The 134,167-nt window shown below is 44.6% G+C and overlaps 6 protein-coding genes and 2 long non-coding RNA genes across 11 annotated transcripts; 1 reads left to right on the plus strand and 7 right to left on the minus strand.

Annotated features, from left to right (window-relative positions):
• Nucleotides 1-1,597: 1,597 nt before the first annotated feature.
• KRT222 (keratin 222) lies at nt 1,598-17,388 on the minus strand. Of its 3 annotated transcripts, none has more exons than XM_082197392.1 (6): nt 17,199-17,388; nt 9,320-9,448; nt 7,250-7,470; nt 6,404-6,483; nt 5,311-5,419; nt 1,598-4,009 (listed from the first exon to the last, which is right to left on the minus strand). In XM_082197392.1, exons 1-6 carry the CDS (start codon nt 17,292-17,294, stop codon nt 3,796-3,798), a joined length of 849 nt encoding a protein of 282 aa, XP_082053518.1. In that variant the 5' UTR covers nt 17,295-17,388; the 3' UTR covers nt 1,598-3,795. The 3 variants fall into 3 exon arrangements, with proteins under 3 accessions (XP_082053518.1, XP_082053516.1, XP_082053517.1); XM_082197390.1 differs by having other exon boundaries at nt 6,452-6,483; nt 17,199-17,372; XM_082197391.1 differs by lacking the exon at nt 17,199-17,388 and adding an exon at nt 15,112-15,226.
• LOC309517885 lies at nt 11,516-12,954 on the minus strand. Its single transcript, XR_014213327.1, has 2 exons — nt 12,258-12,954; nt 11,516-12,011 (listed from the first exon to the last, which is right to left on the minus strand). It is a non-coding gene; the product is annotated as an uncharacterized lncRNA (long non-coding RNA).
• LOC309517861 lies at nt 13,101-20,486 on the plus strand. 2 transcript variants are annotated; one of them, XR_014213293.1, is made up of 3 exons: nt 13,101-13,293; nt 17,004-17,169; nt 19,986-20,486. It is a non-coding gene; the product is annotated as an uncharacterized lncRNA (long non-coding RNA). The 2 variants fall into 2 exon arrangements; XR_014213294.1 differs by lacking the exon at nt 13,101-13,293 and adding an exon at nt 15,270-15,552.
• A 1,847-nt stretch (nt 20,487-22,333) lies between these two features.
• On the minus strand, nt 22,334-57,291 carry LOC309516613 (uncharacterized protein). The gene is made up of 16 exons (XM_082195373.1): nt 56,681-57,291; nt 54,925-55,007; nt 54,603-54,759; nt 53,111-53,272; nt 52,897-53,022; nt 50,280-50,497; nt 49,431-49,495; nt 48,363-48,463; nt 38,806-39,534; nt 37,746-37,828; nt 36,577-36,733; nt 34,374-34,535; nt 32,906-33,031; nt 25,622-25,836; nt 25,004-25,038; nt 22,334-22,689 (listed from the first exon to the last, which is right to left on the minus strand). Exons 1-16 carry the CDS (start codon nt 57,212-57,214, stop codon nt 22,586-22,588), a joined length of 3,057 nt encoding a protein of 1,018 aa, XP_082051499.1. The 5' UTR covers nt 57,215-57,291; the 3' UTR covers nt 22,334-22,585.
• Nucleotides 57,292-60,869: 3,578 nt separating this feature from the next.
• LOC309517789 (keratin, type I cytoskeletal 12-like) lies at nt 60,870-72,406 on the minus strand. The gene is made up of 8 exons (XM_082197315.1): nt 71,137-72,406; nt 69,094-69,176; nt 68,114-68,270; nt 66,444-66,605; nt 65,796-65,921; nt 63,351-63,568; nt 62,427-62,596; nt 60,870-61,250 (listed from the first exon to the last, which is right to left on the minus strand). Exons 1-8 carry the CDS (start codon nt 71,572-71,574, stop codon nt 61,144-61,146), a joined length of 1,461 nt encoding a protein of 486 aa, XP_082053441.1. The 5' UTR covers nt 71,575-72,406; the 3' UTR covers nt 60,870-61,143.
• Nucleotides 72,407-78,115: 5,709 nt separating this feature from the next.
• LOC309516614 (keratin, type I cytoskeletal 12-like) lies at nt 78,116-86,727 on the minus strand (the record flags this gene model as incomplete). Its single annotated transcript, XM_082195374.1, has 8 exons — nt 78,116-79,056; nt 79,716-80,041; nt 80,433-80,650; nt 81,342-81,467; nt 82,237-82,398; nt 83,791-83,947; nt 84,985-85,067; nt 86,368-86,727. 8 exons carry the CDS (start codon nt 86,725-86,727, stop codon nt 78,953-78,955), a joined length of 1,536 nt encoding a protein of 511 aa, XP_082051500.1. The 3' UTR covers nt 78,116-78,952.
• Nucleotides 86,728-96,634: 9,907 nt separating this feature from the next.
• On the minus strand, nt 96,635-105,084 carry LOC309517790 (keratin, type I cytoskeletal 12-like). The gene is made up of 8 exons (XM_082197316.1): nt 104,318-105,084; nt 103,656-103,738; nt 103,293-103,449; nt 100,706-100,867; nt 100,465-100,590; nt 98,523-98,740; nt 98,151-98,203; nt 96,635-96,896 (listed from the first exon to the last, which is right to left on the minus strand). The coding sequence occupies exons 1-8, from the start codon at nt 104,873-104,875 to the stop codon at nt 96,799-96,801; spliced, it is 1,455 nt and encodes a 484-aa protein (XP_082053442.1). The 5' UTR covers nt 104,876-105,084; the 3' UTR covers nt 96,635-96,798.
• Nucleotides 105,085-108,701: 3,617 nt separating this feature from the next.
• On the minus strand, nt 108,702-119,622 carry LOC309517817 (keratin, type I cytoskeletal 19-like). The gene is made up of 8 exons (XM_082197388.1): nt 119,103-119,622; nt 116,207-116,289; nt 115,292-115,448; nt 114,059-114,220; nt 112,865-112,990; nt 112,461-112,681; nt 111,018-111,049; nt 108,702-109,010 (listed from the first exon to the last, which is right to left on the minus strand). Exons 1-8 carry the CDS (start codon nt 119,499-119,501, stop codon nt 108,913-108,915), a joined length of 1,278 nt encoding a protein of 425 aa, XP_082053514.1. The 5' UTR covers nt 119,502-119,622; the 3' UTR covers nt 108,702-108,912.
• Between the last annotated feature and the right edge of the window lie 14,545 nt (nt 119,623-134,167).

The raw sequence follows: 134,167 nt of genomic DNA on the forward strand, positions 1-134,167 counted from the left end.
GCTTTGTATGTTGCTAAAAGTTGGAAGTTAATTAAATGGAGCATTGACACTTGCTGTGTCATTTCCCCCGCCTTTGCATGCCGTATGTAATAAGGCAACTGTTGACACTCCAGTAAAATTACATGCTACAGATGAAGACCTACATAAAGAAGACACTGAACTGGATCCTCAAAGATATCTTGACACTCTGCAGTGCCCTCGAAATCTTAAAAACACACACAACCTAATTTCATCATAAGGTCACAGTTATTGTTTTACTTAAATGCCTCTTCAGGATTAGGTTTTTTTTTAGCTTTCTAACAACAAAATAGTTTGAAGTCTGCAGTAATGAAAGAAACTTAGCCTTATCTAAGATGCTGTTTTGAGTTTCCATGGCAGTAAGAATACACATGACATACCTCTGCTTCGACAGAAAAATATTATGAATCTCTCGGGTGTCTGCTAGGAATATAGGAGGTTACGGGTTTGAACCATGCCTTTTCCTTCACCTTTTTTCAAGAAAAGTTATGCTATCCTAGGTAAGTGAAGAAAAAAAATACTGCTCTTTCCTGGTAAATAAGCAAGCATTACGATAAAAAGGGACTATGGCCAGGACCCAAATGCTTATTTTAGGTATGATCAAAGACCACTATGCACCCAGGAATATTTTTCTTCTCCATCTTTGAACCACAGTCCTCTCATATGTCAGATTTTGAAACTCAGTTTTAAAAGTAGGCATTCTCCGTTAGCTCAGTGAACACTTATCTCTTCAAGGAACACTTGTCTAAAGTCTCCTTAGCTGTGCTATCATTTGGATCCTGGTCTAAGGATAACCATGATCTCTAGGTTCGGGTATTTTGCCATTCTGCTTCATGTAATGTGTAATAGAAATTGGTCTAATGGCGTTCCCATCACTCCCAGCCAGCATGGCCAGTGGTAAAGGGGTGCTGGGAATTATTGTTAGGTAATGCCACACAAACTCCCCACCCTGATTTACATGGAAATGAATGCTTTCACAAGTGAGGTGATGCCAGGAATGGTATTTACAGGGCAACCTTAGACATGTCTACTTAGAAGTAAGCCTCACGGAGTTCATGAAGGTTTGCTCCTCCGTGTGCATGTGTGTAGAATTGTAACCTCAGTCTGGAATATGCCGCTTTGGGAAGTTAATATGACATAAAAAGTGGAAGAAAGCCACCTTGAAATATCCCTCTAAAATTCTGGCCAGTGTAGCTTTTGAAGCAAGACGAGGACACATGGTGGCCCTTTAATGGCTTGTTTATTGTACCGTGGTGCCTCGCAAGATGAAATTAATTCGTTCCGCGAGTTTTTTCGTCTAGCGAATTTTTCGTCTTGCGAAGCACGGTGTCGGAAAAGTTTTGGAAAAGCTTCAAAAACCTCAGAAAAGGCTACCACACCACGTTCTATGAGTTGCTCCTCGAAGTCAAGTTGCAACTGTATTAATGGTGTTAAGAAAAAGGAAACAAACTTGCAAGATGTTTTCATCTTGCGAAGCAAGCCCATAGGGAAATTCGTCTTGTGAAGCAGCTCAAAAACCGCAAAACCCTTTCGTCTAGTGAGTTTTTCGTCTTGCGAGGCATTCGTCTTGCGGGGCACCACTGTAGCGTGAACTTTTGTAGCCAAGAGCCGAATTCACCAGGCAATACATTTTAAAAGCCGTTAAAATCCATTATCATTCTTTTTTGTTTTTGCTTATAACCTTGTGTGCAGAGCTTCTATAGCTGAAATGGGATGATGGAGTACCAGGGCCAGGATTCCAGCTTTTTGGCTTAACGTCATCATTCATGTGAGATTTGAGCACAAGGTTGGCTTCAAGCTTGTAGCCCTTTTTAGAATCATTTGATTGACTGTGAAGCAGATACCTCCAGTTGTTAATACGATGACGACAGACCACATGGTTTCCAGGCCCAGTTCAAGGTGTGCATATTAGTGTGCAAAGCCCTAAATGTCTCTTTCCCCAAATACCTAGAGACTCCCTTGGGTGCTAAGACTGGCAGAGGCAGCCATCTTGGTATTTCTTCCACCTTCAGATGATCAGGGGCAGCTGTGACCTAAATTGCGAAACTCCTTGTGTCTGGCACCTTCTTTATACAGCTTCTAGCAAATGCTAGTTGTACCTCTTTGCCCTGGCTTTTGAGATGTTTATTTTAAGGACTCACCTTATTTCTGCAATGGTTAAATTGTTTGAAACAGTTTTTAATATTGTGTCGTGATGTTGCAACCTGCCCTGGGAGCTTAGGACGAAACACAAATAATAAATTAAATAAGAATAAGAATAATATAGGCACGTAGATCATAAAGTGACTGTTATACTTAAGATACCTTCATCCCTGCTACTGTAATAACTACAACATAGCAGCTGAAGCCCTGGATGTATTGAAATCAAGAGTTTTGCCACTGGGTTCAAGGAAGTCGTGATTTCACAGAGCTGCAGAATTGCAGAGTTGGAAGGGGCCATGGGGGTCATCTAGTCCAACCCCCTGCAATGAAGGAAGCTTTTGTGCCCAATGTGGGGCACAAAATCATGATTTCAAGCTATCGAGACAACAAGAAAATATACACCATTCATGAGCTGGCAGGAATTTGCAAAATTGATACAGAAAACATTTTACCTGCATAGCGTCTTTTGGTGCGAAGAAGAAAAGTAATAAAACATGTATGAAATAAATGTCTGGTCTGGAAAAAACCAATAACCCAGTACTGGAACTGTCCATTCCTTTCAAGGAAGTCTTTCACTTGCTAAAATTCCAAGTCACAGTGAAAGGCCAGCAAGAAACGTACTGTACTCAAAAATAATTTATATGGCCCATGCAATGGATAGCTCAAATAGCTTTCTGATGGCTGTATTCTCATGTTTTCAACAAGAACCTTGCCCATTAGGGTATCTCTCTGGTGGCTTGGGCACACTAGGAAAGACTTGAGCCGATCGGAAGCAAGCCACTTTGGCCAGTAGGGACTGAGCAATGGGAGGCAGCGGTCAGAGGCAGTTTGAACATGTTTCTAGTGGGGAAATTATTATTGCCTCAGTTGCCGCCTCATCTGAGCTTAACCTCACAAAAGTCCATAAGAGTACCAATGCCATTATCGGTGGCAAGGTATGGCTTAAATCAGATTTTAAACTAACTCCAGGAAATATTTTCATGGTTTATCTGTTGGAAGAAATCCAGCTATGGTGGAATATAGAATCTCAGGTAAGTGAAAAATTATCTACCCATTCTGACAGAACAAGGGCAGTGAGTTTCACAGTGAGTGTTAATTGTACTACTTTGGAATTAAATGGCTTGAGGCCTATTTGCCCTCTTGAAGCTTTTGTATTACCAGTTCTTGGGAGGTAACCGTGACTAAGGGGTGTTGGTGAAAATATATAAAATGACGGAGATAAAAATGACTACAGACAAGTTATAATCACTTATAATCCTGTGGCAGAGGAAGTCCTTTCAAATGTAGATGTTTAGTTCTGCAGAGACAAGTCTTTGAACCCATTAAACACTGAACTGATGAAAATTATAAAAATAAATAATTCTTCTCTGGAGGAAAATAAAGGCGGGAGAGGTATTTCATCAGGTGTTTTAACTAACAGGAATTCTGTTTGTCAGGATTCCCGTAACTTCCTCTCATATAGACGCATGAGCCATCTTCAAAATAATTACAGGATTATAGGAATATATATTAGCTGAAAGAATATACTCCTAGTATTGACAGACAGGAGACAATCATGTGGTCCACCTAGGTCCATACTGCCATTTATTTCTGAAACCCATCCATGAATAATCTTTGGGTAAGTGTGATGCAGATTTAGGTTTTGATGGATGGGATACTGCAAGACCGCCTCATTACCAATCGCACTTCGATATCAGGCAAGCCTTTCTGTTTAGTCTGTAAACAACCTTCATCTGTGGCTGCCAAGTGGAGATCAAACCGCAAAGAAACTGATTTTTTCCTTAAGCGAGGGTTGTCTTTAAAGAAAGAGCCTTCCCATTCTTTAATCACTTCATCTACTTTCTCTGTCCTGAAACAATAAATTAAACATTATACTGATGAATGAGTGTGGAACAGACCTTCAAGCTAGGATTTCACAAAGTGATGGGAAATGGCATGACCCGACCACACACGGAGTTTTTGTTTAGTCAGCTGAAATATGGGGGCTGGTTTTAAAATCTGTATCCCTCAGGAAACATGATGGCAAGTTGCAACCTTTCTGCAGTTTTTTACTTGTAAAATAAAAGGGGCCCAATTTGCTACACATGAACTTTTGCCAAACAGAAGTGCTGCCCTAGAAAAATGATCAACCAGGATTTCATACTATGGAAAGAAAGATACCCATGGAAATCTGCTCTCACAACCTTCTTCAGGACTGGGGGTGGAGAGAAATTCTTTTGAACTAAGCAACACCGATTTAAGGATCTGCACTGAGTTTTTAGGCTGCCTTTAGTACCAATGGTTGCTTTTGTTTTGTACTAATTAATGTTCGCTATATGCCTCTGTGAATGCCTTTTAACATTTGGGCTCCAGTCCTATATACATGACACATCAACACTAAAAATTTAAAGCACATTTAAAACATGTGGTTCCCCCCAAAGAATACTGGGAACTGTAGCTCTAAGGAGGTAAACTACAGTTCCTGGGATTTTGGCGGGGTGTGTGTGTGTGATGGGCTTTAAATGTGTTCTGAATTTATGGTATGGTATGGTATGGTATGGTATGGTATGGTATGGTATGGTATGGTATGGTATGGTATGGATGTAGACTGCTATTGAACACAGTGAGACATCTGAATAAATAGTCCATCACTCATTGGCCTAGTTTCTTGGTAAACATCAGGTTAGTTAATGGTTTACTGTGAATCTGCGATTTTCACTTGCCTTGTTCCTTTCCAATAGCTATGGGAGAAACAAACCACTATAACTGGGTTTGGTTGTCATGCAGACTGCGTACTGTGGTTTGCTTCTCTCAAACAAACCACAACCAATAATCCAAAACCAACCCACAGTGGACCTTAAGCCATCCGCATTGGGTACCCCTATGTTGTCTGAAAACAAGATGATACAGAGTGCTTGATCAGAAGCATCCCTACTATGAAGCAAGGTGATGTTGCTACTTTAACTGGCAAATGTTTCGCATTGCCAATGCCTTGCGCATTTCCCACTCACTGAGTTTAACTTCTGCAGGATATTTTTCTGGCGGATTTTGTCTCTTGTGAATGGAGGTGGTAGTATTAGTTGCCCCCCCCCAAAGGTCCTAAGCTCAACCCGCCTCAGAGAACATTTCCTTATTGCTTGTAAGCGCTCTGCGCTGTTCAGTTTCACTTACTGTATTGTTCCACAAGCCTCTGCGCTCTCTTTTGCGACATTTCCATTTAAGACTGCTTGCTTTGTCAGTATTTCCACTTTTTCAATCTCGTGCGCCTTTAGCTCACTTGCTGTATAAATTAAAACAGAAAAGAAAATGCAATTTTCACTGTTATGCAGGAACAGGCATCAGTAACCATATATGACTTTTTTCCGGTCCAATTAGAAAATGAGAAACTGTAATTAGTTGATCATAAGGGGATGTGCGGTGTTCGGAGAAGAGGAGGTTATGTGTTTGTAAGGAATTTCTTGTGTAGTCCAAGGAGCCAAATGAGGGATTAGAAGGGGCAGCCTGAACATGGTTGTAACAAACAAACAAACAAACAAACAAACAAACCACTGTGTGAATTGCTATAGAGTCATACCTTGGAAGTCGAATGGAATCCATTCCGGAGGTCCGTTCGACTTCCAAAACGTTTGGAAACCAAAGCGCGGCTCCTGATTGGCTGCAGGCAGCTCCTGCAGCCATTCGGAAGCTGGGGAAGCCCCGTTGGAGGTTTGGCTTCCAAAAATAGTTCGCAAACCAGAACAGTCACTTCTGAGTTGACGGCGTCTGGGACCCAAAACGTTTGACAACTAAGCTGTTTGAAAACCAAGGTACGACTGTATAGCGTGTTAGTTATGCCCTGCATAGCTCACACAAAACGGCTTACGTATCCTGAAAATGCAATACAATTCAAAGCAACACCAGGCAATCTAAATAACAGTACAAAGCTACATATTTTTAATTGGCCCATGAAATAGAGCCCCAAATTAGGGGTTGGGGGTTGGGGAGTGGCCTGAAATAAACAGGTTTTTAAAGGTCAACACCATCACTTTGAGATGAGCCTGGGAACCCACCGATAACCAAAGCAAATGGTTCAGAATAGGTGCCACACATTGTGATCACCTAGCCCAACCTATTCTGCCCATTTGAAGTTTCCAAAATTACAGAGTTGCCTCTTATTTCCCAGTGAGTTATTTTGTTAAACTCCTACAAGTTCTGATTCACATTCAGCTTTGCCTAAATGGTGAGCTGTCTTTTTATGTTAATTCCAGGTCTTAAGAAAACCTACATGAAGGTAAGATAAACGCTATTTGGCTAGTGGTGCGCTTTTTGTCGCCTTTTCTGTCTTGGCACGCAGAACGATGAAACCTTGAAAGAAAAAGAGGAAGAAAGTGTAAGAATGTAGAATGGGCCTGCTTATGGTTATAGTCTTCTAAATAGGAGGCTGCCAGACTTCAGGCTTGCTGGATACAGTGGTGCCTCGCAAGACGAAAAGAATCCGTTCTGTGATTCTCTTCGTCTAGCGTTTTTTTCGTCTTGCGAAGCAAGCCCATTGACGGATTAGCGGATTAGCGCTATTAGCGGCTTTTAGCGGCTTATCAAATCAGCTGATAAGTGGCTTAGCGGCTTAGAAAAAAGGGGGGGGGAGGAAAAAACCCCCGCAGGAACTCGCAAGACATTTTCGTCTTGCGAAGCAAGCCCATAGGAGATTTGTTTTGCAAAGCACCTCCAAAACGGAAAACTCTTTCGTCTAGCGAGTTTTCCGTCTTGCGAGGCATTCGTCTTGCGGGGCACCACTGTATTTTTTGTTTTGTTGGTGGATATCAGGTTTCGATATCCACCAATCCACCAACTATAATAATAGTTGGGGGGTTGTTGTGCTGACGTACACTTGGAATAAAGGGGCAGAGCACAAATTAAATCCAGGAATCTGCTTTCAGTAACAGAACTGAGCTCAAAAGTCCTTTCATACAAGAGCTTCCTGGTTTCCCTGCAAACATACATTGGATCAACCTGATTTAGGTTTTTAACTGCTGCTGCTTTTGAACAATTCAGAATTGGGAACACTTATTGATTGACTGTGAAATAGCAGCAGATTTTGATCTACCTATTGCCCAACCCTGTATGTGGGTACCTTTTCTCCTCCCTTTCCAGCAGACTGCGGTACGTAGCTATTTCTTGCTCAAGCCTCATCTTAGTGTTTAGTAATATTTCGTGTTGCTGCAGCTGCTTTTCAATCCCTTGCCGCACTTTGTGTAGCTCTCTCTCCAGGCCTTCAATTTCTGCTTCCAGTTGCTTCAGTTGTGTCTGGTACCGCTGTTCTGTGGTGCGCAGGGAATTTTCCAGGCCCTTTCCCTGTTAAATTAGATTACTGGTTTCAGTTCCTGAATGTACTTCTAAAAAGCCCAGGACCATTAAAAAAAAACAAGGGAGGGGATAAATAACTTTTAAAAAACACACATACACAATCAACTTTACATTTTAAATTAAATTCAAACTAATAAAATCAGTATTTGTCACAAACCTTTATATTCTGAGCAATATAAAACAGTGGAACCTTGGTTTTCGATCGTCTCGGAAGGCGAAGGTTTCAGTTTTTGAACACTGAAAACCTGGAAGTAACTGTTCTGGTTTTTGAACTATTTTCAGAAGCTGAACGTGCTACGTTTTGAGTTTCCCTATTGTATTGAGGCTTCCCTATTAGTTCACTGGCGGAGCTTCATGCTCCGGCACTGGGGGGGTGGAGAGCAGGTGGGGGCGTGGCTGGCGCATGTCCTGGAGGCGTGGCATGCCGCCTGAGGGGGCGTGGCACCCAGCATGGGCGGGGGGAAGCCGTGATGGCATCCCACTGGGATTGCGCTGCCAGGGGTGGTGCGTTCCCTCCACACTCCTCTTCCTCCGCCAGTGATTGAGTTTTCAGTTTTCGAATGTTTTGGAAGTCAAACGGTCTTCCAGAACGGATTACATTCAAAAACTGGGGTTCCACTGTAGTTAAATTCAATCAGGGTTGATTGCAGATATTTGGCTACAGGGATCAGATCTATTAATGCAGGAATTGCCAACCTTCAGCGTCCAGTGGAAACATTTTGAATTTTGAGAAAGTACTGTGGGCGCCAATCACAAAATGGCTGCCCTAGGGGCATGGCACAAGGCCATGCTTGCTGTGGGAAGTCACCCATGTCCTAGTGCAGGCATAGGCAAACTCGGCCCTCCAGATGTTTCGAGACTACAACTCCCATCACCCCTGACCACTGGTCCTGTTGGCTAGGGATGATGGGAGTTGTAGTTCCAAAACATCTGGAGGGCCGAGTTTGCCTATGCCTGTCCTAATGGATTTGACTATGGAGATCCCACAATATTGTTTCCCTTTCCCACAATGCTGCTGTTGCTGTCTGATAACAATAGAGGATTATGGGTTCCATTTCCCATTTCTCCATGTGACCTTTCCCTTGCCAATCTCCTCCCAGGCCATCCTTTTCACAATCTAGGTGACAAGAAAATAGAACTTATCACAAGTAGTAGGCACCGTAGACTAAGGAGGCAGCAACAAATCAGGAATAAAAGTCGGAAGAGAGATGCAGCAGCAGACTGAACTACTGGGGTTGCCTGGCAGGAGCACCCTATATGAGTTCTTGATACAGTAAACTATGATCTAGCCATGAAGTAAACTGGTCCTGACTTCTAGCTTATTGTTTGACCCTTTTTGCTGCCTTTGTTCTTCCTGACTCCTGTCTTATTCCAGGCTCACCTCAGACCTAGCCTACAGTGCTGGGAATGGTAAAGATAAAGCCATACCCTCCAAGATTTCTCCAATGAAAATAGGGACGTCCCACTCCATGATGATAATTTTACTATTTATACCCCACACATCTTACCGGGCTGCCCCAGCCACTCTGGGAAGCTTACAACATATATCAAAACATAATAAAACATTAAAAAACACTTCCCTATACAGGATTGCCTTCAGACGGCTCGGAGGTCGGATAACTCCATACCCTCCAACATTTCTCCAATGAAAATAGGGACATCCTAAGGAAAAGTGGGACATTCCAGGATCAAATCAGAAACCGACTTCTCTAAATCAGGGATGTCCCTGAAAAATGGGGTCTGTAAAGTTAACTTGGATACTGTGAGCCCAAGGGAAAACAGCAAGCAATTTCACCTCCTCTCTGCACAGACAGCCCAGCTGCTCAATCAGACTTACCACAGCATGGAGAGAATCAATTTCCATCTGCATATGGTGCCACTGGCGTCTTGCTTCATTTAGCTCTGCCCTGGCTGCTTTTAGCGCTTCCTCGTCTTTGCTCATTCTTTCACTAGTGGCTTCTTCTAGCTGCAAAGAGGAAGCATTGGCCACATCAGTGCAAGATGCCCCACACTGAAATTTTCAAATTTGGCTGTGTAAATGAATCTTAGGTTCCTGAAACAAAGCACACCCGGTGCACAATTCAAGTCTTCTTCGTTTTATTATACTATCATTGAAACAAGATGGTTCTGAAGGGAGCTGAATGATTTCACAGTGGGAGCAAAAGCAAAAATAAATAAAATGGACGGGGTGGTCATAGGTCTGTCTGAAAAGAAATGGCATATGTTCTAACCCACCTCACCCCACTTTGAGCACAGGACATGGTATCAGAAGGGACTTGCTGCCTACAAACTGAGAACAAAATGCTAGAGCAGAGTTTCCCAAACTTGGGTCTCCGGCTGTTTTTGGACTACAACTCCCATAATCCCTCACTAGCGAGACTGGTGGCCAGGGATGATGGGAACTGTAGTCCAAAAGCAGCTGGAGACCCAAGTCTGGGAAACACTGTTAGATATAACAAGATGGGCTGTAGAGCTCTGTGAGTGTGTGCCGTCTACCTTACATACCAAAACATTAAGATGAATTTATGGATGACTGCAAAGCGACCCCCACCACTATTCTTTATTGCAGGGATGGGAAACCTGTGTTTCTTCAGGTATTGTTAGGCTACAGCCATCATCATCCTTGATAGATGCAGTGTTTCAGGGTGATCAGAATGCTGATTGCTCTGGGCCATGGCGTTTCATGGGTTTCTCCTAACTTCAGGCTTAACATTGGGGTGGGAGAGAATGTTCTGCCTGCATACAATCTGCAGCAAGTACTAGGTCGCCAACACATCAGAAAGGCTGATGTTGCTCTTGTATTTAATGGTGGCTCCTGTGGATAGGATTTGAAGAACTCAGCAGCTGCTACAAGGCCAGGTTTCATTCACCACAGGATCTTTAGTACCAGTGCTTAAACCAAGATGGCTTCATGCAGCTCAACCTGATATGTGCCAAGACAGACACACTGAAGCTCAAAGAAGACCCAAGAAGAACTCATTGCACAATTCCCGTTGAGGGACTTGGCATGTTTCAAAGGATACATTGGCACAACTCCAGAGGTTACTCCACAATATTGTTTGCTTATTTATAAAATGTCATCCATATACAGTACCGTGGTACCTCGGGTTAAGAACTTAATTCGTTCTGGAGGTCCGTTCTTAACCTGAAACTGTTCTTAACCTGAGGTATCACTTTAGCTAATGGGGCCTCCTGCTGCCACCGCGCTGCCGCCGTGCGATTTCTGTTCTCATCCTGAAGCAAAGTTCTTAACCTGAGGTACTATTTCTGGGTTAGCGGAGTCTGTAACCTGAAGCGTCTGTAACCTGAAGTGTCTGTAACCAATCACCAGCCCAACTGCTGGAGCGTCAGCCAATCAACACCACCCATTGATGCAGCAACCAATCAAACGTCCACCCTATGCATTACCCATGTCTAAGACAACCCCCACTTTTAAGTATGATTTTTAAAGAAAGAAAAATAGTCTTATACATGGAAAAGTATGGTACTTTGGCTTTGTTCCAATGGGAATTAGGGGGAAGTTCTAAGGGCTTCCCAGAAAATTCTAGGATGCAGAAATACACTGTTAAGGACTCACTGACTTAAGGAATCACTTAAGCTTCTTGAGAAAGTTCAAAATACAGTCAAGGTGTCTATGAGTCAGTTGCTTGGATATAACTGAGGGGGGGGGGAGGCAAATAGTTTGAATCCCAGAGTGCTCATTAAGACCATAATTCAGAAACACTACTCGGTCAGACAACATGAATAATCTGCTAACCTGCGTACTATATTTATTCAAATCTCATGCACACCCTAGTTTTCAAAACCTTGAAACCCAAAAAGGTATTTGCTTGCAAATGTAATGTGCATTGGCAAAAAGTGCACTCCCAAGGCCTGTTCAATCTTCTCTCCTGAGAGCCGCCATTTTCCGTCTCAAATACCGTCCCAGCGCAAATGGGCTACTGTGCCTGCAGCCAGACTCCTTTTCGCATGACAAGGCCAGTTCCTGCAACATTCACCTTGTTCACCAGTAAGGCCAAGTCCTTGTTCGGTGGGGGGGGGGGGACCAGGACGGGGCGATCTTGAATCAGCGGCTTGCGTGCTGAGCGGGGCGAGGGGAAAGGCAGTGTGTTTGTACAAGCAAACTCCCGTGATGCTCACTGAGCCCCCGACTCACTTCACCCGGCTCCAGAGGCTTCTGCTGACCCACGTGGCTCTCCCCCTCCTGTGGCAAGGATGGCAGTGGTGGCAGTGGAGTGGCAAAGAGCGACCGGACCTCCCAGTTAGCAAGAGCTCGTCTTTTTTCATGGTGCCCAAAGGAAAAAAAGCGGACTCAGCAGAACTTGATCACCCCATCCAAGCAAGTTTGCAATCAAATCTAATGCACCGTCAAATCTATTGCACACCCTAATGTTCACGGCAGAATTTGGCCAAAAAAAGTGTGGATTACATTCAAGGAAATATGGTAATTTCAACACCTCACATTTCTTCATCTACCTATTGGAGTTAAGCCAGCGCAGGGAAGTCTTCCAACAACAGAACTGTAAGACCTATTGCAGTCGTTAAGAGTCGTCAACAGGCTCATCTCAGCTATCTGCCAATCTCCCATTCCCACCACCCTTCTGAGTAATACCCCTCCCCACCTTCTCACTATATAGAAGGATCTGGCAACTTCTGTTTCAGTGTATCTGAAGAAGTGTGCATGCACACGAAAGCTCATACCAAGAACTAACTTAGTTGGTCTTTAAGGTGCTACTGGAAGGAATTTTTTTATTTTAACAACAGAACTGTGAGACATTTGGTGACATCATAGCGGTCCAGATAGTATTTACTTTAAAAAAAAATCATTTGTATACTGCCTTTCTGTCCTTAATAGTACTGGGCATGCACCTACACAGGAGGAATGTGATGCAGTGGGTGTGTTGTTGCAGAGAGGGTCAGTCCTGACAAAATACAGCCCACTGGTCAAGAAATCATATATATATATGGGGCCAGGCATGTGCAGAGCTTGTCTGAGGACATGGGAGGCATGGGACATTCTTGGCATGATGGCGTAAGTTCAGCAGGCCCCTGGCGCACACCCACCCAGGCCAACTTAGCCCTCTGAGGCTCAGGACAGGTGTACCCGGTTGCCCCACCCCGCATGAGACGCGCCCTTGGTACTATGGGACAATTCTGGAGGCAGCAATTCTGAAGCAATAGTAGACAGATATGATAGCACTACAGAGGCTTTGGGGGATAATAGGTACTTTGCACAATTAACCCCAGATAAGGATGCTTGATGGCTCCACTTCAACAGTGACTAGGCATCATCTGACATTCAGAAAGCTCATGTTGCTTCTTCCCCCCGCAAGGTGCTTCTGGAAAAACTTGTCATTCTGTCTTCATTTTTGTAATTACATTTATTGGCAGGGAATTAAAATAGTCCCCTGGCCAAAAGCCACCCCCCCATTTGTACTAGAACATGTGAACAATATATAATATTTGAGTCTTTAATGAGAATACATAATATATATGTAGGACAAAAAAGGTTAGCCTTAAAAACAAGAAAGAAAAGGATGGTCTGAAAGCCGCAAAATGGATCACAGATTAAATGGGTTTAAAAACAACAACAAAAAACCCCTAATAATAATTTCATGTATTTATTAACCCAGATAAAGCCTGGGCTATATAATTTTATTCAGCCCGATGGATCTGATACCTGTTTGAAAATGCATAAACACTGCTGAAGCATCATATTGGAATTTGACTTCTCATCTGGCTGCTAGAAAATAATCGCCGGCAACTAGTTCAGACATAAGTTGTGGATTTCTACTGACACATACTTCTGAGGTAATATTTTTACAAATACAGTACCTAGCTTTGTTCCTTCTGAAGAAATGCATGTACTCTGTCATTACCAGATGACAAATTGCCTTTGCTTGACACATCCCCAAATAACAGGGGAGTGACTGTAGGCATGGCGGACGTCATCTAAGGCCTGGTTTGTGCTGTTAATTGTATATGCAGAAGAAATTCATGCTTTAGGATGGTTATTTATGCATTTCCAGAAGAAGAAGAAGAAGAAGAAGAAGAAGAAGAAGAAGAAGAAGAAGAAGAAGAAGCAGCAGCAGCAGCAGCAGCAGCAGCAGCAAGAAGTACATCCTTACAACAGAGGTCAAATATATGCATGGAATTTGCATATGCAGCTAATTAATATGTATACATATAGGTTCACATTTAGAAAAACAAAAATACTTGCAATCCAGGCAGAAACATGAAATATGATATGAGGGTGAATGTGACCTGTATGTTTGTTCAGTTTGATGCTGTTGGGCAACTCCAAGGCTCCAGTTGCTGTCCCTTCTTACGGTTCTTTACTAGGGGCTACACTTGCCAACCTCCCCCCCCCCCAAGGCCTGCCATTCTCCCCTTTCCATTAATCCCCTTTCCATCTCATGCAACTATTAAGCTCACTTTTCACCTCTCCAGTTCCATTTCTGAAGGCACTTCTCCCCTTTATTCTGTAGCCCTGCTTTGCACCTCTTTTCACCTTCACCTTCACCTTCATGTCCATGCCTCCTCCTGCTCCTCTTTTTGTGCCTCTAACCCTTGCTCACAAACCACCCTCATGGGAAACCCATGCATCTTTCTTCTTCCACACATTGCAATGCCTTAGCACCCTTGCCACCTTCCATCCGATTATGAAGCTACTTTTCCCTCCTGTTCTGCGGACACTTCATGCCTCAGCTTTCATGCTCACCCCCTTCCCATGCCTCCTTCTCCCTCCTTTTTTTTTGCAGCTCCCTTTACACCCCCATTTTCACCTTCACTCCCTTTCCCTCCTCAACTCGACCTTGAACACGGACCACCCCTTTTCCACAACTTATCCTCTCTCCTATAATAACAGCCCCTTTTGCGTGTGAACCATTGTGAAACGCACGGTACTATATCTTTTAAGTTAAATAGATTATTAAGAGCAAGGCTGTCAGTTAGCTTGTTCAGTTAGGGAAGGTTAAGTTCAGCTGATGGCTTATGGACATATATGGCTTATTAATAAAATATCTGTTCTAAATTATTACACGGAATCTGGAACTTTATGCTGAAGACAACACATGGCACCAGGAGTGAAATACAGTGTGTGACACTACAATGGAATATTTGAGACCTCTCCTTCCTTGGTCTCTCTCACATGAGGTAGCTGAGGAATGAAAGAGGAAGAAGTTTAAGTACAGTGAGAAGGTGGTAGCGTTGTGAGGAAAAAAAAGGTGGCCGTTTTAAACAACAGGTCGTGTTGCAGTCAGTAAAGCAAGCGAGGAGCAACTCTGAGAGGAAAATGGCAGTTTTAAACATCAGCAGAGGTTTGAGTGAAGCTGGGATGCTTTAAAACAGCCACTTTGACTCCTTTCAGGGTCTCTCCCTTCTCACTGTACTCAAACTTCTTTCCTCAGCTATTTCATGTGAGAGAGATAAAGGACTCACTGGCATGCACCACTCACCCCCCGAAGGTTGATCACAAGTGAATGTGGCCTCATAGCCTCCAACTGCCCTGAAAATAAATAAATAAAATAAAATAAAATGACAATAAAGATATTCTTATTCTTATTCTTATTCTTATTCTTAAAATGCCGGGACCATCATGAAAACCCTTAAGCCATTGTGGCTTCTCACTTTCTCACACAGAATCCGAAATCCCCATCTTTGTTGAAGTGCACTAATCAGAAATGGCTTCACGCTGGGGGAAGCAGGGATGAGAGAGTTGCCGACTGAGACCTCCTCTTCTGTCACCTCCTTTGCTGCTGTTCCTGGGAGTTGTAGTAGGTGGGTTGGGGGGGGAGGAAGAGTCTTGCACCGGGTTCGAGCGAGGGAGCTAGAGCGGCCAGCCAGCAGAGTATCAGCAGCACAAGTAGCGGGTAGAGAAGGAGAAGGGGGAGCGAGGCAACGGGGACACTGACGTCCCCGTCCCCATTGTGGGAGGCTGCGACTCTCCAGCCTGGTGGGTCCCCATCCAGTTGACCAGGCCAAATAAAAACAAGAAGGAGAAAGTGAGCCAGGTCAGGTCTGAAGAGAAAGTGGCGGCTAGAGGAGACCATGGGCAGGAACACGCGCTGGGTGTGTGTGTGTGGCTGGCAGGATGAAGACAGGCCTGTGGGGGGCTGGAGTTGAGGGGTGTGGGGGCAAGGAGGTTATGGGGTCAAGGGTGGGCACTGGAGCTAGCTGGGCTTTGCACGGGGAGGGGTTGTCTGCATCCTGAAAAACTTTAATAAAAATCTTAACATGCAAAACCAACAATAGCCTCTCCCCAGCAGTGATAGTGATGCAGAATTATGAGGACAGTTGGGGGGTATGAGGCCTGAAGAAAGTTCCTCACCCCTGCCCTATCCTACAGCTTTTCTGTTGACCCAGGACCATTGGTATATAGGTATGGTATATAGGTATTTCAGGACGCGGGTGGTGCTGTGGGTTAAACCACAAAGCCTAGGACTTGCCGATCAGAGGGTCGGTGGTTCGAATCCCTGCGATGGGGTGAGCTTCCATTGCTCGGTCCCTGCTCCTGCCAACCTAGCAGTCCGAAAGCATGTCAAAAGTGCAAGTAGATAAATAGGTACCGCTCCGGTGGGAAGGTAAACGGCATTTCCGTGTGCTGCTCTGGTTCGCCAGAAGTGGGTTAGTCATGCTGGCCACATGACCCGGAAGCTGTACGCTGCAACCCCAGAGTCAGCCACGACTGTACCTAGTGGTCAGGGGTCCCTTGTTTTCAACAACATATGTTGCTATCAGTGGTTCACATACATGTTGCACAGAGCAGCTGGGTGCATTGAGATGTGGGGAACCCAGGTTCAAGTTGCTGCTCTGCCGAGAAACTCTCTGGACAGGCATGTCAGTGCCTCTGGGCCTAACCTAGCAGGCTGCTGTGAGGACAAGTTGTTGTAACCCATCCCAGCCTCTTGGGACAGGATTTGAAAGCTGCTGGAACATACAAGTAGTATCATCTTACACCAGAAGCAAGCCTGCCGTGAGATAATAATAGGACCATACATTCAGAAATAACCATATTTAAAGTGTAGCAGGGTGATAAAATCAGCCTGCAACTAGCTTACATATCTTGGTTTATGATGTGTTGCGGTACTCAGACTAATTGTCCAGCTGTGATTCACAGATGTTTATTTCTGTGTGGATGTCTAGTGGTGTCATTGTGACCGGATAACCTTTAATAAATACGAGAGCTGGAACAAGGCAAGGCATTGCAAAACACTACGGCACTCGTTTCTGGGGGGGACACCGTAAATATTACCCCGAGGGTTAAAGAACAGGCTTCCACAACCTTAAAAGTGGCTAGAAATCTTAACCCACCTTAAAATGGCTCCTATACACAACTGCTAAAGGATGCCTACTTTATCCCCCCCCCCCCAACAAAAAAAGAATCATCTCAAAATGAGCCAAGAGTACTATTTCATTTGGGGTGAGGGGGTGGGAATCACAAAAACCTTTGCCATCCTATTTACATAAACAGATAGATGCAAGGTGACACGACTCTTATACCTTCATGTATTTCCCCGCAGTTTTTCGGGCTAGATATACTGCAGTATGAGAGGAGAAAGAACGGAATAACACACACACACCGCGATTCCCTTTCCCCAATAAAAGGCTGCATTGGAAAAGAAAATACTGTACCTCACAGAGGCTGAGAGAGGAACTGAGTACACATTGGATTGCCTCCTTATTCGGGTAGGTGCCTTTCTGTATATAATCATTACCTGGGTCCCTGCTGAGAGGATGGTCTCTATCTGACTTCTGGTGATGAGCGTTTCATAGTTTGCCCTGATCTCATTGAGGAGCTGGGACAGTTCCATGCTGCTCCCATCCTCCACCTTGGCTAACTCAACCTTATGGATAGGGCGAGAAGCCTGCAGCAGCAGCAGCAAAGCATTCTCAGCCTGCAGTAAGAGTGAGAACACAGAGGGAGAGGGAGAGAGAGAGGAGGGAGGAAAACACTGATTTTTTTTTTAAAGCAGCAGAGTTCTATTCTCTTAGCAGCATTGAAGAATGGCCATTTGTTTTTGATTTATTTGATTTATTAGATTTATATATACCACCCTTCATCCTAAGATCGCAGGGCGTTTAACAGAATAAAATACAGGATAAAGGTAAAGGGTAAAGGGACCCCTGACCATTAGGTCCAGTTGTGGCTGACTCTGGGGTTGTGGCGCTCATCTCGCTTTATTGGCCGAGGGAGCCAGCATACACCTTCTGGGTCATGTGGCCAGCATGAATAGGCTGCTTTTGGTGAACCACAGCAGAGCAGCCGTTTACCTTCCCGCCAGAGTGGTACCTATTTATCTACTTGCACTTTCGAACTGCTAGGAAATAGCGAAAGCAAAACAGCAAAGCAATAACACACATACACCCTTTCTCACAGACACATTCAAAAGCTGTAGAATCAGCCAAAGGCCTGATTGGTTACATGTTTTATTGTTTCTTTGTTTTTTGATGTTTTAAAAATGTTTTAAACAAGTTTTTATTTTATTTTTATTACAGATATGCTTGCCCCTCTGTGGGCTATGCTTGGGAGGGTGGCATATAGTTAAATTTGATAGACAGATAAACAAACAAACAAACAAACTATATTAATGATGTTAAATGACGGTATTACTTGTTTACGCCAGATCACTATATTGTGAATTGCTTTATAATTGCCTTGGCTTTCCTGCAGCTAAATGATCTAACACTTTGTGCCCTTAAGGCCTCATGAGGAATGATAAATAAGTTGAATATGGGATGTTGAAACTCGAACATCCTACACACTTTTCTTTGGAAGCCAAGAAAGCTAAATACATAATGCAACATCCTACAAACATTTCTCTGGAAGCAAAGCAACCCACATACCTAACACAATAGGTTTAAAGAGTTCATTTTCAACATTTTGTTTTGAATCAGCAAATTTCCTCATGCCTCAGTTCAGCTCTGGGATTTTATTGGCACTGGGGTTTTATTTATTTATTCAAAATATTTATGAGTTGCTTTTCTTTATCGATATTCAAGGGAACATACCAAAATAATAGGCCTACAATGAAATGATAAAATGTAGCAGAGTGATGAAATAATGGCTTAGATATCTTATTTATTTATTTATTTTCTATACCGAACAGGCTCAGAAATTAAGTGTGACCAATAATTTCAGTTTCAATTCAACCTTCCAAACAGTGGAAGTAAAAACATAGAATTACAAAACTTAAGAATTATTAAAAGTCTCCAAGAAAAATGATGCAGGAATTGGTGCGTCCCTTAGTTGTCTTACAAGGGCATCATACAAATTGGGGGCCAGTACTCCCTCACCCTGGTCGCCATACATTTGAATCCACCTGGTGGGGGCATCTGAATACCATATTTTTCCATGTACAACATGCCCCCTATTTTTGGAGATTCCATCAGTTGCCCGTCTCCCATATATACTATCCATGTATAAGATGACCCCCAATTTTAAAGTTGAAAAAAATGGGAGAAAATATAGTCTTATACACGGAAAAATATGGTAATTCCTTTTAATGGAGATATTTGGGCTGAAGACAGGCATTCATGTATTCAAGTCCTAACCCATTAGAGCAGGGTTTCCCAAACTTGGGTCGTTCCCCTGTTTTTGGACTACAAGTCCCATTGTTCCTGACCACTGGTCCTGCTAGTTAAGGGATGATGGGAGCTGTAGTCAGAAAAACAACTGGAGACCCAACTTTGGGAAACCCTGCATTAGAGCATGATGGAGACCCTGTGACCTTCCAGATGTTGCCATATCCCTCTTGCCCCAGCTGGCAATAGACACAGGTTAAGGATGATGGGAGTTGTAGTCCAGCTACAAGTTCCCACTGGAGCTTTGAAGGTTAAGTTAATCACTCTGATTTATGCTTTGAAAGGCACTGAAATCCAGTGTAACTATTTTAATGTCAATGTGATATCGTCAGAATGATGGTTCTAAGCCAGCCTTCTGATTGCAGTGTATTGATGCAGCTGAAGTTTCTGAACTGCCTTTAAGTATAGTCTGGTACACAACACGTTGCAAAATCTAGCCTGGATAGAGCACAACTTTATCCACAACAGTGGAGGGGCCACATTAATATACCAGAGGAAAATTAAGATCTGCAGAAAAATCTACGTTAATGTTTCCCAAAGAGAATTCACCAGATTAATTTAAGAAGGGAATTTAGGCTCCAACTGGAAGTTATAATCCAGCAACATCTTCCTCACTCCATGTTTGACATGTTAACTGGATTAGAATATTTTTTAATTTTTATTTACACCCCACATTTTGGCTTATTCCAAATCCTCAAGGATGCTCACATTCAAAGCACCATGGAACTGAGCAAAACAGGCTCTTTAAACCACCAATTCTTTGGTCCCCCTAAGCGATCTGTGTGTTTTCATCCATCTCAGCCTAGCAAACTCCTTAATTGACTGCATCTATACTCTTACACTTGAGCTCTGCGTAGATGTACACAGTGCTCTTGTTTCTTCAAGCTGTGACAAGTACCCTTGTGTTTCCTCAGCCCTAGGTACGATTACATACCTCGATGTCACAACAGGATGCTAACGATGGATGCCTCCTATGTGAACTCAGCTGGTCCAGATAAGGATCAGTCAATTTTTGCAGTTCAAAGTTTTGACGCTTTGAAATAGCATCACCCAGGCAAAGATTTATCAAAGCTTCTGCCAAGTGAATGCTGCTGGAAATTGTGCTTGACGTTGATGTGCGTGTTCAAACAAGATAGTATTAAATAAAAATCCAGACACTATATTCCTTTGAATCTGAGCTCAAAAGATACTGGTGCTGTAGACTGAAGGACTCAATCCTAGCTTTGTGCTGATTTTAAAACCTGAAACGCTTAAAAAAAACAACAGTGGGCAGGGGGGAGTGGAGGTCTACGACCTGTGTTCCCATAAGCATCTGGTTGGAAACTGTGAGACCAGGATTCTGCACTTAGGCAGCCATGTGGTCTATTCCAGCAGTGATTTTCTTACATTCTTCTCTAAACAGAGATGGATAAACTGTGGCTCTCCATACGTTGTTGGACTCCATTAGCCCCAGCCAGCAGAGGCAGATTAAATGGTCCCTGCCACGCCCCCCCCAGCCAGCGGATTGGCTGGCCGGGCTCTGACGTGGCCAGGATCCCCTGGGCAATGGGGGACTAAGTCCCCCGCCCCCGGTGGGGAGTGGGTGGCCACACAGTTCATTGCAACTCCTCCCCACTGGGAATTGGAGCAGATCTGTGCCCCTCCATAGGTTGTTGGACTCCATTCGCCCAGCCAGCAGAGGCAGATTTAGGGGAGCGTGGCTGCTTCACCCGCACTGGGAGTTGAACCAAAGCTAAATGTTGGAAGATTTGGGGGCACATTTAAAAAAGTACTTCTTCATGCAGTGTACAGTTCAACTAGGGAAGTTGCTCCCACAAGGGGCAATGATGGCCATCAACCTAGATGGTTTTAAAGGAGGTTTTAAAACAAATTCATGGAGGGCTGTCAACGTCTCCTAGCCATGATGGCTATACTTCTGCCGCCACAGCTGGAGGCTGTGATACTTCGGAATTCCAGTTGCTGGAAGCTACAGGAGGGGAGAACGTCCTTGTGATCAGGTCCTGTTTGCAGGTCGCCCACAGTGGCCACTGGGAGAATATTGGACTAGATGGCCATTGGCCTGATCCAGCAGGCTCTTATGTTTTTATGCTCAGCTCCTGCTCATGGAAAACCTGCACTGTCTTTTAGGAAGAGACTACAGCAGTCTGCTCTCTTTACGCTTGGTAAAAGGTAAAGGTAAAGGGACCCCTGACCATTAGGTCTAGTTGCGGACGACTCTGGGGTTGCGACACTCATCTTGCTTTATTGGCCGAGGGAGCCGGTGTACAGCTTCCGGGTCATGTGGCCAGCATGACTAAGCCGCTTTTGGCGAACCAGAGCAGCGCACAGAAACGCCGTTTACCTTCCTGCCGGAGCGGTACCTATTTATCTACTTGCACTTTGACGTGCTTTCAAACTGCTAGGTTGGCAGAAGCAGGGACCAAGCAACGGGAGCTCACCCCGTTGTGGGGATTCAAACGGCCAACCTTCTGATCAGAAGGCAAGTCCTAGGCTCTGTGGTTTAACCCACAGCTTGTTACATACTATTTTATATTATATGAATGCTATATTTGAATTATTCTCTCTCTCTCTCTTTCTCTTGGGTGTGTGTGAGAAACAACCTTAGTAAACAGACATTGGCTCCATTCCAGGCAGAGTATGAATTGACTTGCTAAGCAATCTTGCTAAAGATATTTACTAAGAAACAAATCCCACTGTGTTCAGTTGGGCTTTCTCCCTAGCAAATGTGTTTAGCCAACTTGGTGGCCCCCATATACACTTGGACTCAAGCTCCTATCAGTGGCAGTCAGTATGGCTCACAGTCAGGGATGATGGGAGTTGTCATTCAACAACACCTAGAGGGCCACAGGTCTCCCAGCGTCACATAATGTTTAGAGGAGGGTTTCCCAAACCAGAGTCTCCAACTGTTTTCAAACTACAATTCCCATCATCCCTGACCACTGATCTTGCTATCTAGGGATGATGGGAGATGTAGTCCAAAAGCAGCTGGAGACCCAAGTTTGAGAAACATTGGGTTAGAGTGTTGAACTATGGCATGGGTGCCAGGGACACAAAACCCATGGGGTGAACTTGGACCAATCACTGCCTCTGGGCCTAATCTAACTCACAAGGATGTTTTGAGGATAATGTGAAGAGAGTGAGAGATCCATGTGTGCCACCTTGAGCTCCTTGGATGAAAGGTAAGATGTAAACACAACAAATAATATAGAAATAGAAAGGACAAGGGGAACATCACCAGGGTTGAAAATATTCTAGTCAAAGTCAGATATTACTTGCAACAGTAAGAAAGTTTATTGCATTGCGGCAGTAAACAGAATGTAGTTCTCAGTATTTCTAAAAGCATACACCTCCGTAAAGTTTTAAGAAAGCATATTGAGTGGTATTTTCCCCCTCTCTAGAGCCCATATTTGCAAGAAGCTACTAAGCTACAATTGACTCTGGTTCCAGGAGGTTTTCTTCTACTTGGGCATTCCCTTGCTCGCCTGAGTTGAAGGGCTCCCTGCTCTGCTTTTCATGCTGTTCACTTCGTTGCTCTTTCTTCAACTGATTTCACTTGAGAGGAGACCACTTTGCCATCCACCACTTCTTCAACGATGGTCTTCACCACCCTTGTTTTGAGGGGCTCTGATAAAGGAATGAAATGATGATAGAGTTAACCATTGATAATATCGCTAAATAGGTTCACATGGCCTATTTTCCCAACACGTGGGAAACTACTGGAGTTGAGCTGGAGGAGAAGCACCGAGTATTGATTTATTAATTCATTTGCTCTTTCATTCAAGATGTTTATATCTTGCCTTTCCTCCAGTCTGGAACTCTTGGCAGCTAACAACCAATACATAAGCAACCATACAAAACAACACATCATTTAAACTACAAAGTTGTAACAGCAACAATTCAGCAGTGAGTAATAGCAGCGAAACCACTCCTAAAATTGCTTTACCCCATTATGCAAACACCTGGCCATTAGTATAGAATAGCAACATCCATCGAAACGTCATCCTTTACCTCTTCCTGCCCAGACACATATTGTTTCAAGCAAACAACGGAGGTTTCAATGTGCACTGCTTGCTACATCCCACAGCAATTTAACTAATCGGTAATGCTTTGTGACTGCAGGCCAACAGAAACCTGGCAAGTTTCTCCAGACTTGGGTCAGCTTTTAGTCACTTTTTCTGCCAGCCAGTTACATCTTACAATGCCATCCAGACAGTGACTGCAGAAAGATCCCTTGTGGGGACAGGACAATAGTCATGTTGAATATGCCACTGAATGAATAAATATGCCATGGTCCTGGCAACATATGTTGGCCACAGGATCTGAAGAAGGTGGACCAGGGGAATGTTTTTGTTGAGACTAAGGTTTGGTACTCACACTTTTTACTGCTGGGAACATTAGGGCAGGGCAATCGTTCCCCCCAGACTTTCTTTCTCACGAATGGATACATTTACTTATTGCATTTATATCCCCACCTTGTTCTCCAAGGAGCTCAAGGTATCTTACATCGTTCTTCCCCCCCTCTTTGTTATTTAATCCCCACAGCAACCTTGCGAGAGACAGTGACCAGTCCAAGACAATCCAGTGAGCTTCATGTTCTAGTGGGGATTTGAAACCTGGTCAGACACTCTGACCACTAAACACACTGGCTCTCTATTTGGGAATTCTATGCACAGCACAAGTATTATTCTGTTCTTCTTCTGTTGACTCTTTATTTGGATTCAGGCACATGATTTTCTGTAAACTCAACAGAATGCAGATTACCAAAGGAATACAATCTAACTGAACGTTCCCTCCCAATGTTTGCTTTTCTCTTCTTCTTTTTTTAATTTCAGGCTTATTCTGCAACGGTGTGCATTTTATCAAACTGAGCTTACTGGTTTTTATTATTATTAAATTCTTTTTCTTTCTTTTTAAATGTGGTGAGTGATAATTAGTTTTCTGCCCACAGGGAGCTGAAGGCCTTTGAAATCCATTCCCACTTCTCTGGTAGCATGTTAATTCTGAACACACTCCTTGAGTTGAAGCTGATGAAGTGAAAGGGACTCATGGCAGTATGGATAAAGGCTAGTGCAAATACTCTTAAGTCAACGTTGTTCAATTTGATGCCTTGGGGGGGGGGGAGGCTAGGGATGTCTGTCACTTGTCTACTGCCTCTGCTACTTGTGGTTGTTTGCTACAGTTCTCAGAAATGTTGAAGGATTACTCAGCTTGGGGGTGGCAGTGGTGCAAAACCAGGGGGGTTTGCGGTGCAAAAGGGTTTGAGACTATTGCAAAATTCGGGCACTGCTTTGCAGTGAATCGAACAATGTTGGGTTTGGGGGGGGTGCCTATGGCCCCTGCTTTGAGCATCTTGGGGTGGTGGTGGTGGTACAAAAAAAGTGCAAAATTTTTGGCTCCAGTTTGGAGTGAACCAGACAATGTTGGGTTTTTAGATGTTAACGGCGAGCCCCAGTTTGATGTATCAACTTACCCAGCTTGGGAGGTGGTACAAAATGTGGGGTTCATGGTGCAAAACAGTACAAAACGAGTATGAAACTTTGGCCTCAGTTGGGAGGGGACCCCAAATTTCAGGGTTCGTATTTAAGAAGCCTTGAACGGCAGTGGAAGAGCCAAATAGCCAACAGCTCAGGGCAAGGGACTCTAGTCTAGAACATGGAAGCTGCCTTATATTGAGTCAGACCACTGGAATAGCTAGTTCAATATTGTCTACACTCGCCTGCAGCAGAGCTCCAGGGTTTTAGGTGTGTGTGTGTGTGTGTGTGTGTGTGTGTGTGGAGATATTTCAGTCCTACCTAAAGAGAGTCTTAGGTTCCCTCTGGTTCCACCTTAAAGCTTGTCCCCGCCCCCCATTATGGAAAGAAGGGCACAATTTTCAGATTGATACATTGTCCTTTTAAATACAAAACAATATTACTCTGAAATAATAAATTGTAATTACCTCTGATTTGAACTTTTGGTTCGTAAGTGCGGAAACTGTCAAAAAGGAACAAAACGATAACTTGTTAATATTCTTATGAAACTGGCAGATTTTCAAAAAATATTTTTAGGAAGTGGTTGTGGAAGCAGTAATGATTTCAGTACAGTTGCATGGTGTGTCATTCACATTCCTGGAGGATTCTTTCTTGCTGGCACCCACACAGTATTTAAAATGAACCAAAGGATGACCTTTAGCAGGTCAGAATCTTTTATGGTCTCCCCCCCCAATTAAAACTAGAATACTTTGCATCTGTGATCTGTCATTTGCCGATGTGATATGTAGAGAACCAGAGAGATGATTTTGTGTTCAGGTGAGAATGTTGACTTTTTAATGCGGTCTTTTGCGAATTTTATTTTGGAATATTTGGGTTTAAGGGACTAGGAGCAAGCTTCCGAGTCTCTTATACCTCTTCCCCGACCACACAAAAACCAGAAAAAGAAGCAACTGATGCTTAAAGTTTGCTTCCACCTTTTCAAACACGTTGGCTTAAAATAAAAAAGTGTGAGGAAGGGACCCTTTGAACCCAACATCATGCAACTCCCAGCTTGATTCCCCTTTACTTTCAGATCATTCCCGTACCTCTCGCCATCAAGCAGGCGCCTGTATGTTTCAATTTCCATTTCCAGTCGGGTCTTGATACCCAGCAGTTGTTGGTACTCTGAATTTTGCATCTCTGTCTCAGACCTGATCTGCTGCAGCTGCTCCTCGATGCTGCTCACTTGGTGCTGCAGCTGTGAGAGCTGAGTGCTGTAGTTGACTTCGGTTTCATGCAAGGTGCCTTCCAGAGAAGCTTTCTGTCGGTGGGAGAAATAAAGGAAGGCAGGGCTTGCTTACATGCTAATGAAGGTGAAAATTTTCATTCGCTCAGCATCCAGTGTAAAGTTCAGCTCCCCCAAAACTGAGGTATATCTATTTTGTTTGTCCCTGGAAATTGCTGTACACATGGTTTTTTGTTTTGTTTTGTTTTGTTTTGCTTTTGGGCATTTTATCAACCTAGTATCAAACATAAACACAATCTGTATGATTCCCATTTGAAATGCAATGGCCAGACTTGAATTATGGACAGCAAACAGGGTAGGAGACTCCAGTTTCCCCTAGTAATTCTAAGCTACTCACCATGCTGTTCTAGGTATGTTTACTCAGAAGTACATCTCACTGTGAGCAATGAGGCTTACTCCCCTGTGAGGGTGCATAGGATTGCAACCTAAGTTAGTTAGCTACGCTCCAATGGTTAGAGCAATGTTTCCTAAACTTGGGCCTCTAGCTATTTTTTGGGGGTACAACTCCCATCCTCCTTACCTTGCAGGACCAGTGGTCAGGGACAGTGGGAATTGTAGTCCAAAAACAGCTGGCGATTCAAGTTTGGGAAACACTGGGTTATAGCATGGGTGGCCATCATGGTGACCTCTATATGTTGGGATTCTAACGCCCATCCGCCCCAGCCAACATAGCCAATGGTCAGAGATGATGAGGGTTGTAGTCCTGTCCAGCAACATCTGGCAAGTGCCACATTGGCTACCCTTGGACTTCCTAGAAACTACAGACAGGTGTGGGGCTATAGAAGAGAAATCAGTATTTCTGATCCTGATGCAGTGCGTTGGATACTGGCAGCCAAGCATCCTGGGAGAAGCACCCTGCTGTTCTCTGAGCTTCTAGGATTCTGGGGCCTGCATTGATTTTGTTTTGTTTTTTTTTTTTATAAAATTTTTATTAGTTTTACAAAAGTTTTTATAACAAACAAACATAAAAGAAAAACAAACAAACAAACAAATATAATTTCAAAATATCCTTTCATAGACTTCTTTCCTCGGACTTCCCCATACCTCCCCTTTCTGCATCCTCATGTCCAAATTTTATAGCAACTTATAAATGTTCTTTCCCATCCTAATTCATCATAGTCCTTTCTTAATCTGATCTTATATTACTGCAACCCTTTCTCTCTGTAAAATCTCGACATTCTAAGCTTCATCAAGTTTATAATAGTTCTTAAGATAAATCTTAAATTTCTTCCAATCTTCTTCCGCAGTCTCCTTTCCCTGGTCACGAATTCTGCTTGTCATTTCCGCCAATGTCATATAGTCAATCACTTTCATCTGCCATTCTTCCAAAGTGGGTAAATCTTGTGTCTTCCAATACTTTGCGATCAGTATTCTTGCTGCTGTTGTTGCATACATGAAAAAGGTTCTATCCTTTTTTGGCACCAATTGGCCGACAATGCCCAAGAGAAAGGCCTCTGGTTTCTTAAGGAAGGTATATTTAAATACCTTTTTCATTTCATTATATATCATCTCCCAGAAAGCCTTAATCTTCGGGCATGTCCACCAAAGATGATAAAAAGTACCTTCAGTTTCCTTACATTTCCAACATTTATTATCAGGCAGATGGTAAATTTTTGCTAGCTTAACTGGGGTCATGTACCACCTATAGACCATTTTCATAACATTTTCCTTTAAAGCACTACATGCCGTAAATTTAATACCAGTGTTCCACAACCTTTCCCAGTCAGCAGACATAATATTATGACCAATATCCTGTGCCCACTTAATCATAACTGATTTAACTGTTTCATCTTGTGTATTCCATTTCAACAGCAAGTTATACATTCTTGACAAATTTTTAGTATTGGGTTCTAACAATTCTGTCTCCAGTTTTGATTTTTCCACCTGGAAGCCAATTTTCCTGTCTTGTTTGAAAACCTCCATTATTTGATAATAGTGGAGCCAATCTTGTACTTTGGGTTTTAGTTTTTCATGGCTCTTTAATTTCAGTTTCTCTCCATCCTGTTCTAAGATCTCACAATACTTTGGCCATCCGTCCTCCATATTAACTTTCTTGTGGGCCTTAGCCTCTAAGGGTGACAGCCATCTAGGGGTTTTGTTTTCCAACAGATCTTTATATCTCATCCAAACATTAAACAACGCTTTCCTTACAATATGATTTTTAAATGCACTATGCACTTTGATTTTGTCATACCATAGATATGCATGCCAGCCAAATGCATTATTGAAACCTTCTAAGTCCAAGATATCTGTATTCTCGAGGAGCATCCACTCTTTCAGCCAGCAGAATGCTGCTGCTTCATAGTACAATTTTAAGTCCGGCAGGGCAAATCCCCCTCTTTCTTTTGCATCTGTTAATATTTTATATTTTATTCTGGGCTTTTTGCCCTGCCAGACAAATTTCGCAATGTCTTTCTGCCACCTCTTGAAACAGTCCATCTTGTCAATAATCTGCAAAGTTTGAAATAAAAATAACATTCTAGGCAATACATTCATCTTAATCACTGCAATTCGGCCTAACATTGACAATCTCAAATTTGACCAAATTTCTAGATCTTTTTTAATTTCTAACCAGCATTTTTCATAATTGTCCTTATACAGATTCAAGTTTTTAGATGTTAAATTAACCCCTAGATATTTCACCTTCTTAACCACCGTCAAACCTGTCTCTTCTTGAAACTTATTCTTTTCCATATCTGTTAGATTTTTCCCTAAGACTTTAGTTTTTTGTTTATTCAATTTAAATCCGGCTACCTGCCCAAATTGTTGGATTATTTCCAACACTCTTTTTGTACTAGTGTTTGGCTCCTGCAAAGTCAATACAAGGTCATCTGCGAACGCTCTTAACTTATAGTGTTTAGTTCCGACCTGTACACCTTTAACTTGCTGGTCATCTCTAATCATGTTCAGCAACACCTCCAGGACCGAAATAAAAAGCAATGGGGAAATTGGGCACCCCTGTCGTGTTCCTTTTTCTATCTTAAGTTCCTCAGTTATTACATTGTTTACAATCAACTTAGCTTTTTGTTCAGAATATATTGCACCCATACCATTCTCAAATCCTTGTCCTACCCCCATCCCATGAAGATTCTTTTTCATAAAACTCCACGAAATATTGTCAAAGGCTTTCTCCGCATCCACAAATATCAAAACTGCTTTAGTATTTATATTCACCTCTAACTTTTCCAAAATGTCTATTATGTTCCTAACATTGTCTGAGAGGTGTCTTTTTGGGAGAAAGCCTGCTTGGTCTCTGTGAATCTTCTCCATCAGTACTCTTTTAAATCTTTTTGCTAAAATGTCTGCAAAAATTTTGTAATCCACATTCAATAACGAAATTGGGCGGTAGTTCTTCAGTTGAGTCTTTTCAGTCTCTGTCTTTGGTATGAGTGAGATATATGCTTCTTTCCACGATTCGGGTGCTTTTTTCCCCTCTAAGATCTCGTTACAAACTTCCTTTAACGGTTGTATTAGCCATTCCTTTAAAGATTTGTAGTATCTGGAAGTCAGTCCGTCTGGCCCTGGAGATTTGCCCAGTTGCATATCCTGGATGGCACCCTCTATCTCTTGTTCTGTTATTCTCTGGTTTAGCTCCACCTTGCTATGATGAGAGATTTTTTGTAATCCATATTTATTAAGGAATTTATCTATGTCCTCTTCATTTTGTAATCCTTGGGAATAGAGTTTTTTAAAATAACTCACAAAGCAATTTCTTATCTCGTTGGGTTTAGATATATTTTTTCCATCCACTTCTAGACTTGTGACTGTATTTAATTTCTGTCTTTTCTTAAGTTGCCATGCCAGAAGTTTACCACATTTGTCTGCCGACTCAAATGTCTTTTGTTTCATTTGCTTTATTTTCCATTCTATCTCTTGGTTCATCAATTCCATATATTGTGTTTGATACAACTTAATCTCCCTCAAAATCTCCTGGGACTTTGGTTTTGTTCTTAATTTTTTCTCTCCTTCTTTTATCTTTTCCAAGATTTTTTCCTTTTTCTCATTCTGTTTTCTCTTCTTTATTGAATTTTGTTGAATCAAAAATCCTCGCATCACAGCTTTACTTGCGTCCCAGATCACTCTTTTTTCCACATCGCCCTTTAGATTGATTTCAAAATAGTCCTTTAGAGTTTTTTGGGCCTTCATGTGGATCTCTCTATCTCGAAATAGGGTGTCATTCATTCTCCATCTAAACTGACCAGTTGTTGTAAATTTCATTTCCATCTTCACGGCGTTATGGTCGGAACAGGTTTTTGGGCAGATTTCTACCTTCTTAATCTTCGGAGCCATTCCACTAGTAACCCAGATTTGGTCGATTCTGGTCCAGGTCATCTTTGCATGGGAGAAAAAGGTTCCCTCTCTTTCAAGAGGGTTCCTTGTTCTCCAAATGTCTATTAAGTCCATATTTTCAGTCATTTCGAAGAAAGTCTTCGGGAGTCTCCCTTCTTTAGTAAGAGTCAGTCTTTGTGTCTTGTCCATGTTTGTAGAAACTACACCATTCATATCTCCCATAATTATCATATTGTATTCCAAATAATCCGTCAAAGTTTCATGAAGTTTTTTGAAAAATTCTGCTTTACCTTCATTTGGCGCATAGATCCCAATTATCAAAAATTTTTCTCCTTGTACCTGAATCTCCACCGCTAAATATCTTCCTTGTTCATCTTTAAACATCATTTTTGGAGCCCACTTCTCTTTTACATAAATCACAACTCCTCTTTTTTTAACTTTGTCCGACGAGATAAATTCTTGTCCCAATTTTTTATTCATAAGCAGTCTCCTGTGTGCTCTGGTTATATGGGTTTCCTGTAAGCAAATCAAGTCCAGTTGTTCTCTGTTCAAAATATGGAATATTTGTCGTCTCTTCAAAGGGCTGTTCATCCCATTACAATTCCAACTAAGGAATTGCAGGGCCATCTTGTTATTTTTCTGGTATTCCTCCAACAGCTCCCAGTTGTTGTTCCTCCTCTGTTGGTGGTGGAAGGTTCTGTCCAAACGAAAGGTTCAGGATGTCTATTGCACTCCTTTGCTCAGCAATTGGGTCTACAGTTCCTTTCTGTAAGTCTTCCTGATTTCTTTGCAGGAACCTGTCTTTATCCTGTATCGTCTTTATTTTCACCTTCTTCCCTCTATAGTCAAAAGACAGTCCCTGTGGAAATTCCCACCTGAAGAGAATGGTGTTCTTCTTCAATAGGTAGACCAAATCCTTATAAGAAGCTCTCAAGTCCAAAATATGTTTAGGAATGTCTTTAAAGATCTGTATCGGTGAGTTCCCAATTTGTAAGGCCTTTTCAAAGTGCAGTCTTAGAATTTTGTCTCTTTCCTCCTTCGATCTCAAGGTAATCAGACAGTCTCTCGGCGCCTTTCTGTTCTGTCTTCTGCCCAGTCTAAATGCTGTTATGATTTTAAATTCGTCTTCCTCTAGGTCTTCCCAGGAGTCAGCAAACTCTTTCGTTAAAAAGTCCGTAAGATTGTCTCCTTCGTCCTCTGGAATTGATCGTAATTTCAAATTCCTTTCTTTTCTTTGTAGTTCCCACAATGCCAGAGTTGCGTCGTGGTCATAGACCTTCCTGGCAATCGGTTCTAATTTTTCCTGGGTCTCTCCAGCAATAGTTCTGGCTTCCTCCGCAATTTGTCGTGTGGCAGAATTTTCTTGCGTAAGCCTGTTTATAGATTCTGTATTCAGGTCAAGTCTTGTTGTTAAATCTGTCAATTTCTGTGAATTCTCTGTCAGTTTCTTGGTATTTTCTGCCGTCTGCTTTGTTAGATTCTCCAGAGACTGGTTTATCTTAAGAAGGGCTTGCGACACTGCATCCATGGAGACTGCTGTACCTTTTTCTTGTCCTGTTGTCACTGTAGGAGTTATGCCTGAGATCGAGCCTCTTTTCTTGTGTTGCTGTAGCTGTTGTTGATATTGCCTTGTCTTGGCTCTCGTGCTTATCTCGTCTGCTGGGCCACTCATATCCCAAGGTCGTTTCCCACGAGAGCCTTCTCCTAAAGGAAAATTCCACTGTCCCAAAGCGTAGCAACTTTTAATTTACCCTCTAGAGGGAGCAAATCAAAATGTCCGCAAACAAAGGCAAGGAGTATTTGAAAAGCAAATTTATCGGGAGGTTTCTATATGTATATTGCAACACTTTCCCATTAAATAAAGTTCCAGCCTTCCCTGCTATATTGTATCCACAAAGTCCCAAAACTTTGTATCAAATAAGCAGTGAGACTTCCACTTTGTTACTTTCACAAGAGTCTAAAGTCCGTTCAGTGTTCCTTTGTTCTAATAGCAGTTTGTGCCAGGTTGAAGGCTGCAGAGAATTCCCTTTCCTTTAAATTGGTCATGCAGCTTAAAAAGTCACTTATTCCTCCCCTCTGCCCTGCAAGCTAGAGGGGATAGTCAAAGTCCAAATGTCGGATTCAAGCAGTTAAAAGCAATATCCCATACGGATGCAGCTCAGTAACTTTCGTTGCTTTAGTTGTCATGCAGTCGGGGGAAGGCAGACTTCCTTAATTTTCGCCTTTCCCGTTTTCAGCCTAATTTCAGGTAGTTTTGGCACGAATAGAGGTTCAATCTTACTCACGGGTCTTTTTTGTCCAGATTATTCAGGAAGGGAATCGGCGCTCTCCACTAATGGCGACGCGGCTTCACCCTGCGGGCTGGGTAGCGATTCTCAGCACCGCGCTCCCCGTTGTCGTTCCGGAGCCTTTAAAAAGGCTCTTTCTACGGTAAAGGGGGGCGCTTCAGGTGCCCACCGAATCTCCTTGTTCACAGGCTCCGTTCCTGTGATTTTAGGGGTCCCCCGCTTGCCGTAGCGGGTCAGACCCGAACTCGCAGAGCCGTCCTCTCTCCGGAGCTCGGAGAGGGAGCAGCCATTAGCGCTGGCGCCGAACCGGAAGTCTGGGGCCTGCATTGATTTTGCTTCGAGGTTTCTACTCTCTATGATTGCAGCCTATAACTCCTCCTTAAACTATGAATCTGGAAGCAGTTTTTTTTTAAAATGACATTTATCTCAAAAGCCAAGCCCTCCAAAGAGAACTCAGTCTTCTTTCAATACCCTGCAGTCCAAGGAAGGAGATGCAAAACACATACCTTAGCCAGAAGGGATTGTAGCTCTATCTCCAACGCCTGGAATGAGCGTTTCAGCTCAATTAACTCGTTCCTGGCGGAGTTTGCTGCGCCGGCGTCATCGTAGATCTGTTGCTGCAGTGGTTGGCTCTGTGGGAGAAAAATCAATAAGATGTAACTTGGCACAAAATATTTTCCTCTTGTACAGAGGGCAGTCTTCTATTTGAAGGGCTGTCCAGTTCAAGCCCAGTTAAATGATAAAAAAATAGGAAGGGAGTTCATCAGGGGGCTTTGAAGTTGCCCATCAACAGTTAGCACTTGGTGAGTGGGCCATAGCTGTCAACCTTTCCCCTTTTTTAAGGGAAATTCGCTTATTCCGAATAGGATTCCTCGCAAGAAAAGTGAAAAGTTGACAGCAATGGAGTGGGCATGCAGATCACCTGGTCATAGCCTTTACCGCTATGGTGTGATGCATTGTTGCATTTGTGTTTACATTATAGGTATCATTTCTAAATTTACATATAAATTAGCCTATGCTGTTTGACATCAAATATGGGTCTTCTTTTTGCCCATTGTGAGGGAGGCAATGCACAACTAGTCACAACTGTGCTTCTGGCATGTAGGAATTTGATACAGATTCATTCTGTCCAGTATTACTGGTAAGGGGGGGGGGAGGAGGAAGGATATGTTAATTCTGGTTCTCTCCTTTTTTCATTTTCCAATCTCCATATTTCTGCAGCAATTTGCTATTAAAAAAAAATCCTCATGAAAATTCATCGGCATTTAATGTGTATTTCTTTGCATGAACAGGTTTTTGCATACATTGTTGAGTAATGTACATGTTTTTGCAAACATTCCGCTAACAGAACACATTTTTATATGTGAGGGTCATCTTGTGCACATTCTTCCCCGCCCTCCCCTATGCATTTGTTGCAAATATTGCTTGATGCAATGCATCAAATAGAATTTGCTTTCAAGATGAAGCTGATTGACTGTATGGGACTGGCAGAAATGACTAGCAGAATCCGTGACCAGGGAGAAGAGTCGGCGGAAGAAGATTGGAAAAAATTTAAGGACTATTTACAAAAGTATTGTAAAATTAAGTAATGTTGAATGATGTTGGATTGAAATTAAGTGGTTTCAAGCTGTAATTATGATAAAATGGTTTTCTTTTTGTAAGCAAGAATTTAAAGTTATAACAATCTAAGATGTTGGAGAGAAAATAAGGTGTTTCTTTTTTCTTTTTTCTTTTTTTTAAGCTGTAATGCTTTGAGATAAGGATTTGCTGTATAAATAATTTGAACTGGATATACAAGAAGGGGAGGTGTGAGGAGGTCGGGGAAATAAGTTATGAGAAAATAAGTTGTGGAATTTAATGTTATTATGTTTGCTTTTTTCTTTTTGTTTTGTAAAAAATTGGAAACTCTAATAAATATTTTTTTAAAAAACAAACAAATAGAATTTGCTTTCAGCAGCCGCCCGCCCATCTTACCATTTTGTGAAACTGTTCTTCCGCCTCTCTGCGATTTTGATCTGCGAGGTCTTCATATTGCGCCCTCATTTCATTCAGCAGCTTAGTCAAGTCTATTCCTGGAGCCGCGTTCATTTCCACTGTGACGTCACCCGTAGAGCTGCTTCTCAGCAAGTTAATTTCCTGGGGAAGAATATTAGAAGCAGGTTAACTTGAGATGACGAAGCAGTGTAAAGTCAGTAAACAGTGATTCATCAACTTCTTATCTAGAAGGACGTCATCCACAGTAAAATTCATACAAAATGTTCCAAGCATTGTCTTTCTCTTCTTATGGTACCTCTGAGTATCATGTGTGTGGGGGGGTCCCATATCCTCTGAAGTCAGTGTGTAAACGTGTCTTTATTACACAGGAAATGACCACAACAGCATAGGTTTTATATAGAATTTTTCGTTAAGTGCTCAAAAGGCTTCCTGGATTGAAAGTCTCAGCTGTACCAAGCATAATAGCCTTTTATATTTTTGCAATAGACGGCAGCCCTTGTTAGGCAGATGGTCTAAGAAACCCCTTCTCAACCTCATGCTCTTCAGATATTTTGGACTACAACTCCTACCATCCCCAACCATTGCCCATTCTCACCATTGACCAATGGGGTTGATGGATATTGTAGTCCAAAACATCTGCACTGAAGCATTATCTGGTGAAGAGAGTATTCAGAGAAGGACTAGGCAGGTCCTTCAGCCGAGCCAGTGCTCAATCCAATGACCTGATTTCAGTTTACTTGGGCTCTGTCCAGGTACTATGAATAATTGTGAAACCATCTCTCTGAGCATATGCACAAGGTATCGGGCCATTCCCCTGTAACCATGTAACTTGTACACCACCATCCTAAGTAGAGACAACGAAACAGCCACCTTAAGCTTTTCATGACAGCCAGTGCCATCATCTTCAGAAGTTGGTAAACCATTATCCTTAATTTTATTTTTCTTGGATTTGTTCCCAGGATAAATACCACAGAGAAAATGATCTGCATCTCATTTACCGAAACTAGCCTTAGGGCCTGGGAAGCTCTGAAGGAAGATCCATTCTCCCTGCCTGGCCCCGGAGCACCCACTAGGCATAAAGGAATCTAAGCAAGGGAAGGGTGTTCCCAAAGAACGGAGGGTTAATTGCAGGAGCGCCCGTCTCCATTCTAGTCTAAATATGCCAGCTTTACCTTACACAGTGAAGGCGTAAAACGATGCTCTGCCTATAGATTTTTTTGGGGGGAGCCCCAGTCTAAGCTAGGGGGCCCACAGAGCCCTGTGTATCATAACTTTGTGTAGTAACATTGGACCACACAGGCACAGCGATGAGTAGACATTAGGAGAGAGCACACACTAATCATTAAAGCAATTTATGGCACAATTTGAACTTAATTTAGATAGTCATCTCCTGGTAGTTCAGATGGAGTCTTTGATAAGGGCGTGATTTCTCGTTTGTGCTCAAGAGCAATGGTGTGATGTAACAAATGCGGTCAGAGACTGACGGTGAGTGATGGAATTTATTCATTCTTTCTGCAAGGTGGTGTAACAGGATTTCATATCCGTATGGCATGATATGAACTAACCCAACCAATAAACACGGATGAAAAATCAGGACTCTGTGCTAGTCCCTGCTCACTTTCCCAACAATTTCTGTGGAATTATTTCACAAGTCTTACCTCCTCGCCTTTACAATTACACTTCCGTCTTCCTGAAAGCTTTGGAAAGCCCACACCAGGTACTGTAAGAAGGGTTGTCTAAGCTGGTTTTAATACTTCTTCTTCTTCTTCTTCTTCTTCTTCTTCTTCTTATTATTATTATTATTATTATTATCATTATTATTATTATTATTATTGTTATTATTATTATTATCATGCTGTTCTTCTTCTATTGACTTCATGCAAGAAGTTGAAATATTTGTGATGTTCCTCATTCTTGGATTTAGGTGGACTATTATAATTGAATTAATTCTGTGGGGTCGGTTAGGCAGAGGTTGACTTGCCCAGGAGGTACTCTAGTAAGCTTTGGGGCTAAGTGAAGAATGAACTTGAGCTTCCTTTTGTCTAAACAAACGTTTTGATCTGCAGCACTGTGCTAGGCACTTGTCCTGCATCCCAAAGACTCACACAGTCCTGCCTTTGGACTGGATTAGGGTGAAAGACTCCTGAAAAGGGGTGATGGTGGTGAAACGAAACTTGGTTACCTCTTCGTGGTTCTTCTTAAGGTATGCTAGTTCCTCTGTGAGGCTTTCAAGCTGTGATTCCAGGTCGGACCTGTTCATGGTCAAGTCATCAAGCACTCTGCGCAGACCATTGATGTCTCCTTCAACACTCTGGCGAAGGAAGAGCTCGTTCTCAAACCTGAAAGGGGCAAGTGAGCATACAAAGCTATGAGATATATCGGGAGATGGCTCAGATTAGCCGCTTGTAAAGACAGCAAACAAAACAGCAAGATCGGGATTGAAGGCGCTTGAAACATTGGGTTATGTAGCTTACACAAACACAATGAATGCAGCACAAAGTCTGATCCTTAGCCCCATAGCCCCAAAGTCCATTACAGTGAGCTTATCAGTTCTTCAATTTTCAATGGCCAGAGTGAGAAGCTTAACTCAAGGAAGCAGAGGTGCCAACTTCCTGGGGTCCTAAGCACCCACAAAATTCCCCATGAAGAGGCCGGGCACCCACAAATTTTGGTGCCAGGGCCATGCATGCTGCATGACACCCACGGCCTCGGGTACCCACGGTCGCGGGGCGAAGCTGGCACTCCTGCAAGAAAGTACACAGAAGGAGGGTTTTGCATCCTCTGAAGTCACCCCAAAATCCTTTATGGGAGCTTCCGAACAATGTGGGATGGGGCATGGAAGGCTGCTGGGAGCTGGAGGGGATTAGATAGATGCCCTGGTGAGATCCCTTTGGTCTCTAAGATAATTACAGCAGATATTTACTAAGAGCCAGCAGATGAGTTGTTAGATCTGCACCTGGGAGACAGGGCTTCAAAACCCAGCTCGTCCCAGCACTGTTTTATTTCACTGGATCGAGACAAAAGCAAACAAACATTTGGGTTGGTAAAAGGTGGACTTGATATCATGTGTATCACTATAGTCTTACTGTCTCTAGCAGAAGAAGTAGCATTATGTATCTCTACTCATTTTTCTACATAGCTGATAATTACCAAATTCGCCCAGTTTTAACAGCTGCCCATCACAGACCATAGCATTAGAGGTGGGATTTTGATTTCCAATTTGCATTACATTATTGGTGAATTAAGTAGACCCCAATGACCCAATGCTACTGAAACGAGTGGGGTGAAAAACTTAAGAACCAACATTTTGCTTTTTTAAAAAAAAGCAGAAAAGTTTTGCATTTAGCTTACTTCAGTCTGAAGTCATCAGCAGCCAGCCTGGCATTGTCAATCTGTAAGACTACATTGGCATTGTCAATGGTCACATTGACGATCTGGAACGAAATATTAAAAGAATAAAACAAGGTTATTTTGTGTGGGGAAAATGCCCACTTCGAAATTAACAGCTAATGCATTTCGTACACAATCAGGGTTGATTTGTAGAGTAGTGTGAATAAAAACTGACTTAAAAAATAAATAAATCTCCGCAATGTTTTGAATATTAAGAATAAGAATAGACAATGTTAGCTTTTACAACAATTATTCAGCTAAAGCACTTGAATTTCATCTGAATTTCTCCTGTTACATGAACTTGAATATCAAAAAAACCCCAAAGAAACCAAGACTAATTTGGCTTCAATTCCAGTCCTTCTGTTGAATTAATATGTGGACAAGACCTTCATCGCTAACAGAAATAAGTACCAGTAATTCAGAATCTTATTGTTCTGAAGAAATGTCATTAATTAGAGTTTTAAAGGATTGGGCACCCCATCTTGCTTAAGCAGATTGAGGCTTGTAACTGAGGATTGTAGCCGTGTGCTTCACTTGTAAAAAATGTCCCTGAGTTCATTTTCTGGTATCTCCAGGTAAGGCTGGGAAAAACTCCACTCTAAAGCCCCAGAGAGCCATAGCTACTGGCTTGCCTGGACCAACGAAATGACTGGGCATAAGGCAGCTTTCTATGCCTATGCCAGTTTCATCCCATTATAATTTTGCATTTGGGTTCCTAGTGCTGAGAAAGAAAGAAAAACCCTCCATGTTGAACTTTCCCCCCCGATTACACTGCATACATTTATGAGTGATAAAACAAGTAAAGCAATTTTTTAAAATTTGTCATCTTGATCTGCTTGCTTTAGTATACAGTCACATATATGCACATTATCTCGTTTTGTACATAATTGGCTCCTCCAATGCCACTTTAACAAGCTGTGCAGAATTGCAGGGGAGATGTCCAATAGCAAATCCCTCACACAGATTCCATTCGTTTAGGTGTGACTTAGGGGATGCTTCTACCCAGCGTTGGTTTCCTCACCTGGTTGCGCAGATCCTCAATGATCTGGTGATATTTGCTGTAATCGCGGGTCACTCCAGGAGCCCCGGGCCCATTCTTCTCATACCAGTGGCGGATCTTCAGCTCGAGCTCGGCATTCGCCTCCTCCAGAGAGCGCACCTTTTCCAGGTAGTTTGCCAGGCGGCTGTTGAGGTTCTGCATGGTCTCCTTCTCAGCCCCAGCCAGGAAGACGCTGTCGGCCCCTCCATAGCCACCGCCCAAGGACACCGCCGAGCTGGAGCGGTAGCTGGCTCCGTAGCCACCGCCTCCCACAGAGGCGCTACCAAAGCCAGCCCCGCCGCCAAAGCCAGCCCCGCCACCAAAGCCAGACCCCCCGCCGAAGCCAACTCCGCTTGCAAAGCCAGGTCCACCAAACCCACCGCATGCAGGCCCTCCATAGCCACTGCCTAGAGCAACCATGGACCCCCCGCCAAAACCATACAGACTGCCTCCTCCAACGCTGCCCATTTTGGCACCTCCGTCCCCACTGACAAAGGAAGAAATTCTCCTCGAGGAGGTTGATATCCGAGTAGACATGCTAGCTGAGGGATGCCAAAAAGCAGCGAGAAAAAGGCGAAGGAGAGTCAGGAAAGACAGACAGACAGGCAGTGTGCTAACGGGGCGGTTTCCTCTGCCTTTTATATATAGGGTTGTGAGGGTGTTGCTTTTGTAATGCCTCCTACCTGTGGCATTTATTTTTTTCTTGTCAACTCAGCGGATCTCAGTTTCAACAGCTTTTCATCCCTGCCTCCCCCCTCCTAATTCAACACGGTGTCCATTTGCAGTTTGGTGCCTCAAGGGCGTTTGTTATGCTGGGGGGTGGAGTAGGGTGGAACAAAGTTAAAAATTCATTACGATATTGTAATTGCGGATGAGTAATTATTCTCTCCTTCATCTCCTAGACCCCTAGGCATAACGCTCTGTGTTCCCAGAGCGAATCTCTAGGTGACAGGCGCTTGTTTGTATGTCTTGTCATTCACTTAACAGCACTTCTGCCGGACCTCAGAGTTTGCCTTACAGCCACATTTTTTCTCTTTGTGTGGAGGGAATATCTGCTCTAATGGGATCATGTTCTCTTTTGCTTCGTTCAACCTTTTGCTTTGTTCACGCTTACCAGTAGCAACCCCCTGCTGCCAAAGGAATATGGACATGGAAGGCTTCTCATTGTAAAGACTCTTCCACACTTCTGGACTTCTTATAAAGCCTCTCCAAACATCTCTGAGGCGCAAAATATCCTGAACTGAGGGACACAGTGGGCTACATCCAAGTAACTTCTACTCAGAGTAGACCTTTTGAAATGAACAGACCCAAGCTAGTCATGGCCAACAACTTTCAGCAAATCTGCTCTGAGTAAAAGTTTAACACAACCCAATGTGGAGCATCACCCATTATCATTAAAAATGGCAAATGAATGCCCACTTGCTGTTTCTTATGGGGAGTTTCTGCAAGATGGGGGGCTTCTGTGGCAGAGCTGGGAGTTACAAAATGGTGTTTCACCCACAGCACAGAAAGAGCTGTTTCGCTTCCTTTCTGCATACCTCTAAAAAGTTATGTGACATAGAAGGTGGAGGAGAGTCATTTTTCAGCTGGAATGTATGTTCTCTCTGCTCAGTGTAGGTATGATGTTTGAAGTGCAGATATGAAAAGTGGGTAAACAGATGTTTGCATCCTGTGCAAAAATGCTCCAAGAGGCATGCCTATGGCCCTCATGGAAAATAATTGACTACACATTAAAATTGTGGTTTTCGTGAAAAGTGCAGCTCTGAGAAATAAGTTCTGTTAACTTCAGTGGGACTTATTCCCAAGTAAAAATTTACAGTCTTAAGTTTAGTTTTCCATATTTTCACATCGGTTTGTGTGTGTGCATTTTTTTTAAAAAATGCACCAGCTTTTTAGTGCAAAATTCTCATAATATCCATGTTTTTATGTGACTTTCCATAGTATAACATTTATGGAAAATAATTTCCTTCAATATAATGCATTTTTGTATGTTCTTTTCACAAACATGTGCATTTTTATGCACACTATTGCCTCATTTGCATTTTAATACACGTTACTTGGTTAGAGAACTGCATTGCAAAATTCAGAGAAATGTGAATTTCGATAAGATGACTGCAGTTTGGTTCATGTATTTTTTCAGAAAGTGCATGTTTGGTGGGTTCGCCTTAAAATTCAAACGGAAACTACATTTTCTCTCCATCCCTACAGCACAGTCTTATGCATCTTTCCTTGGATTCAAGTCTCAATGAGTTCATTGGGACTTACTCCCAAGTATATGCACACAGAATTGAAGTCCCCCCCCCACCCCAGATTTGCTCTTGGGGCACATGTTCCATGGGGAGTTAGGGATGACGCTCCTTTGGAACTGGAATATTCTGAAGGCACCCAAGAGCTGTTCACTCCCTAAAAACGATAGGAAAGCTGCAAGCGCCTGATGTTGGTTTCATTGTTTTGTGAGTGCCTCAATGGACATGGGAGTCCATGGTGAATATTTGGAGCAACACAAGGGCAAAACATCGAAGACTAAGCAAACCAGATTAAGGAAGTCCTTTTCAGTGGAGAGAAAGTAGCTGGCAGCAGCTATTGCACTAGATCAGTGGTTCTCAAGCTGTAGGTCCCCAGATGTTGTTGGATTACAACTCCCACCATCCCTGAGCTCTGGCCTTGCTAGCTAGGGGTGATGGGAGTTGTAGTCCAACAACATCTGGGGACCCACAGCTTGAGAAAGGCTGCACTAGATGAACTTTTCTAACTTTACAATTCCATGATTCTATGTTGCTCTTACACTAATGCTCCTCCCTCCACTGTGGGAGATGGCATGCCACGGAATGTTACCTGCTGGGAATCAGAAGGACGGAGAGTAATGTTGCAATTGGGTTCTCCTTGTGGGTTTCATACATGGATCTGGCTCCCCATGGTGAGGACAGGATGCTGAAGTAGACAAGCCTATTGCCTGAGCCAGCTCGGCATTTCTTATGTCCTTACGAACTGCAAACCTTACCATACATTAAGTTAAATTAGATTTACCGCTTGAAGATGCGGCACAGCAAGTGAGCTGGCAGCATCAGAAGGACGGCATAAATTCAGATTAATTACTCGTAATGATTCCACATGGAATAACTGGGCAGTGCGTTCTTTTTAGACCTCAACGTTTTCTTTACATACCCCACTTGTTTCAGGGAAGTATAGGAGAGCCACACATTTGTGTGAAAGAGAGTTATGGACTCTTCTTCACTGGAGGTCTTTAAGCAGATGCTGGATGGACATCTGTCATGGATGCTTCACTTGGGATTCCTGCATTGCAGGGGGCTGGACTAGATGGGACTTGGGGTCCCTTTCAATTCTACACTTCTATGATTCTCCTCACAGCAGATTGCCCACTTGGAACTTAACTAGGTGAGATCAAGAGCAAAATCCTCAATGGAGTCGAATTCCCAGTTGCTACAGAATCAAAATAGCTGATGCTCAGGGAAGTGATTGTTTTACTTTTCCGTTTTACTTTCCGCTTGATAGTTGCCCTGGACCCCTTCCTAAGTGGGAAAGTGAGTTTAAAAAATGCTCCCAAAAATTGCCCCTGATGTGGCAGTGAGCATTTTTTAAACTCACTTTTTAAACTCACAAGGATCTGCAGGAACATTGTGTACATTATGTACACTTCCCACAGCTTGGATGCCAGGCCATAACAGCCTTTCTTAATTTATTTGTATTAAAGTGTGACTGAGTTTGATCACACTGGATATTTAAACCCAAGGATTATCAATAGCTTAAATAACAAAACACAGTGGAGTTTCTTTTTCTACAATGGCAGCGCCCATTCTTTAGTAGCAGGAGTAGCGGAGAAATACCTTGCTGTTTTGAATTTACAAATGGATTTCTCAATGTGTCTGCTTTGTCGCTTGTTGCCTACTTCAGAAAGCTTGTCCCCCTCATTTTCCCCTAGCATTTTCTCCTTCACATGTCATTAAATTTAAGCACAAGCCGATCATGTGCCTGCTTCTATGTGTTCCTAACACTAGCTGTGAAAGAAAACCTCTTAGAAATTAATACAGCGGTACCTTGGTACTCAAACAGCTTGGCTCCTGAACAAATTGGCTTCTGAACGCTGCAAACCCAGAAGTGAGTGTTCCGGTTTGTGAACATTTTTCGGAAGCCGAACATCTGACACAGCTTCTGCTTGAGTGCAGGAAGCCTTGGTTTTCGAACCGTTTTGGGAGTCAAATGGATTAAGTTTGAGAACCAAGGTACCACTGTATTTTAAGCAGTGTGGTGAAGATATAGGCTTCTACAATAGAGTTATGCCCAGTGTTGTGGTATAATTTTAGACTCTGGAGTTAACAGGTTTTGTGAGCCGCTGTGCTGGGTGTGTGTTTTACAGATGATAATGCCTATTGCTTCAATCACTTGACAATGTAGTAAGATAGTCTTGCTGTGTTTGGCTGCTCTTTCTGCTGTGTGGTGCCCTAAACTTTGTCACTAAGCACCCTCAAAATCCTGCACTGATGGCACCACTAGTTATATCAATATCCCATGTAGCTCAGAATTCTCAGAGCAACGCTTCAGCTCAGGCCTGAGAATCATTTGCCCTGCCAGATGTTACTGAACTACAACTCCCATCAGCTGCAGCAAGCACGGCCAATGGTCAAGGACGATGGGAGTTGTAGTTCACCATCACAGAACTGAAGAGTTGGAAGTGACCCCGAGGGTCATCTAACCCAACCCTCTGCAATGTAGGAATTTCAACACACTGTGCCCCATCCAGCTTGAAACCATACCAGACCCTGCTTTGCTTTGCAAATATGCTAGCAGTTTTACAAAGGATCCCCACACCTGCTTTAGCTGGAGCTCTTGTGGGATTGTTATACAGAGTAGGTAGGGATGGAGGAGAAATTCAGATTGGTTCACACTTTATTTTTGTAATTTTCACTTCCTGAAAAATATTTATGCATGAACTGAAACACAGCTACCTTTCAAAATTCACACTTCTCTGAATTTTGACATGCAGTTCTCCAACTCAGAAATGTGTATATTGGGGAAACCATGCAACATAATACATATATTAGTGAAATTAATGTACAAAAGTGCATTCAGGAAATTTGCTTAAAGAAAGATGCATGTGTTTGGTAAACTTGCGTACAAAAATGCATATTTTAGAAGCAATGTACACCACAATGCTGGCACATTTTCATGAAGACTTTTGTTTTGTTTTTTAAAAAAATGCAAACTGATGTAGAAATATGGAAGAACTGGATTTAAGACTGGAAGAACGAGGAACAAAAAGAAATTGATATTGACAGATTTGTTCATCTGTAATACTTTTGCTGGGAAAACAACACAGAGAAGAAAGAGTTTGCACCCTCTCCCTCATACCACATGCCTGATCTGGGTTATTATTGTTATTTTGGGGGGTTTGGACACAGCTTATTTTTGTGTAGGAAAAAGAGGAGACAGTTGTAAGCATGCCCTTTTAAGCATGCACTTAACAGAACTCTTCACTGCATCCTGCTGGTGTTTCGAGTCTACTCATAGTCCGTCTTGCCAAAGTGAATGCTGTCATTCCACCCTGATTAGTTTCTCCGCCCCCATCAAAGGTGGTTACTGACTTGATTGCAAAGTTGTACGATAAGAGCCATGTTCTGACTCAACTGCAGTTGTTATTATAATCAGGTCTCTCCCCCCCACTAGAGATTAAACCGGCCGCTCGGCATCTCGCCAGCGCCGAACTCTTTAATGTGGTTGCCTGTACTGTGAGAAAAAGCCTAGAGCGAAGGAGGGAGAGGATTTTAGCAACAGCATCTCCACCGGTTCACTAGGGAGCAGTATTGGCGCATTAAAGCCAATCCTTTCCTGAAACTGCGAACATTTCCTTGGGTTCTGTGGACTGACAGATTTGTGCTTATTATAATTTGGCACAGAGATCATTTGAATTAGGCTATCACAACAAATTATGCAAAGCCAGCATTTGCTTATTTTTCAGAAACTTGTTCCGGTTTTTTTTTCTTTTTGTGGGGCAAGGGGTTTCCGATAGGTTGCTCTTTCTTGCTTCCTGTTGGGAACATACAAGACCATTCTTGTATTTTGGAAATTAGTTCAACTTGCAGATGGATTTTTGTGTCCTTCTTTCCAATTCACACCAACCCCACTGCTTTTGTTCTTGAGACAGGTATGAGATTTTTTTTAAAAAAAAAACCACTGAAGTTTTACTGAACTCTTCTCACAAAAAAGCAAACAACGAAATTGCCTTAGTAACACCAAAAATAGGGCAGACAATGATTCAGCACAGAAAATTCATTAGCATCCTGAAATTGCAGGTCTGGCTGAAACTATTGAGTCCAACCAAAAGGAAAGATGAGACTTTCAGAGGCTGGAGCATCTAATCTTTATTATGAGCATTAAACAATAAATTGAAACCACATCTCAGAGAACTTGCCTTTTGCTTCTTCCTCCCCTTGCTTCCTGGCAGTTTTGAGTCCACTTCTTACTAAGAGGCAGGCCTTTTTGCATACCAAGCATTGAAAGAGAGGTCACAAGACCCTTCATTTGATGTACAATTTCTAATCTAGCCACCAGGAGCAGCTCCAGCATCAGACCTCTGTGGACCAGAGTCTTATTCACCCCTTTCCTAAAGATAGCAAGCAGAGATGGGATGTAGTGTTCTGCAGATCCACAGTCTCCCCAGAAATGGCCGTGGGACACCCTGGCCCTTCCCCACTTGGAGCGCCACTGGTGGTGGATCAGCACTAGCTGCCAAGCTTTCCATGGTTGCCTTGGGGGGCTCTGACCCTGGGCCTTGTCCTCTGTATGCAGACCTCTCTTTCTGCCTGTCGAGAAGGAAACTTGCAGGATCCAACTCTCCCTCAGACATCTTTTCTGAGAACTTTGGCTTGTTATAATTAACAGAAGATGTTAACTATGATAACAGCCTTTTGCTCCTGTTCTGGATCAGGGCCAATAAACACTAATTAACTGTATCCCTTTGACAGGCACATGTTGGTTCACATCATCACAATTATTTCATTTGAAGAATAGAATTGTAGTGTTGGAAGGGGTCCCAAGGGTCATCTTGCCCAACCTTTTAGGAGAAGGAGAGCAAGTGGTGGTTTTGCTCTCTGTTGTTTTCTCATGCCTTAAAAACATGTCCCAGGAAGCCCTTCACCAGACCCTTTTGGGATTGTGTAAAAATATCTTTCTGACACTTTCCCTTTTGCCTTTCTTTTACTCTATTCCAAACTTAAAAATGGAAAGCGTAATGCTGGTGGTCAACAAAAGAGGTTGAAAGACTCTCTCAAGGCAAATCTAAAAAAAAGTTGTATGAATACCGACAACTGGGAAACACTGGCCTGCGAGCGCTCCAGTTGCAGAACAGCCTTTACCAAAGGTGTGATGGGCTTTGAAGACGCTTGAACTCAGGACGTAAGGGAGAAACGTGCTAAGAGGAAGGCACGCTTGGCAAATCCACACCGTGATCAGCTCCTGCCCAAAAACCTATGTCCCCACTGTGGAAGGACGTGTGGATCCAGACTTGGCCTCCACAGTCACTTACAGACTCACTGTTAAAACCGTGTTTATGGAAGACAATCTTACTCGGCTACAGGTGATGGCCAGGGAGAAAGGGCCACAGTTGGGTGTGACCTGTGTTGTAACAGTGGCTACCGGAAGCCCAGGATTTTTACAGATGACAGAACGGCTGCTTTGGCAATTGCTTTTGAGGAAGATGCTTCATTATAACTAAGCCAATGCATGCGAAATTGAAATGATCACATTTTCTCTTCCTACCTTCCCTTCTTCTGTTGTCTCCCTGGGTCTGTTTCAGATTCCAATCTCCATGTCTCTAGTCTTTGCAGAGTGCCACATAGCTAAGTGACACTTTATTGATACGTAAATGTAAAAGGAGCCTGCTAGGTCAGCCCAAAGGCCCATCTAGCCCACTATTCTCTTCCTACAGATGCCTGTGGGAAACCCACAAGCAAGACCCAAGTACGAGAGCACTCTCTTCTCCTGTGGCAACTGGCATTCAGAAGCAACTGTAGAGGTACGTAGAGCATCACCCTCATGACCAGTAGCCATTGATGTGGAGGCATCTATGTGCTGCATATGCTACTAAGCCAAGCAGCAACGTCAATGCCATTTGGTGAAATGAGTAATATGGAAATTTGCACTACAGGCTTGGCTGCTCAATAGTATTTTGTATTGGAATTATGTCATGGTGGATGGGGTTGCCATGCATATGCTGGCATTTGTCACTGTGAACACTATGCAGTGTGAAGTGTTAGTCTCCATGACTCCCCCGTTGCAGAGACGGCTCTCCCGTTCACTCTTTGCAGCAATTACATGGTGCACAAGTAACAGCTGTAGAGACTCTGCAAAGCTTCCGCTTGGCTTGGAAAGTGTTCGTGATTTAAGCATGCAGTGTTATAGGATGTTTTAGATCAGGGGTCAGCAAACTTTTCAGCAGGGGGCTGGTCCACTGTCCCTCAGACCTTGTGGGGTGCCAGATTATATTTTGGGGAAAAAATATGAACGAATTCCTATGCCCCACAAATAACCCAGAGATGCATTTTTAATAAAAGCACACATGCTACTCATGTAAAAACACACTGATTCCTGGACCGTCTGCGGGCCGGATTTAGAAGGCGATTGGGCCAGATCCGGCCCCCGGGCCTTAGTTTGCCTACCCATGTTTTAGATGTCTGCTTCTACTTTTACTAAAATGGCCTGTCCACTCCATACCAGTACTGAACATGCTCAAGTGCACAAATGGGCTTGTGGGTGTGCTACTTGTCAAACTATCTGCCACCTGTTCAGTTCTCCCTGAATTTAAATACTCAATGGATCCTGTGTCTTGGGCCAAACATAGCTAAGGATTTAAAGGAATTAGTAAGTATCTGTTGACACCACAGGGCCAAACTACACACTATTTCAATCCCATGGTTTGCTCTTAAATGTAATATTTTCCTTATTACCAATACTAGGCATGAGGCTTTAATCCAGATTGGGACTCTGTCATGGGGTTAAGGGGACTTTAATTCTTTGCAACTTCCACTGTGATCTTGATCCTTTGGTGTTACAAGAGAAAGGAAAAACCCTGCACTTAAGGGCTAGCCTCCTGCTTAATGTTAATTAGTTTGGTGTTAATAGTGATCAGAGAGAACTATTGCTTGGGCAAGGAGGAAGGGTTGCCTCTCTCATGGTGGCTGTGCAGAGATCATCTCTATGCTTGCATGTGCTTGTTTGTAGATAAAATTAATGCACACTATTAAAACACTGAGCTTCTTACTGCCCTTCATGACTTCAGTAAGAGAATGTTGGAACCGTGTGAAACTAGGTATGGTATGCAAACAGTAAAAAAAGGTTTATTGAACTACCACAGCTAAAAGAAATCAAGATTTCAGAATGCGCTTTGATGACTTGTTTTAAAAAAGAGAGGAGAGAAGTGAGGGACTTCTAGAAAGAGGCTTTTCTAAAGAAGAAATGATTTCTCTTGAAGGCTTCCTTTCTTGCTGCTCTGCCATGACATGGGAAAAAGGGATTCTTGATGGTTATTTAGTCGGCTTCTCTTCGACTGATTTGACCTGGGACGAAACGACTCTGCCATCAACCATTTCTTCCACAATCGTCTTAACCATTCTTGTTTTTGTCGACTCTGGATTTTTTTTAAAAAAGAAAGAAAGCAAAATTAAAACATAGTGTTTGAACAAGGCTTCATAGCAGGTCCTTGACGTGCTTTGCATGATTGCTTTTCACGCTCCTATTTTTATACAAGCAGATAATCATCAAGCACCCAAAATAGGGCCTGACTTTGCATCCTCAATTGGGAAAACTGGGTTGCTGCCAATTCCCTAGAATGTGGGTTGATGGGAGTGAATTTGAGGTGCAAGACGACCTTCCCTACCCACCCATTTTCTGTTCCCCAAATTGCTTCTCCACAACTGTCTTTCTCCTTGCAGGCTCTTGGGGGGGGGGAAGTTGACCTCCTGCCACCAGTGTCACTGCAGCTTACATGGAGGGATGGAGCAGGGTTGGGCTGTGTGGTTGAAGCCACATGGACACACCTGTAGGAGCACCCGATCGGAACAATGCAGCCCTGAACTAGCTTTTGCACTGCCTGAACCCCATCTAGGTAAGCAGCAGCAACATTGGCGTCAGCAGGGAGGCTCCAAGACTAGGTAACTGATGGACACTGTCGCACATCAACAGGGAAGTGGGGTTATGCCTGTGGCCACCTCCCTCCTGCTACACCCAGGTTGCATGGCCCTCCCTGACAGCCACATGTTTTGCCATTGTGGTCTATGGTTACTGCTGACCATAGATGTCCCCCATGTGACATTGGCTTGGGCTGTGGACACAGAGTTGAAGAAAAGATGGACCCACAAGAAAGGGCTGTAGTTCACCTGCTTTGCTAAGAGCGAACTGGAAAAGCCTTGCATAGTTTGGGGGACAAAGAGAGGCGATGTATTGTTGAAATGTGGGAAAGAGGCAGCCAAGGAAATTTGGGACACAAGGGGGGAAACGGGCGGGGAAAGAGGGGGTGCTTTTATGCATCGGTGAGAAGTTTGCAGTCAGACCTTCAGCTGTGCATTTTTCATGTATATAAAGATATCTGTCATTACCTTTGCCAGAGCCTCCGTAACTCATAGAACTACTGTGGCTCGAAGATCCGTAAGACCCAAAACCACTGTCAAGGAAAAAAATGTAAGTTTTTTTAGTGGTATACTGTGCATCATTTTTCAGAGAAAATGTAAACATGACCACCAATTTATTACAGTCAGGTAATATAATGTGATGATAATCAGCTCCAGGGGTGCCAACTTGAATAAAATATTGGGGGGGGGGGCAGGAGAGTCCCGTCCTGCATAATCAGTCATGATATGTGACTGATGCAATACCCATCAATTTGGTGGCCCCTCAAATATTTTAGGGGGGCCGTGAAGGGACCTTGACTCCTAGGAGTTGGCTCCTATAATCAGCTCAGATGCGTAATGGAGATCATTTCTTTTTATAGCCCTAAGCAGGTGAGAATCAGTACATGGAGGGAGGATTGGAATGGGCTGGCACTGTCTTCAATGCACTGGGTATGTGGGTTCTGTGCAGACCAGCCCTCCCATTCAACTCATGGAGCTTGAAGGGTGGGGCCAGTAGGTGCGATCCAGATTCCAACCCCGCACATTGATTCTACCAAATATGGAAAGTCGGTGTGCGAATTTTGACCAACGTAGGTCTTCCTCTGCATTTTGCACAGGCAGATATTTAGAATCACCTCCAGCTCTGCAAGCTTTCTAAATACAAGTGCAATCTGGTCTAATTTAACAAATGGCAGGTTTCCCATTCAGTACAGTAGAAGTGAATTAGTCCATATTATGCAAATTGCTATTGTGAAGCTACTGTCCTTTGGTCAGATCTACAGGGCCTCATAATTGGTTCTGAGTCAGATCTGGCTATCTGTCATGTCTAACGCTTACCCCCCTTCTCCGTCCAGTAGGCGGCGGTAGGTCTCTATCTCCTTCTCCAGGCGTGTCTTGATGCCTAACAGCTGCTGGTATTCTGCATTCTGGTTCTCCATCTCAGCCCGAATCTGCAGAAGCTGTTCCTCTAAGCCAGCGATCTGACCCTGTAATTGCGCAAGCTGGTCGCAGTAATTTCGTTCTGTTTCCGCCAAAGTGCCTTCCAGGGATTGTTTCTGTTCCGAAGGTGCAGAGGAAGGAAGAAAGAAAAGGGCGTAAAAATGCAGCAGAATTAACAGAGATGAAGTTCCAGCAAAGAAAATGATTATTCTAAACACTCCCATGGGTTGAATCCAATAAATAGCATAATGTTATATCCACCAAAGTCATTGGGGAAGCGGAATGACGTCTATTTGTGTGGTGGAATTTCTGCTATCTCTTCTCCTGCATTGCCCCCCTGCAAACTCTGCTCTGGAGGGCTGGGGACACCCCCAGAACAGATTGGGAGGATGTGCAGGGTGAAAATATGGGGAGGAAAGGGAGGGGAAGCTCTGTTGTGCAAGCGGAAGTCCTTCCACTCACGCAGTGACTTCCACTTGAAACAGCCCTGTGAGAACTCTGATTCTTTGGAATGATTCAAAAGCCAAGAGAAGAAGAAGAGTTTGGATTTGATATCTCTCTTTATCACTACCCTAAGGAGTCTCAAAGTGGCTAACATTCTCCTTTCCCTTCCTCCCCCACAACAAACACCCTGTGAGGTGAGTGGGGCTGAGAGACGTCAGAGAAGTGTGACTAGCCCAAGGTCACCCAGCAGCTGCATGTGGAGGAGTGGGGAAGCGAACCCAGTTCACCAGATTACAAGTCTACCGCTCTTAACCACTACACCACACTGGTTGCTTTGTGCTTCTGTATCTTTTTAACACAGGCCAGCAGATTTATAAGACTAACACAGCAACCCCAGACACATTTGCTCAGAGGTAGATCCCATTAGGTTCAATGGGGCTTACTCTCACATAAATGGGTATAGGATGGAAGTCTAAGTAAACTGCAGACATAACCCAAATTATGTGCCCCCCCTTCTTGCATCTAGATTACATTTCCTGCAGACATTGCGCAAAGCACCCCAAATGCAATGGCAAGAAAACATCTAAGTGGCTTACAAAAAGATGAAATAAAACATTGAAATTCTTGATAAAAGCTGCTAAAAAACCCCCAAGTATTTTAAAACTTTTAAAAGTTGTTTGAAACCAACAACAGCTAGACAGAGAGAAAACACATGTAACTTTTACATGTCTGGATAGCTTTGCCTAAGCATAGTCACAGAAAGAATACAGAGAAGACACCTGTCCGGCGTCAATAGGCAGAGAGTTCCAAAGTTCCACACTAAAAGATCAGTTTCTTACCACTGTGGAATGGGTATTATATGTGGCACCTGTAACCGTGTCCGTTCTGTAGATTGAAGCGACTGAGTGGGCATATATGCTGCTAAGGGCTAAAACCTTGAACTTGGCCTGGTAGCAGATGGACAACCAGTCCAGACCTCTGAGCAGAGGCGTCACTATGCAGACAGGGTCTCCCTGCTGAGAGCCAGTGCGGTGTAGTGGTTAAGAGTAGTGGACTCGTAATCTGGTGAACTGGGTTCGCTTCCCCACTCCTCCACATGCAGCTGCTGGGTGACCTTGGGCTAGTCACACTTCTCTGAAGTCTCTCAGCCTCACTCACCTCACACAGTGTTTGTTGTGGGGGAGGGAAAGGAAAGGAGATTGTTAGCTGCTTTGAGACTCCTTAAGGGGAGTGAAATGCGGGATATCAGTTTCAAACTCTTCTGCTGTTGGCAACTGTGCTGCAGCATTCTGAGCCAGGTGACTCCTCTGACGAACGTTCTCCTTTTCCTCCTACACATGTTGACGTGATGATGGCTCATTATCGCTTTGGGATGGCTCAATATATGGATCAGCTCAGCAGGAGTGCTGAAATACCATTCCAGTATTTGCTGGAAGGCTTGCAAAACAAGCTACGGTGCCAAACGGTGGCGTCTCTCACTACATGGGAATTGGCACGCCCGGTTCTAAAGAACACAACACAATTTCAGAGGTGCGGTGGATGGGGAAAACAGGGGGAATGCAGCTTTAGGACTCCCCCCACCCTCAGCAGGAGCGATAATGTCACTCGCTGGAATGCCATGAAAATTTATAGGCTCCACCCCCTTGCAAAGTGATAATGAGAGTCTGGATAATAGTAGCATATAGATGGATGAGGAAAAGAGTCCGACAGCTTCTTCTCTTAGATGGGATTCCGAATTCCCGCAAACGATGACGCTTTTTGCAGGATTGCTTGCGTTTCTAACGGAAAGTGAAATCTTGCAGTTCAGTTTTGTTGCACTTCAAGTTGAAATCATTCTTTGGGCATTTATTCTGTGCCTACCAAGCGACTCCAGTAAACTGAGCATTATAATGTACTGCTGTTCTAGGAGGGGGGAGTGTAGGGGCATCCATGGACTCTTTGGGTCCCTTCCAACTCTATGATCCTATGACATACCTCCTTACCACGGGAGAGATCTTGAAAGCAGCCTAATGTACACAGCTGTAGCACAAACCCTCTGAAAGAACTCCTCCTGCTGCTGTGATCCACTTACCATGGCAAGCTGAGCCTGCAGTTCCAGTTCCAGGCCTTGCAGCGTGCGCCTCAGATCCGTAACTTCACTCTTGCCCGTGCTCAGCTGGTCCACGTTGGCCGATATCTCCTGCCTCAGAGCTCCAACCTGGAGGACCAAGGAGAAGAAGTATTAAGTGGGCTCGATAACCGGGCCATCGCCTAAGGTTTTAGGCGGAGTTCGGAACCATCCTTGCCTGCTTGTTGAACTGCTCTTCTGCCTCTCTCCTGTTCTTGTCCGCGAGCTCCTCATACTGGGATCTCATCTCGTTCAGTAGCTTGGTCAGGTCAATTCCGGGAGCGGCGTCCATTTCGACGTTGACGTCTCCGCTGGTTACCCCTCGGAAGCTCATCAGTTCCTGCAAGAGAAGCCCAGTGGGTTTTTAGCAGCATGTAGCATGAGCCAGACCATGAAAAGGCAACAATCCCTGGTGATGGAATAGTATCCTCCACCACAGTGGAGGCAGCAGGCTAGTTTAGCAGAACAGGTCATGTGCATCCACAGCTCTGCCATCTAACAGAGGGGAATGGCTCAGAAGAACAACGGGGGTAGGGACGCTGCTGCTATTCGCCCCACAAGTTGCCTCACTCTGCCTAACTGTAGGGCTGGCTCTGAAAGTAGGGTTGACATATTCCCAAAAGTTGAGCTTTTGGGGGGAACATGTAAAATTTTTGGATTTTTAAAGCATTTTTCTTAAAAAATCACCCTAGTTGCCATACGCTCAGGTTTTCCTGGATATTTTGCCAATTTGGCAAAAATCCACCCAGACACCATTTTGACAGTCCAATTCCCAGATGTGTCTGGGAAAACCTGGACGCATGGCAGCCATACCCTGAAAGCAAACAAACTTTCCCATATGGTAGCAGTCTGAGACCACTTTTAATGCATTCTGAATTGTCTCTGTCTCAGTGTGAGCTCATTTGACCACTAGGTGGCAGATGCACCTGAGATTTTGGAATTTTCCTTGTCTTAAAAATAAAAATATTAGGAGAGCCTTTCCCCAACTCCCTTTGGTAAATCCGGTCAGCACTGCATATATTTCTAACCACTTCGAAGCAATGCATTTGTTTATTTTAATGTTATTTTGCCATCTTCACTAATAATACAGTGCAGTTTCTCTAAAAGCAAGATTTCAAAATAAGAAGGCATCCTTCTTCCCTTTAGATGAACAGCTTCTTGCTCTGTCTCTCTGTTTTCCTTTCGCCACTGATCTGCCCCACACATCATGCCTGGGTTGAGTGAGATATGCGTTGTCGGCCCTGTTTCTCCCATATGACTTGGTGAGGCTCAAACTATTTGCTTCCAGGGTTGGGGTGTCAGAGAATTCCAATGAAAACAGAACTGGGAGTGTAAATGGCCAATGCTCTCTTGGAAATCCATCTATCATATGGAATTGATTACGCCCAATTTGCATAGTTTTTCCTTTGCATTGAAATGAACATGGTGGGATAACACAATGACAATGCAATTTATGTCAATTAATAATCCCAACATGGTGGATCAGGAGATGAATAATGTAGTTTGGGGTGGAAGATGAACTGCAGCAGAAAGGAAACAGTGCTGTGTGCGACAAATACAAGGTGGAATTGGGAATGATGCCTTCTTACACCCTTATTCAAGGCTAAAAGTGCATCTCTCCTTCTTGCTACCATGCGGCACAGCAGTTTAAGAGGCATGTTTCTATCTACCTCTTCATGATTCTTCTTGAGGTAGGCAAGCTCCTCATTCAAGCCTTCGATCTGCAACTCGAGGTCGGACCTAGTCATGGTCAAGTCATCCAGGACTCTCCTCAGGCCATTGATGTCACTCTCCACACTCTGGTGCAGGAACAATTCGTTCTCATACCTTCAAAGATAACGTAAGAATGAGATTTCAGAATTGTGGCAATTTATGGTTTCTTGCTTCCTGCTGGCCTTCAAAAAGCTGGGAATGAGGCAGGAACAAGGTGTACAACAGAGGTGCTGGTCTTTCTGTTTCCTTCCTTTCCCTTGCCCAGAATTTGATGCTTACTTAAGTTTGAAATCATCAGCAGCCAGCCGAGCATTGTCGATTTGCAGAACGACCCCAGCGTTCTCAATGGTGTGTCTAACAATCTGTAAGGAACACATAGGAAAGATAGCTGCAGTACATTTTAGGGAAAAACAACAACCAAACATCACCACCATCCCTAGTTCCTCTTCTTGGATACTTTACACCAAGGTCATAGAGTGGAGTGACACCATTTTTAGAAAGGAAGATTGGGAGGAGAAGGAAGACGAGTCACAAAAGGCAACCAGAAGAATGCAGCAATAATCCTGTGGGATGAGACCAAAGGCTCGTCTAGTTTAGCCTTCTGTTCCTATAGTGGCTATCCAGCTGCCTCTGGAAGCCCCAAAGCAGGACATGAGAGCAACAACACTCTCCCTACTGATTCCCCAGATACCAGCATACAGAGGCGCACAGCCTTTGCGAGTACAGGCAATGACTATAGACCTTTCATGAATATTCGCCATTGATAGCCTTCTTCTCCATGAATTTCTCCAGCCCCTATTTAATACCATCCCTATTGGCAACACTTGCCACATATTGCGATAGCAGTGTGTTGTACGAAGGAATACTTTCTCTGATCCTGAATCCCTCACCATTCAGCTTCCAGGTCCTGGTATTATAAAAGTGATGATGGTGGAGGGGGAAGTCTTCCTATCCACTTCCAATTCATCATGTGTAATTTGATGCATTCTGCCATGTCCCCCCTTTTTAGGGATGGGGGAAGAAACTGGACTGAGTCCACATTTAAAGGCAAATCCACCAAATCTGCACTTTCCAAGGCAGGGTGCAAACTGAAACACAGCCGTCCTTCAAACTTTGCACTTAATTGAATTTTTCAGTGCGGTTCTCCAGCCACGAAAATGCATACAGCAGGGAAAAGCAGGACGAAAAATGCACACATTTGTTAAAATCACATAGAAATGCATTATATCAGGGGAAATCGTTTTGTAGGGAAGTGTATATTAGGCAAAATCCGCACAAAGATGCTGATGAATTTTCATGATAATCGGTTACTACTCGCTTAATTTCTTTGCAAATTTAATTACGTGATAGGAGGGGTGTGGACAGTGACGCGTATCCAGAGATTAAGGCTCTGCTGAGAAGGGTATTAAGATCTTGCCAGTAAAGCACATGTAACGTTCAGATGCCTAAGGGGGACAATTCACCAATGAAATATTGCAGACTATGAGGAATATTGCAGACTATACTCCCTCTGAGACTTAATGGGGAGGAGCCGTAGCTCAGTGGGTAGAGCAATCTGCTCTGCATGCAGACAGTCCCAGGTTCGAATCCCAGCATCTCCAGGTAGGGCTGGGAATGTCCTCTGGCTAAAAACCTGGAAAGCTGCTGCCAGCCAGTGTAGACAATGCTGAGGTAGATATATCAATGGTTGGAATCATTATAAGGCAGCTTTCTATTTTCCTATACAGTGGTACCTCAGGTTACAGGCGCTTCAGGTTACAGACTCCGCTAACCCAGAAATAGTACCTCGGTTTAAGAACTTTGCTTCAGGATGAGAACAGAAATCGTGCTCCGGCGGCGCAGCAGCAGCAGGAGGCCCCATTAGCTAAAGTGGTACCTCAGGTTGAGAACATTTTCAGGTTAAGAACAGACCTCTGGAACAAATTAAGTTCTTAACCTGAGGTACCACTGTATATGGAACACAGAAAGTTGTTCTTGGTGGACGAAGCATTGACCCAAGTCAGAAAACTTTGCATAAGTTCCCCCGATCACTTACTTGGTTCCGAAGATCTTCGATGATGCTAAAATATTTGCTGTAGTCTCGGCTGGTGTCCGGAGTGCTGTACTTTGCGTACCATTCCTTGATCTTGCGTTCCAGCTCTGTGTTGGCCTCCTCCAGAGCGTGGACTTTGCCCAGGTAGTTCGCCAGGCGGTCGTTGAGATTCTGCATGGTCTGCTTCTCGTCCCCACTCAGGAGACCCCCATCCCCTCCCCCAAAGCCGCCGCCCATGCCGCCCATGCTGCTCACAAAGCCGCTTGAAAAGCCACCGCCGCCACCGCCAAGGCCGCCCCCGAAACCGCCACCCAAGCCCCCTCCATACCCACCACCCAGACCTGCGCCCAAGCCCATTCCATACCCTCCACTCAGGCTTCCTCCTCCGTAACCACCTGCTGAGTAACCTCCGGCAAATTTGGAGCCGCCGCTAAACCCTACGCCGCTAGACAGTCTAACAGACCCCCCGCCACCCCCGCCGCCAACACTGTACGAGGAGAGCTGTCGGGAAGAGCCAGTGTGGACAGAGAGAGCCATGGTGTCTGAGCAAGAGGAAGGTTCTGTCCCGTGAAATAAGCAAGGCAAGCGGATTAGAAAGAGTGCGTCGAGTTGGTGGGCTTTTAAGGCTTATATGCGGTGTTAGCTGTGTGTTTCCGCCCCGTCCTGGCACGGCGCATCCTTTTGCCAAGTCAATGCCTTCATAATCAGATAATTGTTCTGTCTAATTAAAAAAAAATGTTACCAGGTCCAACTCTGCAGAAATATGTATCCTTGGGTTATTATATTATGCCAGAATCCCAGATGGAACGGAGCCAAAACATGTTTTGCTTTCCTTTTTATCTTTGAAATTGTGATGAGCAAACCCTTTTTCGGCTTTTTCTCTCCACCTCCTCTTTCTCTTTTAAGTTTGGTTATTATATTGCATTCGCTTCAACATTTTAAGCCCCCAGGCAAAATCTCTCTCAACTGAAAGAGGACGCCAAGCAAAGCGACATGTATAAACGAAACAAGCACTAAACTCTTTAATTTAGGAGGGTTCTTTTGTATACTGTTTTAATCTAGTAGAAAAACGGATCTCAGATAGCTTGTCATGGTTTGGTTCAAAGTTGCCAATTGCTTGATTTATTAATTGCTTCTTGGATTATTATTTTTGTTTTTTTTAAAAAACCCCCACTTTGATCTGAGAACTTAATTTGTTATATAGCCTGTCTTTGCAAGTCCCAGGAGCTGATTGGATTTATAAATTCACACTAGCAAGCTCAAGAATTTCTCTTTAATCTGTGATTAAGAAGAGGGCAAGTCAATTCACATATGGATCACCAGGGTACTAATAATGATTTAGTAGCACTTCTCTGAGAACATCATGCATATAGAAGAACAAAGCAATCAAATTCCCTCTTTTGCATCTCTTTGGCTTTTAAAACGTTCAATCCCAAAGTAAACATTATTCTTTTTGATTCACCCTCTGATCCCAATGCACTTGGAATTGAACCCAACCCTATTGTTATTTTGCAAAACCTTCACTTCAGTGCAGTTTTTCTCCTTCCCCTAACTATATAATGTGGCAAAACGTATTCTCTTGGGCATTGATAAATAATGATCACATTGCTTAGTGGTTTGGACGGCATTTCCCAGTTGAACAATAATCGAGTGGTTTTCAAGGGTTTGCGGCTATCTGTAGGACTGAGATATTTGTTCGCATTCTGGCCCCCAAAATGCGAACAAATATCTCAGTCCCACAGATAGCCGCAAACCCTTGAAAACCACTCGATTATTGTTCAACTGGGAAATGCCGTCCAAACCACTAAGCAATGTGATCATTATTTACCAATGCCCAAGAGAATACATTTGTGGCTATCTGTGGGACTGAGATATTTGTTCGCATTTTGGGGGCCAGAATCTGAGAGCTAGGAATGGCACTTTCTTATCAGCTGCCCCCCTCTATTTGATAATGTGAAAATGGGCTGCACAAGATCTTCGGCAGAAAGTACAACTGAGGGAAAGAAAGATGGCAAACTGAAACACGGCATCCTTTTAAATTCATACTTCTCCGAATTTTGCGATGCGGAGCTCCAGCCAAGTAAATTGCATATAGCTGGGCATAGAAATGCATATATATTAGTGAACCCCCCTCCCCACAAATGCATTATATTAGGGGAAATTGCTTTGCACAAATGTGTATATTGGGGGGGGGGAATTCATACAAAGATTCTTGAATTATGATAAGTTGGCACTACAACGCTGACAAATTTTCATGAGGTCTTTTTTTAAAAAATGCAAACTGATGTCAAAAATGTAGAGAACTGAATGTAAGATTCCAAAAAAAGGAAAAAAGAAAAAAAGAGGAGAAGAGAAAAAAAGAGAAAAAAAGAGAAAAAACTCGGGTTGTGCGCTCATCTTGCTTAAGAGGCCAGGAGCCAGCGCTGTCCGGAGACACTTCCGGGTCACGTGGCCAGCGTGACGAAGCTGCTCTGGTGAGCCAGCACCAGCGCAGTGCACAGAAACACTGTTTACCTTCCCGCTATAAAGCGGTACCTATTTATCAACTTGCACTTAGGGGTGCTTTCGAACTGCTAGGCGGGCAGGAGCTGGGACTGAACGATGGGAGCTCACCCCGCCGCGGGGATTCGAACCGCCGACCATACGCTCGGCAAGTCCTAGGCACTGAGGCTTCACCCACAGCGCCACCCGCGTCCCTAACATATTTGGATTACTTTGCACTAAAATGCTGAAGTGTTTTCCTTGAAAAAAAAACCAAGCAAAATGATATGGAAAAGTGAAGAACCGTCTTAAGATTGTAAAAATGAGAAACGGTGAGAAATTGACAGATCGGCCTATTTCTACTGGAGGGTGAGCAAGTGGCAACATCAGCAGGGTGAGTAGAAGCCACAGCAATCTAGTGCCTCTTTCGCTCTGGCCCGTTCCTCTCCCTCTGCTACAGGCCGAGGGCCATTGCCCAGGCAACCACAGTGAAAGCAGCTTGCAACATGCATCTTGAAGCCCAAATTGCAGCGTGGCAAGCCTGTGGCTCAAAATGTTTGCCACGAGTGCCCAGGTGGGCCATGGCACGTTGAACTGCGATATGCACTTGCAATGAAGACATCTGGTTTGCCGTAAGCGCTGTTCTGTCAAGGGAGCGAACGGATATTTGCGAGCCTGGAAGATAAGATGATTTGCTCTGCTGTGATTTGTGTACACCTCTTGAGTTACGCCGCTGCTGAAGGCTAGCAAGTCGAAACACATCTAGTTATTGAGAAGAGGCTTCTCCCTCCTCCCTTCTTCTGGATAAACATCCTGGAGATGATGAGAGAGCTGTGTGCTGATCAGCGCACCTACATGTGTTTGCAAAACGATAAGCGTGTGTTTGACTCCTTCTGCACCCGTAAAGATTTGAGTCGACAGCCTTTAATCTGCTTCAGTCCTAATGACATGTAACAATCGCATCTCAGTGTTTAACAGCTGCTCCTCATTTTAATAGCAATGTCATGAATCTGAGTAAAGCTGTTTTCTCTGTTTTTAACAAATTCGCACTGCTCAGTACAAGAAGGGAACCTGCCCGCATTTCAGTGTGAATCAGCCCCAGGGCACTTCCGCAGAGATCGTTGATTGCTGGGAAGTGTGTGTGTGTGTGTGTGGGGGGGAGCTCACTTGGATTATGAAAAGCTGCAGTGTGGAAAAGCAATACAGTAGTACCTTGGATCCCGAGCGCCTTGGTAATCGGACATTTGACTCCTGAACACAGCAAACCCAGAAGTGATTGTTCCGGTTTGCAAATGTTCTTTGGAACCTGAATGTCTAATGGGGCTTCCATGGCTTCCGATTGGTTGTAGGAGCTTCCTGCAGCCAATCAGAAGCCATGCTTTGGTTTCTGAACGTTTTGGAAGTTGAACAGACTTCCGGAATGGATTACATTCAACTTCCAAGGTATGACTGTACTGATGCAATGGAAGGGGGCAGTGGAGCTCTTGCAGTGAGGCTGGGGCCTGTACCTCTCTAAATATTCTTCCATCAGTTGCCACTGAGGGTCTGAATTAGCCCATAAATGTGCAATGCTGTAAGCATTATGCTTGATGACAAACTCACCCACAACCCTAAGTCCTGGCACAGAAGCTGTTGCAGCAGACCTGCATCCTGCCTTAGTGTGACTAGTTTCTCCCAGGGAGAGAGAGAAAAATATTTGCATCCCACAAAATCAAGTTTTGAAATACCTTTATATAAGAAGAAACAAGTAAAAAGATTACAGGAGTAGAAGCTGTAATTAACTTTAGAGAAGAGAACCTTTTTTATTGTAAGAGAATTCTAAAGAGAGCAATGAGAATATCTAAACAGATTGCTAATTAAGGAAAGGAAATATTTCCGTTGGCTTCTCTGTATGTTGGCACATTAATGTGAAAGATGACACTTATTCTTCTTGCACTGCAGCATTTTCAGAAGCAGGAAAGTGTTTCTGGATAAAATCTTGATGTTTATATAACCGTGCTTTCTTTAACAGACTGAACCTTGGAGGAAGTTACTCGCCCGTGCTCGTCTAATTCCTCAATGATGGTTTTGATCACTCTCGTTTTCTTTGATTCTGAAGGCGGAAATACAAAAGAAAGAACAAGTGACTGAAATGCCCTTGCCAAACGTTGTTTGGGACAGAATTTTTAATAGAATGGTATCTACCTGAATGACAAAGCCCCATCATCTGAGCACTTACCTGCATACATGCATATATACACCATTTAATTTGTATGCTGCCTTTCTGTCGTTCAAAGTTCAAGGCAGTTTACAACTTGAAAAAACTACCGGTACTTAATTGCAACATAGCAAAAGGAGTCATAAAAAATAAACAAATTCACAAGCAAATCGAACAATTTCCACACGAATAATAATATGATATAAAATAAAGATATATAAAATAATATCAATAACAGCAGCAACTTTCTTCAATAAAACTCCCTGAGCAACCCCCCCCCCCCAGCCCAAGAGTCTGTTCAGCAGCCTCAGCTTTTGTAGCTGGAGTCAGTCCGGGCCCCACCCTCCCAGGCCAGGGGGAAGAAGTCCTGCAAGGCAGGAAGCAGCTCTTCCAGGACTCACAACCAAGAAGGCTCAGCACCTTTCTGGTGCAACATTTAGTACTTATTTGGCATCTTTCCCAACTCAATTTCTTTAGCGATTACAAATGTAAGAGTTACGCATGCATCTGCCCCCTAATTTGGAGAAGTGAAAATTTTGAAAGACAGGTGAATTTCAATTAACATGTTAGGAAAGAGCAAATCAAGTGGGTTCACGTTAGATCTACGATTGAGCTGTAATAACTATTGAAATATTTAAAATATATTAAAATGAGAAATCTTCATCCAACCCAGGAGGAGTCTATCAGCACACCTGGAAGCTTTTGTTATTTCCAGACCGTTGCAGGCAGGGTGGGGGTGGGGGGATGGCACTTCCCTGACCTTCCATCGCCAGCATCTCTACAGCTTTGAAAGGGTGGGGCAAAGGGATGGGGAGGCCAGTGTGGTGCAAACACACTGGCAGAGCCAATCCAGCCCTTTCTGAAAATAGTGAGTCTCTGTAGGCCATGTAACTTGCACCGCGGAATTCTGTTCATAGATGAGGTACATAGATAATTGCTTCTAACCCGAGAATTCTTTGCATTGATGAAATGGAAGGGGGAAGAAAAAACGTACTGAGTGTGGGATGTTAAATTGGTCTTAGTCCCCAACCTATTAATAACATAGAAAGACAACCCCAAAATGATGCTTACCTTTTTCTTTGGATGCAGAATGCGTGTTCCCACCGGCAGTTCCTCTGCCACTGGAGTCTGTGCCAGACCCAGTGCCTCTTGCAGGAGATTCTGAGCCTCTTAATCCTGCAGCTGTTGCAGACCCCACATTATTTGATCCCAGATCTTTGCTACCTCCGTGTCCAGATGCACTGCAATAGGGAATAGGTTTGTTTGTGTTACCCTTGCTTATTTATTTTATTCAATTTGTATACCGCTCTGCGTCCAAAGATCACAAGGGCGGTTCACAACATAAAAATACAAAATGAGAATATTAAAAACCCCCAAACAAAAGTAAATAGTAGGTGAATAAAAACTTCTTTTTGGGGGGTATACAGCACAAATACCTTTAAAAAAGCAACACATTCAGACATTCAGAACAGAAGACCCAGAGTCAAGTTATGGGTCAGACCAGTGGCTCATCGCCACTGGCAATAGTTTATTTTCTAGCACAGATGTCCTTCCTTCTGTCCATCCCGAATCTTCCACCATTCCGTTTCATTGGCTGACACCCAAGTTCTTGTACGTTTAACTATAATGGGGCTTGATGCCTTGACACGCCAGGGGCAAGGGAGCCTGTGGACCTGCCGTTGTTGTTAAACTGCAGTTCTCAGCATCCCTGAGCATTGTCCATGCTGGCTGGGGATGATGGGAGTTGAAGTCCAACACTGCCTGGAGGCGGGCCACAGATCCCTCATTCCTTGCTTGCAAAGTAATTCTACTCAATGTGCTTTGCACATTCATGCCAGTTTAAAGAGCATCTGAAGTGCAGCCGATTTGTCCCACAGGAGATAATTTTACACCTTTTTGGATAGTAAGATGCTCCTTATTGTCAGTGGTTTATGGCAAGTCTGGGTTGCAAAGTCGATCCCTTTCTTGCCTGGTGGTTCTTTTTTTGCTCCCTACCTTACTTCTCCATCGATCAGATGCCGGTATGTCTCAATCTCATTCTCAAGGCGGATCTTGATATCCAGCAGCTGCCTGTAGTCTGCATTTTGGCATTCCATGTCCTCCCTGATTTGTTGTACTTGGGTCTCCACGTTGCCAATCAACCCTTGCATCTGGGAGATCTGGGCACAGTAGCGGCCTTCTGTCTCCGCCAAGGTGGCTTCCAGCGATTGCCTCTGAGAGAGAAAAGGGTGCCGTAACACAAACGTAACATATAGGGCGTGTTTTAGGCCATCAGCATTTTGGAAGGTTGCTTCCAGACCCCAGAGTGTCCTGGGAGGATGACAACTGCTAAGGAATTCCAGGCTGTTTCAGACACATGCCCACATCCCTAAGTCATTCTTATCTTGTGTACCTAATGAAATCTATCTGCCAGATGTACCAATTCCACTAAGTTGCAAGAGCAATATTGCATTTGCATGCACATATCTTTTTTTTTTTTAAAAGAAGCACTTAAGCTATGCTTGTAAGGACCCAGGGATGGTATCGTTTGAGTATCTAGATTTCAGTTACAGTTCCAAAGTGCTATGTTTGGTGTGCTCAAGGGCTTTGAAAAATTTGATCTCTTTCTCTTTGTGCAGCAGACTCCTGTTCCAAAATGCAAACCTATATCTGAAAACAACTCGGCTTCAAAAGTGCTTTGTTTTGTGGCACGATGGGCTGCTGAGAGCAAGTTACATGGCTAAGAAAAAGCAAGCAAGGGCTGCCAATCTGGAATGGACTTGCAGTCTGCCTTGGGGGACCTAGACCAGTCCCCCTGCCACAGTTATTTGTCCCCAAGGTGCTCCTTGCAGTAAGGGAAGGGGCAGAGCTCATGCTTTAGCCGTGGAAAGGATCAGTGTCGATCCCTGCCATTTCTAGGTAGGGCTGGCCGAAACTTGCTGTGTAGACAATACTGAGCGAGTTGGACCAATGTTCTGACTCAGTCGAAGGCAGTTTCCTATGTTCCTGTGAGTTTCAGCAATAAAGTGGCACAGGGCCACATCTGGCACAGGAACAAGTTTTGAATTGGGACCCTGTGGCTTCTTCAGAATAAAAAAAAATGGTCAGGTTTTTGGTGTTGCTTTTTTAAGTACAAACGATTTAACGTGTAGGCTGACCCTTTTGTGAATAACTCAAGCCCAAACCTGCAAATTGCACAAAGCTACCTGTGTGGTTCTTTGTATTTTGGCTGCTGTGCTCCAAAGGCCTTTGTTTCTAACACGTTGCCACCTGTCCTGGCCCCTTGAAAAGGAGGAGGCTCAAAATCAAATCCATTAAATAAATAATCTATAGGAGTTTGTGCTGTGCTGAAATCTTTCCTCCAAACGGATCTCGTGAGTTTTGTTCTTCTGCAGAAGAGGCTTCTGCTTCAATTCCTCATGCGCTTGGGAATTTCTTTAGAATTTCAGTCTTGAGCTTACCTTCTCCTTGTGAGGGGCCTGAGGATGGTGTATGCTGTTTTTCCCACACAAACATTATTCAGACATTTTTCTAATGATTTGCAGCCTCCCTGGCTACCCATACTTCCTCAACTGACAAAGCCCCATTGGAGGAGTTCCTATGAAACTTTAATGGAAGTCTGGGCACCTGGGGAGGCTTCAGGGTGCAGACCACTGGTGAGACGATTTGTAGACTGAAATAAAAGCTATTCACAAGCATCCTTCAGCCACCTCAAAAGTAAGGTAAGGAGATCAAACTCCCTGACTTCATTCACAAGTCTATTGATTTTTGGTTCCAATTTCTTTTCTCATTAACTGACAGAGGATGGAGGAGAAATTTTCAGCACTGCACTTATAAGACTCCCTGTAACCAGTGAGATGGCATTCAGGTCTTGTCATTCTTGGTAAAACATGACTAAAATGGAGAGATTGCTATTATTTGCCATTCAGAGAAAGCAAGCTGCTGCAGAATGAGACAACCCAGTGGTCCATCCAATTGCTTATTGTCATAGCTAGCAGCTTGTAATGAAAAGAGAGGCAAATAAAGAATGACTGTTATTTCCAGGGACTCTTGATAACTTCTAACCAACTTAAGCCCTTTTCACCACTTGTGTATGTAAACAAATTATGAAGAGGGTTCAGGGGTTGTGTGTATCATCTGAACCCTAAACAGCGGTCAATCTTAACTAAAGTTAGTGAAAACAAGCCAGTTTCACGAACTATTCTTTGAAGTTGACTTGTTTTCATTAATCACAATGAAGATTACATAAAGGTCTAGGTTTGAATGAAACAGGGGTGAAAGCTTCAAAGGACACAAGGGTTTTTTTGGGGTGGGGAACTAGGCTCATTCTCATAATGCTTAATGTGACTTAGCTTTGTTCCTGAGCCAGCCTTGTAAGAGGGAGGTGTATATTTCAGGGAGATGTTTGTCTTAATCATTCAAACACAATTATGCTATCTGGCAGAGATCTCTTCCCCATACCAAAGCAAGTTGAGATGTCAGGTCTATCTCCAAAGCCTGAAGGGTGCGTTTCAAATCTGTGATCTCATTCTTATTGGTGCTGGTCTCCTTGGCACTCACGTTGATCATCACGTTCAGTTCCTTACTCTGCAATAATTCAATAACAGCGTTTGAGCGGTATAGTATTCAAATGACAGAAATGTGGTTGGAGCAATTTTCCAGAAACTTAGCGGCTCTACCCCATTTGTAAAATGAGAGCTCCGGGTATAACAGACCCCAGTAACAGAAAGCATAAGAGTAGGGCACTCTGTACATGTTCAGTGTATCTTATACACCCTCCGACTTCTCCAGGTTTCTTCTGCAGAATTTGGAGTTTTACAGGGAAGAACAAATGCTGCGTTTAAAGGACAATGGGGGGAATGAGCAGCCAGGGAACCGTGGAGAGACATGCACTTGCGAAACCTGCAGAAGTCTCTTGTTCTGTTATGCCTGGAACCACTGCGCAGTGGTAATCTGCTGGCTTATTTTAATGGGCACGTTTAAGCTGTTTCACAAACAAGGAAATGAGATGATTGGACTGACAAATGTCATTTCATTTCTTTTTTTTTAAAAAAACAGATTTGCTGGTAGATTGCTGATTTTTAGACACATCCCTGCATTTTCGTTTACCTTTTCGGCGAACCAGGTTTCAGCATCCTTGCGATTTTGCTCTGCCAGAGCCTCATACTCTGCCCTCATCTTGTTCAAGAGGGTAGTTAGGTCAATTCCTGGGGCAGCGTTCATTTCGACGTTGACGTTCCCGGAGGTCGCGCCTTGCAAACTTTTCATTTCCTACATGAAGAAAGAAAGGGAAGAAGGAAAGAGAAAGGGACAAACAAACAAACAAACAAACAAACAAAATGCCTCAGGACCATAACTCAGTTGGTACATTTGCAAACATAAGAAGAATTGCACTGGATCAGAGTCCCAGCCTGTCCATGGAAAGCCCACAAGCAGAACTCGTGCATTTCCCTTCTCTCATATCTACCATATTTTTTGCTCTATAAGACTCACTTTTTCCCTCCTAAAAAGTAAGGGGAAATGTGTGTGCGTCTTATGGAGCGAATGCAGGCTGCACAGCTATCCCAGAAGCCAGAACAGCAAGAGGGATCACTGCTTTCACTGCACACCCTCTTGCTCTTCTGGCTTCTGAGATTTAGAATTTTTTTTTTCTTGTTTTCCTTCTCCAAAAACTAGGTGCGTCTTGTGGTCTGGTGCGTCTTATAGAGCGAAAAATACGGTACTCCCTACCAACCAGTAATCAGAGGCACAATCTCTTGATCCTGGTTGTAATACATATCCACACTGATTAGTCATTTTCTGCATATTCACAGGGGCAACGCGTTGACTTCATTTACACATGCAGCATTTCCACATCCTTAGAAACATGAATATTCATTGGCCAGTCGTTGCCTCTCTGCCTAACCTACTACTCCCCAGGCTTGTTGCAGGGATTAAATGAGGAGGAGGAGAACCACGTACACAACCTTGATCTCCTTGGAAGAAAGAAGGCGGGATATAAATGCAATCAATCCACCAATCAAGATAAGCTCAGCATTTGGGTTCCTGTAAACTTTCCCCATCCCTGGGAGTAAGTGAATAGGCAGACAGGCAGACAGTGAAAGCCAGCAGGGAGGAGGCATCACAGCCAGAAAAGCACCAGCTCAGAGGGGTAGGAGTAGTGGGGGGCGGGGGGGGGCTCAAAAGGAATAGGTTGGGGGCTGCCATCCCACTTGATCCTCTGCTGCTTGAGGGGGCTGCCTCATTCTGGTTAATGCAGTGGAGAACCTGTAACCCAAGGGTATGGAACTTCTGTCCCAAATCTGAGGAATTTGATCACCCTTCAGTTTTGCTAGCCTTATGCTTTCTCACACCTCCTGTAAGCTGCTGAGCTTTTGCTCAGTGAAGCACCTCTTGGTATCATTATTGTTATCAGCACGGAACATTCCCTAAATCCAACCATTTTGGATCGCTAACTGATCAAGTTGTACAGGGGAGTTGCTAAATACGAAGAGGATTTGGGGCACTGGGGCAGGAAACAAATTTGCATAGATCAGCATATGCAAACTGTGTATGCCTCCGGGCAACTTAAGATTAGTGGACTGCTGGGATCTTGCTGTGCTTTGAGGTGTGCCCAGCTGACCTTTAACTTAGCAAAGTTCAAAACAAAACAAGTTCACGAAAAGGAACAGGATGGAACAGGACACCTGGGGCTCAGTGCAAAAGTCCTGGAGCTCAGGAACCCCCTAACAACACCTGGAGTTATGCTGTCAGTTGCTTGAGCAAGATGGCTGCCTTACCTCTTCATGGTTCTTCTTCAGGTAGGCCAGCTCTTCAGTCAGGGTCTCAATCTGCATTTCTAGGTCGCTCCTGGACAGAGTCAGTTCATCAAGGACTTTGCGCAGACCATTGATGTCTGCCTCAACGCTCTGGCGGAGGAACACCTCGTTTTCATACCTTTGAAGAGGAATTATTATTATTTCTTAAAGTGCTTAGCTTGCTTAGGTACTTAACTTTGGCTATTGCATTGGCTTGGCCAGTTATTTGATTGTCATTGTGTTGAGAAGCCTGAGACTCTGCTTATCAGGCTGTTTGTTTGGGTCATATTTACAGTGGTACCTCGCAAGACGAATGCCTCGCAAGATGAAAAACTCGCAAGATGAAAGAGTTTTTTCGTTTTTTGAGTTGCTTCGCAAGACGAATTTCCCTATGGGCTTGCTTCGCAAGACGAAAACGTCTTGCAAGTTTGTTTCCTTTTTCTTAAAACCGCATTCCTATGGGAAACCGTGCTTCGCAAGACGAAAAACTCGCAAGACGAAAAAACTCGCAGAACGAATTAATTTCGTCTTGCGAGGCACCATTGTACAAGTAAAATTAGGTATATACAGTCCCCCCCCAAGCTGGAACCAGTGCTTTTTTTCTTAAAAAATGTTTAGGGGTACTCTCATTCTGTCTGAGACTCAGGAAACACCATGACAGGAAATGAGGCCACCATCAGGGGTAGCAACCGAACTGATGATTCACCGTGATAGAGAGGAAACTAATTTTAAAAAATATTTTTAGTTTCTTCTCCCATTAGATTCAAAAAATGTTTAGGGGTATGCGTGCCCCTGCGTCCCCCCAGGAAAAAAGCCGGAACTCTCTGGAGCTCAGTTTTGGCACCTCTCAGGTGGGCGCCATTGCCATGATAAGAGAACAAGGAAGGTTTCATGGTGAGTTCCAGCACCTCTTTTTTAAAAAAGAAAAATAGTACAGATACCCTGATCGGGTTCAAACGTACTTCATTTTGAAGTCATCTGCAGCCAGCCTGGCATTGTCTATCTGCAGGATAATGCTGGCATTTGTGACGCTCGCAGCAATGATCTGCATTGGAGGGGGAGATAGAAAAAGGAAGAGGTGCTGAAGTGAAAAAGCAAATCGTTTATATTATTTACACAAAAAGATTACATCCTACTTCTCCCCCCCCCCCAGCAAAATCGCTCAAAGCGGCTAAAAAAATTCTAAAACAAACGTAAAGATGAAAAAATAAGAGTAAATGCATCATTAAAACACATGAAGGGGCATTGGGCTGAGTTTTACTCAGAGCAGAGCAATCAGAATTAACATGACCAAGGGCACAATCCTAAAGCTGAATTTGTTTTATTTATTACATTCACATCTCACCTTTCCTCTAGGAAGCTTAAGCTGGTTAACAGACTTCACCTCCTCCCCACTTGATCTGCACAATAGCCCTGAGAGGTAGGTTAAGTTGAGAGACTTTGTGTAGCCCAGGGTCACTCAGTGAGCTTCATGGCTGAGGGGGGATTTGAACCCTGGTCTCCCAAGTCCTAGTCTAGCATTCTAACCATTACACCACACTGGCTCTCAATCACCTGGCCAGGCTATGTTGGTTTAACTACCTGATCCTGGCTGAGCCATAGATATGGCCTCTGTATCTCCCATATCCCAGTTTGGCCAGGACCCAGCTGCCTGGGCTGAGCCCAGTATTCCTTCAGCTGGCCTAAACCCTGAACAAGTGACATCCTGGGGTTGAGGTGAGAGTGAGACAGGAGGGGGACTTAGGCTGGATCCTAAGCAGAGTCACGTGACCTGAGAACCTGGCCTACATTAACCTGGCAAACGGGGATATAAATCCAACTCTCTTCTAAGGGCTTGCTTTCAATAGAGTCAAAGAACTGTAGAGTTGGGAGAGACCACGAGGGTAAAATCTTTTTGCTCCGCATGGAGCTTGAACCCATACCATGAGATTAAGAGTCCTCATGCTCTATCAACTGAGCTGCTTTACCTGCCAAGTTTAGGGCAGCTAAACTAGCACAGGCCACTCCTGAATGGAGCTTGGATCTGGCAGACATTAACACCTGCTCAACGTAAACCAGCTTAATTTACACTGGCTCCCATCCTTGGGTCCATTCAGTTCAATGGGTCTGCTCTGAGTGGAGAGAAGCCATAAAATGCAAAGGTAGCCTGTTGATCTGTAAGAGAATACCCTCCCCCTTCATAAATCTCACAGACAGGCAGTAGTAGCTTTAGTAGGACCGACATGCATAATCACAAAATTATGGCACTCTTGATTGCGATTCAGTTCACATTTAAAGGCAAACCTGCGAATTTGCACTGTCGGAAACAACAAGCGAACTAACACGCAGACATCCTTTGACAACCACACTTCATCATACATACTGGTGTAAAGTGTGCATAAAACTGCATATGTTTAATTTCCCTTGATAGAAAACATACCCCCCCGTTATTTTCACTAGCATATGCATTTTTGCACACACTTTATCCTAGCATATGCATCAATGAATATACATTAAGTAAAATTACAGAAGAATGTGCCCATCAGGTGAAATTCACTGGTGAATTTAAGACTGGGGAAATAAGAAACTGAGAGAAGCCGAAAGAGACAGATTTGCCCACCTCTGTGGGTTAAACCACAGAGCCTAGGACTTGCTGATCAGAAGGTCAGCGGTTCGAATCCCCACAACGGGGTGAGCTCCCGTTGCTCGATCCCTGTTCCTGCCAACTTAGCAGTTCGAAAGCACGTCAAAGTGCAAGTAGATAAATAGGTACCACTCTGGTGGGAAGGTAAACAGCATTTCCGTGCGCTGCTCTGGTTTGCTAGAAGTGGCTTAGTCATACTGGCCACATGACCTGGAAGCTGTACGCCGGCTCCCTCGGCCAATAAAGCGAGATGAGCGCCGCAACCACAGAGTCGGTCACGACTGGACCTAATTGTCAGGGGTCCCTTTACCTTTACCTCTCTTCCATCTTTAGCCAGCCTTACGCCTCCAAAATCTCCCTTCCCTTCCCAAGTCTTGCTCACCTTATTTCGAAGGTCCTCAATAGTGGTGTGGTATTTGCTGTAGTCGCGGAGGCCTCCGTCGGCGTTTGACGCTGATTTCTCATACCAGCTTTTGATTTTGAGCTCTAGGTCGCTGTTGGCCTCCTCAAGAGCCCGCACCTTGGATAGGTAAGAGGCCAAGCGGTCGTTCAGGTTCTGCATGGTTTCTTTCTCCCCTCCCGAGAGAAGCCCACCATCGCTGCCGGCTGCGCCACAGCTGTAGCTCTGGAAGCAGCCCCCAGTCCCAGCTCCCAGGCGGCCCCATCCTGACCCCGTGCCCCAGGCTGCCCCACCACCAAAACTCCCTGCGCTGAAGGACCCTCCACCCAAGGCATGCGCTCCGCAGCCAGAAAGCTTTATAGACTGCCCGCCACAGCGAGAGGAGGAAACCTGCCTAGATCCCCGGCTAAAGTAAGACATGATCTCAAGGAAGTTTTAAGCAAGCTTGCGGGGAGAAAAGCAGAAGATTCACCCAAGGGGAGTTTTCTTGAGCAGTCAGAAGAGCATCAAGGTTTTATATGCCGACTTTGTTAAGGGTGTGTTCCTTCGTTGGAACGTCATTTCATCGTTGCATTGTTTGTTTGGAAGATTTATCATTTCAAGCCTTCATGACTGATGGATATTAATAACTTGGCCCGGTCTTCCATCGCGTTCATTTGCCCCCTGGGCCATTTGTGAGTCTTCTCCCACCCCACTCCCAAGATGGCGAATGGGTGGATGTCACCTGGCTGAAACATTCATCATCACCACCATCTTTTCAGCGAGGTTGAGTAATTCCTCCCATCCCACCTGCCGTCTCTCTCTCTGTGTTTTCAAAGCCCATCATTATAAACATATTTCTTTGGGTCCCTACCCACTTTCTTTTCACCCATTGCACTTGCAACACTCTTTTGTGGGAGAGGGGTGTGCAAACCGCTTTTCAAGGATGGTTCCCTCGCATTGCGATTTCCTCACCCTGGGTGGTGCAGAGAGAGAACTATGCAGTTTGCATTAGCCCTGCGAAATTGTCTCAGCTGTCTCAGCTGTCTACTTTTCTGACGCGGAAGTTTGATATTCTCATTATTTCTTTAGGCACCGCGTTTTAAGGCTAAACTCACAAGGCGCTGCTTTGATTTCCTGAAGCTTTTTGCTCTCAAATTGTCAAGGATCCAGTGAATGAAACATATTTAAAGAATCTGCTTGATCAAACCGGCTTTGGAACACTTGGGAAATGGAAACTAATGGTTTCGTGAGGAAGTGTAGGACGATTGAGGAGATCGCTTTTGCTGAATCAAGTCAGCTTGAAGACTTAGGCGTTCCTAAGAAAAAATAAAAGATACGTACATCCAGGACAAGGCAGTATGACAAAATCATTATTCTTGTGGGTACTTGTTGCTGGGAATCTCAGATGGGGAGAACCCTGTGACCCTCAGGTCCTGCTTGTGGATTGTGAGAACAGGACAGAGGAGGTGATCCCAACGTCTTGTATGGTTTAACTATGCTGTGTGTGGTGAATTACCTCCTGTCGCCTCTCCTCAGTCCTCAGCTTCTTTGGATCACCTTGGCTTCTAGGCTGCCTCTGAAGCTGATTCGGAAACTTCAGCTAGTGCTGAATTCAGTAGCCACGTTGCTTACTGGAGCAAGACAGTTTAAGCATATTATACACCAATCCCGGTCCAACTGCACTGGCTACCAATTAGTTTCCAGGCCCAATTCAAAGTGCTGGTTTTGCCTTATAAAGCCTTAAACAGCTCAGGACTGCAATACCTCATGGACTGCCTCTTTCCATATGAACCTACCTGGACCCTGAGATCATCTTCTGAGGCCCTTCTTCGTGTGCCTCTTCCTCGAGAGGTCCAGAGGGTGGCAACACAAGAACGAGGCCTTCTCTGCAGTGGCACCCCATCTGTGGAATGCTCTCTCCAGGGAAGTTCACCTGGCACCTTCATTATACACCTTTAGGCGCCAGACAAAAACGTTCCTTTTTAACCAGGCCTTTGGTTGACCTGATCAACATCCCATACCCTTTTAAAATGTAGCTCTTTTTTTGGAGGCTATTATTGGGTTATTGCTTTTGTTTTGATTTTATATATTGCAATCTTTTTTGTGAACCGCCCTGAGACCTCTGGGTATAGGGCGGTATATAAATTCAATTAATAATAATGATAATAATAATACAGGGAGGGAAAAGGTATCTCCATCCACTTTCTCTGCACACAACACAGTATTCCGAATGTGGCTGCACTAGGCATATTTTAGCAATATTAGTTCCAATTTCCGCTGTATACTTGAACCTTTTCCATTCTATGTGTGCAGACTTGTGAGATCCAGAGCTCACCAACTGGAACCAGGTGCCACATCAGTCCAGAGGGCAGAGAAGGGGCTGAACAGTCGGTGCTCAAATGTCAGGATCAGAATTGCCTCTGAGCTCATGCTCTGTGCAGGAATCTGTTTTCAGTACAAGAACTGAGTCCACAGTGCTTTCTTTCAAAATCCACTCATTCCCCACCCAAGCATTTTTCATTACAACCACCTCACTTAGGGGTACCCTCTTGTTTTTTAAAAAAATGATATTGCTAAACAACTGGGAGTCAGAAACCCTTGCCATTCTCAGTGCCGGATTTACGTATAAGCTAAACAAGCTATAGCTTAGGGCCCCACTCTCTCTCTTTTAAAAAATAAAATATTTATTAACTTTTCCAAATTTATACAAAAAAGACAAAAAACAAAAATAAAAACACAAAATACAAAATACAAAAATACAAAAATACAAAAATTAAAAACACATATAATTTCATTCACCCATTTTCTTAGACTTATTTCTCGGACCTCCTCATACCTCCCCCTTTTGTATTCCAATTCTAATTATTCATTCAGCAAATCCTCATCCTCAATTTTCACTTAGTTTCACACCTTTCTTTCTTCTCCCCCCCCCCAATTATCTTAATCATTACAGCTAGTAACCACTTAACTTCAATCCAGCATCAATCTAACTCTCTTGGAGGCCCCCCCCAAAAAACCCACACACACCTGGATGTACATTTCCAAAATATAAGATGAAAAACAAATAAAATAAAACCTACACACAGCAACACTGTTTTGTGTTGTGTAGGCTCCTATGATGTAAGTAATGGGCCCTGCCTGCTAGCCTGCTCCCTAAAATATCACTGGTTTGCTCATTTCTATATATAGGGTGCCTACATTCTGCATGGACTGGTTGCATGGCAACGTGTGCAAATGGCTTTAGGTACCTTTTATGTCCATAAATTACCATACAGCATATATTCAACACAAAAAACAGTGACAATTTGTTGTTGACAAAGGGTAAGGTAAAGGTAAAGGGACCCCTGACCATTAGGTCCAATCGTGACCGACTCTGGGGTTGCGGCACTCATCTCGCTTTACTGGCCAAGGGAGCCAGCGTACAGCTTCCGGGTCATGTGGCCAGCATGACTAAGCCGTTTCTGGCAAACCAGAGCAGCACACGGAAACGCAGTTTACCTTCCCGCCGGAGCGGTACCTATTTATCTACTTGCACTTTGACGTGCTTTCGAACTGCTAGGTTGGCAGGAGCAGGGAACGAGGAACGGGAGCTCACACTGTCATGGGGATTTGAACCGCCGACCCTCTGATCGGCAAGTCCTAGGCTCTGTGGTTTAGCTCACAGTGCCACCCGCGTCCCTGACAAAGGGTAGCTGGACATATAAAGGGCCCCATTACCTTCAGTAGATTAGGGCCTCATCAAACCTAAATCCGGTCCTGGCCATTCTACTGCTATCCACCCAAAGGCCACCCTGCCCAGTAGATCCTGATCTGTCTTCTGTCCACCCCTGAGTGAGAGCAAGCGTAGCCAAATGCCTCAGAGACTTTGACCTCTGAACCCGGAAGCCCCTAATTCAAACTTTTCTTTGGCCATCATCCCGTTAGGTAGTCTTACGGAGCCTGCACTAACGAAGTAAGTAGTTTACTCCCTCTTATCATCAGCTGCACCTATATCTTTGCAAGATGGGGAGAGTAAAAGTCCTGACAAATCTCACCAGGTGTTATAAGGATTACCAAGACAGTGTTTGTGGACATTCTGAAGTGCTGCATAAATACTGTTGTTACAGCAAATTGTAATTCTTGGAGTGATGGGATCAAAACGAATTACGCAACGTCACGGAGGACGGGGCCACCTGAGTGGATCGTAATCTCCGATACTGGATGGGGCATGAGGCAGTATACAAGGGAGCTAGATTTTGGGTGGCTTTGTATCTTACTTTACAAAAGAAGAGGCCTTCGTCGGAAGAGGTGCCACAGGAAAATCCTCTGTTCGGAGGCCCCTCTGGTCTGGCCCGAGTCCATTTTAAAGATATAGCATGCAGGGAACTTGGTGTTTGCTGTGAAGAGTTAGCACCCAGAGAGCAGATTGAGCAGGCGGCAAGCAGGCACTGGCAGAGGAAGATGGGCGGGGGAGCGCACTGCCCCGGCAGCACAATCCCGGTGGGGTGCTGTCGCAGCTGCCCCCCCATCCGCGCTGGGTGCCATGCCCCCGCAGGTGGCACACCATGGTCCCAGGACATGCACCACACCTCCAGGACGTGTGCCACGCCCCCAGGACACGTGCCACGCCCCTGTGGGTGATGCACCACACCCCCAGGATACGCACTAGCCACGCCCCCGCCTGCTCTCCACCCCCCGGTGCCGGAGCATGAAGATCCGCCACTGCATGCAGGGCACCTGCTCACTGTCTTCTGCATGATGATGGGATAATAATAATAATAATATATTATTTATACTCCACCCATCTGGCTGGGTTTCCCCAGCCACTTTGGGAGGCTTCCAACAGAATATTAAAATACAATACAGTGGTACCTCGGGTTAAGTACTTAATTCGTTCCAGAGGTCCGTTCTTAACCTGAAACTGTTCTTAACCTGAAGCACCACTTTAGCTAATGGGGCCTCTTGCTGCTGCTGCGCCTCCGGAGCACGATTTCTGTTCTCATCCTGAAGCAAAGTTCTTAACCTGAAACACTATTTCTGGGTTAGCGGAGTCTGTAACCTGAAGCATATGTAACCTGAAGCGTATGTAACCTGAGGTACCAGTGTAGTCTATTAAACATTAAAAGCTTCCCTAAACAGGGCTGCCTTCAGATGTCTTCTAAAAGTCTGGTAGTTGTTCTTCTCTTTGACATCTGGTGGGAGGGCATTCCCCAGGGTGGGTGCTACTACCGAGAAGGCCCTCTGCTTGGTTTCCTGTAACTTGGAGGGAACCTCCAGAAGGCCCTTGGCACTGGACCTCAGTGTCCGGGCAGAACGACGGGGGTGGAGATGCTCCTTCAGGTATACTGGACCGAGATCCATTTCTATTTAAATTATCATGATTCCCCCCCCCCCCAATTTGCACCTATGTGCATACACAGCACATTCAAAAGTCCTCTGTTGGGGCAACCAGCTGACCTTGTTTGCCTGCTCAGTCTGCAACCTTAGGCCAGCTGCACACTCTCAATCTAACCTACCGCACAGGATTGTTGTTAGAATAAAATGCGGTGTGGCGGGAAAGGCACATGTACGCTGCTGTGCGCTCCTTGGAGGAAGGGTAGGGTAAAATGATATCAATTAACAAATTGTAATAAAGTAAGAGTGACAGGTAGCCAGCCATTGCTATGTTTCCAGAGTGAACAGGCTGCAGTAACACCAATCTTCTCCAGATACTGTTCCTGCATAAACTCAGCTGTTACGCTCATTGACCTTTTGGGAAACAAGGGGAAGATAATAGGCTAGTAGGCAGCCAGGATGCCATTGTCTTCAAAGGTGCCTACAAAGTGCCTACTACGAGGAACAAGAGCTACAGTTCCCCCTGTTTTTTTTTTAATGAAAAGGAGGCAGCCCTTAAGACAAACAAAAGGGTCAACTGTGGTCATTTAGTCTACATGGGTAGACTAAATGACCACAGACAGACTTTGGAATGCACCTGTTTAATTCAGGGACTTTTCTTCATTCTGCAGAATAAGGCAATCTGGTTTATTAATTTGATCAGCACAGCACAGGAATAGAAGGTGACAGAAATTACACCCATCTTGCAGCAGCAAAATTTACAGGCGACAGCTGTTTGCCAAAGGGTGTAGTCTTTGGCTGCTGAAGCTGATGACAGTTTCAGTGAAGCTAGGATTTATTGCTAAGAATTATTTATTTAGTAAATTTAATGTGTGAAGTGCTGTGCCGTTTTCAGTTTGTCTGGACTCCTAGGAACCTTTTGCATCAGATCACTATAATCCCTGTGTTACTTGTTTAAGGCCACCCACCGATAGGGATGGGAGAATCTGCAAATTTTGGGGTTTTTTCCCATTTCTCATTTCCCCACTCCTATTTCCAGTTGGCCACATCCCCGTCCCTTGCAGTTTGGGTCTGGGCAGGAAACTTGCCGTACCAAACTCCAGGATCCAAGAACAGAGATGAGGACCCTGAGGGCCACATTCCCCTGTGGCAATCTTCCAGGGGCCACAAGTCAGTGCTGGGCAGGGCCAGAGGCAAAAGTGGTTGGAGAAAGTTTTTGAACACATTTTCTGTCCAGGAAATCAAGAGGAATTATTAGAACATATTCCAGACAGGAAAACACAGCCGTCAAGGGTGTGAAACAGGTCGGATGAGGGGTGTAGGCTGGGGAAAGAAGGGGTGGCTAGGGAGGAATTGTGGCCTGGATTCCCAAGAGGTAAAGGGACCCCTGACCATTAGGTCCAGTCGTGGCCGACTCTAGGGTTGCGGCGCTCATCTCGCTTTATTGGCCGAGGGAGCCCCCGTACAACTTCTGGGTCATGTGGCCAGCATGACTAAGCTGCTTCTGGCAAACCAGAGCAGTGCACGGAAAAGCCATTTACCTTCCCGCTGGAGCAGTGCCATTTATCTACTTACACTTTGACGTGCTTTCGAACTGCTAGATTGGCAGGAGCAGGGACCGAGCAACGGGAGCTCACCCCGTCGCGGGGATTCAAACCACCAACCTTCTGATCGGCAAGCTCTAGGCTCTGTGGTTTAACCCACAGCGCCACCCACGTCTCTCCCGAAAGGCAGAGAGGCCTAGAGGGCCACATTCAGCCCTTTGGCCTATCCCTGCACCAACATGTGACTGGTGGTCTAATGACAGCTTCTCCACAAGTGCTTCAGGAGCACGGTTGTTTTTTTTTTAATTCACAGCCTGGCCTCACATACATGGAGATGCCCTTCATGATCATTGGGGCTTCTATGTGGAGGATCTTCACGGGGCTGGGCAATTATGATGCACACAGCTGCAGTAGCTTTGAAACAGGGCTGCTGTGATTGTTTTACTGAGGGGAGTCCTCTCTTTTGAAGGACGCTCAGAGGGCAGCCCTCTCTTCAATGGTGTCCTCTGTTTGAGGGCTGCCCCATCCGTGACTGGTTTGTAGATCTGAAACCAAGAGATCCACGTTCCTTCCTTGCTGTGCTGGTTGGGGCTAATGGTAGTTGTAGTCCGACGCACCTAGAAGCCACCAGTTTGGAGAAGACTGGCACAGGCAGATGTAGACAATGTTTTAAAATAAAGACACCTGACCACAATGTTATCATTTACTTGCTACAGAAGGAAAATCTTTATTGCAGGCTGCTAGCCGATAAGATCACGGTTTTCTGTCTTGGTTTGCATAGAAGAAAGGTGCTCAAGAAAGCAGCATTGACAGAAGCAGAGAAAAAAGGCATTTCTAACACGGCATTGTGGGTTTAAGGCAGAAATCTTCGAGCCTCTGACTCCTTGGCATAGCTTTTTTCATGGCATGCATCTGCTATGGCATGCTTCGAAAGATTCCCCATGAGAATCAGAGATGGCTTATTTAATTGGCTTCTCTTCAACCGACTGGACGTGAGTGGAGACGACTTGATCACCAATTCTATCTTCCACTATTGTCTTGATCACTCTTGTTTTTTGTACATCTGTGCAAGAAAGGAAATGCAGGCATTTAGGCGAGCAGTTATTCTTTTAAACAGGCAGATCAAGGAGCTCTTATGTAAACATGGGGGGATGATTGTATTACTTAAAAACACAGGAAGCTGCCTTAAAGTGAGCCAGACCATTGACCCATCTAAGTCAGTATTGTCCATACTGATTGGCAGCAACTATCCAGGTTTTCGGTCTGCTTTCCCAGTTCTAGTTGGAGATGTAGGTGATTGAACCTGGGATGTTCTGTATGTAAGGCAGATGCTCTATCATTGTGCCACACACTCTGTGCCATCAATATCCCATTTGCCCAGAGTCGACCCACAATTCATAGGCCATGCAAATAGCAGCTTGGAGGGACGAGGGCCAATGGGAGCAGCTGCAACCCTTATCAACCATCCCACTGGGCAATTTCTGCACTGGGTGACCATCTGAGGTAAAGTTGTTATTACGCTGGTGGCTCCTTAACGCTGATTCTTTCTTCACCAGCACAAGCCTGCCATATACGCAACTTTCTCAGTTCAATTTTGGTACTCCTATAGGCAATTTATCAGCACTATTTCACCCTCTGAAATTAGTAGCAAAATAAATGTGAATTTTTAACAAAAATAGAAATGTGCATTTTAAACAGAAAAATAAGAGCAACATGTATTACCTCTGCTGCTGCTTCCATATCTTGATCCTGAATCCTGGGAACTTTCACCACTAAATCCTCTGTCTGTAGATCCTGAGCTTCTAGATTGTGAGTCTGCAGACCCAGAGCCTCTGGACTGTGACTGAAAGCTGGAAGTTTCTTGGACCCTGGATCTGGAATCTGAAGAACTGGAAGATCCGAACCCTCTAGATCCTGTGGATCTCGAGTCTCCACTGCCAAAAGCTCTGGATCCAGAGCTGGAAGATGTCTGGTCTCTAGAACTTGAACCTACAGATCCTCTAGATCTAGTTTCTGAAGAGGTTCTTCTGGATCCAGATTCAAAATCACTATAAGAACAGTAAAAAACAAACAAACTTTAGACTTGGTTATAGAAAAAAGAGAGGGCTTCTGTGAATGTACATTTGACAGTACCAAGATCAGTAAAGTCTTTGTTGTAGATATTATGTCCTTCTAAGTCCAGAATGTCTGCATTATCCAATGTGATCAATTATTTTAACCAGCACAAGCAGGCTGCCTCATAATACATTTGCACATTTCTGAACCAGAAATAGAAAGAAAGGGCGTGTTTCTTGGAGACTATGCAAACTGACTGGAGAATGTGCATATTGAGCGAGGGAATTAAGCAATGAGAAACCAAGTGATGTGTGGACCCTTAGGCAAAGGAGAATCAAAGACATTTAGGAATGGCAGACTTCTACCACATTCCTCCCTTTTCACCTGTCTCCTCCATCCAGCAGACTGCGGTAAGTCTCGATCTCATTCTCCAGGCGGATCTTGATATCCAGGAGCTGTTCATATTCTCTGTTTTGGCTTTCCATGTCTTCCCTGATCTGCACCACTTGTCCCTCCACGTTGCTTATCACTCCTTGTATCTGGGAAAGTTCGCCACAGAATCTGCCTTCTACATCTGCCAGGGTGGCCTCCAGAGATTGTTTCTGATGAAAGGGGGGGGGGAATGGAACATTGAAAGTTAAATAAAAAGATAATACGAGAACACAGATAATAAAAAACATAAACAAACAAATAGCCCTTCCCACAAACACATTTAAAAGATCATGGTATGTTTAATGGTAGGGCTGGATGCCACAAAGCCATGTGTGCCCTCTGTGTATATTGTCTATCTCTCTTCTTGTTTTAAACTTAAGAAAGGGTTAGAAAGGTATAAAGTAATAAGTAAAGAAAGATGCTAACTGTTAGCCCCAAAATGAAAAGTGAGCGAGGTCCCAACTGAAGAGGACAGGCAACTTAGGTTGACAGAATTTGCAGAACTTGCAGATTTAACACATAGAATAAGAGAGCAAGAAGAACATACATTTAAAGAAGAGTGGAAAACATTTATTAATATGTGGGAAATGACTGTATGCAGCTGAAAACACTGGCAGCCTTAAGATAAATTCAGCAGAGTAAATAATTTTTGACGGATGTAAAAGTGGAAAATTGATTTGAATGGTTATAGTAAAATATGCAGGGATGTATGATACACAAAATGAACCACGGAAAGAGAAGAAGGGAAGTCCCTGGATATTTTAAAGTTTGTAAAATGTTTATTTGCAATTGTAAAATTGTAAAATAAAAATTCTCAAAGAAAAAAAGATGCTAACTGAACGAAAGAAAGAATTCTTATACCATAGACAATTGGGTTTGCAGTTCCATTTCTAGGCTTTGCAGAGTGTGTCTTAGTTCGGTAATCTCACTCTTGTTGGTGCTGGTCTCTTCAACGCTGGTGTTGATCTGCTTATTCAGTTCTTGACTCTGAAATAAAGTGATTAAAAGTGGGAGAGAGAGAGTTATCCAAAGGTTTTTATTCAAACGAATAATTTTGCTTAGGGAAGAGTCCTCCGCGAGGTCAAAAGTGAGCATTTTCTGCAAGACAAAAAGAAGGCACCTTTTATCATATGTGGTGGAATTGTAAAGTTATAAGGAATTCTGGGAAATGATATATAATGAATTGGAAAAAAAAATGTTGAAAAGAACCGTTGCTAAAAAAACCCAGAAGCCTTTTTGTTAGGAATTGTAGGTGCAGAGATACTGAAGGAACTGAAAAGATTGTTTATGTATGCTACAATAGCTGCAAGGATGCTTGCTTGCCCAGAGCTGGAAAGATGACAAGATGTCTACGAAGGTGGACTGGCAGATGAAATTAATGGACTATGCAGAGATGGCAAGACTGAACGGGAAAATCAGAAATCGGGAGGATCAAAACTTCAACAGAAAATGGGACAAATATAGATTGTATTTAAAAGACTACTGTAAACACTTTAACTCTTTGGCAGGTTTCTAATAACTCTTGCAATGATACATAGACTTTGGATACAATGGAGGATTGTAAGTTAGATGTACTTATAACATGCAGTTAAAAAAAGTTACCTTAAAGAACCCACGGAGGGGAGGAGGGAAGTCTTGAGATTCGGAAGAATCTTGTGTGGTTTTTTTAATTACTTGTGACTATGAGTGTGAATGAATTTGTAAAACCAAATGAAAACTATTTAAATAATAAAAAGTGAGCATTTCCACCACCTACCTGTTCGTTGAACCAGGCCTCAATGTCTTGCCTGTTCTCCTCAGCGAGGGCTTCATATTCTCCTCTCATCTTATTGAGGAGGGCAGTCAGGTCAACTCCTGGGGCGGCATTCATTTGCACATCAATGCCTCCAGCCGTGGTATCAGTCACAGAGCTCATATCCTGCACCAATAAAAATGTTCTTTCAACACTTGCTGCAAGAGCAGGAAAATAAATCATTTTTTTAAAAATACCAGGAGTATCTCTGAGTAATTGTAATGTTTTCTAGATGACGTTGACTGGTTTCAATAGCTTTGCTTCTACTGCCCAGACTCCAGAGAGGTCTGTATTTGATCCAAAATAGATTGAGCAGGCGCAGGTGTGGGGTCCCTCTTACTCAGGCACCCCCAAACTTGGCCCTCCAGATGTTTTGTGACTACAATTCCCATCATCCCTGACCACTGGTCCTGTTAGCTAGTGATGATGGGAGGTGTAGTCCCAAAACAGCTAGAGGGCCGAGTTTTGGGATACCTGCTCTTACCATTTCATAGAAGCCAACTCCTAGGGGCCATGGGGCCTTGGCTGCCACAAAAAAATATTTGTGGGAGCCAGGCCCTCACAGAGTTGATGGACATTCCCATTCAAATGTTGTGTTGTGCACTGTGTCATGTGATTGATTATGTGGGGTGGGGCTTACCTGGGCCCCCAACAATATTTTATTCAAGTTGGCATCCCTGTACTATTTTGTATTCTGCTCCATCATTTACCTGAAGTTTCTCCTGCGTAGGTAAAGCTTGATTTGGGCTCTGGTCTGTTTATTATCTATGTAAAGGTGAAAAGGCAAAGGACCACTGGACGGTTAAGTCCAGTCAAGGGCGACTGGGATGTGGCAATCATCTCACTTTCAAGCCACAGGAGCCAGAGTTTGTCCACAGACAGCTTTCTGGTTCATGTGGCCAGCTTCTGGCACAACGGAACACCGTGATGGAAACCAGAGTGCACAGAAATGCCGTTTACCTTCCTGCCGCAGTGGTACCTATTTATATACTTGCACTGGTGTACTTTTGAACTGCTAGGTTGGCAGAAGCTGGGACAAAGCAACAGGAGCTCACCCCATCATGCGAATTTGAACGACCGACCTTCTGATCAGCAAGCCCAAGAGGCTCAGTGGTTTAGACCACAGTGCCACCCGCTCCTCTATTATCTATACAGGTAATGCAAATCAATACTATTAACTCCCACTGCAAGCACCCATTGCCCTTAAGATGTGTGTGTATATGTAAAGGTAAATACAGTGGTACCTTGGGATAATAACTTAATTCGTTCTGGAGGTCCGTTCTTAACCTGAAACTGTTCTTAACCTGAGGTACCACTTTAGCTAATGGGGCCTCCTGCTGCACGATTTCTGTTCTCATCCTGAGGTAAAGTTCTTAACCCGAGGTACTATTTCTGGGTTAGTGGAGTCTGTAACCTGAAGCGTCTGTAACCTGAAGCGTCTGTAATCCGAGGTACCACTGCATACACAAACACACACATATTGGACCTGACTTTAGGCATTACGGAGACCTACATTACCTCTTCATGAGTCTTCTTCATATACTCAAGCTCCTCAGTCAGGCTTTCAATCTGCATTTCAAGATCACCCCTGCTCATGGTTATCTCATCTAGGACCTTACGGAGGCCATTGGTGTCAGCTTCAACACTCTGGCGGAGAGCCACATCATTGTCGTACCTGAAGCAAAATGGATTAAAAAGGTTGTCAGCAGATCATGTGGGAATCATCTGAAGACAGAGAGGGAAACATGTTCCTTCTCTGTGGGTGTTTTCTTTGATGCCTTCATCAGTTTTCTTCATGGCAGCAATGCTTCTGAAGACCAGTTGCTGGAAACCACAGGAGGAGAGAGGTGTCTTGCGCTCAAATCCTGCTTGCAGATTTCCCACAGGCCACTGTGGCAACAGGATGCTGGACTAGATGGTCCACTGGCCTGATTCAGCAGCCTCTTCTTAAGTTCCTATATTATTTTAAAGGTAAAGGGACCCCTGACCATTAGGTCCAGTCGTGGATGACTCTGGGGTTGGGGCGCTCATCTCGCTTTATTGGCCGAGGGAGCCGGCGTACAGCTTCCGGGTCATGTGGCCAGCATGACTAAGCCACTTTTGGCGAACCAGAGCAGTGCACGGAAACGCCGTTTACCTTCCCGCCGGAGTGGTACCTATTTATCTACTTGCACTTTAACGTGCTTTTGAACTGCTAGGTTGGCAGGAGCAGGGACCGAGCAACGGGAGCTCACCCCATCACAGGGATTCGAACCACCGACCTTCTGATCGGCAAGTCCTAGGCTCTGTGGTTTAACCCACAGCTTTATGTTGGGGCTATGTGCTTGCATATCAGGTTTTAAAGAAGGTGTGGTTATCAGTGGTGTTTTTGTCACACATATGAACCAAACCTGGAATTAGCTAAGCACTAAATTTACGATGTGAAATTAGGACTGCCGCCCTATAACCCTTGGGAGTAAGCCCCACTGAACTCCATGGGACGTACTTCTGAGTAGACATGGTTGGGGCTGTGCTGGAGCATACAAATGCAATTTATTGGTTGGTGGCTATGAATTTGTTCCAGCCAAGCATACAGTAAATGTACTGTATTTACACCTCATGGGATATGCATGCTGGAGATCTCACAATAGGCTGGTTTTTCTGCTCTACATGAATGATTCAGCAAACATCTCCACCAGGATGTGGAGCAGATGCCCATTTTGTCCCACTTACTTCAGCTTGAAGTCAGCAGCAGCCAGCCTAGCATTGTCAACCTGCAAAATGAGGCCGCCATTGTCTGTAATTGCAGCAATTATCTGCAAAAGAAAGAATCAATAATTAATATATAATTGAATGTTGGATTCGGACATGTAGTAAGTTCCTCTCCCAACTCATTCACACACATTTAAAGCACTATGATACCACTTTAAATAGTCATGGCTTCCCCCAGAGAAATAAACTACAGCACTGTTGGAAATTTCTGCCCAATTTTAATTTGTACAGTAATTATTATTTAGTACCATCAAGAATAGGACGGATTATGAATTATGTTACATATCTTGTCTCCTTTTGTTGTGGGAAGTCAAGACAGGTCTGCTTAATTAATGAGGGGAATATATAGTATTAAATAGACAGATGAGAGATATATGGGTTTTAAAATGACATTATTTCTTTCTTCTCTTTTATATAGTTAGAATAGATTTTGTCTAAAACTAAGCATCCAATAAGTTTAAGGAGTTTTTTTTTATTAGAATGGAAGAATACTAACAAAAAACCACAGAAAATTAGGTAAATAAAATTAATATTTCAGCAATAAATGACTGGGGAGCTGTAGCTACTCCTCTATGAGGAAAGGTTACAACATTTCTGTGAACCGCCCTGAGGCCTCTGGGTATAGGGCAGTATATAAACTCAATTGATAATAATAATAATGTGAGGGTTGGGGGAATAAAAGTATGCCCTTTGTCAAAATGGATCTCACCTTCCAGGGGTGTCTCTGAGAAAGGGCCGTAACTCAATGATAGAGCATCTGCTTTGCATGCAGATTCAATCCCTGGCATCTCCAGAACAGACTAGGAGAGAAGCCTCTCTGAAATCATGGACAGTCACTATGACTCAGTGTACCCAACACTAACATAGTTGGATGAGTAGCATGGCTAAGTGTAAGGCACCTTCCTATGTTCCGGTGTCTCTAGCTATTTCCTAATTATTAAGGGCCCTTTGCCTGTAATTTCCCTAATAGATGTGTCTGGCAACTTGGCTTGTTGACCATTAAGGGACCTCAGCAGTCCCTCTGGCCCCATTAACTCTCTCCTGCCCCCCTCCACCTGCAAATTCGCACCATAAATACAGCTGTACCTTGGTTTTTGAACAACTTAGTTCTCGAACATATTGGCTCCCGAACGCCGCAAACCCGGAAGTGACCGTTCCAGTTTGCAAACTTCCTGCAGCCAATCAGAAGCTGTGCTTTGGCTTCCGAACGTTTTGGGAGTCAAACAGACTTCCGGAACGGATTCCGTTTGACTTCCAAGGTATGACTGTATAAGCCTTGTGAATCGAACCAATGCAGCAAACAAAGCCCTGCGACATATCTGTGTGGCTTGTTTCTTTCCATACCTGCGCCCTAAGGTCATCGATGACTGCGTAATACTTGCTGTAATCCCGTTGCTCTCCGCCTCTGGTGCTTCCTCCAAACTTCTCGTACCATTCTGCAATCTTCCTCTCCAGGTCACTGTTCGCCTCCTCCAGCGCTTGGACGTTGTTCAGATAGGTTGCCAAGCGGTCGTTGAGATTTTGCATCGTCTGCTTCTCGCCGCCGGAAAGGAGTCCACCCTCGCTGCCCCCGAAGCCGTTAAAGCCCCCGGCCGACCCACCTCCAATGGCGCCCCACCCAGCACTGGAGCCCCAGGAACCACCAGCACCACATGACATGCCACCAGAACTCCATCTCCCTCTGCTCTCAGACATCCCATTCATACCGCACATGCCCCCGCCAGAGCCCCAGGTGCCGCCACCACAGCTGGAGCCTCCACCAATGGTCCTTCTGCTAGATCCACCGCTGAAGCTTGAGCTTCCACCCAAGCCCCTGCCGCTTGATCCACCACTGAAACTGGAGCTTCCACCAAAGGCCCTGCCACTAGATCCACCGCTGAAGCTGCATGCTCCATGGCCAGACATCCTTGCTGGTCCTCGGCTGCTGCTGCTGCTGCGGGAAGAAGCGGCTTGTCTGGAGGACTGGCTAAAGAAACTCATGTTTGCAGCACAATGTACAGAGGACCTTTCCTGTGCAGAAATGCAGTGATGGTGACCTCGGAAGGCAGTTTTTACCTTTTTATACACAAATGTGCAATTGCATCATACTCCTAAGTGTATGGTGTGTTTTTTGCCAAATTGCTAGCCTAGCCCATCATTAGCTAATTATAATAATTAATAGCTAATCCCAATATGCATGCTTGTGTTCTTCCCTCTGTTTAATCAGCATGTCAACATGGAGAATAGGTGGAGCTGGGTGGGCCAAACCTTTCATTACAGTACTTGGAACTCAATTGAGTAATTACTGTACTTTCCTTTTTATAGCTTCGCTGCTTCCTAACACATTATTGCATGCTATTTCTTTAGGTACAGTGGTACCTTGGGTTACAGATGCTTCAGGTTACAGACGCTTCAGGTTACAGACTCCACTAACCCAGAAATAGTACCTCGGGTTAAGAAATTTACCTCAGGATGAGAACAGAAATCGTGCAGTGGCAGTGCAGCGGCAGCAGGAGGCCCCATTAGCTAAAGTGGTACTTCAGGTTAAGAACAGTTTCAGGTTAAGAACGGACCTCCGGAATGAATTAAGTTCTTAACCCGAGGTACCACTATATGCTCGTTTTATCCCTGCATTAGCGTGCCTCTTTTTTCCTTCTACCTTTTGCACACATCTTGCCGGAATTGCAACGTTAACTTTCAGGTTAACGCTGATTCTTCAGGTTTTATTCCAGTGTAGACAAAAACGAAGAACTTCTTCACACGGTGTGTGGTTAAACTGAGGAGCTTGTTTCCACAAGAGACAGAGAGAGCCAACAACTTGGATAGCTTTAAAAGAGGACTGGACAAATTCACTCTGGAGAAGGCTGTCGATGCCTACTAACCCTGATGGCTATGTTTGACCTTCACGGTTTGAGGCAATATATCTCTGAACACCAGTTGCTGGAAACCATGGGAGTGGAGAGCGCTGTCATGCTTGAGTCCTGCCTGAGAGCTTCCCATAAGCATCTGGTTAACCAATGGGAGAACAGAGTCCTGGACTAGCTGGACTAAAGTACAGGTCCCTGACCTTTTACACCAGGGAGAGATTTTGGACCACAGAGATTCAGGGGGGCAAATCAGATTCTTAGAACCACAGAAGTTCATAACTAGTAGCTGGTGGCTCCTGTTTATCACTGTGCTGAGCTGTCATATAGCTTATAGGCTCCCTTCCCCATCGCTTCTCTTAGGACTGACTTATGTCTGGGTTTTCCAGGAATCGGGCTTTCTGGGGGGACTTTTCCAAAAGAAGCTCAGCTTTGGGGAATATGGCAACCCTAGCTCCACTGCTATTTAGAAAGGGAGGAAAGACCACAGAGAGATTGATCTAATCTATCAGACCCTTTTCTGCAGAAGAAAACATACTAAATAATACGAAGATTTTTTTTAAAAAAATACCCCAAGACAAACATAAACAGATTTTTAATGCATGCACGCATAGAAATGGCAACAAATGGCAGCAGTCATAATGAAAACAACCACATTGTGGGAAAGCTTGCAGAAAAGCTAATATAGCTTTTGATGCTGACCAACGGGGCGTAGGCCTTTTGAAAGGGGGTGTAAAGTTATGCACTTGCAGTAGCAGCACTGAATAATTCCCCCCCTATTGCCATTATGTCTAGAAGCAGCTGTCATTTGGTGAATGGGGTTTAAGCTCTGCTTTAAAAGCACACCGGTTTTTGCATTAATGCAATGCAATACAATGCTATATGGTTACACCGGGAGGGAATCCAGTTTATTCAGCTTATTTTTCTTTGTTAATTTCAGAGGATTATTTGATTTGTTGCTTTAAAAAATCCAACAGTCTTGGTAAAACAAAGATAATCAGGAAGGTGGTAGGATTTTTATTCTGCTATCTACATAAGAATTTCCTATGAAAGGATCCTTAATGTTTTGTGATCCATCAGCTATTTGACTCCCCTCCCCCTTTTTTTAAAATGGCAAGTACCTGTAAGTGCCCTGCCTTGAGCAGAGGTCACAGTATATTTTGGATGCAGTTCAAACGCTTGCTTGAAAAGTAATTTTTTAAAAACCATCATCTTAATTCTGTGATTCTATGCTTAATTCTGGATTGAAAATAATTATGCTGTCAATGAAGGGTGGCAGGTGAGTCTATGATAGTGCACTTAGCTTATACTGGCTAATTTTCCTCCCGGCTTTCAAAGGGCAGATGAAGTTGTTGTTTTTTATCCCACTAATTACTTAAAGCTTGTCATGACTGCTGACTAGCTAAATCTCCTTTTCAATTAAAATAATGTTAGATACATTGCATCACGCATACCCTTTGCCAAACCCAGAAACATAAATCACCTTTTGAGACCACAGAGGCAAGCTTTTGTTAACCTGTTAGTCATTCTCCATCAACCACGGCCATCACATTGAAGAAAGACATGAGCACCTTTTTGTATTGCTTCTGACCGCGCCAATGAAGGTTCTGCTCCATCTGACTAATACGGGTTCACAAGGGCAAGAGATGACACTGGAGTCAACGCCATAACTTTCACAATCCTGGAGCAAACGCCAGTCCTATCCAGTATCCATAGTGGTGCTTGCCAGATCAATGATCTGCAGCAAAAGTTTCCAACCTTTTGAGCCCATGGCTTACTTAACCAACCACATTCTTTCTGTGGCAACCCTGTGGGGCTCAGGAGCCCAGTTACGTCACCCCTTGCCTTCAGAGCCGGCAGCCCCTCACCCCTTTTTGAACACCCTCCCTTGTGGAGTGTTCCCTCAGCCTTCTCTCCTCTCCCCTCTCCTTGGGAGTCTTCCAGGCAGCTACCGCTACCACCCCAGTCTCTGAGCCACCCCTGCCCCCACAACAAACACTCTGTGAGGTGAGTGAGGCTGAGAGACTTCAAAGAAGTGTGACTGGCCCAAGGTCACCCAGTAGCTGCATGTGGAGGAGCAGGGAATCGAAGCCAGTTCACCAGATTACAAGTCTACTGCTCTTAACCATTATACCAAACTGGCTGGATGCCCCCAGCTACAACAGCCTGACAGAGATTGGCCAAAGGTGAACATGAGGACAGCCCCTTACTCACCTTGGGAGGTAGCAGTGGGCGTTGCCAGGCCTGCATGGCAGAATGGCTCCCCTTCGGTGCTGGGCATGCAGCTCCCAGGCAGGCCTTTCACACAGCAAGCACAAGAAAGGCCAGGGCAGCACCTGCCTGCCTGCCCAGCCTCCCACTTGTCTGTCCATTCCCAACAGCAAGGGCTGGCTGGCTGGCTGGGCTCCGTCACCCACTTGCTTGCCTACTACGAGGCCACCTCAGGTCCTGGCAACCAGCACCCTCTGGCCTGTGCCAGAGGCACCATTTGCCTGGGGCTGTTGCAACAAACAACAAATATATAAAATGAAAGGGTTTAAGGTCAGTAAAAAAAGAGAAGGATTGGTTTGAGAAAATATTGAATTATTTGGGCAGGTTTGAACAATTTGGGGCAATTAAAATGTTAAAAGTTAAACAAACCTTGTGGAGGGAGGAGTGTTAAGGTATATAGAATTATACATATGGTTGATTTGAATATGTTATTATTGATTATGTATACCCAATGCAACAGCTGCCTGGGGGTTTTCACTGTTCGTTTTCACTGTTTGTGTTTTGATTGTTGGTAAATAAAATTAAACACACACACAACAAACAACAACCACACAAGCCTTTGGGAGGCAGAGATGCAAGAGGGCATCAGAGGAGGGAGGGACGGGAAGAGGGACAGAGGCCAGTGTTGCCCACGGCACCCCTGACCATCATTCAAAGCACCCCAAGATGCCACAGCACACTGGTTGAAAACCTCTGTTCTACAGTGTAACTATCCAATGGTTTGACTTCACTCCCAAAGGCACACTCCTCCATTGTCTCCCAAGACAGACGTATGCTAAAATCTATTGTTCCAGAAGGATTTTTCGGTCCTATGGCAAATCTGGATAGCCTCATCCTTCTGCATTTTATTTAACAGTGAAGCTGACACATGTACCATCCCTTCATGCAGGAAAGTGGACGGACTTGTGTGGTAGGACAGCGAGGGGTCGGGAATCCTCAGCATCTGGATAGCTCAGTTGGTTGCTCCTAGAGGCTAATCTTCCCTTGGTAGAATTATGGACCTGGTGTAGGGCACTTAACTATTGGCTTCGCCTAAACTCGAATCCCCCCAGTTTAATATCCCTAATGCTGCAAGATTGTCACAAGAGTGTCTGGACTAAAATTGTCTATCAAAAACTTCACTCTTGTGGTTTATCACCACAACAGCTACACACTTTGGGTTTTAGTAAAGCAAACAGTCTAATTTGTCAGTGCCTAAATGGTATCGAGTGTCAGAACAACTTGGCCACAATAAGGAATTTTTGCCCATGATATGACTATTTTCTAGGTTCCCGTTTCAACTCTCTGGCACCCTACCTGCATAGATATCTAGCAATTCTAAAATATAGACACATTTTCACTCTCGCAAGATTGAATGTGTTGCCCTCGGCTGTACTGGAGGGACGATTCCAACAGATTCCACACGAAAAACGCTTATGTCCCTGTGGAGATGGCAGTACTGAATCGGTGGCACATGCCCTTCTGGCTTGCACTCTTTATAAAGACTTGAGGAATGAGATTATCACCCCTCTTTTATTGCCCAACCACTGCCACAGTGTCCTTTCTCTTGGCAGATCAAGATGAGCAGATGACAGCAAAGGCTGCAAGGTTTTTAGCTGGGGCAATCAGAATAAGATCCACCATTTGACTATTGATTCAAAACCCTAAAATGTATTTTATATAACTGAGTTTTTATTTCTATTCTTTGTATATTGTATTGTTGTTTTATTGCTATGGCTGATGGCTGACGCAAATAAAGATTCATTCATTCATTCATTCAGCTCAGTTGGTTAGAGTGTGGTGCTGATAACACCAGGGCTGCAGGTTCGATCCCTGTATGGAACAGCTGCATATTCTGGCATCGCTGGGGGTTGGACTAGATGACCCTCAGGGTCCCTTCCAACTCTATGATTCTATGCAGGGAAATGCCATAAAGGGGGGATGGATGTTCTAATTGCGTGTGATGCCCTTATGCTGCCATGTAACTTTGGCAGCTTGTTGGGCAGAACACAGAAGCAAGTCAGCAGTTTCCAGCCTGCCTCTTAAGGGTGTGCATCACCTCTGTGTGAATCCTGAATGACACAGCCAAGCAGAGCAGACTCTCACCTTCCCAAGTCGCATCATCCCATTAACAAGGCATGTCGAGGCGGGTCAGGGAGTCCCCAGCCTTCCAAGCAGCTCTTTCGCCCTGGTTTTTTCTCCAGAAAGTTTAATTCATAACTTCTTTCCCTGCTTTTCTATTCTGAGAAATGAAACTAAATTAACTGAGGAAATGCCCCGTGTTTGAGAGGGGAGGGCTTGGAGAGGAGAAGGGAGATGGAAGAGAAGGAGAAGGAAGAATGTGTGTATTTTGTTTCGATGCTCTACTTTCTATTCACAGTTTTCCCAGTGGATTCAAAACACAGTGATTTGTGGGGAGAAATAAACAAAGTTGCTACTGATGTGGGTTATTGAGCAGGACATAAGAACACAGCAAGAGGCTGCTAGATCTGGTCAGGGGTCAACCTGATGCCTGGAGGGGGGGCAAATTTGGCCTTGCACAGGGCTCTGTAGTGCCCAAGTCCTCCACTGCTACCCACTGAAATCACTTAAGAAGTACAAGATGCTAATGTATCTCAGGTGTGTTCACCCTCCCATATCCAAAATGGGGGGTGGGGACAAAATGGAGGAAGAAACTCAAACAGTCCAATAAGTACTGAGCATGCTCAGTGGGAATGGAATGCCCAGTGTTGAGGGGGGGATGACAACAAGGAAAACTGGGGTGGGTAGAAAGGGGATGGAATAGAGTTTGCTGCAGGGCCCCACTTATTCTCTAGTGCCAATCCAAAATGACACCACCCCTATATAAGAATGAGGTATCATGCGACTCGGGAACCTGAAAACCTGTGTTTTCGTGTATATCTTTATGCCCACCCACTCTGGGAGACCCAAAAGAGCCCAATGAGAACTGACCATGCCCAGTGGGCATGAAATGCCAACCGTATGTTGGGCAGGAGGAAACTGCACTGATAATACAGTTCTCAATTTCCACTCCTCCCTATCTTCAACATTGGCCCCATTGGCCCCATCAAGATTTTCACCCCATTGAACTCCAGCCCTGGCTTGCTGTCCCTCAATTCATGACCTCCACTTATGCTTTCATGGTTGCTGAGAGGTCCTGGCAGAAAACAGTTTCAGTTCCGAATCTTTCCTTTACCTTCTGCTTTTTATCCGGCCAAGCAACATTACTGCACCACCCTGATCCACACCCATTGCAACAATCGCTGAAACAATCTCTGGAATTTCTGTATTTGATGCTCTGCTAAGATCTGCCCTCCACCTGCCTGCTCCACATTCTCCAACCCCCCCCCTCACACTGATTCATCATTGCCCTCTAGGATCTTGGTTGATCTTGCTCCCCCCCCCACCCTTTTGCCTCCAAATCCCTGGAGTGCGCTGTTCCTTTTCTTGAGCTTCTCTCTTCCAACCTCCATCTTGACCCCTTTCAATCGGACCTCTACTCTCTGTGCTCCACTGAAACGGCCCTTGTTAAAAATCACAGGTGATCTTTTCACCGCCTAAGATCTCTGCTCTACTATTATCTTCCTTGAACTCCTTGACTTTTGCCTTTGTGCTAGGGATTGCGGAGAAATGAGTTCAGTTTGCATTTTTTTATGTGAACCCGCCTCATTTGCTCTCTCCAAACCAATATGTGAACTGAAACATGTCAATCCTTTGGAATTTGCACTTCTCTGAATTTTGCAATTTCCTGTAATATAATTTTGCAATTTCTGCTAATACATGCCTTTGAATGATCACTTAAAAGTTCATGTACTAGGCTTAAGTGATCATACAAAGGCATATATCAGCGGAAATCACAAAATTGATACACATTAATTGGCTGGAGAAGTATCTTGCAAAACGTGTAGAAGTGCGAATTTCAAAGGAAGTTTCTATTTGTGCAAATTAGGTAGGCTTGCCCTCAAATGTGAAATGAACTGAATTTCTTCCCCATCTCTAGACCTGGGAGAAGAGCACAGCAACTGCTGCCTTTGCTCTGGGAAGCTACTTTTTGCTTGTTTGCACTAAGCCATGGTTTCACTTTGTGTTGTGTATGAACTGGGCCACTGCATTCTATGAGCAAAGGAAGAACATTCCTTCAGGTGCATGGGGATTAACAGGATTTGAATCTTAATGAAATATAATAGGCCAACCATATTCTTTGTCATAATAAGCATTGCCTTGCCTAGATTGAAACGAATGAAACTAGCTTAACAACTTAGGCAACAGAACCACTGAACCAGGGTGAAATCGTTGTCGGCATCCATCTGTCCCGAGAGACAATGGAGTGTGCCTCCAGGGGGTGAAGTCAAACCATGGTGTTAGCAGAACCAAAGTGACCTCCCCAGGGCGTCTTGGCCTCACTGATGTGATCCAAAGGAAAGCAGAGCAATACATTTGGCATTAGCTGGGCTGCAGGAGTTGCCAGAAGGAGGCATACAAGGCACCATCCAACTGTCTTAGGGACTCCACTCCAGATTTGTGTAGGGTTTACTTCTTCCAAAGATATTCTGCAAGGCAGCAGAGGTTTAGGATGAGACTTTCCCTCCTCCGAGATGAACTGCCTTCCCAGGTTGACAAGCCCCATCTGCCCCTCAGGGTGAAATATGTTTTTGGTTAAAAGTGAATTCTTTTAAATGGTTGCTTTCTGCGTCCCCAGTAGATGGCACTCTGTCCTTCTTAAAACTAGTTTGAAATGTGTTGTTTGATTGCGGTGCTGTGTCCCATAGACCTATGGTCTCTATGCTTGTTTATTTTTCTTGCTCGCTTCCTTTTGTCTCTGTATTTATTTTAAAAACTCATTTATTTACTCAGCGTTCTTCAACAGGGATCCTCCTTTAATTTTGCTTCCATTCCTTCTGTAATCAGATACCCAACATGGTGCCTTCTGGATGTTCATAGAATCGCAGAACTGGAAGGGATCCCGAGGAACATCTAGTCCATCCCTGCAACGCAGGAATCTCAACTAAACCACCCACAGCTTCCATCATCCTTAACTATCCCAGGAACTCCCATTTTCCCTGGCTGGGATTTCAGTAATAGCTGGAGGGCACCATGTTACTAAATCTTGAGGAAGTCTTGTCTTTTCAAACCTTTGTACCAACAATGTTAATAACATTTCTTTTTCTATTTTAATTTACATTTTTATTAGTTTTTACATATATTTTCCAAACAGAACGTATCGTCTCATCTCATCTCATACAACATTTTGGCTATTTTAGCCTGAGACTTCCATCAACCACGTCTAATGATTTTCAAACCTCATCTCTTAATCTTACATTTGATCCTAACTAATAATGCATAGCTTAAAAACCATTCTCATAAATCTTTTCTGCAATATTTTATATAGTTCTCCTTACAAAACTTCTTGACTACAAGAGTAGTCAGTTGTTAATAACATTTCTTACCCTTTTTGTGTGTTTTCAAATGGAGACAAGTTGCCACAGTATTACTGTATGTTCTGAGTATGGTTATTGCTTTTGGGTTCAATTGAGAAAATCACATAGAACTATGAAATATGGCAGTCAGGAACATAGGAAAGCTATTGTATACTGAGTCAGTCTGTTGGTATTGAGCTCAGTGCTGTCTACAGAGCTTGCCAACAGTTCTCCAGGTTCTCAGGCAGAAGTCCTTTTGAATCCTAGCTGTGGATGACAGGAAATGAACCTGGGCCTTTTTGCCAGCCAAACACATGCTCTGCCACTGTTTCATACCTATGGATTTGAATATATGTACAGGCACTGTACATAGATTGGAAATCTGAAGTGTGAGGCTGTTCCTAAAGCACAGCCAGCTGAGATAAAACATGTGACTGACTTGCACGCAAAAATGCCCCCCTCCACCCCAAATTACCAAAAGTCCTGGGAGATTCAAGATACAAGATTTCCTAAAGCATCCTCTGGTCTGATTTTAATGGTTCAGGACAGCAATACCTCATGGACCACCTCTTTCCATATGAACCTCCCCAAACCCCAAGGCCATCTTCTGAGGCCCTTCTTCATGCGCCTCCTCCTCAAGAGGTCCGGAGGGTGGCAACATGAGAACAGGGCCTTCTCTGCAGTGGCTCCCTGTCTGTGGAATGCTCTTCCCAGGAAAGTTCGCCTGGTGCCTTCATTACACACCTTTAGGCACCAGGCAAAAATGTCCCTTTTTAACCAGGCCTTTGGTTGATCTGTTTGACACATACCCTTTTAAAATGTGGCTCTTTTCTGTGTGTGTGTGTGTGTTATTAGGTTGTTTGTTTTATTCTGATTATATATGTTTTGATCTTTTCTGTTTTACTTATTGCATGGCCCAACCACCTGGCTGGGAACAACAGGAGAGGAGGATCTAAGGACAGGGCGGGCATTACTTGGCATGGGAGGTGAGCACACCGGCTGTATTCCTCTTGGAACAATGCCATCCACACTAAGCCACAACCCACCCAATGAAACCACCTGTGATGGAACCTGGAATGACTTGTAAGATAACTCACCATGCAAGCTGAAGCAGAGTTTTTATTGAATCACTCGGCTAGAGAGAAATTTCAAATGCATCTTTGCTTCTGTAACATTTCATGCTTAAGAGAGGAAAGCGGAGATTAGAGAAAAAGTAAACCTAGTAATTGCGTACATTTGCAGAACAAATCGTTGAAGCTTTTCTCTTATATCTTCTCTTCAACTTCCTTAACTTGGGATGAAACCACCTTGCCATCCACGACCTCTTCAACGATGGTTTTGATCTTCCTGGTTTTGTTTGGATCTAAGTAAAACAAAACAGAAGTTTCACGAACCGTTTCACTTTCACATGACCCGTTTCACGTTTGTCAAGCGTTCAGTTTAGCTTGGGATACTTTAAATGAAAGTGCTTGCTCTGGCAGAGTCAGTAAATGAATCCAAGAGGCGAAACATGCTTGTGGGTGCCACAGGAGCTTGGAAAGACAAAGGCTTTGTCCTCCAGGTGGCAGTAAGTAAATTGAGAATATGGCGAGGAGATGTTAGTGCAAGGTCGAAGTATTCAAACTAGCGGTTTATGGCATTTTGAAGGGGCGGAGCCAAATTCCCCCCCAAGGAACGCTTCAAGGGCCAGTGGTGGTGGGCAGGCCAGGGGCAAAAGTGGACAGAGCAATGAATGCCAATTTTGCCTTTGTACAGTAGAGACAGTACAGTCTTTGTACAGATGAGAAGACATCTGAAGGCATCCCTGTTTAGGGCAGCTTTTAATGTTCAATAGGTTATTGTATGTTAGTGTTTTGTTGGAAGCTGCCTAGAGTGGCTGGGGAAACCCAGCCAGATGGGCGGGGTATAAATAATAAATTTATTATTATTATTATTATTATTATTATTATTATTATTATTATTATTATTATCTAGTTCCTGAACACACTGATACCCCCCCACTCTTTATCCCCCATCCTAACAAGCGAAAGTAATGATCACAGTTAAGGGATTTGCTCCAGCCAGGCCAAAAACCCACAAGAAGGGCATGAAGCAAGGCTGATGAGGGCCAGACGGCCATAGTTGCCCCCTGGGGCTTGTGGTTTCCTGCTTCTGCTATATACCATTAGCAAACTCATTTTCCATGTGTGGGTCTTTCATAGCTCCAAACAGCTCCATAAATGGGAGGTAATGCTCTCAGTAAGATCGGGGGACAATCCCCAGGCTTGTAGAAGTACAAAATAACCAGTTTGTCTTATTTATTTATTGCGCATAGTCCCAGACTCCTTCTGGAGAAAAGGCGATTCATAAATGAAATAAATAATGATTTTATATGGGGCTGGGTGGAATATCCTACACGAGCCCAGTAAAGACTGAGCAGGTTTAGTGGCAACAGTCTGATGAGGTGACTAAATGCTGAGGGGAAAATGGAAAAGCTGGGGGTGAGAAAGGGGAATGGAATGGAGTATCCCAGGAAAGGGCATGGCATGGCTGGCTGGCTGGAATCCTGAACCCAAGTAATTGTTATGTATTTTTGGCAGGCCCAAGCTGTGCAACTGCAATCCTAATGTTTGCTCACCGCGAGAGGAATCCACCGACTTAACACTTGCCACGGAAGCACTTTCAAATGACCTGTGGAGAGATGGTAGAAATGTCAGGCTACATCCTTTTGTCAGAATCGGGCACAGTAAAGACAGTAAAGGGTGCGCCCACACTATACCTTGAAAGCACAATTTGAGGTACATTCTTCATCTCAAATAATTTTGGGTTCTGTAGTTTATTCCTCACAGGGTTACAGTTCCCAGGAACCCTTAAAAACCACAACTCCCATAATTCCTTGAGGGAGGAAAATGTGCTTCCAATGTGCTTTATGTAGGTACATTGTATGCTCAGTCTCAGTGTGAGAGAACTGACCCCGCAGTGAGAGAGGTAAATTTGGCAGCCTTCCTACCCAACTTCGCCATCTAGCAGTCGGCGGTAAGTCTCAATCTCCATCTCGAGACGGGCCTTGATATCCAGGAGATGCTGATATTCCACATTTTGCCGCTCCATGTCTGCTCGGACCTGGAAAAGCTGGGATTCCAGGTTTCCAATTTGAAGCTGCATTTGGGCCAGCTGGGCGCAGTAGCCTGCTTCAGTTTCTCCTAGAGTGTCTTCAAGAGATTTTTTCTGTATTGAAAGAAAGAGAGGTGCGTTAGCCCAATACACAAGACATGAAGTGGAAGAATTAGGTTGTATTTTGTCAGATAGTGGGACCCATATGACTCTTGAATGAAAGACACATGGCTCACAAACCTATGTAACTGTGGCCTAGTTGCCTCCTTTGAAGAGAAAAAAGCCAGGTCTAGGAAGGGAGATCAAGAGGGGAGACAAACAGCTGGAAGGAAACGGTCCCGAACCCCCTTCCCTGCCTGTTGCTCTCTTCTGAAAATGCCCACCTCCAAATGCACATGTCTGGAACCCCGCAGAAAGGAAAACTTCTTGAAAAGTTGCATGTAATGTGCTGTTTGGCTCTCAGATACAGATGGACCACTCTGTCTTCTCTCTCTTCCTTATTTTTCAGATCTGAAGCTCAGTATGCTACGTTCCCACACCGCATGGCAATTTTGTTTTCCACTCCCCAAAAGCCCTCGTGAAAATTTGTCGGCATTTTGCATGTACTTCCCCCACCCCAATCTATACTTTTTTTTGCATGCAATTTGCACGTTGTTTCCACAAATATATGCGCTTTAATATGCATGTCCTGCAAGAGATACATTTTGTGCACACAGTTGTGAATATTTGCTTATCTTTTCAGGGGATGCATGTTAGGCAGGTTTGTGTTAATAGGCAAACCGAACCAAATTTCTCCCTCAGGTAGCTTGAAAAATGGTAGGACTTCTAGCTGTTGATTTTGGTACTTGTCAAGTCCTCACTGGCTCATAGTGATATATCATTCAGTCATGGTCACTCTGCCTGTGACTAAGCAACTTTTGCTCCTCTCTAGTCATGTGTCCTATGCCCAGGTTTTTGTCATGACTTCCTGTTTCCCTTTGTTTGTTTTTAATTTAAATTTCCTGATTTATACCCGCCTTCTGGTTCAAATCAGCCCCTCCTCACACATGGCCTATGTTCAAGTCCCAATACAGTGGTACCTCGGGTTAAGTACTTAATTCGTTCCAGAGGTCCGTTCTTTACCTGAAACTGTACTTAACCTGAAGACCACTTTAGCTAATGGGGCCTCCTGCTGCCGCCACGCCGCCGGAGCACGATTTCTGTTCTCATCCTGAAGCAAATTTCTTAACCCGAGGTACTATTTCTGGGTTAGCAGAGTCTGTAACCAGAAGCGTATGTAACCTGAAGCATATGTAACCTGAGGTACCACCGTATTCCTCAACCAGACATCATGCCTCACCAAACCCAGTAGCTGGAGCTGATGGGAGTTGTAGTCTAAAAAAAATCATGAGGGCACCAGATTGGAGAAGGCTGATCTAAGTTTCGACTGGAACAGAGGTGAGAACTATTGCCATAATCTTCACATTAATGCTCTAAGCTAGGCCAGTATCATCATTTTCCCACTCTGCCCGATGGACAGCTTCTGCAGCTACCACCCCCCTTTTCAGCTTGCTAAACCACAGAATCCAGCTCCCCACTGAGACTGGGGCCTGGGTGGATAAAATACTAATCCACCATGCTGTCAGGCTTCAGCCAACACCTCACTTGATGTTTTCCTGCTGGGCCTGGCTTCTGTCTCTGCCAGTGTGAGTCAACTTACCACAAGTTTACTGAATTCACCCATATTTGCAGCCTCTGCCTCCTCTCTCTGCCGTGCCCCATTGTACTGATTTAAAGGTCACGTTCACAAAAGGTAAACATAAGAGACATTAAAGGCCCCAGTGGGTGGATTCCCATACCATAGCGAGTTGCGACTGCAGCTCAATCTCCAGGCTTTGCAACGTACGTCTCAGGTCCGTGATTTCGCTCTTCCCCGACTGGAGCTGCTCGGTGTTTGTAGAGATCTCTCTCTTCAGCTCTCCACTCTGAAACATCAAATGCCGGAATGAGGGGAGAAGGACAGGAAGGGCGCAGTTCACCTTGGAGCACTAGTTTTTGCCATTTGACCTGAGCAAATGGTCTTGTTCCCAAGGCGGTCACCTTTTCGTTGAACCAGGCTTCAGCTTCTTTCCGGTGCTGTTCAGCCACTGCCTCATACTGGGCTCTCATGTCATTCAGGAGTTTGGTCAAGTCAATCCCTGGAGCAGCATCCATCTCCACACTGACTTGCCCCCCAACACTGCCCTGGAGTCCTTGGAGCTCCTGCGAAGACCAAATAGAAACAAGCAGTCTTTATTATTATTATTTTTTAAATGATATTTATTGAAAAAAGAATTTTTTTCTTACAAGCAGTCTTTATTTTATTCATTTGTTCAGCTTAAAAGGTAAAGGGACCCCTGACCATTAGGTCCAGTCGTGGCCGACTCTGGGGTTGCGGCGCTCATCTCGCTTTACTGGTCGAGGGAGCTGGCGTACAGCTTCTGGGTCATGTGGCCAGCATGACTAAGCCGCTTCTTGCAAACCAGAGCAGCGCACAGAAACGCCGTTTACCTTCCCGCCGGAGCAGTACCTATTTATCTACTTACACTTTGACATGCTTTCGAACTGCTAGGTTGGCAGGAGCAGGGACCGAGCAACGGGAGCTCACCCCATCACGGGGATTCAAACTGCCTCATACTGTTAAACTTACTATACTTTTTTTAAAAAAGCAGTTCACCAGCCCTTTTATTAAAACAAACACAAAAGTAGCTCAAAGCGACTTACAGCAACAAATAAATCAAACACACATCAAAACCAGGAGAGGGAGCTATAACTCATTATTTCCAAAGGCAGGACTAATCCATCTGACCCACTGAAGGAGGCCACAGATAATCAAAAGCGAAAGGCCTGGCAGAAATGAAAAGATTTTGCCTGACACTCAAAGGTAAGTAATGATGGCACCAGGTGAGCCTCCCTCTGGAGAGCATCCCATAAGTGCGGAGCCACCACGGAAAAGGCCCGTTCTTGTGTTGCCACCCTCTGGACCTCCCATGCAGGAGACTTGCCAAGAAGAAAATGGTTTGTGCCTGCTCAGATTCTAGAATAATACACCATTCAGGGCAGTGGTTCCTAAACTCCCCCTGCCCTGGACCACTTTTAAATGGTTAAGGGTTTTGGAGGACCAATTCATGATATTTTTGCCTGCCATAGCAGTTAGAATGACTTGTCCTTGATTCTGTATAATTTTTAAACTGAACATTTGAATGTATCTTTTAATATATGTGTGTGTGTGTGTGTGTGTGTGTGTGTGTGTGTGTGTGTGTGTATTACAATAAAAGCAGAAATTAAAAATATAATTAGAACTCAATGTGAGCATTTGATGCAATGGATGTGCCTCTCACTCTGCCTTTCTGGCTGCCAATCCTCTCGGCTCCTTTTAGGTAGCCTTTCCCGGTCACTTCCAGTCCATTCTGCCTCTTAGAATAGCAGAGCAGCCACTGAGCCTGCCATTCACAGTGGCTGCTACTGCCATTCACCCCAGACATGTTGAGGAACACCTGGGTGAAACCTTTGAACTGCTTGTGGTCCAAGGACCACAGTTTGGGAACCCGTCATTTGTGGTTTAAGAAGCTTTCTGATAGGAAGAAGCACTTCACATTCCTTGTGGCATCCAAGTATACCAGAGTTCGACTGCGTTTGCCCCAACACACACATATTTGACAACGGATCCAACCATTAGCCCTAAAACTGCCTATAAGGGCAGATCCACAATGTACATTTGAAGCATTTCCAACACACATTTAAAACATATGGCTCCCCCTATAATAATAATTTGTTATTTATATTCCGCCCATCTGACTGGGTTTCCTCAGCCACTCTGGGCGGCTTCCAACAGAATATTAAAATACAATAGTCTATTAAACATTAAAAGCTTCCCTAAACAGGGCTGTCTTCAGATGTCTTCTAAAAGTCTGGTAGTTGTTTTTCTCTTTGATATCTCTTTGGGAGGGCGTTCCACAGGGCGGGTGCCACTACCGAGAAGGCCCTCTGCCTGGTTCCCTGTAACTTGGCTTCTCGCAGCAGGGGAACCGCCAGAAGGCCCTCGGAGCTGGACCTCAGTGTCCAGGCAGAATGATGGGGGTGGAGACGCTCCTTCAGGTATACAGGACCGAGACCATTTAGGGCTTTAAAGATCAGCACCAACACTTTGAATTGTGCTCGGAAACGTACTGGGAGCCAGTGTAGGTCTTTCAAAACCAGTGTTATGTGGTCTCGGTGGCCGCTCCCAGTCACCAGTCTAGCTGCCGCATTCTGGATTAGTTGCAGTTTCCGGGTCACCTTCAAAGGTAGCCCTACGTGGAGCGCACTGCAGTAGTCCAAGGGAGAGATAACTAGAGTATGCACCACTCTGGCGAGGCAGTCCGTGGGCAGGTAGGGTCTCAGCCTGCGTACCAGATGGAGCTGGTAGACTGGGAACTGTAGTTCCCCTCTCACAGAGCTACCCTTTCCAGCACCACCAATGAACTGTAGAAGTCTTTGTGGGAAGATCTAGGTACATTGAAAATGCTTTAAATTTATGGTGAGGATCTGCCCTAAAGCAAGGGTTGGAGAACAAGATCCAGCAAGCAGACCTGACTCCGGCTTCCCCTTGAAAAATGAAAACAAACAAACAAACAAACTGAAATAATGTAAGTACAACGTGGCCTACCTCCTCATGGTTCTTCTTGAGGTATGCCAGCTCCTCGTTCAGAGTCTCTATCTGCATCTCCAAGTCAGCCCTGGTCAAAGTCAGTTCATCCAGGACTCTGCGGAGACCATTAATGTCGGCCTCGACACTCTGGCGAAGTGCCACTTCATTCTCAAATCTAAGAAGAAATTAGACACAGAGCTCTTTCTGTTAAACAAACGGCATCGTATCAAATGACTTGATGTAGCTGGATCTTTGTGATCTGCACCTGACCTTACTACTATTTACAAATGCAAAAGAGTAGGTACAGATCACATAGCTAAAGAAGATGATAGATTTGGAGCGGGGAGGTGAATATTTCATAAGGAATGGGTGTCTACTTACTTCAGCCTGAAATCATCAGCTGCCAGCCTTGCATTGTCAATTTGAAGAACAACCCGGGCATTTTCGATCGTTGCGTTGATGATCTGGGAAACAAGAAGAACGTTTCTAGAGAATGCAGCTCTGCCCAGACCATTGCTTGTTCATGAGTACTGACGTTTCACTAGTAATTCTAAAATAAATACATGCAGATAAAATGGCACATGGAAATAAAAACATGCCTGCAAAACCACACACAGCAGCTAACTTGGGATGGCAGCCAACTAAGTTTCACTCAGGGTAGACACACTGAAATTAATGAACATGGCATAGACCCCCTCTGCCCTATACATCTAAAGCAGTGGTTTGCAACCTGTGGGTCCCCAGATGTTGTTGGACTACAACTCCCACCATCCCTGAGCTCTGGTCTTGCTAGTTAGGAATGATGGGAGCTGTAGTCCAACAACATCTGGGGACCCACAGGTTGAGAAAGGCTGATCTAAAGCATCATCATACCACTTCAAGCAACTGTGGATTTTCCCAAAGAATCTTGGGAACTGTAGTTAGTTAACTGAGAGAAGTTAGGAGACCTGTCTACCCATTGCGGAGCTACAGTTCCCAGAATGCCTCAACAATCAATGCCTCTTCAGAGGGCATCATTGGCGGAGGAGGGGGAAATTGCTCACCTTGTTCCTGAGATCTTCAATGATAGGGTAGTATCTACTGTAATCTCTACCGGTCCCTGGGCCACCAGCCCCAGGGCCATTTTTCTCGTACCATTCGCGGATCTTGCGTTCCAGTTCAGTGTTGGCTTCTTCCAGCGAACGCACCCTGTCCAGGTAGGCAGCCAGGCGGTCGTTCAGGTTCTGCATGGTTTCCTTTTCAGTACCTGATAGAAGGCTGCTTTCTCCTCCTCCTCCTCCTCCTCCTCCTCCTCCAGCCCCAAAGCCACCTCCAAAGCCAGATCCTAACCCTCCACCGTAGCCCCCTCCTAGCCCTCCACCATAGCCCCCTCCACCATATCCACCACCTAGTCCTCCACCAAACCCACTGCCTCCTCCATATCCTCCTCCTCCTCCATATCCACCACCACTACTGCTACCAAAGTTGAGCAGAGACCCGCCACCAAACCCCCCGAAGCTCCCTGCACTGCTGCTGCTAGACAGCCTGAGAGAGCCTCCTCCGTATCCGCTCCGGGAGGAGAACTGGCGAGGCCCCGAGGATGCTCTGATGGAGAGGGCCATGGCGTTCTAGAAGGACCTTGCTGGGCAGAACCTGCTGAAGGGCTGGCAGAGCAAAGCAGAACAGCCTTAACGTAGGATTGGGCTTTATATATGGAAACAAAGGGAGTGTTTGATTGCAGAAGTCCACACCTCCTTAGGCAACATACTTTCATCTCATTGCCCATTTAATTATCTCCTGGCCAAGCTGGATGATGTGTGCAAACCCAAATTGTCTGCTGGTGTGGAAACGCAGCGCCCTCCAGATATTTGCTCTGCTAACAGGGGCGGATTTGGGTGGAGTGGAGTCAAAACTCCGAAACAGTCCATGTGGTGCAGCGCTGGCCGGAAATATCTTCTGACTTACTAAGCCTCCCTCCAGTTTCTAAAATCATTTACCTTCATTTCTTCAGCATTCTTGAATCTCAATCTCTCTCTCTCTCTCTCTCTCTCTCTCTCTCTCTCTCTCTCTCTCTCATCTCTCTCATGGCTCTGGATAATAATAATAATAATAATAATAATAATAATAATAATAATAATGCCCCTCCCATCCTTCTTTTCAATGGAGCCCAGGGCAGCTAACACCAACATGTTAAAAGAATACAATTGAAAATAAAATAAAAGCATATTTAAAGCAATTAAAATCATCTGAAAACATTTTAAAATATAAATCCTTTTGGTTTTAAAATATTTTTTAAAAAATATATAAAGTTTTGGTTTAAAAATAAAAGCCCATTTAAATTGCATTGCCTGTATATCACTAGATATATGCAACACAGTACAAATATGATGAGTGGATGGATGGTGTAAATCAAATTCTCTGCTTGCACTAAAGAAACCAACCAATGTGTACTGCAATTTGCTGGTGCTGACAAATCACTATCTTTCTTTTCTTTCCCTGTGTAAATGTGACTGTCTTAATAGACCCTTCCTTTCCCCCCAAGTACAACCCATGCAGCAATTGTGTTGTATTTTGAACATAATGTTTCGTTTCCTTCCCCTAAATAATAGGAACGGGGGAATCAGGATGGGTGGCGTAAGATGAGTGGATTTAATCCCCCGTAATGGTTGCAATGCAATTTCCCTGTCCCCAAGGTGCTATTTGCTACCAATGGGTGTAATAGGGGAGATTTTCATTAGGCCTGCAATGGGGATGAGCATTAACTGCCTACAGGCTGTGATCTCGGCCCTGACCCCCCCCCCCTACAGCCATTACTCAGATACAGGAAACTCAGTGATTGTGTCGGAGATGCCATCTTGAGTTTATCACTTTGCAATGGACCCAAGCCCTGCGGCTTATAGGTGTGGTGCATGTTTGTTTTTGACAGGGATTTCTTATGAATGGTATTGGAGCAAGAAGTCAAGAATCTAAAAGAATTATTTCTCTTTTCTTCTTCTTCTTTTTCATAGAATTGGCTAGTGACTCATGCCTGTGAAACCGAGGAGTGTTTTTTTTGGCTCTTTTGCACGGATCAAGATCATCAAAGCGGGAAGGGTAGTTCCCCCCCCCTCTCCCTCTCCAAAGGACGACTTTATATATTTGTATATTATCCTTTGTTGGGAAACAACAACAGAATCTTCCTGTTTTTGGAGGCCTCCGTGTTTGCCAAAGGGGATGTGTGTTAGCTGACAGGCAATGGATTACTTCATGTATCAAAAAGATAAAAAGGAGCTGGGAGGATAATAAGGAAGCAGTGGTATTGTTTGAGGCAGGTGTCAGGGGCAGCTGCCCTGGGTGCAACCTGGACAAGGCAACAGGGGCATTCTATCCCATCCAATTTTGTGTGGTTAGCCGCTATTAAAATGCTGTCAATTTACCTGTTTGCTCGCTTATAGTCTTTCGATCCTACCTTAGCATGGAAAGAAATGCTCAACGCAGCTGAAAATCAGCAGGTCAGGACCAACAAATAGCATGCGTAATAAACGATAATAAGAAGAGGATTTGACAAATCGAAGGAGGAAAATGCTGATGGCTCCCAATACGTTTCTGAGCACAATTCAAAATGTTGGTGCTGATCTTTAAAGCCCTAAATGGCCTCACCCCCATCGTTCAGCCCTGACACTGAGGTCCAGCTCCAAGGGCCTTCTGGCGGTTCCCTCGCTGTGAGAAGTGAAGTTACAGGGAACCAGGCAGAGGGCCTTCTTGGTAGTGGCACCCGCCCTGTGGAATGTCGTCCCATCAGATGTCAAGGCAATAAACAACTATTTTACTTTTGGCTTTGAATAAACATACACAAACATACTGACTGTTAATATAATAGATAGATAATTTAAGGATCTTTACAATTTTATAATATGCAGAGAACAGCATGCGCTGAAAAATCAGAGAGAGGAGCTGAGGGAAGATGGGGGAGAGGGAGGGGAAAAATTGTGGGGGGGGGGAATGATGAAGATGATATATTGTGATAATTTCTTATGTTGAAATTGTTAATAAAAACTTTTAAAAAACTATTTTACTTTTAAAAAACAACTGAAGGTGGCTCTGTTTAGGGAAGTTTTTAATGTCTGATGCTGCATTGTTTTTAATATTCGGTTGGAAGCCGCCCAGAATGTCTGGGGAAACCCAGCCAGATGGGCGGGGTATAAATAATAAATTGTTGTTGTTGTTGTTGTTGTTGTTGTTGTTTTGATGGGTAGTAGCTACAATACCATTACCTCTACAGTGCAAAAATGTCATGCCTCTTAATGCCACTCACTGGAAAACACAAGTGGGGGGTGCAGATGGGGGGGGGAGAGCACTGTTGCCGTCATGTCCTGCTTGTGAGCTTCCCAATGTGTACAGAAATGCATAAAGTACTGTAAATAGCGTCCATAAAAATACATGTATTTCTGAAAAATAACTCACAATGGCACATTCAGTTGAGGGAAATTGCTTGCAAAAACTGAACGTGTTAATCAAAACTGCCCGCAACAATGTGATTATTGAGAGAAACTGACAGTAATATGCTGAAGAATTTTCTTGAGGATTTTTTTAAATGATCACAGATTGCTGCAGAAATGTGGAGAACTGGATTTAAGATTGAAAAGATGAAAAGCAGAACAGTAATTGATAGATCATTTCTAATCTCCATCCTGGATAAAATTCCTTGTTTTGCCTAGGGCAGGGACAGGGGACATGTGGCCTGCCTGCTGTTGTTTAATTCCCTCTGCCATCGTTCCCGGCCATTGTGGGCAACGGAGAGGGATGACCGCCACAGGGACCATATCTCTGGCCTAAGGGAAGTATTCAGTCCCACACAGAGCTGGGTTTAGGATAAAGAAGCTGGATGTCAGAGAGCAGAACCCAGTGCTGCATGAGCAGACTTCCACTTGAAGAATGAATCTTCCTCCTTCCATCTGCAGCCCCCCCAACTCCCCCAGGCCGGAACCCCATGGAACAGATTTGTGAGCGCAAGCAAAGAGGAAGAAGTCCTGTTGCAAGTGTGGAAGTGTGCTCACATGGGCATCACTAGATACAGGCTGGAGTGCTTTAACTCAACCGGTTAAACTGATAATGTTATGTACTGAGTTGAATAGGATCCAAAATGCAGCAGTCTGATTGGTCCTAGAACAATAGGATTCAGAATGCAGCAGTCGGATTGGTCCTAGAACAATGCAGCAGTATGATTGGTCCACAGGAGCCACCCAATCCAGCTCCAGGTGGAAGTGAATCCACAACCTGATTGGCCCACAGGAGAATCCAGGAATTAGCCAATCACGTGCAGCCCATTGTGTAAATAATGTATATAAAGCAGATATTTTGGGGAAACATTCATTCCTCGCTACTATGAGCTGAATAAAGAGCATGAAATCCACACTCGACTCCGAGTACCGTATATTTCAGATAATAACAAAACATACAGTTGCAGCCTTTTGTCATAATGAACACAGACTTTTTTTTTAATTAGAAGAAACAGTCGATCGATTCTTTAGGAATAGCACATTGCTTCCTTTATCATTGAGTTCCCTTTTTAAAACTATAGAGAAGTATCATTTTGTCTTCAGAAAGGCAGGATTTGAAATTAGGTTATTTTTTTGGCCTTAACACAAAGAATGTAAAATGCGTATTGTTCCGCCACCGGCTACATCTTCTGTTCCCTCTCGTCAGTTCTGGATGATACGACTTGCCCATCAACCATCTCTTCAACCACAGTCTTGATCCTCAGGACTTTATTCCTTTCTGGAAAGGAAGATAGAATCATAGAATTATAGAATTGGAAAGAACCGCAAGGGTCATCTAGCGGTGCAAGACTGTTTTGCCCTATGTAGGGTTCAAACCCACGACCTTGAGATTAAGAATCTCATGCTCTACCAAGCTATCCCAGGCCACCCAAAAATATGGATTAGATGCATGCTTAGAATTCATTGGGTGCTTTAAATGATAATATAACATCATCAGTGGGCAAAATTTTCCTTTCTTGCTTGGAAGACCCCCTAATCATTCCATTTTGGCATTATGGCTAGGGACCAGGAGGTAGAAATTCTGCAAAGCTCATTATCAGTGAGGCCAGTGTCACCAATGCAAGAATGCAGCCTGACCACAAGACTGGTAAGAACCAGTTCAGGAGGAATCTAATGCTGATGGTTAGAGTGGAAAACAAGACCAGATAAGATGCACGGAGGACTTTGCTTGTACAGCAACAAAACTTGAATTGCATAAGTGTTTTCAATGACTGGTTGGATGAAGAGATGGGGAGGGACTTTCCTGCTGGCTTTCCTAGTGTGGTGGGGGGAAACTGGGCTCCTGCCACTCATGTGGCTGCAGCTTCTCTAGATGGGACTAGATTATTTTTAAATAAATAAATAAAATATATAAATAAAATGCTGGGACAGGGCAGGGAAGCGGTAAGGTCAGGGCTATGTGGACCTCACCAGCAGGAGCTTCATCTGTTCATCTGGGCAGCCCTGACCTGGCCACCGTCTTCTCCTGCCCCAGACACAGTCCAGGTAGGTTGCAGTGCTGCTAGTGACATGAGAAGGACTTTGCTCTCTGTGCTGTGGATGTAATCCACTGAGAGTAGTCAAGTACAACATTCCTTGTTTTCCTAGAGTGGACATGCAAGGGAATGTTTGATCCAGCCAGTCGAAACTTCCTGTTCCTCCTGGCCTGGGAGCATCCTTCCTTGCATGTGACTAGTGGGTGGGCGTGACCTTTCCAGACCTGGTCAAAGGACAAGGCATGCTGCCCCTCTCCCTCTTTTCCACCTCCTTTTTGTCCTGCAGACTTCCTGGAATGAACTGCTGGCTGCCAGCCAAGCAGTCCCCCAGGTCATCTTCCTTATGGGGTAAACCTGTTAGTATAAGTTTGTAACTTTAAGCCTGAAGCCTGCCTTCAGGGATCATGCTGTGCTCTGCCTGAAAGTTTCATTTTATTGCTTATAAATAAGACTGTGGTGTCTTTATTCTTTTAGGAGGGATTTAAAAGGGGATCTTACCAGGAACATACAATTCAATCCGAGGGAGATTGAATTGCATAATAATAAGGGGTTCTAATGAGCAATGAGCCTGCAACCAGATTTCTGCTGTGTGAGAGGAGGGGAATGTAAACTTTGCTAAGTAAAGGAATTTGCTAGCACAAGTTAGGAAGGATATTAATAAACAATATATCCTCTCCTGCCACCCTGAACATTCCCATATGTGCCACCCCAATAGTCACTGCCGGCTGAAAGAGATTGTGATCAGAGTTGACCAATAGGGCCCAAATGCTAAATTAAAGATGTAATGTACCCGAAACAATGTGAAAAGTGGTTCCGGTCACATGGCAGAACATGCATAAGTCTATATGGGTGCTGCTTAAAATACTTCTTGTACCACTGACGTACGTGGGACGGATGGGTGGATTGCTGATGCTGGAAGAGACCTGAAAGCCCTTTTCTGTGCAAACCAGTTACCTGCTAAGGGGAAGGGTCATACTCAGGGAAGGAGCATCTGCTCCAAGTTTCAATCCCCAGCATCTAAGGGGGTTGAATAGCTGCTGCCAGTCAGTGTAGACAATACTGAGCTCAATAGAACAATGGGACTGACTCGGTATAAGCTTCCTGTGTCCCTAAAACAATGGTGCAACACCCTCCTGCCAGAACACAATGGATTTCTGAAAACAAAATCCCAACCAGGCCTCTCTGAAATGCTTTTTTCAGGGGAAACCTTCAACAAATGAGAGAAGGGTGTTGGCGATTCAGACTCATACCTTTTTCAGCTTCCAGTTCTTCAAGAATAGTCCTGGTTTAAAAAAAATGAAATAAAAACTTAATCAGACATAGTGTGTCTTATAAATCAGAAAATCATAGCATCTAAGAGTTGGAAGGGACCCCAAGGGTCATCTAGTCCAACCCCCTGCAATGCAGGGATCTCAGCTAGAGCATCAATGACAGATGGCCATTTGGTTTCTGCTTAAAATCCTCCAAGGAAGGAGAGTCCACCCCCAATCGTGGACTGTTCCACTGCTGAAGAAAGTTTTTTTTCCTGAATGTTTAGTCAGAATCTCCTTTCTTGCAGCTTGAAGCCATTGATTCGAGTCCTACCTTCCAGAGCAGGAGAAAACAAGCAGGCTCCCTTCTCCATGTGACAGCCCTTTAGATATTTGAAGATGGCTATCATTCTCAGCCTCCTCATTCCAGGCTAAACATACCCAGCTCCTTCAAGCGCTTCTCATAAGGCTTAGTTTCCAGACCCATGATCATCTTTACTTGATCAGGTTTGCTTTTTTAAAAGAGTTTCATCATTTGCTTATTGCATTTGGGTTCTTCATTTCTGTCTGGCTTGGGGAGAGCACACCAGGGCATCATACCAGTTAGGTCCCATGTCTGCAAGTGTAATGTAACTTCCTTTCCCTCCCTCCTCTGCCTGCATCAGCTGCCGATTTGAAACCCCAGAGCAGATGTGTTTGTGTGAGAGAGACATAAGGGAAGGGGAAGTTCTGTTGCATGATTGAAAGCCGTCCCCCTTGCACAATGACTCCACTGAATACAGCCCATTACTTTCTAGGTGAACAACAAGAAAGAGCATCTCTTTAGTGGCTTGACATCTGCATGGGCAGACTTCCTATACGGCCTCTGCATGCTCAGTGTATTGCTTTGCAGACCAGACATTTTAAAGCTCTCCTCCTCCTCTCTGCTCATTGCTTATACCATCTCTCCTTTAGGGAAGGTTCTCAGGCAGGGTGGAAGGAGAAAGAACTTGCCCGTGTGAAGACCGCCTGGTGGAAACCCTTACACATATGGTTTTCAATTGTAAACTATATGCTGATCTCCACCAGCAATTTCTAGATCAACTCTGTATCCCCAAATGGAAACCAGAGTCAGAGGTCATACATTTTCTATTACTGGGGAATGATCATGAGATCACCAAGTTAGTGGCTAAATATCTCTATTTGGTTTTTTGTCCTTGAAATACACTGCAGACGTCTGATCTCCCTGGAGACTGCTCTTTTAGCAAATGTTTTGTGCCACTGGGGAAGTGGTAATTCTGTATTGATTTGTTTTGGATGTTGTATGTGATGCCAATAAAGGTTTTACGATACGATTATGCCATCTGCAATACCAGAGTCACTCTGCTCTGTTTTCCTCCACATCCCATAACATGCGGTCTGCTGACTCGCACAACGTAAGCACCTTTGGACCAAATCCCTCACCTGCTGTCTTCCCCTTCCAGCAGGCGGCGATACGTGGCAATCTCTGCCTCTAGCTTGACCTTGATGTCCAAGAGGCTGCTGTACTCCTGGCTCTGGCGCTCCATGTCACTCCGCAGCTGCATCAGCTGGGCCTCGATGTTCCCAATGGAAGCCTGTATCTGGGCCAACATGGCTCCGTAACGTGCTTCGGTTTGCGCCAGGATATTCTCCTGATCCGCTTTCTAGAAGAAGAGACCAGATGTTCAGTTCAAGAGGATGTTCCCTAGCCTAGAATGTCAAGTGACCCAAAACCTGTGGCGGTGGTCAGCTGATTGCCAGCGTTTGCATAGCTCTGAGAGGCAGGAACCCAAATGGTCATGCAATGAACCGAAAGCAGTAAATGTATTGCTGCACTTGAACTTTACCAAGTTAAGCTGGGATTGGAGTTCAATTTCCGTGGTCTGAAGTGTACGTCTCCGCTCTGTGACCTCATTTCTATGGCCCTCAAGTTGTTGCGTAGTGGTGGTCACCTCTATATTCCATTCCTCAACCTAAAATACAAAGATGGAGAGAGAGAGATCCAATGGCGAGAAATCAAATGTTATCGTTGTTGGGGTGATTAACAGTGTAGCTGAATACGCTAATTAATTTCAACCTTGGATGGAAGCCCAGAGCCTATTAGAACAACAATCAGCAGAAAAAGGTGGGGGCTTCGGAGGAGGACTGTGCTTCAAAATATTAAGACTGGGAACAATGAGGGAAAAGCCCCCTGCATGATTATAGAAATACGGAATGGTCAAATAAAACAAGCTAGGGAGTTATACCAGTGACTGACTGATTGAGAGAGGAGATTGTCAACATCAGGATTGGAAAACTGTGAAGTAATAAAGAGGATAGCAGAAAGAGAAAGGAGCATTTAGCTCTTAAAATCCAGAACATGGGAAGTTCCATTGAAATTAATTAATTTGGACTATATAATTGGCTATATTGGTTTTTGTTTTTGAATGTGGAAAGATTTGGTTTGATTTGTTATTAATATGAATGTTTTTTAAATTGGAAAATGAATATCTATATCTATCTATCATCTATCTATCTATCTATCTATCTATCTATCTATAAACAGTGTAGCTGAATAGACTAAAATACACTGCTGAATGACAAAGGATGTGCCCCATAGTTGCAGCATATTTTTTGTTATTTTTAAAATAATTGCATATATATTTGTGTGTGCATGTATATGTGTATATGTAGCAGGCAGAATATCAAGAGGGGCATTCTCTCACACAGAGAGGGAAATGCCTCTTTTAAGATCAAACTTGCTATAATGTGTACATGCACCATTTGAAACCAGCCTTTGCTGGTTTTTGGAAGGCTCTCTTAGCCTGAATTTGCAGAAAGGAACAATTACAGCGCTTGTCTGCTCATAAGTAAATGCTATTGGATTCAGTTCTGGGGATGTAGGAACAGGATTGCAGACTTAACGTCCTATTTCCTCACAGTGTTTCATGAATAAACAAAATGGAGCGTGTCAAGTAGTTTTCTCAGGTAAAATGCCATGCGAATGATTATTAGTCATAATAATAAACTTTAGTCATAACAACCATCATTACAAACATCACCTGTTTATCAAAACGGTCTTTAGCCTCTTGACGATTCTTTTCAGCCATGACTTCATACTGCTGGCGCATGTTGTCCATAATCTGGCCCAGATCAATGCCTGGAGCAGCATCCACCTCGACTGACACGGTGCCACCCAGCTGCTTCTGCAATCTTGCCTTTTCCTGCAAAAGACAAATGATCATGATTATTCCGTGCTAGTTAACATTGAAACCAGCATCAAATTCAAGGAATAGGGTCCTTTTTGGCTTCCCATATTCTACTTATGGATGCAGGTGGCTCTGTGGTCTAAACCACTGAGCTTAGGGCTTGGCAATCAGAAGGTTGATGGTTCGAATCCCTGTGATGGGGTGAGCTCCCGTTGCTCGGTCCCAGCTCCTGCCCACCTAGCAGTTTGAAAGCATGCCAGTGCAAGTAGATAAATAGGTACCGCTCTGGCGGGAAGATAAACAGCATTTCTGTGCGCTGCTCTGGTTCGGGTTCGCCAGAAGTGGCTTAGTCATGCTGGCCACATGACCCGGAAGCTGTATGCCTGTTCCCTTGGCCTATAGGGCGAGATGAGCGCCGCAACCCAGAGTCGGTCACGACTGGACCTAACGGTCAGCGGTACCTTTACCTTTATTCTACTTAAATGCCCTGATATATAAGTTTTACCAGTCAACCGAATGAGATTGCTCCTCATCTGTGTAGTCACAGGCTTTCAAGATCTGGCTACTGCTTACTAATGCGGTCCGATGGATGTAGGAAGGCATCATTTTCTGTTCTGTATCTGCTGCATGCAGCACTGTTTCCATTACCCTGCAGTTCGGCTTCCACCCAAATTTGTGTTGTTCACTTCGCTGTCTGCTCTGGTGAAATCATGCAACTTAGTAATTTAAGTAATTTGTTCCCATTGTGTCTTCTCTGACATCTCTGCTAGATCCTCCCTCAAACTCTTTGGCCTACTGGCAGGCCCATCTAAATATATTTTTCTGCCTAAAATGGTTTCCTCCTGGCATTCCATGTCCAAAAGCTTACCAAACTGGAGAATTGAATCTGCTGCACCTGAGCATGGCAGATCAGGTTTGGGTGTGTATGCACAAGAACACCCAGCTCTGCCATCCGACATCTTGCTATCCACCAGCATCTGTCACCTGAGGCAAATGCTTCACTCTGCCTATTGGCAGAGATGGTCCTGTGGACACCTGAAGCTGAAAAAATCCACAACTCTTTGGCTTAATGGGATGTTTTCTTACCTCGTCGTGATTTTTCTTGAGGTAAGCCAGTTCTTCCTTCAGACCTTCGACCTGATGCTCAAGATCAGACTTAGTCAGGGTCAAGTCATCGATGAGCCTGGCTAACCCTGCTGTGTCATTTTCCACACTTTGTCTGAGACCCAGCTCATTCTCGTATCTGTTTGATGTTCAAAAAGACATGTCAGCTTCCTTCTTAGCAAACTGGACCAATTCCCCAGCAGTTGTTAATTTCATTGGCCAATACGACTGCAATGGACCTCTTTATGATAGCTGAATCCTGAATTCTGGGTTTGTTTGTTTTTCAAATGTTCTTGGGTAGATGCTTACAAACAATTGCTACAGTGATTATGGTGATCTCTAGGGTTGTCATATGTCTGTTTTTTCCTGGACATGTCTGAGATTCCAAAGCTGAAGTGACCATCCAGGGGGAATTTTCAATAATCGGCAAAATATCCAGGTTTTACTTATGGGTGATTCCCCGCCCCCCCCCCCAATCAGCAACTTTTGGGGCATTTTTCCAAAAAGAAAAGCTCAACACCCTTTTGTGCCCGGATTTTTACTTCTTGAAATATGGCAATCCTATCTCAGCCTAGTTTACCACACAGGGTTTTTGAGATTAAATGAGGAAGGGGAAAACCATGTACTACACCTTGAGCTCCTTAGAGGGAAAAGCAGCATATAAATACAAGCAATAAATGAATGAATGAATGAGTGAATGAAAGTAGACTGCATAAAATCTTCACAGATTTTACAATTTCCACTCCTGCCACCTGTGGAACTGGAAAGACATTCCCATAGTTCCTGCTTTTCCTTTGAGAAGCCCACAGCAGTGTGTGTAAGATAATTGGTAATGAAATATTACTGTGCAGGTTAATGAATTGCCATGATGTATTCATTGGTTTTTAACCTACGTACTTCACACGGAAATCATCGGCTGCCAGCTTGGTATTGTCAATCGCCAATACAGTCTGGGTGTTGGCCAATCGTTCTGCAATAATCTGGGGGGGGGACAACAGAAAGTGAGGGGTTAGTCATGCAGCAAACCAACTCAGAAACTTAAAAGAGTTACCACCTCCAGGCAATGGAAGTTAGAACTGAAGGTCAGTGAAAGACAAGAGACAGCAATATAATGAGAAACAAAGGCCCAAAGAAGAAGATCAGTGGAGAAGGATGTTCTAAAAGGATGTTCTAATGAAGAACATGGGCCCTACCACTAGGCAGAGAGATAGCTAGCATGACTCAGCATGGACTGTTCTACTCTATCGCCTGATTCTGCTTTCCTTTCATTAGGGTAATTGATGTGGCTCAGTGTTAAAGGTAAAAGGTAAGGTGAAGGACCCCTGGACGGTTAAGTCCAGTCAAAGGCGACTATGGGGTTGTGGCGCTCATCTTGCTTTCAGGCTGAGGGAGCCGGTGTTTGTCTACAGACAGCTTTCCGGGTCATGTGGCCAGCATGACTAAACTGCTTCTAGCACAACAGGACACCGTGAAAGAAACCAGAGCGCACGGAAACACTGTTAACCTTCCCGCCGCAGCAGTACCTATTTATCTACTTGCACTGGCGTGCTTTCAAACTGCTAGGCTGCCAGAAGCTGGGACAGAGCGATGGGAGCTCACTCCATTGCGGGGATTCGAACTGCCAACCTACTGATCAGCAAGCCCAAGAGGCTCAGTGGTTTAGACCACAGCGCCACCTGTATCCCTAAGGCTCAACAGTAGAGCACATGCTTAACATGCCAAAATCTGCAGGTTCAATACCCAGCATCTCAAGGTAGGGCTAGGAGACGCTGGAGTGCTTCTACCAGTCAGCTGCTGTTTCCAATAGTCCGACTCAATATAAGGCAGCTTCCCAGTGCTATTTTTCTAGAAAAATACCTCTCATCATGAACACCTCTCTAATCTCTTAGAATGGCAATGGCGCCTACCTGAGAGGTGCCGGGACTGAGTTCCTGTGAGTTTCCTCCTGAAAAAGAGCCCTGCAGCTTCCTAAATTCCTATATTTCCCCCTGGGGGGATTAGCTGCAGTTCTGAAGCAAATTTGGCCTTACATTTCCCAGTAATCTTGAAAAGAATTCCCAGCCTGCTCAAATGGGAGCACGTAACATTGGGGGCAGCTTCTCATGGAAATCTTCCCAAAATTCCAAGTGCCCGCATGTAAGTTTTGCTTGGTCGCAGTGTTTGTTTGCTCTTGAAAACCACACAGTGAGAATTATCACGAATCTAGAAGCTACGACCTGATCATGGACTCTACCCCTTCTCCCTACTTCCATACATGGCACCTCCCAAGTCTCAATCGACCACATATTTACTTTTCTGTGGGTGCAACTTTATGGTAGAGATTAGATTAGGTACAAAACGGTGAGGAAAGAGGGTGGGGTGAATGATTTAAATGGCACACTCGTAAGGCCATTCTCATCAGCATTTGGGATTTTATAACAGGTTTTAATTGACTCATGGTAGGGTGTGGGAAGAGTAAATAGGGAAGTGCACCCCCCCGACATGGGAGTAGTAGTAGTAGTAAGTTTAGTGAATAACATGGAGAAAACAGAGGATTCCTTCTCAAGAAGCTTTGATATTTTCTGACAGGCAGACATTTTAATCTAATTATGGGACAGATCTGCTTTTTCACTAGAGTCTCTTAACACGGCCAAGGCGCTTTCCCAATGAAATAAAAATGGTGGGTTGAATTAATCTAAGGCAGACCCAGAGCAGACCCACTAAAATCAGCAGACATGACTAATGTAAGTTCATTGATTTCCGTCGGTCTGCTCTGACTACGACTTGGCTAGATACAAAGTTGTGGTTCCATGCCCCAGACAATACAGTGCTATTTGATCCCAGTTGTGCTCATTGCTCAAACAATTTTTTAAAAAAATATTTTATTTTTACCACCCACTAAAACACAAAGAGTGAAACCCCCCAGGCGGCTGACACATTGGGTATACAATATTGAGTAATATACATATTCAATAATATTCAATAATAACATATTCAAATCAACCATATGTATACTTCTATATACCTTAACACTCCTCCCTCCACAAAGTTTATTTAACTTTTAACATTTTAATTGCCCCAAATTGTTCAAAACTACCCAAATAATTCAATATCTTCTCAAACCAATCCTCCTCTTTCTCACTGACCTTAATTGCTCAAACAATTGTTTAAAAACAAAAGTCAAATATGCCTCTGCAGAAGGACTGTTCTATTTTGGTGTTCCGCTTAGTTGTATACATAAAAAAAGAAGCATTGCATTGTTGGGGAGCCTCCTAAGTTATTCACTGTGCGGGGAAATGTGCAGGGCATGACTGAAGGGCACTTTGCCACACCTACAGGCTGATGGGCAGCTACCATGGATGGATGACCTTTGGATGTGATGACTGATGACATGAGTCCATAGAGATCATACATCATAGAATCATAGAGTTGGATGGGACCCTGAGGATCGTCTAGTCCAACCCCCTGCAATGCAGGGATATGCAACTGTCCCATACAGGGATCGAACCCGCACTCTTGGCGTTATCAGCACCACGCTCTAACCAAGTGTGCTATCTAGTTCACATGGTGTAATGAGGTCATAGCTCACCCACTTGGTCAGGGCCAGGCTAGCACATATCCTCAAGCAGTGCACTGCCAGCAAAAGGTGATTCAGGAGAGCCATAATTGTGAGAAAATCAGCACGAGCTGCTCTGAGTTAAAAGAACTTTTTGGCTTGATTAATATACACATGTAAGGAAATGGCACACTGTCTACCCTTCACAGGCTCATACCACTACCCAGTCAACGGCTTAGAATTTGAACAACTTCTTACCTTGTTCTGGAGGTCTTCAATAGTTTTGAAATACATGCTGTAGTCTTGCTTAGCAACAGGGGAGCACTTCTCATACCACTCACGGATCTGCATTTCAAGCTGAGCATTGCTTTTTTCCAAGGAGCGCACCTTTTCCAGATACACAGCCAAGCGGTCGTTCAAATTCTGCATTGTCGCCTTCCCACTGCCGGCAAGCAGCAGGTCACCGGTGGAAGCACCAAGCTGAAAGCCACCACCCAAACCACCATAGCTGGTGCCGGTGGAGATGCGGGTGCCGTACCCACCAGCTCCTCCATGGACACTGGGCGCTCGGTATGTCTTGACGGACGATGATTTGTAGATTGAGCCAGCTAGGCTTGGTCGAGAAGACTGAACAGAGGAAAAGCCAGAGAAAGCCATTGCTGCTGCTGCTGCTGCTGCTGCTGCTTCTTCTTCTTCTTCTTCTTCTTCTTCTTCTTCTTCTTCTTCTTCTTCTTCTTCTTCTTCTTCTTCTTCTTTAGCTAAGGAACTACCAGCTTCAGAGACTCTACTGTAGGAAATGATCAGTGGGGCAAACTTGTTAGACCTTTATACTTGGTGTAAAAGAAAGAGGCTTGACCGTGTCAAACTCCACCTCTGCTGATAAGCCTGTTAAGGTGGCATTGACATTCTCAACATTTTGCCCCAACCCATCGTCGGGCAATAAAAGAGACATCTACCACTAACAATCCAATGTTTAATCAACAATTCACCTATGCTTCAGTCCAAAGTCTGCACGGGATCCGGGTTTCTCTGTGATTATGTTGGAGCAGAGATACACCCTTCTGAATGATTTATTGCACCATCTCACTCTATAGGCAGCCATAGCCCTGTAAAATATGCTCCTTTCCCTCTGGATAAACTAACAAAAGGGAAGCGTCAATGTGTGGGAGGGCTGGAAGCTACTCTCTATGGAGGGAAAAGGTAGCTGGAACATGATGAATTCCTGCCTGAATCCACCCTTGCTTTGTGGGTCAGTGCTTCTGGCTGCTAACCAGAAGGTTGGTGGTTTGAACCCACCCAGGGATGGCTGTGGGCAGGATTCCTGCATTTGCAGGGGGTTGGACTAGATGACCCTCAAGATCCCTTTGGACTCTATGATTCTATGATTTCACAGGAATAAGCAAATTCCTCTGCTCTATTTGCAGGGATGTGACGCGGGTGGTGCTGTGGGTTAAACCACAGAGCCTAGTACTTGCCGATCAGAAGGTTGGCGGTTTGAATCCCCGCGACGGGGTGAGCTCCCGTTGCTCGGTCCCTGCTCCTGCCAGCCTAGCAGTTTGAAAGCACGTCAAAGTGCAAGTAGATAACTAGGTAAGCGGTGTTTCCGTACGCTGCTCTGGTTTGCCAGAAGCGGCTTAGTCATGCTGGCCACATGACCCGGAAGCTGTACGCCGGCTCCTTTGGCCAATAAAGCGAGATGAGTGCCGCGACCCCAGAGTCGTCCGTGACTGGACCTAACGGTCAGGGGTCCCTTTACCTTTACCTATTTGCAGGGAAAGAAGGCAGGCAGGCAGGCAGGCACACAGGGTGTAAATATTATCAACAAGCAGAATTCGACCTCACAGTGGTTTTAGCAATGGGCATGTTCATGAGGGTGAAACCCAGTTTCTTGTTTCCCACACGCATCTGCTTGACCACGGTGAGAACAGGATGCTGAACTAGATGTGCCACTGGCCGGATCCAGCAGCGCTCCTCTTACTTTCTCTGTTATGTAGTGTAGTTTCACCCTGGGCCAACAGGGGGATATTGTATATAGTTTTCACTCAGGTCTGTAGATAGTTTTCACTCAGGTCCGCGGCAGTTATTTTAGGCGGGAACTCAGGGCTGTTGTGGTTACAATGTTGACAGCCGGCTGCCTATAAATACAGGCCGGCTGAGCTGTTCGCAGTCAGTTCTGTTCCAGCTTACCTTAATAAAGAGCTACTTGAAGGAATCGCTGTGCCGGCTGCTATGTCAACCCACAACTTAATACTGGCGACGAAGGTGGGATAGATGGACATCAGAGCACAGCCAGATGCGGCCAGCCTCTGAACTGAGCTGAATCACAGAGCGAAATCACTGAGCGAAATCACTGGGCAGAACCAATTCAGAGCTGACTGTTCTGGCTAGAGCACTGTGTTCCATCCATCGCCCTTCACGCCGGCATCGGAATCATGGCTTCACCTGTGCCTCTACCGCCGTTTGCGCCAGCCTCTGAATCATGGGACTCCTACCTCGCTCGGTTCGACTGCTACCTCCAAGCCAACGAGCTGACAGCAGTATCAACGGATCAGAAGCGGGGCCTATTCCTCAGCCTCTGTGGGCCTGAGGTGTTTGAGACGGCCCGAGCATTGGTTGCGCCTGAAGCAGTCCAGGCAACACCATGGGACACGATCCAAGAGAAGCTCCGCAACCACTACGCACCGAAGCCGTCCAAGATTGCTGCCCGCCATGCGTTCTACCACCGGAACCAGGTAGAGGGGGAGTCAATCAACAACTACACCACCGCCCTGCGACAGGCTGCAATGCACTGTGAGTTCCGAGACTTAGACGATGCCCTGATGGATCCTTCTGATTGAGGATCTTCCGGCAGCGCCTGTATCGGCTGCCACTGTGGCCTCCGCGTCTGCCCAGGATCGCTCAACTGGGTGTGGAGGGGGTGGCCACAAGGGCCTTTTGCATCGGAGTTCCAGCCCTTCGCAACCAGACAACATGAACTCTCAGCTCATCGCGGCTGTCTGCTGTGGGGAGACCGCGTCGTGATTCCCCAGGGACTCCGTCAGCGCGTCCTGGAGGCTCTGCACGTTGGCCACCCGGGAATTGTCAAAATGAAGGCGTTGGCTCGGTGTTACGTCTGGTGGCCTAATATGGACGATGCCATCACTGCCTGGGTGTCCGCCTGTCAAGCGTGCCAAGAGTCGAGGCCTGCACCACCGGCAGCTAAGGGACACACCTGGGAGACGCCAAAGACACCCTGGTCGAGGGTGCACATCGATCTGGCTGGCCCCTTTCACGGCCGTACCTTTATGGTAGTGGTGGACGCCTATTCCAAATGGCTGGAGGTCGCCCTGATGCCCTCCACCACTACCGAAGCTGTCATCCGGGTGCTGCGAGGCCTGTTTGCAACGCATGGGTGTCCTGATGTCCTTGTCTCTGACAACGGACCGCAGTTCACGTCAGGCACATTTGAGCAGTATCTTTTGGGACTGGGCATCCGCCATGCCCTAACGGCACCTTTTCATCCATCCAGCAACGGGCAAGCGGAAAGAATGGTGCGCTCGACAAAAGAGGCACTGGCGCGCCTGGACCGGGGAGACTGGCATGAGCGGGTCGCCGAATACTTGTTCGTGCAACACATCACCCCTCATGCGGCCACAGGGAGGAGTCCTGCTGAACTGCTTATGGGCCGCCGCCTCAGGTCACCGCTCGACCGGTTACACCCAGACTTTGCTGTGGCTGAACCCCCAGGCTGTGCCAACGCACCACGGTCATTTGTCCCAGGAAACCAGGTCTTTGCCCGGAACTATGTGGGGGACATCCCTTGGGTGCCAGCCACAGTAGTGGGAGTCACTGGACCTCGCTCGTACCAGGTGGCACTCGAAGACGGACGTTTGTGGCGACGGCACATAGACCAGCTTAGGCGCAGGGTCGGCGACTTGGACACTACCGAGGTGCCCCCAACTGCGCTTGCGGCTCCAGAAGAGACACGTACAGATGGCGAGGCCCCACCTACACCTCCCTCGCAAACTGCCAGCGTGGAGCCGAACCAAGCCGTTTCAGAACAGACTCAGACCACTCCACTTGCGGAGGCTCCACCCACAGCAGCGGATCCAGGGGAATTGGTTCCAACGCCACCTAGGGTCGCACCACAGCCTCAGCGAGAACTGTGTGGCCCTCCGGACTTGGCTACCAGTCCCCGGCGGTCTGGCAGAGTTTCCAAGCGCCCAACTTATTTAAAGGACTATGTTGTTGGACAGGTATCACTGTTGGTCTAAGTATGGGAAATGTAACCGATATGCTTTTGTGCCTAATTGAACCATTACGCGTAGTGCTGTATATAAGGAAACCATTACGATTGTAACTAACGCCTTATCTCGGTGGGGAGGGGTGTTATGTAGTGTAGTTTCACCCTGGGCCAACAGGGGGATATTGTATATAGTTTTCACTCAGGTCTGTAGATAGTTTTCACTCAGGTCCAGCTTACCTTAATAAAGAGCTACTTGAAGGAATCGCTGTGCCGGCTGCTATGTCAACCCACAACTTAATATTCTCAGTGGATCATGACTCCACCAAATATGAATGCAGATGAAACTGAGCAGTGGTTATTTTTATGGTAGGCCAGCCTTGTAATTAAGCACTTGCCTGGTAGCCAAAGGTGACAAGGAATTCCATGCAGGCAAGTGAGTAATGCAGAAAGGGAGGAGCACTCTGTCCCAACATAGAAACCAAGTTGGCTGCCGGAGATGGGAAGCCTCGTCTTCCTCTGTACTCATCATGTAAATGCAGCAGGTCACTAGTGGTGGAGATAGAGCTCTCTGCCCCTCCACTGCCAGCCCCCAGCAGGTTAGCCAGGTTTTAAGTGCTCCCCCGGCTTATAATCTTTGCAAGTTTATTGTTTGCAGTGCTAATATAATCCCCAGTTTGTCTTGCAGTCTGTGGCCTGCCTCAGTGCTTCTGTCCTCTGGAGGCATTGGCAGGTTTGCACTTTAATCCTCTATTTCAGGGTTCACCAGCATGGTGTCTGCTGGTGTCAGTTTGCCCACCAGTACTTCCTGTGGTGTTGGTGAAAGGTCTCAGTAAAAGTTACTTCAGAAATCCACACTGCATGAAAACCTCGCTTGTACTACATCCTCTTAAACGTATTTTATTGGGAGCTTTCTTTTATTGCCTTCCTTCTGTTCTGAACTGAGGAGAGGTGCAAAGAGCTTCTCTCTGTGAATGCATTGGTGGCTAATATGAGGGATAGGACAGCATGGCTGCACTATTTTGTGGTCCCCTGTCTCTTTCTGCTCCGTTAGATGCAGCAGCCATTTTGTGTCGTGCCACATTCCCGAGGCAGCCATTTTGTGATTGGTGCCAATGGAGCAGTCTCAAAATTCCAAAAAGATTCAAGACCCCTGCTCTAGTTTCTGCTTGGATTTGGATTTGGCCCACCATGGTCCTTTAGACTATGCTGCTGGCCTGCCATCCTTTGCCCCTAACCCCACAACCATGTGCAATATTGCCTCTATTTTCATCTGTGAAATATTGGACATCAATGGAGGCAGAAGTGCCGTCTTCTGAAGCACATTGTTCTAACATTGCTCTGAGCCCAGCTCCAGCAATTCAAGGCCTCAAAAAGATTGAGAGGGCCCACAGTGCCTTAGCCCCCGGAGACAGCAACTATGGGTGATCTTCCCCCCACTGCCACCGCCCCATTCTGAGAGTCTAGTCATCCTAGTGACACATCACAAATGCAAAACATGATAATGGAAAGTTAGGGCAGACATGACTTTGATCAAAGCATGGATGGCAGATGTGTAATCTATAGACTTTATAGCTGAAGGTGCTTCAGGGCATTGCAATTACATTAACTGGCTGCATCTTTAAGCTGCACCTGTCATTCATTCAACAATGCTCAGAGAGTCTGTTGTAGGTCGCAGCATCTGGTGCCCAAAGCCTGGGGTATGGAATTGTTAAGGCCTTGCTATTCAGAGAGTCTTACTGCTCTTTTCTCTTGCTTGTGCTCTTTCTTTTTGAACACCTGGTTTAGGGTGGAAATAAATGCATATTCATCACGAGAGAACGAATTGCAAAGAGATGCTGTAAATGCAGGGCTGCACCCAACTTTCTCTGTCTGCTACCGCAAGTGCCCTTTGCACTAGCAGGTGGGTGAGTTTTAATCTTGGGCAACAGGGGATTCCCGTGTGGCTGTTGATGCAGCAAAAGTTCACCATGCAATGGGCTTTTTTGCGTTCTCTTCCGCAACAATGTCCCACAATGGTGGAAAGAAATTCGCCAGTGTCACAACAATACTGCTAAGTTACTGGTGGTTGTTGCCCAGGGCTGGATTTAGATGAAGAGAGGCCCTAGGCTACTCCACTTGTGAGGCCCCTCCCCATCCCCCACCCTCACAGCTAGAAGAAAATGGAAGAGTGTTATAAATAAAATTGAGTGAAGCCAAGGTTGATGACGGGTATATAAAATTCTGCAATTCACAATTTCTCCTCTAAAGGACATAAGATATTATTGTTAAATACTATGGTGATTTAAAAAATGCATAAAATTAACACTGAAAAACTTTTGCAATAGCTGAACTTTGTAAATCTTTTGTGGTACAGTGGTACCTCGGGTTAAGTACTTAATTCGTTCCGGAGGTCAGTTCTTAACCTGAAACTGTTCTTAACCTGAAGCACCACTTTACCTAATGGGGCCTCCTGCTGCCGCAGTGCCACTGGAGCACGATTTCTGTTCTTATCCTGAAGCAAAGTTCTTAACCTGAAGCACTATTTCTGGGTTAGCGGAGTCTGTAACCTGAAGCGTATGTAACCCGAGCTACCACTGTATAAGAATTATTTTTTAGGAAAATGAAGTTGTAATGTTATTCTTAAAAAAAACTGCGGGCCTGGCTAAGGCAAAGGCGGTCATCCTCTTATATACCTGCTGGGATTGACAAAGCATCTGACCCTCACCTGAATCTCATAACTCTCCTGACAAGTGATTTGGTCGGCAGCCACAGTGTGGAAATAAACGATGAGATTGCCCACCAGATACCAGGCACTCTACTATTCCAATTAGGCCTCAGTGTTTTTCTTACAATCCCCTTCTCAATGAAGTAATCAATTCTAATCTAGAATTTAAATTCTCAAAACTTTCTTATTTTGTCCCTTGGCACTGGGATATTCCCAGGGGAACTGAAGGAGGCAGTGGTGCGTCCGCTCTTAAAGAAAACATCATTAGATCCTTTAGATCTATCCAATTACCACCCGGTTTCGAATCTTCCATTCCTGGGTAAGGTGATTGAGAGAGCGGTTGCTGAACAGCTTGGTAGGTTTCTGGATGAAACATCGGTTCTCGATCCATTCCAGTCCGGCTTCCGCACTGGTCATGGGACCGAGACGGCTCTGGTCGCCCTAACAGATGATCTCCGCAGGCAGCTGGATCGAGGCGGGTCGGGGCTGCTGATTCTTCTAGACCTGTCAGCAGCCTTCGACATGGTCGATCACGAACTCCTGGACCACCGCCTTGCCGACGTGGGGATCCAGGGCACTGTCCTTCAATGGCTGCGCTCATTTCTCTCCGGTCGGGGACAGAGGGTGGCGTTTGGGGGGGAATTGTCATCGCGCCACCCCTTGGTGTGTGGAGTGCCTCAGGGTGCGATTCTCTCCCCGATGCTTTTTAACATCTTTATGCGCCCCCTCGCCCAGCTTGTCCGGAGTTTTGGGCTGGGTTGCCATCAGTATGCCGATGACACCCAACTCTATCTGTTGATGGATGGCCATCCTGACTCGGCCCCAGATACACTGACCAGATGTCTGGAAGCTGTGGCTGGATGGTTACGTGGGAGCCGGTTGAAGTTAAATCCTTCGAAGACAGAGGTCCTCTGGCTGGGACGGAGCGATATGGGATTGAGGGGGCAACTCCCATCTCTTGCGGGGGTGCAATTAGTGCCAGCATCGTCCGTTAAGAGCTTGGGTGTAATCTTCGATACCTCCCTCTCTATGGAGGCACAGATTACAGCTATAACAAAGGCGGCATTTTTTCATCTCCGCCAAGCTAAGCAGTTGGCTCCTTATCTCTCTCGCCCTGACCTAGCCACTGTAATCCACGCGGCGGTCACCTCCAGACTGGATTATTGTAACTCGCTCTACGTGGGGCTGCCCTTGAGACTGACCCAGAAACTCCAGCGGGTGCAGAATGCCGCGGCGAGACTCCTTATGGGGTCTTCGCTGCGAGATCATATCCATCCGGTACTATACCAGCTGCACTGGCTCCCGGTGGAGTACAGGATCAGGTTTAAGGTGCTGGTTTTAACCTTTAAAGCCCTATACGGCCTAGGACCCTCGTACCTACGGGACCGCCTCTCCTGGTATGTCCCACAGAGAAATTTACGGTCTGCAAATAAAAACATCCTAAAGATCCCAGGCCACAGAGAGGTTAGGTTGGCCTCAACTAGAGCCAGGGCTTTCTCGGCCGCAGCTCCAATCTGGTGGAACGCTCTGTCACAAGAGACTAGGGCCCTGCAGGACCTGACATCCTTCCACAGGGCCTGCAAGACAGAGCTGTTCCACCAGGCCTTTGGTCAGGGCGCAGCCTGACCCCCTCCTCTGGCAATCTGCACAAAATTTTGCTTGATGGTTGCCATTAATCTGATTTTAATTTGATTTAATTAATTTTATAATGAATGTTTTAGAATGTTGGACTATTTTGATTGTTGTTGGCCGCCCTGAGCCCGGCTTCGGCTGGGGAGGGCGGGATATAAATAAAATTTATTATTATTTATTATTATTATTATTTGTTAATTCGAGCAAGTAAACTACTGCTCTCACTTCATTACAAACAGTATTTCTACCTGCAACACACTTGAGCAAACCTGCTCCTTTTCCTTTCACAGATATTTTGTTGCCATTTGCAACTGTAGCTGCCTCTGATTAGTTATCATTTAACTCTTGGGGGAAATGATTGGCATCACACACCATGTGCATGGAAGTTGCCAAACCAATTAACCAACTAGAAGGATTACTGTTAATAGCACCAGTTTTCCTATAACTTGATATCGCTGGATAGTTTTGATGAACTGCAAAAGCATTTTTAGTTACTTGATGTTGCCACCCTGGAACTTTTCTTTATTAGTGCCACTTTGTTTTGTATGATTCCTTGCAAATGAAGGAAAACAACTTTTCTACTTGTATATGTTGATAATATAATTTTGGTTACTGAGGACAAACAAGATTGTACAAAACCAAGATTGGATGCAGGCCTGGCCACGACATAGGCGTCCTGACTGTGACAAAAGTGACCTGTGTGCTTGCTTGCTTCCTTGCTTGCTTGCTTAACAGCTGTTGGGAACTTCAAGGTCCCTGCTCTCCCTTCTTATGGTCTTTGTACTGGACCTGGAGACGTCAATAGATAGCATTCAATGTCAAGAAGGAGGGCAAGTGGGCATTCAATCCAATGACAGGGCAGGAGTTACACGGAACAGGGCCTTTTCACAGGTCGTGCCCATTGTATGCCTCACTCTTCCCAGACCTGTTCACTTTTGGCCTGTATTTGAGAACTTTATAATTTAGGAAGACTTTGGAAGAACTGGTTGACAAGACTTATCAGTCGCTGACGTATGAGCGGATTTTATTTGCTGCTATTCTGGGCTTGTGGTGCACCAGGATTTATACCAGCATAATGGAGTTGGCCAGGATGCCAGAAGGGATACAATTTATGAGCTTTCTCCATTATCTGCACAGCAGGGGGTGTTCAGTCAACTGTGCAAAGGCTGAGCTGAAGCATTCCCTGCTGGTTACCTGCTTTCAGCAATAGGGATCACTGTTTGGTAGTACCCAATTGGTTAGCTGTCATTGGTTAGCAATTGGTTAGCTCCCTATTGGTGGCTCTTAGGTAATTCACAAAATACAGATTCCATTCATAAAACACAGTGTTCATTCATAAAGCAGTAACATAAATCTCAATTGCTACATTTTGGGTGTATATTTCAGCAGGTGAATGTACAGGTTTATGGCTATGCTGTAGTGTAGTGCTTATGCAACTGTGAATAAAAGGTGGCTGGTCTCATTGTCTTGGGGTTTGGTGGGGGGAAGAGGTGACAAAACTGATTTCCAATAAGTGCCCCCCCCTTTATTTTCGTAACAAGTCCTTGAGTCTGTACTCTGAATAGTGACACCAGGGACCTAGAAGGTGCAGGGCTTGTCAGTCCAACCCCTGCACAGTCTCATCAGGGCTGACCTTAAGGCAATTGCAGCAATTTTGCCAAATTGGGCCCCACACGCTGCTCCTAAGGGGGGCCCTGCACCAGGGCAATCTAGATGGATTTTATTTATATATATATAAGATTTTGCAGACTTTGGCTGTGAACTGGAGCCTTACCAAAAAAAAAAATTCAAGTTGCGCCCCACTGCTGCAAATTGCAATTTTGCAAATTTTGAAATTTTGGGAGAGGGGAGACTGTGGCACTGGGGAGAGGGCAGGCTGGCGAGGCGCCCTAGATTTAGAGGCCCTAGGCTTCAGCCTACTTAGCCTATACATAAATCTGGCACTGCCGATGCCCATTGGGACTGGCGGCGTGAATGGCAGGGAGCCCAAACAGTAGGTGGAGCCAATGACACATGGAACTAAATAATTCTAGGTTTCTCCCCATCCTCCTCCCAGCTGAACCCTACAGGAAGAGAAGGAGGAAGGTGACAACCCGAGAGTAAAGTTGCTGTAACAATGGAAGCAGTTTGCAGGGGACGGAGGTATTATAAATCATTGAAGGTATGGAGTTGTTTGATTCCCGAAGCCATAGGTTTTGGGTTTGGTATGGGTGCAGCTGCATAGCGTAAACGTAAATAAGGCAATTCACGAGAGCAGAAGTTCAAGGTTCGCTAGTCAAATCTCTTAGATAAGAACCTTAGAAAACTGAGCAATGTCTCTTTTATTTGCTTATTAATAAATAGAGAAGTGTTCATCTGTGCTGGTCTGCAGCCGAAATAAAGTTTGATACGTACTGATACAAGTGTTTGTGTATGGGCAGGAGGAGAAGGGGAAATAGGCGAGGTCTTTTCATTTAGATCACATCCCCAGCTTCAGTGTAACAGGTTGTAAAGAGTCCTTTTCAAACCGAGTTGCGGACAGGGGTCTCCTAACCACTCCCAGCACCCTTAACAAGTTGCAGCACCCATAATCCTTTGGGGGACGCCATGAATGTTTAAATGTATGGGGCGAATGCAGCCTATGTTCCGAGCTGCTCAGTTCCCACGGAAATCTGCAGAAATGATATAAGCACTTCAACCCATCCTTCTCCCCGAGAAAGGAGATTTTTTTTCAACATAGCTAGACCTTTCAGAGGAAGGCAAGCTTCAGAGCTGTTTGTTACCTGGTAAAGCGGTACAGAGAAGCATTTGATATTTCCCCCCTCCTTTTCCCACAGCGCTTCCAGCAGCACGGCAAAGGTGAAGGCATATTTGCAGAGATAATGCTAGTGACTCACCCAGGCGTCATGCGTGCCATTGGGGTTTACTTAAGCATCCACTTTTTTAAAAAACCATTAAGGCGCAAGCGAACAGAGACACCTCTTTCGGGGCATGAACTCTCAGGTGCTGCTTCCATTTTAGAGTACATGGAGGAAGGAGGAGGTGGCGGTGGCAAGAGGAAAAGCCGAAATCCCACCTTGAACAAGGTTCAGCAATCCCCTTAACTATAGTCAGTACAGTAGTACCTCGGGTTAAGTACTTAATTCGTTCCGGAGGTCCGTTCTTAACCTGAAACTGTTCTTAACCTGAAGCACCACTTTAGCTAATGGGGCCTCCAGCTGCCGCCGTGCCGCCGGAGCACGATTTCTGTTCTCATCCTGAAGCAAAGTTCTTAACCTGAAGCACTATTTCTGGGTTAGCGGAGTCTGTAACCTGAAGCATATGTAACCTGTAGCACATGTAACCTGAGGTACCACTGTATTAGATCACAGTTGTTGTGGAGCAGAGATGCACTAAGTAACTCTTTCCATCCCATTTTGGTCTCAGTCAAAGCCATGGGACCGTTCCATTCCCTTGTATGCTGTTCGAACCATCCCTCCCCCTTGCACTCTGCACACATTATGTGCATGGTTTCCTTATAAAAATAGGCACTTTTAATGTGAAGTGCACACTTTCCTGTGTGTTTTTCTTAGTGCGTTCCCCAGTAAGAGACACAGCTTGTGTACATCTTTTATGCAAAACGTGTACAGTGGTACCTCAGGTTACATATGCTTCAGGTTACATACGCTTCAGGTTACAGACTCTGCTAACCCAGAAATAGTGCTTCAGGTTAAGAACTTTGCTTCAGGATGAGAACAGAAATTGTGCTCTGGCGGCGCGGTGGTAGCAGGAGGCCCCATTAACTAAAGTGGTGCTTCAGGTTAACAACAGTTTCAGGTTAAGAACAGACCTCTGGTACGAATTAAGTACTTAACCCGAGGTACCACTGTATTTACCCGTGTATTGCTTTCAGATCCCAGTTTTTCTCCAAGGAGCTCAAATTGGTTGTTGTTTTTTTAATTTTATTTTTAGTTGAGCAAGCTGCAAATTATCTTCCTTTATTATGCAAGGTGATTTATATCATGAATATGTTGAAATGAAAAGCTTTAATCCCTGTTGGTGGGGAAAACAAACCCCCCAAATGCCCACTAGTTACATTGATACAAGTTAACATACTGTAGTGGTACCTTGGGTTACAAATGCTTCAGGTTACAAACATTTCAGGTTACAAACTCATAACACTAGGTCCTGTGAAGCTGAATAGATACAAGAGAAGACCCCCCCCCCGGGCAAAGTTAAGCTATGGCACTTGCTCCCACAGGAGGTGGTGATGGCCATAAACTTGGATATCTTTAAAAGAGGATTAGGCAAATTTGTGGGGGATGAGGCTGTCAAAGGCTGCTAGCCAGGATGACCAGGCTCTTCCTTCATGGATGGGGGCAACAGTGCTTCTGAATACCAGTTGCTGGAAGCCACAGGAGGGGGAAATGCTCTTGTGATCAGGTCCTGCTTGCAGGTTTCCCACAGGCCGCTGTGAGAACAGGGTGCTGGACTAAGATGGGCCATTGGCCTCACCCAGGAAGCTCTTCTTATGTTGTTCTTCAAAACGTGTGAATTATGGAAAATGTGTGCTGTTGAAATGCATCTATCATATCTCTCTCTCTCTCTCTCTCTCTCTCTCTCTCTCTCTCTCTCTCATATCTATATCATCTATCATCTATCTATCTATCTATCTATCTATCTATCTAACTATCTATCTATCTATCTATCTATCTATCTATCTATCTATCTATTTATCTATCTACCTATCTATCATCTATCTATCATCTATCTATCTATCTATCTATCTATCTATCTATCTATCTATCTCGGCCTCGGTCTTGTATACCTAAAGGAGCATCTCCACCCCCATCGTTCAGCCCAGGCACTGAGGTCCAGCGCCAAGGGCCTTCTGGTGGTTCCCTCATTGTGAGAAGTGAGGTTACAGGGAACCAGACATAGGGCCTTCTCAGTAGTGGCGCCCGCCCTGTGGAACGCCATCCCTTCAGATGTCAAGGAAATAAGCAGCTATCTTATCTTTAAAAGACATCTGAAGGCAGCCCTGTTTAGGGAAATTTTTAATATTTAATGCTGTATTGTTTTTAACACTCCATTGGGAGCCGCCCAGAGTGGCTGGGGAAACTCAGCCAGATGGGCAGGGTATAAATAATAAATTGTTGTTGTTGTTGTTGTTGTAATTATATCATCTATCTATCTATCTATCTATCTATCTATCTATCTATCCTATATCTATATCTATATCTATATCTATATCTATATCTATATCTATATCTATATCTATATCTATATCTATCTATCATCTATCTATCTATCTATCTATCTATCTATCTATCTATCTATCTGTCTGTCTGTCTGTCTGTCTGTCTATAGATCTATCTATAGATCTATCTATCTGTCATCTACCATCTCTCTATCTCTCCATCCCTATCATAGATGTGCTCTTCCTACTGACAATTACTTGAAGTGGCACTGCCTTCCTTTTCACCGGACATAATATATGTGTTCCTTCCTCACTAGAGGTCGCCATCTGCCTACAAGTTGCTAGCGCATGGCTTAAATGCTCCCTGTTTAAGCTGATCTCTAATCAAAGTGGAAGTGGAGGAGAAGCATTTGAAATAGGAATGTACATAACGCCCCCACCCCAAGTGAAGACACACAATAGTTTATTGATTAATAAAGAGGCATGGTTTTATTATCAGAACAAAGGAATCTGCAAAAAGCAGGTAGCTCTTACACAGGTTAAGCTGGCCAGGATGCCAGCCTGGCCAGGATGCAGTATCCCTGCAGCATCTGGGCTTGAGGCATGTGGCCTGTCCTGAGCCTACTCCAGCTGAGGAATCACATACTTCCTCCCTCAGCTAGTGAGCCCCACCTGGGCTGTGGGTCCTTGCCTGCCTTAGCCTTCTAGAGCGTGCCTCCTGCAATCCTGCAATTGGAATAATTCAACCAAAATGAGCAAAACCAATGAGCTCCATGCCATAAGGTGATTTGGTGGGGGGATTTCAACTCTCCCATCTCCTACGCCAGCTGCCAGCCACATGCTGTGATCATGCCACATCTAGGGTTGCAAAAAAGAGGACACATTTGCCATTTTCCCAATCTTAAATTCAGTGTGCTCTTCCTTCTCCCCTCCCCACCTCATCCTGTTCTTCTTTACCCCCCCCCCCAAGAAGTATTTTCCTCCTCTTTTCTTTAAAATCATTGTTTAAGTCATTGGCTTTCCCAGAGGTTTTTGTGGTGATGCAGCAACAGTCCCAGAGTTCTGCTGTCGCCACCTTTCCTTTCCATTGAAAACCTTCTTAAGTTCTATTCCCATTTGCTGTTGGGATTTTCAGACAAACACTTTTGCCAAAGTTTGGTGCCAGTTTGGAGTGAATCAGACAATGTTGTGTTTGGGGGGGGGGCTTTGACCACGAATCTGAGTTTTCTGTATGAATTACTCCATTTGTGGGGCACTGCAAAATGCAATGTTTTCGCTGCAAAATGACTGCAAACCTTTGGCACCAGTTTCGAGGGGATCCCAGATTTTGGGGTTCGTAGTTAATGAAGCCCAATGCCCTCCTGATTCTGGGATACAGTGGGGCAGGAGAGGATGGGGAGGCATCCAGCCCTTCACTTGCCTGATCTGCCTCACCCTCCTCTTCTTTTGACCCACCTTGTGCGCTACCCTTCAGCTCTGAAGCTTCCCCTTCCTCTGTCTCTTGCCTCTTGGCCAGTATAGTGCCCCACAAATCACTGACCCCTTTCTCCCAAGTCAGACTCCACCCCACTTCCCCCAGTGCACACTCGTCAGTGTCCTGCCAG

This window comes from Podarcis vaucheri (assembly GCF_965113315.1).
Source record: "Podarcis vaucheri genome assembly, chromosome: 13".
Classification (NCBI taxonomy): domain Eukaryota; kingdom Metazoa; phylum Chordata; class Lepidosauria; order Squamata; family Lacertidae; genus Podarcis; species Podarcis vaucheri.

Coding starts and splice junctions, on each gene's coding strand:
- KRT222 (XM_082197392.1), bottom strand. CDS start 17,294: ATGGAACTGTCCCAGCTCCTCAATGAGATCAGGGCAAACTATGAAACG. Junction 5,420..6,403: donor AGCGTTTATCTTACCTTCAT/GTAGGTTTTCTT, acceptor TAATTTATACAG/CAAGTGAGCTAAAGGCGCAC. Junction 4,010..5,310: donor GAGGCTTGTGGAACAATACA/GTAAGTGAAACT, acceptor TTATTGTTTCAG/GACAGAGAAAGTAGATGAAG.
- LOC309516613 (XM_082195373.1), bottom strand. CDS start 57,214: ATGGCTCTCTCTGTCCACACTGGCTCTTCCCGACAGCTCTCCTCGTAC. Junction 50,498..52,896: donor TGCAGGCTCAGCTTGCCATG/GTAAGTGGATCA, acceptor CCTTCGGAACAG/AAACAATCCCTGGAAGGCAC. Junction 48,464..49,430: donor TTACGGAGGCTCTGGCAAAG/GTAATGACAGAT, acceptor AAAAAAATCCAG/AGTCGACAAAAACAAGAATG.
- LOC309517789 (XM_082197315.1), bottom strand. CDS start 71,574: ATGTCTTACTTTAGCCGGGGATCTAGGCAGGTTTCCTCCTCTCGCTGT. Junction 68,271..69,093: donor GCAGATGACTTCAAAATGAA/GTACGTTTGAAC, acceptor TCCTCTTCAAAG/GTATGAAAACGAGGTGTTCC. Junction 66,606..68,113: donor TGAAGAAGAACCATGAAGAG/GTAAGGCAGCCA, acceptor TTCTTCATGTAG/GAAATGAAAAGTTTGCAAGG.
- LOC309517790 (XM_082197316.1), bottom strand. CDS start 104,875: ATGGCCCTCTCCATCAGAGCATCCTCGGGGCCTCGCCAGTTCTCCTCC. Junction 103,450..103,655: donor GCTGATGATTTCAGGCTGAA/GTAAGTAGACAC, acceptor ATTTCTTCTTAG/ATTTGAGAATGAAGTGGCAC. Junction 98,741..100,464: donor TGCAGTCGCAACTCGCTATG/GTATGGGAATCC, acceptor CTTTCAATACAG/AAAAAATCTCTTGAAGACAC.
- LOC309517817 (XM_082197388.1), bottom strand. CDS start 119,501: ATGGCTTTCTCTGGCTTTTCCTCTGTTCAGTCTTCTCGACCAAGCCTA. Junction 112,682..112,864: donor TCCAATCCCAGCTTAACTTG/GTAAAGTTCAAG, acceptor CTCTTCTTCTAG/AAAGCGGATCAGGAGAATAT. Junction 111,050..112,460: donor CTGGAAGGGGAAGACAGCAG/GTGAGGGATTTG, acceptor TTTTTAAACCAG/GACTATTCTTGAAGAACTGG.